The sequence below is a fragment of the Diospyros lotus genome, chromosome 6 (genome assembly GCF_014633365.1).
Source record: "Diospyros lotus cultivar Yz01 chromosome 6, ASM1463336v1, whole genome shotgun sequence".
NCBI classification, from domain to species: Eukaryota; Viridiplantae; Streptophyta; class Magnoliopsida; order Ericales; family Ebenaceae; genus Diospyros; species Diospyros lotus.
The window spans coordinates 18613902-18758080 of record NC_068343.1 but is presented as its reverse complement, the minus strand read 5'-3'; the positions used below and the strand labels follow the sequence as shown (position 1 = coordinate 18758080).

Here is a 144179-nt window from a genome sequence, read left to right as displayed (position 1 = left end):
CTGTGTAGACTGTTTCTTGAAAGCTTCATTTTGTTTCCATTTCTACATCTAATGGTCCCAAACATCATCTAACACAAATGTCGGTTTTCCATTAATATACCACTTACGAATATTGTTAATGTATCACTTAACTATTTTTTGTGCCTACTCTTTCCTCACCAATGCATCAATCGTAAGATCTCATTGAAAAGTTTCCTATAAGGAAAAATAAGATTAAATAGCTGAAATATTTCTACATTGATAATTAATAAAAAAATATATTATTAATTTGAATTTAATATCACAAATTCATCCTAGTACAAGCCCTCATCTCCGAAGGGACTTCTTTCCAAATGTGGGCCTCCTTACGAAGATGTTTCTTAAAGATCGTCAATATAATATGGGAGATGTTAACTTTACGACAAAAAATGCTTTTGTATGCAAATAATAATAATTAGTATAAAAAATAATATATGTCATAATGTAAAAAAAAATAGAGATGATGTAAAAAAAAAAATAGAGAAAACAAAGTTACCGATCGTTATCTAGCTCTATAACATGCTGTGATTCGGACTTAAAAGGACCGACAACCGAGTGGGATGATGAAACCCATCAATACAAAGACAAGTCTGACATTTATTTTCTCTGCAACAAAATCTCTATGAGTCTCATTGAAATGGATCCATGCGGGGGAATCCGACAAATGACGCATGACGCCATCTTCGACCGCATGATCCGCGTGCCACCTCATTTCTGTCACTATTGAATTAGATGCATACAATCTTAGAAAGCCAATGAGTCAAAGGAAAGTAGTGCATCTTCTTACGAGGAACATAAGTTTTTTGTCATTTGCTAGTGTCGGCTTGATCAACTTGCTTGTACCATTTTTCATGACAAAACATACAGACTGTTAAATCGCTGTCATCACCCCACAAAATCATACAGTTGTTTCTACAACAATCAATTTTCTCAACGGGAAGGCCCAAGCCTTGTACCAGCTTCTTAGTACTATAAAAATTATTAATCACCGTATTAGGTTAAGGAAGAATCTCCTTAAGTAATTCATAGAGTTGAACAAATCCCCTCGCAGACAGATGGTGCTCCGACTTAAAATTAAGTAATCTAGTAACAAGCGACAACTACGTATGCTTTCAACAACTAGGATATAACTCATGTTTCGCAACACTTAGCATGTCGTAGAATGCTTGAACTTCCAGATTCAGAGGTTCCTCATCCATATTTGGATTGAAATCGGTCCCGACAATATCCAATACCATAATCTCATATGCTTTGTTTGTCTCTGCTTCAAGCGTCAGCATTGAGTACGATATATTAGCCGAATTGATCGTAGCTTTCGATTCCCCATGAAGTGTCCACTTGTAATACCCCGGAACGAAACCTTTGGTGAGCAAGTGACTTGTCACGGTTTCCTGGTCACAAAAAGCCATGTTCTTACACTTTCATTGATTATAGGGACATTTAATCTTATTTCCGTCCATCCACTCTCATTGACTTTTAGCAAAGTTAACAAACTCCTCAACACCCTTGATAAATTCCATAGAAACATAACCATTCTCTTTACGCCTAATATACATCCACTAGCGATCTGGTCTCATTTTTTTCTGTGGTAATTAAATAAAAAAATTTACTTAATTATAGTTACAATAATTTTTTGTTTTGAGTTTTTTTAATCTTCTTCCACTGAACCACTTTTTATAGCTCATCCTTAAAATTTGAAGGCTATGATCTATCCCATCCAGAAATGAGTCGTGATATGACAATTAGCAGATGTATTTACTTACGGTATGAAATTTCGGCAGCATCTCAGCGCAGTTCTCTAGATGCACGGTAAGGATTATGTGCTGATTCATATGAGTCACACTCAATTTGAGTCAATCGCATGAATCAGAACATATTCTCATATACAACCAGAGAACAACGTGAGATGCTACCGAATTTTCGTGCCATACATGAGTAAATTAATACATATCTACCAATCACATAACATGATATCAAATTTTCAGACTGTCCAATTGGACAATTCAGTGACCTTCTCGCTTCATCGAGGAAGTCACCGAATAAGAATCTAAGACTAACTTCCAGCAAATCTAACTAAATTACTGGGAAATATTTAATTAATTATATTTTTTATTTAATATAATTTTTGAAAAAAATCTAGCAAAGTCTCCCTCTAATCAGACTATACCCCCTGTAAGAAAAAAAAAAAATATATAGCACAAAAGTATAGCACTTCAATATATGCAACATCATCAATTTTCAACATATCAAATACCTCATAAAATCACAACAAAATTCATCTCAAATATCTCAACAAGTCATTATATTATAATTTTAACAAACAAAAAGTGACATTTTTATTGATATTATAACAAAAAAACATCCACCAAACGCCCTCCAAATTGTTAACTGTTATATACACTCAACCCCATCAAACGCCCTCCAAATTGTTCCCATGGGACCATTAACATCAAAGCATCAACAGGCATTCATACAAGGACAATGAATCTTGGGCCAAATAGGGGATGAAATCCCCAATGAGCCCTTGCCTTTTCACATTCGGCCCAAGATGTTTTGGTCTAATTTAGAGCAAACATGTCAACTTATTTTTCAGTAAATAAAATCAAGGAATATTTTCTTTTAATGCAAAATGTCAAACCATCCTAAATATAAGCCATTCTAAATCTACTCCGTCTAAACATATACATCATTTAAAATATGAACTATAAACCACCAATCAAAAAAAAAAAAAAAAAACAAAGTTTAGTTTCGTCTGACATAAAATCATTTGTGGTAAAATGAAAATTTCATTACTAGGCAAAAATAAACATCATTTATCATTACTTTCTTTGTATCTTCAATCGTGCTTGAAATAAAAGTACAACATAATAATTACAAGTAATAATATAATAACATAACAAAGACATGAAAGTTGAACAAAATATCAATAAATAAAACAAAACACGAGCATATCCTAAAATATGCTAATACTTATGTTTGACAGCCCCACTCATTACTTGTTACTGAAGCTAATGCAACAATGCGATTCATGGATGTCAAATAAATTAAACAATATGAATGACTTACCAAGTATATCTAGGGTCCAAAGTCTCAGTCAATTTCAAGAATCAAGTCTCCGTTGCAATACCATATCATCAGCAGAATAATAATCCACAATTAGACGATAAATGTATGATGGATTATGCCCACCTCTATAAAGTAAAGAAACCGTCAGCAAAAATTTCCAGCAAAGCATTGCATAAGCAGTTAAAAGTGAATATAAAATAAAAAGGGTGAGGCATCAGCAAATATAAGGGTTCATATACTAGCTCTCCAGTTCTGTGGGATTGAACAAAGCTACAAAGTTTGAAAAGCTACTTCAAACCTAACATAATAAAAGTGGAAACAGTTGTGTGGAGTTAAAGGTCCACCAAACATAGCTTTTTAAATAAATTCATGTGTTTTCTGCTTTTTTTCATGTACCTACAAAACATGGATTTATGACAATAGCGTAGCAAGATTCCACAAATTAAAATGAATATAATGGGTAAAATTTTTAAAATTTTACCAGTCCATTTGGTTACAGTTTCAAAAATTGTTTCTAGTTCTGAAACCAGATTAATTCTGAAGAATGTATTCAGTAAATTAGTTTGAGATAAACTGCTTTCTGAAATTGCCAAAAAACACTTTAATTTCACCAAGTATCAAAGTTTTGCTTTCATTGGTTCCAAAAGTAGTTTCTCATACAAGAACGAAAATTATATAAAAAAGATGGTGTTTCCAAGGTTTTCGTCGTTTTGGACTTGGAAACGAGAAAAACAAATAAATTAGAACACAAAAGCTGTAAGCAAGTAGGTGCTATGAATCGAAGTCCTAGGAAATGATAATAAAATGGTGAACTTACGTGTCTGTAATAATAAACGAACAAACTTTAGGGAATTGAGGCGTTGAGGCGGCGACCAGTTGGTGTGATTTGGAGGCAGACAACACAGCGGCAACGACTGGGGCAGAGCTAATGTAGGCCGAGTGAAGGTCTTGGCCCTTATTGGGCTTTGGTCTGCCATTAATTTTGGACTACACTTTGGCCCATAATAAATTTGAAAAGTGAAAATCCTCACTTAATCCCTCTCTTGCTCAAGCCCTTGCTGCCCACCTCCCCTGCCTCTCTCGCTCTTGCTCTTTCATGGCTCGCTCTTACTTGTTGTCTTTCTTGACTATCTCGCTCCGTTGCTTGTTGGCGTTGTCGCCTCGACCTCAGCCTCGCCTTTGCCGGCTCGCCCCTCCAGCCCTCTGTCGTTTGCTAGTCAATCACTGTCTCTCTGGCTCTCTCTTGCTCTATCACTCGCCTCGCCTAAACCACTGCTTCACGCAATCAATGAGCAGTAGTGACGCTCTTACTAGAAAATTTTCCTGGGTTCGTCCCTAGGCAACGAGGAGGGTGGTGGATGGAGGTGACATTGGCGTTGAGGAAGCGTCGACATTCAAGCGACAGAATTAATAGGCTAGAGAAGGCAAGGAGTTACAGTGAGAGGGGGAAGATAGGGCAATAGGTGATTTAGGGAAGACAGAAAGATGAGAGAGATTTAGGGATTTGAGAACTTGGGGGGAATTTGGGATTAGGGGGAAGGGGGAATTTGGCCAAGGAAAGAGGTGGGGAGATTTCAGCCTCTTTAATTCAGTTTTTTTAATATTTAATAATTAAATTAAAAATAATATAATTTATAAAAATAATATTAATAATTAATTAATTAATAAAAACAATATAATTTAAGATTATGATAGCTGATAAAATAATTTAAATTATGAAAATTATTAAATAATTTAAATAATAATTTTTAGTAACCATCTAGAATGTGATAATAAAATAATTTAAATTATTGCATTTCAAATTAATATTTATTTAAAAATATAATTATATTATAAATCAAATAATTATAATAAATTAGTTTGATATATTGGATTATTTATTATTAGTTTGTTACCTCAAATAATTAATTTTTTTTATAAATAAGAATTACATTAAATGAAGACAATAAAACATTTACAGATTACCAGGGTAGATCTCGAGTCTCACAAAAAAATAATGAGACAAAACTTGTTAATAACGAAAGTAAAACTAAATACTGGAAAGAAAATAAATTTTTAAAATTGGCGATATACGATTGTCATGTAAAGAGGTCAAGCGATGATCAACAAAATAATGAAGAGCCCGAAGCATGAAGACGAACATTGAGAGAGTTTAGAAATAGTTTTGATAATACTTCCATAAAATATAATGAGACATTTCGTGAATTTATTTTAAAAATAATTTCTTTCTAATAAAAATTACATGTTCGGGTTAAGTTTTAAGAATACAATCCCTTGATATTGTTTTATTTTTTGTGATTTATAAAATTTAAAATAATAAAAACTTTAACAATATTATGATTTTTAAATTTTTTATTTATTTTTCAAATGTAGTATTTGTTTAAATTTTGTACGCATTTAATAAATATTACCAATAGTTAATTATTATATAATTAATTTATTTCTTATTTTTTATTTTATGCACATAAAATATATTAATTGATATATTTAGAATTTAAATTAGTATATTTATTTTATATATTTATAAAAAAAATTTTAAATATTTATAAATTAACATTTTCAATTCATCTTAACTTAATATATTTATTTAAATTAAAAAAATTTAAATTTTATAAATTAATTTTTTTATTTTCATCTCATGTATAAATGTATATTTAATTTTTTAAAATACATTTATATATTTAATTTTTTATAAAATTTAAATATTCATCTCAATTTTAAATGTTTATAAATTAATTAACTAAAAATTCAAAAAAATTAAATTAGAAATTCAAATTAGCGATGGACTTCTGTTCGTCACTAAAATAAATTAAAAATATTTTTATAATGATTGAAATATATTTATAAAAATAAAAAAATGAAAAAAAAAATAAAATTAGCAACAAATTGAATATTCCGTTGCTAAATCAACGACGGATTCTCCAAATCTATTACTAAAATTATTTTTTTATTTTTTTGTTATTTAAACAAATATTAAAATAATTTTTTATTTCTAACTTTAGCGACCAAAATAATAATCCGGATAGGTGTTTCCATCGCTAACTTTTAAAAATAAAAAAAATTAAATTAAATTTTTATTTAGTGATAGAAGGAAAATTTTTTCCTGTTGCTAAAATTAGAGACGGAAAATTCATTCCGTCACTAGATAAAAATTTAATTTAATTTTTTTATTATTAAAAGTTAGCGACAAAAAAACTTGCCCATCTCTAATTTTAGTGATGGATTATTATTTCGGTCACTAAAACTTTAAAAACTTTTTTATTGTTAATTTTTTTTATTACGTTAGTGACGGAATATTGTTCCATCGCTAATCCGTTACTAATTTTACGAAATTCTTTTTCATAATCTATCACGATTTCATCGCTATTCCGTCGCAAAATAGCGAAAGAAATTTTCGTCACTAAATTTTGAATTTCTTGTAGTGTTTGGAAGTTTTTAATGAGATAATTGTTGTATAAAATAGTTATTCGAGGGCAAGTGTTATAAATTATTAATTATTGTTGATTGACTATTGTACCTCTGCAATCCTAATTTCTCTTTATAAATATAGGGATTTGATTCTTAATAGAATACAATTTTTTTGAGTTAATATTATATTGATCTTTTCTCTATGATTTTTCTCTCTCTCTTTCTCTGTATTGATCTCACTGTTGACTTGTTGGAGTTGATTTCACTTTAATCTAGCTATGATTATATTCAATCATTTTTTTAATCTATTTTACAACGTTTAGATAAATATGTTTTACATTGTCATTTATATAGTTATATATTTAGTTTGAAAAAACTAATAACCTATCAAAACTTAATAAAAAGATTAAAATAAACATGATACTAAATAATATAAATAAAATTCATAAAAATACTAATTTTATAAGGAGATGGGTTGGAGGCAGTGATGCTGCGATGGAAGTTAGAGGTGACGAATGAGGAGATAAAGGCAATGACGATAGTGATGGGCTGGAGGCAACAATGCACCGATGGAAACTGGAGGCAGCGATGGAGGTGAGAAAGGAAGAGAAGGAGGCAACAATGATGACGATAGGCTAAAAGTGGTGATGCCACGATGGAAGTGGGAGGCGATGATAGAGGCGAAGAATGAGGAGATGGAGGCAATGGCAATGGCAATGGCGATAGGGTTGGAGGCGGCCACTGAGATGGAGGAAATGGAGACGGCGATGAGAAAGAGATGTGAGGGAGGCAACAATGGAGGCGAGGGAGGTTGTAATGTTTAAGGGCAAAGAGAGTTGGAAATATTAGAGTTCTTAAGGGAAAAATTATAAAAAACTTGGTCAACTTTATAAGTTGATAACAACGTTTTGAGAAAAGATGGGGGGAGCTGTTATCCCAGTCTTTTGCCTTACTTATGCAAACACTCAACCCTTAAGAATAATAGGAAACTCTCCACATACGAAAGATAAAATTAAATATGAAAACAACAGAGAATAAATGAACATGCACACACACAAAAAGACACAGAATTTATCCTACTTCAGTTCCCTTGAAAGAAAACTTATATTCAGACTGCCTTAGGCTTTTTCTCCAATATCTTGAATCACAAAAACGATTACATGCACTGTAGAATACTCTCTCATAGCATTATTCCCAGGCAATATAGAGTTAAACCCAATATTACAAAGTACTCACCATTTTTTTTTCTCACACAACACATACTCACACACAAGATAGAATGAGAACAAAATGAATAGAAGAGACCTCATGACCCCCTATTTATAGAACATAAAAGGGCGGACCAAACAAAACATAACCGACCGACCTTGGCAGTTACAACTAACCAACTAACAGAAATACTAACTAATGAAATACTGAATACATCCCTAACATAAATGCCCTTCTGAGACTCTCTAGCTAATCTAATATGAATGATTTAAAAAATTCTCCACCTATTTGAGTTAGATTAGGCTTCCTCAGGACTGCTACCTACACCCTCCCATACTACCATGCTACTCCTTTTAATCACCATCTGGAATAACATGCAGTATCTTCATGCAACGCCTTAGCTTCGTGATAGGTACAACTTTAGTAAACATGTTAGCCGCATTCTCTTCACTTGAAACTTTAGTTAGAAATACATCTTGTTTTTCAATTATTTCTCTAGTAAAGTAGTGCCTAACATTTATATGCTTAGTCTTTTCATGATGTGCCTGATTTTTAGACAAATAAATGGCACTTTGACTATCACACATCAAAGTTTCCTTGACATCTATCCCTAGGAGCTCACTAATTAGACCCTTAAGCCACATAGCTTCCTTAATATACAACTGTGGATTCAGCTCTGGTGGTAGATAATGCCACCACATGTTGGAGACTAGACTTCCAACTAACTGTAGAGTGCCACAACATAAACACATACCCTGATGTGGATCTCCTCTTATCTAAATCAACAACATAATCTGCATTCGAGAATCTTAAGATACTAGCTTGATCTCTTATATTAGCTCCACCATAAGACAAGACATTCTTAGATGATCCCTTTAGGTCATCTCCAATCCATCTCCTTGTCTCACTTCCTATTATATTATAAACAAATCATTCTCTATTTTTAACTTGCCTCAAAAAGTGTGCATGCTCCAATCCACACTCCCTATTTTCCTCTCTATTTCACTTCCTATTTCATTTATTTATTTTAATAAACTTCAATTCTATTTATTTTACTTTATTTATATTTTTTATACATACACAAAATCAATAATCAAATACACAAATTAATAACCAAATACACAAAATAATTAGATACACACATAAACAAAATTAATAATTAAATATACAAAATAATCAAATATATATACATACACAAAATCAATAATTAAATACACAAATCAATAACTAAATACACAAAAAATTCCCCAAAAAATTCCTGAAGAAGACGCTTGTTCTGCTCGGTCTTCCTCGATCTGCTTTACCCTCACCATCGCCTTTGCTCGTCGTCGGCCATCTTCTCCTTGTTCTGAATCTACGAGTGAGCTGTTGGTTGGGGAGTAGCATTGCGGTGAATTTGGATAGCAATATTTGGCTTTCTATCTTTGTGTATCAATTTGAAGCTCCACAAAAATTTGGAAAGTGACAAGACAAGTAGAGAGCAGCGTTGGAGTAGAAATTATGGGGATTGCTTTCCAAATTTTAGCTTAGCAAGCATTTTGTCTTTGCATTGGAGATGGCCTTAGATATCTAAATACCCACTTTACTGCATTCCAGTGAGAATTTCTCGGATTTGCCATAAACCGACTTACTACACTCATTACATGAGCTAAGTTGGGTCGAGTGCATACCATACTATACATTAAACTTCCTATAGCACTCGAGAATGAAATATTTTCCATTTCTTTCCTACTTTCCTCATCCTTTGGGGATTGGTCCGAGGACAACTTAAAGTCAGAGGCTAATGGCACATTCACAACCTTTGCATTGGCCATTCCAAACCCAGATAACAACATTGCTAGATAGTATTTTTGAGATAGAAAAATTCTCCTTTGCTGTTTGTCTCTAGAGATTTCTATCCCTAGAATTTTCTTTGCTTCACCTTGTTCCTTCATCTCAAATTCAAATTTAAGTCTTAGCTTTAATAGTTGGATCTCTTGATTGGATTGACTTGCTATGAGCATGTCATCCACATAGAGAAGAAAAATATATAGATATGCTAGGTGAGATGTGTTTAAAGTAAACACATTAATCATAGGAACTTCTAAGATATCTTTGTTTTAACATAATAGTATCAAATTTTCTATACCATTGTCTTGGAGACTGCTTAAGCCGATAAAGAGATTTCTTAAGCAGACACACATTCTTTACCTCTCCTTTAGACTTAAAGCCTTTAGGTTGATGCATTAAAATTTTCTCATCTAAGTCTCCATGAAGGAAAGCTATTGTTACATCATTTTGCTCAAATTTTAGGTTTAAATGAGCAGTGATGGCTAACATCACTCTTATTGAGGTATGTCTCACAACAGGTGAGAAAACTTCATTGAAATTTATTCATGGTACTTGGGTAAAACCCTTTGCAACCAACCTAGCCTTATACCTAGATTTAGGGTTATTTCCGACACCCTCCTTGATTTTATACAGCCTACTATACGCTGTCCTTTAGGCTTATTAACTAGATTCCAAGTCTGGTTCTTCCTAAGGGATTTTATTTCTGACTTCATGGCTTCTATCCACTTTTCAAAGTCTCTTGAGGCTATTGTCTCTTCATAGGTGAGAGGTTCATCTCCTACATTTTCTGATGCACTCATAAGGGCATATGCTACTAAATCTGAGTAGCCAAATTGTTGGGGAGGCCTTCGGGTCCTAGGCTGCTTATCCCTTGCTACAGTATATCTAAAAGGGTCTAGCTGGTCCCCTAGGCTAGAGTTTGCATCATTTCCTCCTTCAGTTTCCTCATATTGAGTTGAGTCTTGGTCCTAATCTTCTTCTTGGGCTTATTTATTTAGGTCCAGATCGTTTCCAAATGTTTCTCGGGTATTATAAGCCTCGATTCTAGAAATTTCCACACCTATGGTCTCTACCTTTTCCTTTAAATCATGCTGTTTATTTCTTAATTTCATGGTACTTTTATCAAATGTCACATCTCTTGTGACTATTGTTCTAGGCTCTTCAAGTTCAAGGTTCCACAACTTATAGCCTTTTACACCAGTGGGATATCCAATGAATAGGAATTTCTTACCTCTAGGTTCAAGCTTACCTTGCTTCACATGAGTATAGGTTAAGCACCCATACACTCTAAGGTGATTTAAACTTGGTTTATAACTTGTCCACCTTTCATAGGGGGTTTTAAAGTCAATGGCTGCTGATGGAGACCTATTTATCACATGAGCAACTGTTGAGACTGCCTCTCCCCAAAAGGATTTTTGTAAAATTGCATGGAAAAGCATGTACCTAACCCTTTCTAATAGGATACTATTCATTCTTTCGACTGACACATTTTGTTTAGGGTTTTCTGGGGCAGTCAAGTGTCTTATAATCCCATTATCTTTACACATTTGGTCGAACTCCCTATTACAAAATTTGAGCCCATTATCAGTTCTTATTGCCTTAGTAGATCTGTTCTTTTAGTTTTCTACCATTATTTTTCATGTCCTAAAAGCTTCAAAGGTATTATCCTTAGATTTTAAGACATATACCCATAGCATTCTAGAGAAATTATCAATAATTGACAGGAAATATCGAGAGCCTCCATAGGTTAGGCTTTGAGCTGGCCCCCACAAATTTGAGTGAATATAGTCTAGGGTTGATTTGGATGAGTGTATAGCTATTTTATTAAACTTTATTTTGGCAGTTTTTCCATAAATGATTCACACTTACTTAATTCAGTGACTTGTCCATGATCCAAAATTCCTTATTTGTCAAGTTCTTTGAGCCTTTGCTTACTTATGTGTGATATTCTTAAATGCCATAACCTTGCTTGATTTTGGATGTTGCTGCTTACTACTGCAACTTCACCACTTAAGGTAATTGCTTGCAGAAGGTATATACCATTATACAGCACTGCCTTCATGCACACTAATGATTTTTTTGATATTTTCAAAACTCCACCCTCACCCTTAAATTTTAGGCTATTCCTATCCAACTCACCAAGAGAAATCAATTTTTTCTTGAGTTCTGGAACATACCTTACTACAATGAGGGTTCTATATGATCCATCATGCATTTTTAATCTTACATCACCCATTCCTAGGACCTTACACTCATGGTCATTGCCTAGCAAGACCTTTCCCCTGTTTATTTCTTGATAATTTTGCAGCCAATGCTTCTTAGGGGTCATATGGAATGAGCAGCCAGAATCCATGACCCATTTATTACTATTTGCTCTTTCAGAAACTATTAATGCATCAACACTTTCATACCCTAGTTCACACACATTCACACCCTTTTCTAAACTCTCCTTATCGGATATCTCTCTTTTTCTTAGGGCAATGTCATTTAATGTGTTCTTCTTCATGGCAATAGTAACATCGTATGGGATTCTTTCATGTCCTAGACTTTGACCTTGATTTTTCTCTACTTCTAAGGTCCTTCTCATGCTTTTAGACCTTATTGATAGGACATCTCCAGGGGTGGATTTTCCATTTAGTTTAAACCTCAATTCTTTTGAGTTAAGGGCACTTATTACGTCATATAAGGACAACTTATCCCTGTCATGTTTTAGTATGTCTACAAAAGTCTCATATAACCTAGGTAATGAGTGAAGTAGAACTAGGGCCTTATCCTCATCATCGTATTTTACATCTATATTCTCAAGATCTAAGCAAAGTTTGTTAAATTCATCTATATGATCTTGAAATTTTTTATGATCATGCATTTTAAATGTAAAGAACTTGGCTTTAAGGTAGAGACTAGACAGGGTCTTCTTTAGGTATAAACTTTTTAGTTTCTTTCAAATTTCTTCTGTCATTTTCATCTTGGATACTTCTCGGAGAACTTTGTCACCAAGACTCAATATTAGAGTATTGAAGGCCTTCTTGGTGATCTCCTGCTTTTGTTCTGACATAAGGGCCTTTGACATCTCCTTTTCCTTTTTCAACTTCTCCTCAAGACCAAGATTGCCGAGGAGGGCTTTTATTTTAATCTTCTAGATGGCAAAATCATTGTTCCCGTCAAACTTTTCTACATTATACCTTAATGAAGTTGACACCATTTGTTTCTACTAGAATTTGTCTCATTCCCTTGAGTTTCTTGAGTTCTTGATCGGTAGAGACCCCTTGGCTCAGATATCAGATTGTTATCCCAATCTTCCGTCTCACTTATTCAAACACTCAACTATCAAGAATAATAGGAAACTCTTCACACGCGAAAGATAAAAAACACTACCTTAGGTATCTTCTCCACTATCTTGAATCACAAGAACAATTGCACTATAGAACACTTTCTCACAGCCCTATTCCCAGGCAATATAGAGTTAAACCCAAGATTACAAAGCACTCACCAGCTTTTCTCTCACACAACACATACTCGCACACAAGATAGAATGAAAATAGAATGAATAGAAGAGACTTCATAACCCTCTATTTATAAAACATAAGGGGTGGACCAAACAAGACATAATCGGCTGACCTTGGCCGTTACAACAAGCCAACTAACATAAATACTAACTAATGAAATATCGAATACATCCCTGACATAAATGCCCTCCCTGAGACTCTCTAGCTAATCTAATACGAATGATTTAACAAGAGTTTTTCTAAAATGCTGCTAAAATGACATTTAAGCTCAGTAGCGTTTAATTTTTTTAATTTTTAATAAATGTGTAACTAAATAAGTTATACAACATTTAACCTTTGCTGATAGTTTATAAGTAGTCAAATTGCTTAGCCAAACACCATCTAAATATGGCTGCTTGTGAATCAATTCATTGTAAAATTTCTTTATTCTTTGTGTTTTTTCAATAATAATAATCACTATGATATGTTATACAAAACAGTATCGAAATGCTTGTTTGACTAGCTTAAATAATGAAATTATCTTTACAAAAAAATACCAACACAATTCCTATCACACCAATATTATTAAATTTGATGAAAATAAGTTTGAAAACTTGTGGTTTAATGTGAGTTTTTTTATAAGTAAATCTGTACATGATAAGTTTATCAAAATGAGATTAAATTACCTTATGGGAGGGGTAAAATAATTTTAGCCCATGTTAATAGAATAATTTATTTTTTTCTCGATAGGTGATGGGATAAAATCGTCCCAACCTTAAATAAATAGTAAATGAACCCAAATGTATCTTAAACCTAGATTTGGGTTTGAGATGAATAACGAATCCAATTTGGGTTTGAAGACGAGGGAAAGAGAGAAAAAGAACGATATATATATATATATATATATATAGAGAGAGAGAGAGAGAGAGAGAGTGTTTTGCTGTGAATCCAAATCTAGGTTCATTATTTGGGTTTGCAATAATCTAGATGACCTACAATAAACCTAGATTTGGGTTCATGGTAATGAATGCCAAGTGTCTTTAGATTCATCGATGAAAGAGAGAGAGAGAGAGAGATGGGTGTCGGGTACCTTTACATTGTTGTTGTCATGTCACCGCGGAGATTATCATCAACATTGTGAAGTCCTTCTCCCTTTCTCTTTTTTATTGTTGTTGGAAAGCCCATTTTACAAATCTTTTGTCTAAGGGTTTATGATCATTTGATTTCTAGAGAGAGAGAGAAAAATTAGGACAAAGAGAAAGTGATAGAAAGACATTTGCATTGGAGAAAAGTTGGTGTCGCCTTGAATTGATGCAATCACCGAAAAAGACGGACTACCACCACTATTGACAGACAGAGAGAGATAAGAGTGTGTGTGTGTGTGTTTAAGAGGTGAGGGAAAGACAAAAAATGAGAAAAGAGAACAAAGTTTTTAAATATAAAAGTATTTTGATAATTTTATAATATTTAATTAGGATTAACTAATAATAATGAGAAATTACAACATAATATTAAAACTCATCGTTACTTGATTTTCTCAAATGATAAGAATACTATTTTATAATTGTTCTAATCTTCAAAAGTATCGCATGTAATTTTCTCAAAAAAAAAAAAGTACTAACTGTATTTTTATTAGGGCTTGTTTGATATCACACATTTTTCATAGAAAATGTCTAATCATGTGTAATTATTACACATATTTTCTATGAAAACAATCAAACACTCTTAATTTTTCTATGAAAAAGTTGTGTATGGTACAAACATTTAAAGTTTCTTTCCATAGAATTCATTTTTTAAGTAGGTGGGGTGATTTTTATTTTTTAGGCAATGTAAATAATTATTTAAAGTTTCTTTCCATATAAATAATTATTTTTGATTTTTGAGAGGAAATGTAAATGGAAAATAAATATGAGGGATTTTTATAAAATTCTGAAAAAATTCCAGAAGGATAAGGAATTTATTTTATTAGTTTTGGTGATTTTTATTGAAGTATATTCTAACGAAATCAATGAGAAATAAATTTTCTCAAGGAAAAGTAATTATGAAAATTTGAAAAAATAGGAGAAAAATCTGAAAAATTTCCAGAAAATTCCATAGGCTTATAAATATTGTTTTATGAATTTTTGTGGAGAAAAATTTAGAAAAAATGCTTGAAGAGGTATTTACTTGAAATTATCGAGAGAAAAATAGGAAGAAATTAGAGAAAAATAATGAGAAAATTGGAAAAATAGATATTAATTTCCCTTCGAATGTATATGATGTCTAGGGTATCGTTGAGGCTCGAATTTGAACTATAGAGCGCCTGGCACGAGAATCGAGGTCGATCGGGCATGTATTTCTAGGAATCTTGAATTTAGCCCAAGGTGAGTGGTTCTACCCGAAAAGACTTATAGTAACATGTGAATGGTTTACTTTGAGTGTTCATCCCTATGACTTGATTTATTGTGATGGTCTGTCCAAATGATTATTTACACATACATTGAATTTCGTACGATTGCATACATCGAACTGTTGATTTTAAGTTATGCATGTTATGATTGTTTGACATTGGCATGTTGTGTTGTCCATGTGGGACGTGGGTTGTTAACCTGTGACGTAGGTCTTGAGTGTCAGCACTCGGAATGCGTGCCAAGGGTTATTGCTATGTGACCCACTTGGGACGGGGCTGAGACGGACTTCACCCTACGGTACTCAAGTTGCGGGGCTGCGAGTGGACACCACCCCAGTTGTTGGCTCAAGTGGCGGGGTTGAGAGTGGACACCACCCCAGGTTCCTTTGAGCAATATCATTAAGGCCGATGTGTCGTGGATTTCGGGGATAATGCTGATGTGACACTCTTGGGGCTAGGATTACGTTGGGTTTTGGAATGCTTTTGAGTAGGAGCGTAAAGCCTGACAATGACAATGGGGTGATTTCTGGGTTCATATGTCGAGGTTGTCCCTCTTAAGTAGGATTGGTTTGTCAATGAGTCGGTGTGGTCGTGCCGTTTTTAGAGAGATTGCATTTTCCCCGGTTAGGGCTAAGTGCTATGTGGGATTCTCTTAGGCTGGGGCGTGTCGGGATTTATCGGTTTTATATATGATTTTGCATATCTGCATGAAAATGTTTTTGAACTCTCACTTAGATGATTCAGTATCTAATTTGGACTATGTCCCTGGAATATTCAAACGTTCCAGGTGAAAGCAGTGGCGCCAAGGGAAAGAATGTCATTGAGATGTAGCTGTTATGTTTAGTTTTCGTAGGTTTTGTCTATGATTATGATGTTCAGAGATGATGTAATATTTTGATATTTTCATGTGAAACATCGATTTGGTTATTGTAAAAGGAATTATCAGTTATATATATCATTGAGTTTCGATTTTGCTTCCGCTGATGTGATTGATAATACCTGTCTTAGTCTATTAAATTTTGATATACTGAGAATGTATGATCGGGATTGTCAGGAAATGACTATGATGAGGGTATGTATGTCGAGAGGCTTATGTTGTATGATATTAAAAAAAAAAAAAAAAAATTTCTGAAATCTGTAATGCACGTTCTGGAGAAACGGGCCGTTACAACATGAACATCTTCCACAAGAGCAGTTTGGCCTATAATTGCTAAGTTCTTCCCATATGGTCTTAAGTTTTGTGAAATAAGCACTAATAGACAACTGGTCTTGTGTCAGATTCATCAAATCTCTCCTAAGTTGAAATATCCGAGGGCCATTAGACTGTTGATATATTTCCTTAAGATCATTCCAAATATTATAGGCAGATTCAGAAAATATCACGCTTGCAGATATTTCTTTAGAAACAGAATTTAAAATTCAGGAAATCACAATATTGTTGTTTCTGATCCAGGAATTGAAAAGAGAATCATCACCTGGTGGCTGAGAAATCAAGCCATTAACACGACCTAATTTATTCTTTACTAAGAGAGCAATAAGCATAGTATAGCTCCACGATGCATAGTTGTCTCCAATCAATGGTTGAGATACCAACAACAATTCAAGATTATCAAAATGATGTAGGAAATAAGGACTACTTGAGGCATTATCAACAGTAGAGGTGCTCATTGACGGAGAAGAAATTTTTGAAAATGAAGTCGCCATAGAACAAATATGAGCGATCGATCAAATTTCAAAAGAAATGAAGACAATAATAAAATAAGATCATAAGGTTCGCGATCTAAAAAAAATTGAATAAAAAGGAAGACGATAATACCGACTTGTAGAACTCCGAACAATGGAGAATCACAATGACACCGGGAAAAACAACACACAACATTGATCAAAGAGGAAAGGAAGCGTACCTAAAACTCATGGTGTTGGAGATCGATCAAGAATGGGAATCGACAAAGACAAAGTCTATGGTTTTGATAAAAAGCTCTAATACCATAGCAGAGAGGAATACGAAAAATAGAAGGCCTCACCAACCGCTTTATTCGTGGAGATCTTGGCCTTAAATATAACCTAAAACTAATACACAAATTATAAAAATATCCTTTACAACAACATTACAGAAATGCCTTTCTATAAAAACAAAAAATATGACAATACCAATGTGTAAACAAAATACAATACAAAACAGAATATAACAAAGTTACAACTCTATTAATATGAATATATCCATGTCTCAAACTATATATTTTTACTTGTGCTGCTGGTAAAAATTGGAGAGATCAACGACCAAATCCTTGACGACACACATGTGGGGCAAAGGGGTGATCATCGTAGGCCTCGAAGTGTCGGCATCTATGGGCTTCAGACACGCCACCGAGTTGGTCCCATCGATGTTCATCGCACACGACCCGCATATCCCTTCCCGGCAAGACCTCCGGTAGCTCAGGCTGGAGTCCACCTCCGATTTGATGTTCTGCAGGGCGTACAGCACCGTGGGGCCGCAGGTCGACAGGTCCACAAAGTAGGATTGCAGGTAGGGCTTCTGGTTGGGGTCGTCGAGGCTCCACCAGTAGATCTTGAACTCCTTCTTCAGGGCTTTAACTCTGCCTTTGATGCTGTCCTGTTGCTCCATCTTCATCTCTGCGTGCTCCTGCGCCTCCGGGTGCCCTCTCAGGGCCGGAAAGTCCTGGTTCTTTGGGTCGGCTTTGGCGAGGAGATTGGACACCTTCTAATAGCCATTTCCGATCAACTTCTTGAACATCTTGATTTCTATCTGGAAATCGTGTCCCTCCGGCATCTTCACCTCTTCACTTGTATAAACAGGGTTTTGCATGGTTTTTGAGACACCTGTACTGCTTGAGTGATACGTGGAGGATGGAGCGTTGGCATTTGGCAGAAGCAAGTTCATGGCTCAGCAAGCGGGCTTCCTTCCACGAGAATATCCGAAGAAAAAGCTAAATGGGCTGAATTACGGTCCATTCTTAAATGCCTGGGCCCAACTTGGTCAGGATTGGTACATTCGACTACTTTCACTTCCGGATCCAACCTTGTTTGGCCCAATAATTTTCCATTCTTCTACTCATTTTCCTTCTGTATATTCAATTAATTTAAGCTACAGTCCAATTAGGAGTGGTCGTCACTCGCCAGTCTGATTCATTTGGGGTTTAGGTAAATTCAGACTCATGCCAAATGTGATCAGATTTACAGTCTTGGACCTTGAACCTAACTTAACTCCTTCCCATTAAATTCAAGTTGGGTCTTGGTTTCAAATTTTTTAAAAATTAAGATAAATTCCATTCAACACCTTTGAGGCTTGATAGAAAAATGGCAACATGCCTCATATTTGAAAAATGACGATGATCTTTCTTGATTTTACAATTTGAGTTACACTTTCATTCCATCATTGTTATAATTGGTCATATGACAAAAATACATTCACATCTTCTCTTGCCCTTCTTTTATCGTCCACCTTTATTTATTAAATTGGCTAGAATCTAACAATTTATTAATTTTTCTCTCGGTGAAGTTAAACCATTATTGAATTGAAGAGAGAGAAAGAGATAGATAGTCAAATTCTAATTAGTTCGCTGGGGAGAAGAGAGGGAGAGGAATAAAAAATTTGAGGATGCCTTCATCATATTAAAATCTTTAAGAGTAACGAAAAAGGAAAAAATATATCTAGAGTAGTGAAGTCATGAGATATGTATATTTTTTTGGTAATATGTAAGGATGTTGAATGTAATTTATTTTAAAACATTATATCAAAATTTTATACTTCAAAAATCTGTAGGCCCTGAAAAGATTTATAAAACTTGTTAGATAAGGTAACCCCAAAAAAGAAAATGCACAGGCAAACAAACAGACTAAATCATGATAATTTGGAATAAAGTTCAGTAGTTGAAGGAGCCCCCCCTGAGACCAATGGCAGAAGGTGCTTATGCAATTTTATCGAAACAGCAGCGGTCAGTGATGGTTGGTTGGGAAAAGTCGGTCAAACTGACAAACCAATAGGGGTGCGTGCGTATGCGTGAGGCTCAAGCTCAATGGACAGTCTCAAGCTTTGCCACGGCATGATGCCTTGGATCCATGATCAACGCCACCACTAGTCCAACCCCACGACCAAGCCCCAAGCGCCAAGCCCCAAGTCAAGGTAGCTAATTAACTAGAAGTTAAACTTGGCTGTGTGTGTGTGTGTGTGTTACTACGTGCATCAGCTGGTCCAATTGTTGACTGCCTCCCCCAAACAACACGCTTTTACAAGTCTTAAGTATGGGGGTCTATTATCACATCCTCACTTTATTTCCACACGCACACACATGCATATTAGCCGACAGATATCTTGTGAATATTGTGTAGAAATATCAAGGCCATATAATACTTTCCTTCGATTTTGTTTTTATTTTGTCTGTTTTTCATTCTTTTCCAAATTGACAACAATATATAATACGCTATCAGCAAGATGTTACATAGATATAGGGATACTTTAAACATTAGGCCATTTTATTATTTTTCAAGCTCTTTTGAGTTTGGCTGGTTACAACGCTGAACATTAGTTTTTCAAATTACAGACTTAAAAAACAATTGTGTCAATTGTTTAACATACATAAAAGCAATATAAATTCAGGTCAATCAACAAATAAAGCGCATAAATGTACCAAAGTTTTTATCAATACGATGGAGGGGCTACTTCTAGACCTGGAACTCTTGGTCTATAACTAGGACTTGGACACCTAGCCACATTAATGCCCATGGTGAGCCATAGTTGATGAGATATATACTATTCAAATATGCATATAATATATATATATATGTTGATTTATTTGGTTAATTAATTAAAAGCAAAACATTGGTGGTTTATATTTGGTGGGTACATGCGTGATAGAGACTTCATTGTTTAAGAGGGAAGAAAGAATCAAAACGAAGAGCTGTTACCCTAGGGTTGGTTTTAGACTAGTCTAGGTTTAGTGCATCAACATCATGTACTATCTTGCCCACATATATAAATATAAATGTATATATATTAATTAAGATTTGATCATATGTTTAATTTGTTGTTTCTTTAAATTAAATTTATTGATATTGTGGTTCAGACTTCAGAGAAATGATGGCCATGAATGAGTGATGCAGAAAGGAGACGAAGAGATCATGAGAAGATATTGTTTGACTTTTCTTTATTGTGTATATATGTAGAGAGAGATACTCTCTCTATATATATGTATATGAGTAAAAAAATAGTAAATTATTCTTAAACTTCTAAAGATGGCGGAGGGATGGAGAATGAGTATGCCTGCAAGTGTCTGATGACAGGATCGTATGGTAAGTTTGACCATATGTACAAAGGCTAAATCTGTGCAGGTGTCGGTTCAAATCCAAGCAAGTGTTTGGAAGGAGAGAAAATTCTAGTTTGAGTTAGCTTTTTGACGAAAAGCTAGCGGTAGAGGTGGCGAAATGGCAGCAAAGCAAAGTGATTATGGTTGGAAGACGGAACCATTCGGGATTGGAAGTTTGTGGGTTGTCTTAATCCCAATAATAAATATTAATGGATCAGTTGGGCAAACTGAAAATGACTTGTCTTCTATACGGAAACACTTTGATATTTCATCCTCCAACACATGCTTCCAGGTCTTGTGCAAAGCATATTTATGGCTCTCTCTCTCTCTCTCTCTCTCTCTCTTAATAGTCTCTGCTAGTATAATTATGAAAAATTGTTTAAGAGATTAAATAGATATTCTGGTATGTTTTAATGATCATGTCATTAGTTATTTTTTTTTAAGTTAAGAAAATATTTTTGTCAAGAACATCTCGGATTCACGAAATTGAATGATCATGATATCTCGAAATTATCAACACCTCAATTTATCACTAGTCTGACACCCAATAACAGGAAAAAAAGAAGAAAAAAGATCAAACCACCACCCTTTGACTGATTCATTGTTAAGACTGATAAAGGTTGTGTTTCATTTTTGTTTATTCATGATTTTCCAATTTGTAAACCCAGAACCTGTTGACGTACCCTGTATAAATGACCTAAATTAAATGATTAAAATGTGATTTTTTATTGGGAAAAATTCCCATTTAAGTCAAAAGGATGAATTAAATTGAAAATATAGGGGCTAAGTGGTGTCTAATCACTTACCTAAGTGACGTAAAACTTTGAAAAAAATACAAAAAATTAATTGGTGTTAGGTGAGCCCTGATTAGAAGAAAATTTAACTCGATTTATCACGGAATTGAACTGTATTTGCCCTTTAGCAAAATGCTCTCACCAATCAACTTATACCGATGCCTTAAACAGCCAAAATACATGACACAACAAACAAAAAGGCCAGAATTATACTATCAATCATGCAGCTTAATTAATATATATATATTTATATATATATGCGCCTAGTGATAAGGTTTGTAGTTTGGTTAATTAGTTGGGGTTTAATTTCAGCTTAGCGATAAGCTTTATTTGCTTTTTGGCTATAACATGTCATGCAATATACGCATCTCCATTGATGCAATGTATTCAGCATACACTTGGAATTTTGATTGCAAAATTGAAAACTATTATATATGCCCTACCAATTGAATTATTCGTGCAGGTATTTTATGCTTTTGCTTTTCGTGTTAATTGCTCATTGTTAAACTAAATATAGTGGGGAGGGAATATGCAGGTAGAGAAGCAACTAAAAAAGTCGGTAATTAAAGAACAAAGACGATGCAAAACGGAGAAAATAATATTCCTTGCTAGAAGTGGTTTCACAAATTAATATATGTATTTATATATATATATATATATATTGTACAACTGAGCATATATGCCCTTTAGTGTTCATCATTTTCATAAAAATACTTGAAAAATGCTTTCCAATGTTAGAAATACTAAAAACTAATTCCAAATCATAAGGCCTTACAACTGTAAGAACCTCAGTGTATGGCTTGCATGGTGTCGGGTAGGGATGAAATTTTTTTCTGCTTTCAAGCCATTACGTTAGTAATGTTTTAAATTAATCATATATTGTTATATATGTTAGTGATACAAGTAAATTTATAAATATATTTAACAAAATTATATTAACATTTATAAGTTTAATCTTATTAGAAATATAGAACAAAATGTGATTAATATCAATTATGATAATAAGGACTGTGACACCTTAGAAACAAAAAATACTTTCTCCATGTAAGGCACCACTTTTGTAGCCCCTAGTCCCTTGTCTTTTATCGAGTACTACTAGCTAAAGTAGTTGGGAACATGTTTCCATTTTTTTTTTTAAGTTAAACAAAAGGAAATAGGAAAATTGTAACGATCATATTTGAACTTTGATGTAATTGCAAGAATAACTCTTCATGTTTTCAAAGAACAATAACTCTCCATATTGTCAAAAAAAAAAAAAAAAAAGGATGAAATGACCATTTCACTTTTAATTTTCTCCTTTTTCCTCCTTTTATCTCCCCTCTATCCTTTAATTTTAGAAAAATTAAAAAAAAAATCAATGGTCACTGGTGACCCTAGGGTTATTTGAAGAGAAAGAGAGAGAATAGATGTTCTCGTTGCTATAACTGTTATGAATAGGTGTAGTTATCGTCGTTGCCACAACCATGAGATCACAAGAGAAACAAAAGAGAAAGAAAAATATAAAAAAACGAAAGATAAAATAGTTCAATAAGACACATGTTATACTTTAGGCATCCAACAGCAAGATCAACACAAGCTTCATACAATCCAAGAAACAAAATATAGAAAAAAACAAAAGCATACACGCACAAGAGACACGAGATTTATGTGTTCAGATTCAAAGGAATCTTACATTACGACGGAAGTTCTTCCCCTAGTCAATTAATTCAAAAATGAATCAAAGAACTCACAAAAGTATACAAGAAGAGTGAAGAAGTCAACATTTTTGATTACTTTATTGTAAGAAGAGTGTGATTTTGAAGATTTGGACTTAAAAAAAACTTAATACTCTTTGACAAAGGTTTTTCAAGATTCAAGGAGATATTTTTCAATGAGAATCTTGTATGGCTTATTAAAATCTTAGAATAACAATCGCGATTCTAATCCATGAGAATTTTAATTTGAAAAGCGTAAGCATATGCCACTCTTTCATTTTCAAATTCCAAGCCAATTTAGTTTTGCATAATCAAAATTACTTTGAAACATAACAACAATCTACCCCTTTTTTATGATGACAAAACGTCCCAAAAAATATTCCCCCTTAATAATAGATTTACCTTTTGAAAAATTTGACATTAGAAGACATCAACATTTGAAATATACTTCAACTCTCCCCCTTTTTATCATAATTAAAAAGATTAAATTTGCAACAATAGAATGTAAGAACTCCCCCTTAATCCATGAGTAAGTAGTACTTACAAATGTAGCAGTTGTAGATAACTTCTTAACCAAAGAGCTGTAAGAGCTTGAGGTAATATAAACTCAAGGCATTTAATTTAATATTGATAATAAACTCAAGGCAAGAGAAAAATAGATCAACAAGGTCATATCTCATTGACATAAATTCATTATGACATTTAATACATAAGATGACCATTTCCAAAAGTTAGCAATACATCATCAAAATGAAAAACTCAACACAAGAAAAATACAAATGTGAACAACATTGATGAGAAAATCAAAGAAAAATCTAAGGATCTCAAGGAGGCAAGGATGGATTTGATGAAGGTAAACGGGCAAGAATGGAATAAACCAAATGGATGAGTTGAGCAAGCTGTTACGAGGTATTCTCTTGATGAGTGAGGATCAAGTCATGCTTGGAGCAAAGGTCATTGATCTCACTCTTAAATTCCACCATCCCATGGAGAAGAACTTGAATATCACTATCTGAATGCTCCATGTCTTCTCTAGGAAATAAGGATGAAGTGCAAATATCAGGCTGAGATGGAGGCTGCTCATCATCATGGGCTCCCTCAACTAGGCTTCTTACCCAAACACCATCTTTATTTTCTTTGAAACCCATTCTCATAGCTGTGGCTGCATTGAGGTACTGAACAGGGTTAATGTATGCTTTCCTGACACTCCCCAAATTACCTACTGTTCTGTCCAAGATAGAACTCACTGCCATACCATATGGTAATGATCTAGATTTGCCACTAAAGGCCCTAATCATTTGGTTAACTATAAGTATGCACAAATTAGGTCTCCTCTTGGAAATTATACATTGCATTAACCATAAATCCTCATTGGTTATCTAAGCATAATTTCCACTCCTAGGCACAAATACTCGAGTACAAATGATGTGAAGTAGCTAGTTGTGTAATGACATCCTGGTGGTATTAGAAACGAACTTAATGATAGTGTTATCCTCAAAATACTAGTCAAGACGTAGCTACAAAATTACAACTCCATAGGGCATAATCTTCTCCCCCTTTAGGTATATTAAAGGTATTACGAATCAAATTCATAATAACTTCAAATGAAATGATCCCTAGGTTTGTCCTAAACCTTTTGTCCAATCTTTGGCCATTAAATAAATTGCTCCCATTTGAGTAAAACATTTCAACTAAATCAACAAGGATATCTCTATGAATGGACATAAAATCCCACCATCCAAATTCTTTGGAAGTATTTAGGTAGGGAAATTTGATGGACTCTAAAAATTGAATATATAAATATCGACCAAGAAGTACATCACATGAGTAAAATCCATGTTCGAACATCTCCTTTTGGCATGGATTTGAGAATAACTGAATGATGGGTTGAGACGAAGGTGGTTGGTCCTTGCCATGGTCGAAATATGAAGATGAACAGTTGAAAGATGAAAATGTTATTTTGCTCTTGGTTTTGGTTTTGATGATGAAAAACATTATTTTTATATCTATGCCCTAAATCAATTTATAAAATGATTTTGATTTCAAATGAAAATCAATTCCAACATTTCATTCTCAAAATATCTTGATGGAGATCGGAAAAACAAAGTGTTATGATTCAAAAGATTCTCCTAAATGTTATTCAAAATCGTTTCTAAAGTGTCAAAGAAAATGGGGCAAAATTCTTTAAAAAGCAAAGGATAAGCTGTCAACTAGTTCTAAGGAACTGTCGACTTCTTTGGTCCTTGTTGTTGACCAGCTTTTATAGCTTGTCGATCGATTAATTTTTGGCTCTCGGCCGTGAGCGGTCAACAACCACTGCATACAAATCGATCGACCATTTTTTAGCATGTCGACCGTTTTTGCTCCTAATGTTGACTGATTTTCAAATTTATGAATTAACCTGTCAACCGATTCTATGAATCTGTTGACTATTTTTCTCACAGACTTCTCCAATGGCTAGTTCTAAAAGATCATTAATTGCTCCCAACGGCCAAATTTTTGGAAGCACTAGTCAAGCACTATAAATAGAGGGTTGGTAGATCATTTAACGCTCTTAGAGAATTTATTTCATGTAATCAAGTGTTTAAATCTTTCAAGTGCTTAATTGTTCTATTTATTTTTCTCTAAAACACTTTGTATTCAATTTGTATCATTTGATTTTAAGCCTTGTTTTTGATTTTTGAGAGATCTTGTAACTGAGAAGATTTATCTCTCAGATTCTCTTTTATTGTAAAAATTCTTGTATTTACCTAGCAAGATTACTAGAGAACCTACTTTGATAATAGGAGGTTGTATTTCCTAGTCTTGGGGATTAGAAGGCCTATTTGTGATCAAGTAGGAGGATTTAGTGGATGTTTTAAAATCCTTAGCTAGAAGCTAAGAGAGTGGATTAGGCTAGGTTTAGCCGAACCACTATAAATTGCTTAAATTTTTAAAACAACCAATTCACCGCCCTTGGGTTGTGATGCCATTGCTAGTCAATTCTATTAGAAAAATTCCAAAAGAGAGAGGTTGGATGAATCAATCGGTTGAGTGTGTACAAAGCTTCAAGAATTTCCTTGAGTCGATTGGAATTGATTGAAAAACAAGCAAGAGATCGACTTGGGTGAACGAAGAAGTTCGGTCAATCTATGAGGGTAGGCGAGAATGAGGGATTAGGGTTTGAGAGAATGAAATGGGGGCCGAATTGGTTGGTAATGTTGACTTTTATAACCCTAGATTTGATAAAAATGATCGACAATTTTAATAAAAAAGTTGACTTTTTAATTAAACGGTCTACAGTCTCATGAAAATGATTGACAGTTTCATGTTGTTCTTATTGCTTTCAACATATGTGAAAAAGAACCGACTACTAAATAAAAACGTTTAATAGTTTCTCTATGTCTTTTTGAAAAATATGAAAACATACTTCACAAAAAGGATAATTTCAATTTAATTCATATAAATACACATCAAACACATTACAATAATCAAAGTTTCACTCATCCAACATGTGTAACCTTAAGAAGCAATCATTCCCAATTCGCTCATAAGAAATTCAAATTTGTTTTTATCTAACAATTTTGTGAAAATATCAACTATTTGATGATTAATGTTTATGAATTCAAGCTTGATGTCCCCTTTTTGGACATGATCTCTAATAAAATGGTGCTTTACCTCAATATGTTTTGTTCTTGCATGGAATACATGATTTTTTGTTAAAGTTATTGCACTTGTATTGTCACATTTGATTGGAATATTGATAAGTTTTATGCCAAGATCTTTCAATTGATGTTTCATCCAAAGAATTTGAGCACAACAGCTTTCAACTGCTACATATTTAGCTTTAGTAGAAGAAAGTGCAATAGTGTTTTGTTTCCTACTTTACCAAGATGTTAAAGAGTGACTTAAAAATTGACATGATCCACTTGTGCTCTTCTTGTCAATCTTGCATCCATCATAGTTGGCATTGGTGTAAGCTATTAAATCAAACTTATTTGACTTAGGATAAAATAATTTAATATTAGACGATCCTTTTAAGTATCTAAAAATCCTTTTTACGACCTTTAAGTGAGACTCTTTAAGATTGCATTGAAATCTAACACACAAACAAACACTAAACATAATGTTCGGCCTACTTGTGGTCAAATAAAGCAAGGATCTAATCATAATTCTATATAATTTTATGTCAATTGACTTACTTACTTAATCCTTATCTAGGTATGATGAGCTACTCATGGAGTAGCAATAGGCTTGCTATCATGCATATTAAATCTTTTAATAAGGTCCTTAATATATTTTCGTTGAGATTTAAAAATGCCCTCACTCTTTTGTCTAATTTGTAAATTAAGAAAATACTTCAATTCTCCTATTATACTCATCTCAAATTCCCCTTGCATTAATTTTAAATTCATCACAAGCACATTAAATAAATAGATTATGTCATATAAATAGATCATGTCATATAAATAGATTTGAACTAATAAGATATCCTTGTCATGTGTTTTAATAAAAAGGTTTGTATCTATATTTCCTCTTTTAAAGTCTTTGTCTAATAGGAATTTCCTAAGGCTTTTGTTGGTTTTGTGTTTCCTAATGAGGCCCAAGGCTGTGACGATTTTTCGAGTGGGTTTTATCTTCATAGGCTTCGGCCCGGGATTGAAGAACCCAAGTCCGTCACCATTTTTAGGCAGCCCATTTTAGAAGTCGGGCCACAAGCCCTATTCCCATTTTAGAGGAGAAATGGGCCTTAGCCCATTTGCTCAAGTGGGAGGGAAGCCTACTGTTCTGAGCCCAAAAGCCCAAGCCCTAAGCCCACATATAAAAGGCCCGTGTGCAGCCCATTTCCTTGGTGTTTCTCTCTCTCTATCTCGGCCGAACCCTAGCTCTTCTCTCTCTCTCTCTCTCTCTCTCTCGTATCTCCTTGCTTGGCCGATTGCTTCCTTCGTGGTTTCCTTTTGCGGCTGATCTTTGATGGCTCTATTTCCATGTCGGTTTGATGCTCCTTTCCATGTTGAGAGATAACATCTGTCCTTGTTGATCTTGGCCGATTTGTTGGTGTCGCATGCCCTATTTAGGGGGTTTCGATCATCCATTCTCTGAAAGCAGTTTCTCTTTGCTTTGTGCTTTCTACCTTCTGTCTTTGTGACCGATCTACCTTCTGTGGCAACCTACTATGTGTGGCTTTGATTGATTCGGTGAGAGAGGGCTTCATTTGTGTTTGGCCGAGAGGTGTTGGGGCTTTCTGGGTTTTCGGTTTGAGGGCTTTGTTGTGGCTTGTGGTTCCTATTCGTTGGGGTTACCAAAGTGGTGAACGGACTCACAGATCTGAGCCTTGAATCGATCTTATATAGGGAGTTTTTACTTCATGTTCATCTTTTTGTTGCTATTATCGATACTCTGTGTATTGTTCTTTACATTCGATTAAATCTGGTTCGATGTTATTGCACTAACCCTATTGTTTTGTAGAGATTTTCTACAACAGCTTTCATAACAAGCACTAGGGGCTTGTTTCAAATCATATAATTAAGGCCTTGGTAAGTTTTAAAACATGATTTTCATGACAGGGATTTTAAAAACCAGGAGGTTGTTCCACATAAACTTCCTTATTTATATATCCATTTAGGAAAGCACTTTTTACATCCATTTAGAAAAGTTTAAAATTCTTATGACATGCGAATGCTAATAACATCCTAATTGCTTCTAATTTGGCTACGGGGGCATAAGTTCCATCATAATCCATTCATTCTTCTTGACTATATTCTTGAACTACTAATCTTGCTTTGTTTCTAATCATAACTCCACCTTCATCCATTTTGTTTCTAAATACCCACTTCGGTCCTATTGTTGGATGATTTTTAGGTTTTGGAACTAATTGTCATACTTCATTTCTTTCAAATTGATTTAGCTCCTCTTGCATGACAATGATTCAATTTTCATCTTCTAAAGCTTCCTTTATGTTTTTAGGTTCAATTTGGGATAAGAAAGTGGTGAACCTACACTCATTTCTAATGGAAGACCCAGTTCTTATGTCTTTAGATGGATTTCCAATAATCTCATTATTTTCAACATATCTTCTTTCTCTAGGTTTTTATTCTAGTTCCAAATTTTCTCCAAAAGAATTTTCACTAATGGATGATTCTTCCTTGTTTTCCAAAGATAATTTTTCAAAATTTTGATTCAAATCATCATTTGCTTCTTCACAAGACTTTGGTGGATAAATAATTTGAATCATCAACCACTACATGGATTGATTCTTTTATGTTGAGAAATTTGATGTTTTGATTTAATGAAAAAATTAGTAAATTTGGTTCAAGGATGATGACTAAAACAATTATCAATGATATGAAATTTTTTTGACTAAGTCAAGTTTTCAAATCGAGTAAATCTTTCAAATCAAGTCAAGGTTTGATCCTTGTTAATCGAATAATAAGCTTTTAATAATTGAGTATTTCATCAATCAGAAAAGGCTTAAGTAGATTTTCCAACCTTTTGTTAATCGAGTGAAAAGATTGTGTAATAGAGTAAGGTTATGATATTTCTAAAGATAATCGATTAGAAAAGTAGGATTAATCTAGTAAAGATGAAGTACACTCGACTAAATAAATCTTTGTATTCGAGTATATAATGCAACTCTTTGTCATGTTAAAAATAATCAAGTAATAGAATTTGTAATTAAGTAATGTCTAATTTATACTCGAGTAAATTGTTTCTATAATAGAGTATATTTTCTTGAAAATTCTATCAAATTCTGGAATGTTTTTGTAATTGAGTGAAGGTCACTTTGTACTCGAGTAGATTCTTTTTGTAATAGAGTAAACATAGGTTGAAAGTATGTTAGGTCTCTAGATCTTAAGTTTAATCGAGTAAGAAACTTTGTATACGAGTAAGGATCTTTTTGTAATTGAGTAAATAGTTCTGTGTAATCGAGTATATAAAGATTTTTCTGTGACTTTAATATAATTGAGTAAAAGTATCTTTGTACTCAAGTAAGTAACAAAAGTAATCGATTACAAAACCTATATAGTTGAGTAAAGATAGAACTTATTTGAGTAGGCCCTAGTTTTTACTTGAGCAACATGTGAACTTAGAGACAAAAAGTGTCAGTTATGACATAAAATCAACATTCCAATTGTTAAGGACAGGTCAACAACTGCATTCAATATCAGAAGAGTATAAATAGGAGTTGAAACCTGATGAAAAAGGTTACAGAACAATCAACTGAGCTCAAATCTCCTACTCTCAAGAATTCTCAAGCTTTCACGTCCATTCTACTTGAGCCATTAAAAGAGAGTGTGACTAAATTCATCATTTTTCTTTATCTCTCTATATTGTCAAGAGAAGTCTTTGATTATTTGTAATACCTTTATCTTATCTCAAAAAATCTCTTTCACATTTCATTGTGAAATCTATAAAGGTTAAGCCTTATCCTAGTAAAAGGCATTGGTTATGGTTGAACCAAGTTAAAAGACATTGCGTAAAGATTAGTAGCTGAGCCTGCTTAAAAGCTACCTAAGTAAAACTAGTTTGTCAAAATTCTTGGTGAGGAACCAAAGTAGTGGACTAGGCTTAAAGCTGAACCACTCTATATTGTGTGTGCTGCACTTTTCAATTCCTTTTGATTTAAGTTCTTATCTTTTTTAAAGGGTGAAAAAGTTTAATTCACCCCCTCTTAAGCTAACATACTCTACATTCTACTATCAATGTTCTTTTGTTAAATACCCTATAAGCCTAACTTTGAGAGAATATCCTAGAAAAATGCCTTCAACACTTTTTACATCAAACTTCCCTAAGACATCTTTTCCATTATTTAGAATGAAACATTTGCTCCCAAATATATGAAAATAAGAAATATTTGGCCTTTTTCCTTTAAAAAGTTCATAGGGGTTTTTCTTTAAGATAGGTCTTATGGAAAATTTATTCAAAATATAGCAAGAAGTGTTTACAGTCTCGGCCTAAAAATATTTAGGTAGGTTTTGTCTATAAACATAGTTCTAGCCATTTCTTACAATGACCTATTTTTTTTCTTTTAACAACCCCATTTTGTTGAGGTGTTCTAGCACAAGAAAAATTGTGTTCAAAACCATTTTCATCACAATTGTTTTTGAAATTTTCATTTTCAAATTCTGCCCCATGATCACTTCTAATTTTCGAAATAACAAAACTTTTTTCATTTTGAATTCTTTTGCAAAATTTTTCAAATGTTTTGAAGGTTTCATTTTTAAAAGCAAGGTGTAATACTTGAGAATTTCTAAAGGACTCAATGGCAATTTATCTTAGAGCAAAAATGAAATTTATAGATAAATTGGGGTTATAGAGTAATTGTTTACCGTTGTGAATGACCAAATCGACCATAGGGAGTGCCCTGGAGCCGAGATGTCTATGGAAAATGATATAGTATTAATGAGCATTTCAAGGCAAGATTTATGGCATCGAAAGAAATCAAATCAAAGACAGTTTTCGGTACATCTATGATTTGGGTTGAAAAACAAAATTATTGTAAGAGACTTCTGAGAAGTCAATGGAATCCCGATGAGGTTCATATTTTGCACGAGGAATAACCCTTAAGTGGTTTCAAGAGGAAGCAAAAGGGTTTACGATCAAAATGTACATTCGGGCTTAAGTGCATTTTTTTTAATTTTGCCCGAGGGAGGTTAAAAAGACACTATTCCCTAAATTTCGGGGATGAAATGAAAGGTTTAGAGCTTGTGGGTTGTAATGGCACTATTGGGAAGCTCAGGGGTTTTAAGAAAATGACCAAAGTGCAAAATGGAAAGAGGTTAGGGTTAAAGTGCAATTTTGCAAAATCTTGCAAAGAGAAATTTACCATGGCTGACCAACTACCTTCCTGGCCACTGACCGCCACTTTCAGCCACGAGGTCTCGAGGAAAGTGGTCGGGGATGCTCTTGGGTAGGGCCTAGGCCAATATTGGCCATGAAGATGGCCGATTTTTCGTGATTTCTGACTGTTTCTTGGCTAGAATTTTGGTGCATTGAATCCGTGTTTTATGGTTGAATGATGATGTTTTTGGGATGATCTGGGCAGGTAGAAGCCTTAGAGACTTCATGTTGGATAGTCATGAGCGTTGCAAGGCTTGGGGATGCCTATAAATAAAGGGTTTAAGAGATGGCCGAAATGTGTGGAAAAAATTAATCTCTCAAAGTCAAGAGTTTGAGGGAAAATTGAGGGAAGTGAATAAGTGGATTTTGTTCCCCATGTTCAAAGGATCATTTCTGGAAAGTTTGAGTGATTTTAGTTAAGGTTTGAGGGTACTTCGAAGCTTTGTCAGAATCCATGTTGAACCAATTGAAAAATGGCTCCGAACGAGGTGTTTGAAGCTATAATCCTGTAGAGGATGAAAAGATGAAGACGTAGGTTCAAACAGGAGGCGAAATGGAGCTCGGACGAAGGAGAAAAAGCTAAAAAACCAGAGTTGGTTCATGGTCGCCCGTGGTTGCCTGAGGAAGAAGATTGGCTTGTGCAATGCATGCGCCAGCCGACCCTGCATGGTGAGGCACGTGGCAGAGGAAGGAAATGGCGCGTGCGGGCCTTGAAAAATATAAAAAAAATAGAAAAATAAAATAAGTAGGTTTATGCAAAAAGAATTGGTGTTTACCTTTTAGGTTTCTTGGATTTCATGTAAACCAGCCTCGATATACGTGCAGTCAAAGCATCGGGGTAAGTTCTGGATTTTTCTTTTAAAATTCTTAGAATATTATGAATTGTTGTGAAAAATATTTGAGAAAATAGTTAAGGAAGTATTTATTTGGAATATTAGAGAGGACAATGGGAGAAAAATAAAGGAAAATATGAACAAATTGAGGTATTGATGTATTCCTTGTATAAACATGATTTATAGGATCATTGTGGCTCGAGATTAAGTGATTTCTAAGTTTGGCATGAAAATCGAGGTTGGGCACAAAAATCGAGGTAATGCACATTTTTCGAGGTGTTATGAACTTTGTGTAACAAGTGAGTTGTTTTTCCCAAAAGCTTATATTTGTTATGTTTTGCCCTTGTTGAGCATGATAGTCATGAAAGTGGCTAAGTTATATGTATTATAAGTTTATTTTGTCATATTTGTTCATATACCATTGCATGAAAAGTCGTGATTTTCATATGGCACGATATTATTGGCATATTGATACTTGTGCATGGGATTGGGATGTCGCCCTAATAGTGTAGCCGTAATCCCCCAAGGGTAATGATGGAACAACGTTTGGGAGTATCCCGGAAGTAGGTTGGGATTACTACCGAGGGTTCCGTATTAGGCAAGAAGGCCAGGGAAGTTACATTAGAGCATATGTTTGTTCATGTATTTGCATCATACATTCATGTATCTGTCTTTAAACCCTCACTAGAAGATTCATCTTCTAATTGGGTTATGTCCTTAGAACATTCAAATGTTCCAGATAGGACTTGCAGCTTAGGCATGAAAGTGATTAAGATGTGACGACACGTGGTGACGTGTCCAATGGATTTAATATGTGGTTCTAGTATTTTGGTTCATCATGAAGAGATTGATATGTATTTAATCTTATGCTCTTTTGAGGATTAGTTTAGTAATCTCAAAGTATGTTATGTATTCCGAATGGCGATTTGAGAAATCGATCATGTAATATTATTTTAATGTTAGGTGAGGTATCTTTTGATTATTTGAGGTACTTAGTTGTTACCTTTTGATGATGAATCTCCATGTATTTAGTTTTGAAAATATACTATGGTACGAATTCTTATATTATGATTAAAGTGAATTTGATTATGTATCATATCAGGTTTTGATTATTACTTCCGCATTTGTAATGATATGTTGGGGGTTTCTCTTTGAAATCTGATACTTGAGGTTTAAGAAATGTATTTTTAGAAAGAGAATGTGTAATTATATGTTAAGCCCCAGCATAGTGATTCGCCGTTGAAGAGGCAGGGTGTTACACAAGGAATATAACCCAAAAGAATCTAGTGTAATCATCCACAATTACAAATACATATTGTTTTCCTCCAGACTTTGAGTTCTCATAGGACCAAAAAGTTCTAGATGAAGCAAGGCTAGAGGTCAAGAAGTTGAAACTTCATTTTTAAGCTTGAATGATTCACTAATTTTCTTTTCTTTCATACATGCATCACAAATATGATATCTTGCATATTTTAGCTTTGACAATCCTTTAACAAGATCATTTTTGGATAGTTTAGCAAGTATGCTCATGCTAGTATGTTCTAACCTATTATGCCATAACCAAGAGTTTTGAGAAATTGAAACAACTAAACAACTTTCTATATGAGATGATGAAATGTCTAAGTACATTATATAAACATTCCCTATTCTATTTCCTATGAATCTTGATTCATTTGATTTTAAGCATGCAACTTCACAAGAATTTGAAACAAAAGATACTTTATGTGAGGGTCCACTCTCAAAAATCCTGCTAGCATAGGAGTTTTGGGAGGAAGCCCCGCAAAGTGGATACAAAAACAATCCAAATTTAAACATTCCCAAACTTACTTGTTTAATCAACAGAAGCTAAACCAACCCAATTACATCATCTTTTATACATGTGCTTGGGCTATATAATTTTAATGAAAAATAAGACTTTGTACTCATGCCCTCAAAACAACCCCCATAGATCTTTTTGGTTGGGATATTTCTGTACACATCTACACTCAAAAGACTTAAGCTTCGCTTGATTCGGCCCCTTTCTTGGCCTTACCTTTATCTGAAATGATGAAAAGAAAACATGGGTGAGCCACAAGGCTCAGCAAATATATATAATAAAGCAATTGAATAGCATTATAAATCGAAGGCATGAACAATAGATGTTAAGGTAAAGTATAATTTCCCACACAAAAATTATATAAGCCATTATCATGCTCTACCACAATATATATATATATATATATCAATGCGTTATCATACTATACCATCACTTTGTGAACCATTGTTCACCTATGCTCTAGTTTTACCCCAGACGAGCATTATGAGCCTATGCTGCCATGATCAGGAAAATGCCTACCGAGCTTGTTTTTGGATATCCTTTTCCCCACACGGCATAGTCTTAGTGCAAAATAATAGGTGCTCTAATTTTCGTATATATATATATCATGCACATGCCTTCAATCATAGCATATATAAATTGAGCATGTTCACATATTAATCATCCATTAACATGTTTGTGGCTATTGATCTCATCATGCACAACATAGCCTTCCACATCTGTATTAATCAACCTTAATATAGTAATCAATACATACACACGAGGACACATAGTAGGTTTCTCACTCTTCATGAGCGACAATCAAGGTTATACTTTGTGGAGGAGCTTTTTGGAAGCTAACATGATGGTCTGAGGGTGGTTTGCAAGTATTAAAAGAAGAATTGGGTGACCACAGGGCCAAATCGATTGACAAATTGAAGGTATTTGTCGACCACCAGAAGCTAGTGCTCTCAATCTATTGATAGCCTCGCCCCTAACTATCGACCAACAGAGACCTTTCCTCTCAAACGGTCTACAGATTGGGCGTGGTCAGTCGATAGCCGGAACGCCACTCACCTAATCATCCCCCAACTTCACCAATCGGTCGACATGGATAAAGAAATGGTCGACTGATAGCAACAAAAATTATACGCTAGAAACAAAAATACATACAAGAGACACCAAATTCTTGCACACAACTTAACTTTAACAATAAGCTTGTCATTTCTTAGAAAAGATGGAGTGAACCAAAATTCCATTTGGAACTTTAAAGCGATTTTGTTAGAATTCAAGAAAAACTACACGAGTTACAAGCAATTGGGTTGAAACCCTTTTTACCAAAGAGATAGGGGTTTCCAGAATCCAAAATAGGAAAATGGATAATCCAAAGATACCAAACCGAAGAGAAAAATCAAGATTTACCCCCGAAGGGAGAAGAAAAGAAGACAACTTACTTAAGAAGCAAAAAGGAAAGGAACTTGCACTTAAAGAAAGAAACAGAAGATAATTTGCCTTTAAGAACTTTTTGATGGATGAATCGAAAAAAGAAGAAAGCCACGAACTACGTCACTGAAATAGGAACACGATGTAATACTCGAGAAATTATTAAGGGTATAAATGGTATTTGATGAATGGTATAACTAGAATTATCAAAAGAATGAGGCTTTAGGGTACACTATCGCAGTCTTAAGCGACTGAATCAATCAGAGGGAGTACCTCGGACCCTAGATAGCCAAGGAAAATTGTATAGTATCGACAAGTGATCCGAATTATGATTTTTAGTGATGAAAGAAGTGAGATCGGGAACAATTTTTGGTACAGCTAAAATGCAGCTGCAAATTAGGCTTAGAAATCGAATTGATATAAGAGACCTCCGGGAAGTCAACAGAAGCCTGAGGGGGCTCCAGTTTTTCGTAGGGAATAACCCTTCAGTGGTTTCGAGATGAAACAATAGCCCGATGAGGACTTTGGGGCAAAATCGTCATTATTGAGTAACTTTAAAGGTATTAATTTTGTGTTTTCGATATTATAATAAAAATTAATTTATGATTTAAGGATGAAATTGCAATTAGAGATTTACTCAAGTGAAATTAAGATGGAAACTTGAGTGTTAATGTGTAATTTGTTTGTATTAATAGAGTAATATATAGTTATATATATATATAGATACACACGCATGTGCTGTTTTCTGTGAAGGTGACGAGAAGCTTCATGGCCAATTTGCTTAGAGTGGTGGCCAAGTTTTGCTGGAAGAGTGGTGGCCAAGCTTGCTAAAGTCGGTGGGTTTGCTATAAATAGGTGAGGAGGTTGAAGGGAAAATAAAAAAAAGGAAGAAGCGAGTTGGCCGAGAGTTTTCAGCGAGAGAGAGTGTGGCTGAGAGTTGCAGGGGCATGGCTGAGAGCTTGGGGAATCAAGAGGGAGTGTTGAAGAGTCATGTAGGTGATCGGAGGAAGCTGTAAGGATGATCGGAAGCGGCCGAAACAGGCTGCAATAGCAAGCGACAGCCATGGCCGCGAGCTGTTGCGGCTGGACAGTAAGCAGCGAGCTGGTTGGGGCGGCCAGCAGCGGCTATGGCAACGACCCAGCAGGGCGGCGGCGGTCCGGTGGCATTGCGAAGGCCAACGGAGGGCCGGGGAAAGGCCGGTGGAAGGCCAAGCGGCGGCAGCCGCATGGCCGTGAGCGTTGGTTCAGGGCGCTGGAGAAACAGTTCTGAGGATTAATTTGAGGCTATGGGAGCATGCCAAAGCCAGAAAATTACTCAGACGCGTATTTTAAGGCTTAGCATGCATTACGAGGCAAAAATTGACTTTTCACATAAGGTGAGTGGTTTGATTCTAGCTTTACCTTGTCTTGGAAGTGTTTTTTTTTAAGTGCTTGTGGTGGGTTCTAGTGAGCGGTTATACCCTCCTGGACTTAGATTGTTTACACGGCTTTACTTATGATCATCGTGTCAACATTTGTTACATTGTATTAACTGATTTACTTTAAAATGTTGGTGCATGGCGTGTGAATTTTCATATCATTTGGGGTCGAATTTCATGTCATCGTTGGGTCCGTATGGGGCGGGATGGGGGCTACTTGAGATTGGGACAATGTTAATCCAGGTGAACGGGTGTCACACTAGGGCACCTGAGGGAATAATGTTAAACCAGGTGAACGGGTGTCACGACGGTGCACTCGAGGGATTAACGTTAAACCAGGTGAACGTGTGTCACAGTGGGGCATTCGAGGGATTAAGTATATCAGGGAGATATCTCGAGTTAGACGTGTCTTGCATGTTGTCGTTTAGTATGCCATGTTCGTGTGTCTTTCATGCATTGTATATCTATTTCATGTCGTCACTTAGATGTTTTGTCATCTAACCTGGGTTATGCCCCTGGAACGTTCAATGTTTCAGTCAGGGATTGCTGCGAGGGCAAGAATACGGCTGGTTGAAGGTCAACGGTGCTTAGATTGATAGTCGATGTAAACTTTGGAGTTTTAGTATGTATTTCAGCTTGTGTATGAACAGTTGTACGATAACGTTGTTATCATTTGGTCATTTGTATTACACATTTTGTTATGGAAATACTATGTAAGAACCTCGGTGTTTGATGTTAATGTATCCGTTGCGTTATGATATGACTCGTTTAGTTGTTAAGTTAAACGGGCAAGACTGGGGCTTTCGGGATCTTGTGTGTGCATGTGAAGGTTGCTCATGAAGCACCGCGCGCGATGATGTTAAATAAAAAAAAAAAGATTCTCGAAAATACTCTTATAGTGACACGCCCGACGAGGCGGGGTGTTACACACGACCTGCCGAGACAGTAACTTAAACCTCTATTTGAAACTCCAAATCAGGAAGAAGATAAAAAAAGAGAACGAGAAGATAAGATGAGAGCTGGAAGAAGAAGAGAAAGAGGAAATAAGATGGCTTGAACGCTAAGTCCTACTACCCTCCCTTTTAAATCTTTTCCCTCCCCCCATTTTACCCTCATACATTTATATAAATACCCACACACACATAGCCAGCAACCACTTAAAATTAAACCCCCAATTAATTTTGACTTTTCTCACTTAACTAATTGAATTTTCCTTACTCGACTCTTTTGACTTTTCAACCCTTAGATAATTTTTTCTTTAACAATTCATTACACGACAATTGACTTTTTACTCATTTCCTTTTTCATTAACTTTTCAACATCCACATATATTCTTTTTTCTTTGCCATTTTCTACACACATAAACTTCACTTAAGTTTTGACTTATGCCAAAATATAACACACATAAAAATATTGGCAAAATAACCTAAGCCTACTAACGGGTCATTACATTTTATGGCCTTTATCACATAATTGACTTATACTAATCAAATTATGTTTTAGGCCTTCTACCAAGAACATATTTTCTAAAATGAGATTAAGGGAAGAAATTGCACCTATACCAATGATCTTACCCTTAGTAATATAATCGATTACTCTTACAATAAAAAATAAAATTAACATAGTAAGCCTAAACAGACATTTCATGATTCGTCAAGATTGCCATCATTGGTAATCAGATCATCATCCATTTATTTTTTTTTTTCCAATGACACAATTTTAGCATTGTTAGGAAAAAACAAGTCTAGCTCTTGTGCTTGAAATGACTCATTCTAATAGAATGTCTCTATAACATCTTCTCCCATGTTATATAAGTCTCTTAGCTTTAAATGTACCACACCACTTCAATCCTTTTCAACTTCATCTTGAACATGGTGCACTTGTTGAGCTTGTGAAACCATAACATTAGGTTCATCATCTTCACATTCAACAATATGTATCAACCGAGAAGAATTCATTGATTTAAATTGCAAAGCATAATTTCTCATCCCTCTATCAGTAGTGGTATTAGCTTATTTACACTTGAAAAGAGTAACTATGAACCAAACATAATAGTTCAACTCAATTATATCTACCAATTTTCCATAATAATTAAGATCTCCACTAACTCGGTCGTGGTCACTGATTTTTTAATAGATTCTCATTCCAACTATAAAAAAAATAACAATGTGTTGATTTTTTAAGTCTTGTTCTCCATCCATATAGTTCTACATTTGTATTCGTTGACATTATATGCACTAAACCTTCTAGCGAATTAAAGTGGACCTTGTGTAAGAAACATAACATCATCTAAATGGATTCATTTTCATCATTCATAATCTATCATGATGTAGAAGGATACCGATTAGGATAAATTAACAAAGTTTAAATAATTAGATAAATAAACATATTAACAACAAACTCACATGCCTGGAAACCAATCCACAAATTCTCGACAAACCATTCTTTTAATCTCTATAAATGATCGTGTTTTGTTCCTAAGCCTTTCCTTTGTTAGCTCCCTAAATTCTCTAGATGAATTGAATAAATTACCACCACATGCAAAGAAAATATTTTTTTAATAAAAAATTATAGTTTACTTATTTACTTACTCGACAATCCAGTTAACTATTTTCAAGTTCATCAACATATATCTATGTGCTTGTAGTTTCTCAATATTAATAAGCTTGAAAAAAGAAAGAATTCAAATTGGTTTTCCAATTTGAAGACAAATAGTGGACACTTGCAAAGATTCAATATTGTTAACTTCATCATCAACAAAACTTAATATTACTCCCTTCAATTATCTTGAACATGTAAAGATTGAATTAGGGTAGAAAATAGAACACAAATGAAGAGAAGGAAATGCTTTGAATAACCTCTCAATCGAAGAAGAAAAATCAATACATGAAAGGTAAGGCTAAGCTGATTATATACTCGGCAAAGGCCTAAGTTACTGACACAACAGAATGTGCCAACTTAAGTGCAAGTTCAAGACTAATTGCTACAATATACAATAACATATAAACTCATAATTAAATAAAATAAATACCAAAACAAATTACGTAATATTTTCTTTCACATTCCCCCTCAGTTGAGACTCCATTCTGACCAGCTATTTTCTTGTAAAACCTTGTGAAGCTGAGGCTGCTTGAATCGGTGATTCTTTTAAACTGATTTTGTCGCACAAGTCCTGAAACCTACTTCTTGGCAAACTCTTAGTGAAGATATCAGCTAATTGATGTAAAGTAGGCACATGCCGAATTTCAACCTCACCATTTTAAACATTTTCATGCACAAAGTGGACATCAATCTCAATATGTTTAGTACGAGAATGAAAAACAGGATTTTTAGCAATACTTTTTGCAGCCATATTATCAGTCCATACTATTGGTTTTGAACTACACTTATAACCCAGCTCTAAAAACAGAGATTGCAACCATAATATTTTAGTCACCCCTTGTGCAACAGCTCTATATTTAGCCTCTCCAACTGACTTGGTAACAACTGATTGCTTTCTTGAACTCCAAACTATCAAATTGTACCCAAGAAATACACAAACACCATTAGTAGATCTCCAACTCACCTTACATCCGGCATAATCCACACTAGTGTAGATAATTAGTGGTAAATCAAGTGGTGTTGGTGAGAAATAGAGGCTTAGACCAAGTGCGTCCTTTAGATATCTAAGCAACTGCTTACAAGCTGTCTAATGTTGCTGTTTCGGAGAGGATAAAAAATGACTAAGCTTATTAACAACAAAAGAAATATATGGTCTAGTGTAGGTCAAGTATTGTAAGGAGACAGTGATTATCTGGTATAGAGATGGATTTTTTAAAGAATCACCCTCATTTGTTAGTGACACAACAAAAATCATAGGAGTATCACATGATTTACAGTCTTGCATATCAGCTTTCTTTAAAATATTCAAAGCATATTTAGACCGTGTAAGATAAATTCCATTTTGATTTTGATGAGCTTTAAAACCTAGGAAATCATGAACCGATCCTAGAGTTTTTAGAGAAAAGTTTGTGTCTAAATCATGAATAAAATCTCCAAGAGCTGTCAAATTAGAACCAGTGATCAATATATCATCAACATACACCAGCGCAAACAAAACAAACTGAGAAGTTCTTTTGACAAACAGTAAGGCATCAGATACAGCCCTTACAAATCCCCATGACTGCAAAGCCACTCTCAATTTAGTATACCATGCTCTAGATGCCTATTTAAGGCCATAGAGAGATTTTTTGAGCTTACAAACATGAGAGGGAAACTGAGCATTAGTAAACCTTAAGATTGGGACATGTAAACATCCTTAGTCAAATCTCCATTTAAAAATGCGTTATTAATGTCTATTTGCTATATGTCCTAGCCAAATGTAACAGCTAAGGTAAATAAAACGCGAATAGTGGGAGCCTTAACAACCAACTGAAAGTTTCAGCATAATCAACTCTGAGAAATTTAGGAAAATAGGATATTGATATCCTTGAATAAATATGGGTATGTTAAGGATTCGAATTGAGTACGTTAGAAGCCTGACACGAGAATCAAGATGATATGAGATATGTTTGAGGTAAGTGGTTCAACCCAAATCCCAGTTTCATGCAAATGTTTTGTTATCATGTTGTCATGTCTTGGTATGTTATGCATCACGTAGAGTGTATTTACATTTTCTGATGATGAAATGTAATACCCCAAGAGCCTAGAGAAGGGTAGTATATATCGAGGATAAGTAAGGAAGAAAACAACACCAGTTGGATACCTTTTGGGCTAAATGTAGGCAAATAACTCCCGGGTTAAGCGTGCATGAGCTAGGAAAGCTCAAGGATGGGTGACCCCCTGGGAAGTTCTCATAGGCCCATCAGGGTAAGTTGTTCCGAACCTTCTTATTTCTCGATGTGGGATGTTACAAGTGGTATCAAAGCCGATCCTTGGTGAAGGTGGTTTGATGAGGGCGGGGAGTGGCGCTGGGGCTCGAGGGCCTGTACAAGGAACAACTTCTAGTAGACTTCTAGGATGACAACCTCCAAAGGGGAGAAGATCTGAGACCAGTTGTAAGGTCGCATGATGAGGATAAGTAAGGAAGGAAGATAGAGAAAGATAGTATATATCGAGGATAAGTAAGGAAGGAAACAACACCAGTTGGATACCTTGTGAGCTGAATGTAGGCAAAGAACTCCCGAGTTAAGCGTGCTTGAGATGGGGAAGCTCAAGGATGGGCGACCCCTGGGAAGGTCGCATTGGCCCATCAGGGTAAGTTGTTCCGATCTTTCCTATTGCTCGATGCGGAATGTTACATGAAATATGCATACGTGCATGATGAGATTCATGATCATACGTTGCATGGGTTTGGGATTAGGTATTAACATCATTGTTTTGCCAAGGGTGCACCCATACACCTCGATCTGGCAAGGAGACTGTAAAAATGGCAGGCAACAGTTGGGTGTGGTCGACCCAAACATAGAGTAATGATGAATGTGTATTGCTTACATACATGTGCATTAAATGATATACCTTTACTTAGATGATTCAGCATCTAATGTGGGATTTGCCCTTGGAATATTCAAATGTTCTAGATGGAGATTGTAGCAGAAACGAGGATGAAAAAGTCATGTAATGGCACTTAGCAAAGTGCATGATGTAATGAATGTATGTTATTTAGCCTATGAATTTAAGTTCTGCTACTTTGAATTTTGAACGTTTTGAAGAGTGATGATATATAACTTTTTTATTGGTTAATGTTAAAGTTAAGGTTCGATTCTAGCTTCCGCAATTAATGTTTATGATGTTCTCATTCGAGATAAATGAATGAAAATTTTGGGATAGATATGATGAGCGATATGGTTTAGCTGTGGTTTTGAATAGAAAAAAATTATTATCCCAGAATTGTCTTAAGTTATAACACGTTCGAGAAAGTAGGGTGTTACAATTCAACACCTTGCCACATATTTGTTAGTGTTAGTACCCAAATGCTAGATTTAAATGACTTCTAGTGTATGTTGGATTACACGTATGGCGATGTAGGTAAATTTAAAACTTTTTGCACATTAGAGATACGTAGTGGAGTACATAAATACACATACCATACACAGTTTGAGTATTTAAGCAATATGATATTTTATCATATGAAATACAATAAATAACATACCTGTAGACCAATGTTAGGACAGATACAGAAACTGTTTCTGTACTGAGACCAAATCCACCTCAAGTTGTGATGGGTCTAGTTTGTCCACACCTAGCTAGCTACTCGATACCACGTTGTGACCCTCGTCTCATGCTAGCCTGAGGGTTGCAATTCACTGGCACCTGTGCGTCTCACCGGACTCTCCAAAAGTTACTGTGCATGACCTCACGCGTTTGTGTAAGTTAATTAGTAATAGAAGCAGAGAGGAAGTAGAAGCTAAGCCCCCTCCCCCCCCCCCCCCCCCCCCCCCACACCTCATCTTCTCCCGTCTAATTTCCTTTTCCCAAGTACCCTCCACCACCCCTCTAATTTCATGCCATGTGTAATCCACTATTTTTTTCCTATGGCGGTATGGGAATCAACTGGCAACCTTAGGGAGTCGACTACTGCAGCAATTGACTTTCCAAATGGGACATTCAACTTTGCTACTATTTCTAGAAGAAACTACAGCTCGATCCACTAACAATTAGCGAACCAAAACATGGCCCATTAACATTTAATGTTGTCTAAGACACAACAAGTGCATAGTGCTGATACCAGATGATATGCTATATGGTGTGTGACTTTTTAGGTTCATTGTTCGCTAGCAAACAGATAGCACCAAAACCTATTTGGTACTAGTTGAAATACCTTAACCCATCACAAGAATCTCTCCATGTTCCAGTGATGATTTGAAAGACCTTGGGAAGTGCTTAACAGTGGTACAGGACAATATAGAAGGCAATAAGCCTATTATAATTGATAATTATCGTGTACTATAATCCTTCCGTCACTTAATATCCCGACTGAGTGAGTCATGAAATGATAAACTCACAAAATCAGTAACTATGTGTTAGATCTTATCAACGGGACTAGATGACACTTCAAGAAACACTTCTTGATTAATCATACTATCTTGGCCAAGGACTTTCCTATCACACTAACAGTAGACCACATAGGACGTTCACCTCATCAAAATGAAGAGGGTGATAGATCCTATCCCTAAACACCAATCTCCATGTAAAGCACATAGATGAATGTCCCCACCTAGCAATTGGATGGTTCAGTGCATTAGGAAATCCTGCACACTAATACATAAGACAACCATGTTAATTCAAGTCTAAGAACCAATACAGAATCGCAACTAGATGACATGATCATTATCCACAATGCCATGTGATCATTCATCAGTGTCATATTCTGTACGTTGTTCTCCAACCACCAACCATAAGTTTACTAGAGACAACCCCATGTCATATGGTATGTGACTCACCACCCCTTAACTATTAGTATCTCATAATAATCAAGGTAGTAAACATCGTGCCAGTTCATAATCAACTAATCAGAGTCCACATCCAATTAATCTAAGGAACATGAATATTTAAGAAATCCTGTTACTAGAGAATCTCGTTACATATTCTTAACACCTTAAGAATAAGACTATCAAATAAAAGATCCAGAGACTCATTCATATAAGAAACTGGAAAGTTTAATGAATGATGATCAATTTGCCTTTTATTAATTAATATACAAAGATACATCACATGTATTTATTACATATGCTAGATGTCATCTAAATCTAGCATTAGGGCACATCACTAACAATATATGCAATTAGGACTAATGATGTAAATGTTACAAATTATTAAAATGGTCATATCTTTATTCATACCTCTTCAACTGTATGTGAATGTGTGGAACCCCTACTCGGATACCCCAGCTAAGCTAAAGAACCAGAGCAAGAGCCCCAGAAAGGGTAATGAAATAGAAAAGTAACCACCCCAGCCTGCCATGTATGCTCAACTAAGATCACCTGAACTCATATAAAAGAAACGGGCAACGAAAGCATAACTCATGGTATATATATGTACATGTACAAAACAATGCCAAGGACTCAAAAGATAAACAACATGGCACGACAACTCAGGACACTAATCAAAACAAGATCCGGTAAGTCTGCCTTTTACACCAACTATCAGAATAGCTCAAGAACCGCTACACTCACCCCACACTTAGCTTTGCCCTTACCTAGAATGAAGAGAAACAACAGTGAGTCACAAGACTCAACAAACATTTAAGAAAGGAAATGCTAACTAGAGTATGGAAGCTAAAGAGTAACCCACACCCCACGTGAAACAACCATACATAGCATGTCCATGAATCACATGGCAGATACATGACAGATATAGAGAAATGCCGCATAATAAAATATGCACATATTGATGCTTGGGGCTCACACAAGACACAACAACACCCAAGTCCCTGTCATAAACCTATCATTGCCCTGAAAGGCAACATGTGCAACTCCCTAAGCTAAAGCTCTCTCAAGCTAGCGCAATCAAAACCCGAAGCGGCATGCTACTTGCATCCATAAACCAAAACCATGCAGTGGTATAATGAGCATAAAAATGATACATATCCCCCATAAAACCATGCATCAAGCCCTGCTTGCCCATATAGGAAGTCACACTCAATGCAGTGCTCGTGTCCAGCTAACCTAGGTATTAAAACAACCTAGTATGCCCGTGGTCAAGCACACAAGTCACATGAATTCCCCCAAATCCATAATCCCCAAGCCCCTACATGCATTTGAAATGACAAAGTACCGCATCCTAATAAAATCAACCCACACAACAACCTAGCTTTATTCTGATAGCAAAACAGAAGGGGAACTGAATGCTTCAAAGCTCACAAGAAGAGATCCACCAACTGAGCAAGGGTCTAACCAAGACAACGGGAATAAGCCGAACATAGAAGTAACATAATCTCCTACAAGTTGAACATTGGTTGCTATGGAAGTAGAATGGGTAAAAGCTTGCCTAAAAGGAAGAGAAAACCAATCCCCAAAAGCTTGGCCGAACCCTCCTCCTCCTCCTCCTTCTTCTTCTTCCCTGCTCTCGGCCTTCTTCTTCTTCCCTGCTCTAGGTCGAACACTCTAGAATTATATCCCCTTCTCTCAACAACCACTCGTTTTATATAGCAAGAGGCAGGGGAAAATGGGTTTAGACACGTGGCAAGATTGGATAAAGGGCCTCCACCACCGACCGAAGGTCGGTTTGGATGAGGAAATGGCCTGGGAAGTCGTTTACAGAGAAGCTCATCCAGATATAATAGGTGATATCCGAATATGGGAGGGCATATCCAGATGCCAAAGCCACATATCCAAATACTAAAGAAGACATATTCGAATTCCTAGCCCCCTATCCGAATACAAAAGACAATAATTGTAACGCCCAAGATTTTTAAACTGAAATGTAATGTAATACTTGGGATTTTTAGCTTCTAATACTTGAGAAAATATGTCATTTCAAGGGATTATAGAAGCCTTGAGACAAAGGTTCAGTTTTTAAGCCAGTGGCAAAATCGTAAATATTGAGGTTTGGGTAAAAGTGTAATTTACCTAAAAATCAGGGGTATTAGCATAATTAGTCCTTTCTTCGGGGACTAAAATGCAATTAAAAATTGGCCTAGGGACTAAGTTGGAAAGGGTTTAAGTGCAATTACCTAAAAAGTTTGGGCTAAAGTGTAATTCTTGAAACCTTTTTACTAAGGGCATTTGGGAGATTCAAAAAAAACCTCATAAATGATTTTAGAGATAAGGATGAAGCCTCATGATGACATTAGAACTAAGATGAAGGCTCGTGATGACTTTAGAGATAAGATAAAGGTTCATGATGACTTTAGAGATAAAGATTAAGCCTCATGATGACTTTAAGGATAAGATAAGATTTGATTTGGATAAGATTTGATAAGATCTTATTTGGATAAGATTTGATTCAGATAAGAATGATTGCAAAAAATCTAAGAAGATTTGGAATGATTAGAGAACATCTTAGAAGATTTGGAATGATTAGAGAATATTTTAGAAGATTTGAAATGATTGGAATATCTTGAAAGATTTAGAAAAGATTTGAAATGATTGTGACTTACTTGGTGGCCAAGTTTCCAAGCCTATAAATAGGGCTCATGGCCAAGGGTTTCCTCATTCTAAGTTGGGATAAATTCGTGCTAAACGAGAGTGCTTCGAGCTTTTTGTAAAGGTGAAGCCTTCAGCATTCAAATCTCATCAAACCAAGTTAAGGTAAGTACATTATGAACTATTTATGATGTTTAAGCATGACTATGAACTATGTTATGTGGTCCCTCATGTTATGTTATGTTCACGCAAGTTTCGGGATCGGAGCTCGGTAGCGCTACGCACGAGGGTTCTTACCCCTGCAAGTTGGTGGAACCTCTCGTGTCTCCATATGATATGTTATGTTATGTCATGACTTGTTTAAATACATATGATGGATCTCTTGTACTTACTGAGATTTGCATAATCTCACCCCTTATGTTTCCCCCCCCCCCCAGGTGAGCATGAATGAGGAGATCGGGACATGGACGTGGAGCGTGGTGGTTTGTTTAAAAAGGATTTTCAAGAATTTAAGTTTAGTTTCCTTTTGAAAATAATGTTTTTTAGGGTTGAACTCTGATCTTTTCCTATATGTATGCCATAAAGCATGTTTTGGAATTTTATTTGATTTAAAGGAAGTATGATTTTGGTTTTAAGCTCCGGATATTTTTATATGAATATTTTTATCATTAAGCATGTAAGTAAGTTACGGGTGTCACAATAATACAATGGGTATCCAAATACCATGGCTTCCTATCCAAATATGAGACCCAAGAATCCATAGGGTTATCCAAATACCATGCATTGTATTCGGATACCATGCCATTTCCAAGGGGATATCCGAATAGCCCTATAGGTATTCGGATTCCTCACCAAAACTCTAACATATCCAAATATATCAAGCCCTATTCGAATACCAAGGCTAAAGCAAGCTCACTGATTCGAATATCTCATGCTTCCATTCAAATACCAAAGCCCAAAACCAAGCATGCACACGGATACCATCCTCTAGCCCTTAAATCCAAAACACTAACACCCACACCCATATGCTCATGCAAATGATTACCATAACCTGCTAATTAAATCCCGACCTCAACAACGAGTCATTACAAAATGAGTCCCTAGATCTCTTGATAAAGATCTTATTCTTAAGTTGTTAAAAATATTTGACAAAGATCTTTAGTTTAGAATTTCTTAAGGGAATTCTTGGTCCTTAGATTTCTTAGAAGAGGAATACGATTAATCAATTATGGATTAGCACATGGACTACTACCTTTGATTAGTATGAGATGTTAATGATAAAGGATGGTGAGTCGCATACCATAGTGCATGAGATGTAAATAGTAGACATGTGGGTAGGGGTGTTGGTTGAATATCTATCGAATGTGATGCAAGTAAAAATCACATGGCTAAGAGAATTAATGATTTTGAAAGAATACCTAAGAGGGGGTGAATTGGGTGTATTGAATATTTTTGTAATACTAAAAGTATTATGCATCAAAGTAGATTTGTAATAGTACTTTAATAACATAAAAAGGTTGCAACAAAAATATATAAATTTATGCATTAAATTTTTTTTCATAAAGATTGATCCAAACATATTTTAGACATAGAACATATATGTATAGATGAGAGGCATCATTTGGAGATAAGAATAAAAAAACTATTATGATGGCAGCAAAAACATTCTACTTTCACATCTAAATTTTAATCTTCAAATCTGATGGAAAACATATGCATTTGAGAAGTATGCATGAAAGCAGTGATGTTTAAAATCTTTTATGCTTGTAATGAAAACTGGAAGTGCTATGCTTGAAACCAATGAGCTGAATTCAAATGAGAAAACATTGTATGGCAGATAAAAAACAATACCATAAAAAAAAAAAAAGAAGCAAACCACAAGAATACAACATTTTTGAGTGGTTTAGCCAACAAGTCTAGTCCACTACCTTAGCTCTTCACAAAAGATTTTGAAAATATCCACTAAGGGATTTTAGCTTTTGCAAATCATTAATAAGCCAAATTTATAGAAAATATATTTTTCAAAAACTATTTTCTCAATAATTCAAAATACAAATTTCTCAACAGTCTCGCCCTTTTGTATTTATGTGCCTATTCGATGATGGTAAAATAGTTTAGGCTAAGGAGTTTTAATGAAAACACATAGGGAGACATTTTACGAAAAATGAGGAAACTCAGGAAACTCCCCCTAAAACATTGATTTATAAGGAAGCTCCCTCTGAAACAAATCTTCCCTTGTTCTCCTCCTTTTTGTCAGAAATCAAAAAATGACTCTCAAGGGATTAAAAAGTAATAGAACTTCCACTGACTTAGTGGACAATGTGCATGTAAAGATTAAGCAATATAGAACTCATAGAGATAATTCACATAGAATATATAGCACATAAAGAGAATTCACAAGGAGCATTCACATGGAATATGCATTTAACCATAAGGAGAATTCACAAAATATATATTTGTATAGAATTTAGCGAAACTATGCATAAAAAGGTAATAGACCATAACATCAAGGAGTTTTGTGTCTAATTAAATTTTCACTATACAAAATATTTAATTGATCCATGAAAGATTATCCAAGAGGGGGGTGAATTAGATGTTTTGGATCTTTTTAATTTACAAAGAGTGGAAATATCTTTAGAAAAATTATGATGCTGTAAATTTATTTGATAAAAACACTTTTCATAAACTACAAACAAGTGCAGCAGCAGATAAATTAGATAAGAATACTTAATCAGCACACGTGATTTCTCATAGAAGATAAATTAAGAAAATACTTTTGACTTCGATTTATATATTAAGATACTGTTATGAGGATGTATGCATATTAGAAAGATGTTTAGGAAACATATTTGTATGTAGTAACACTAATGTTTGAAAAGCCTTTTATGTAACTAATGAAGATTGGAACAATAGAGAATGCTGATGGAAATTTCATGAAAGAGCATAGAAGAGATTGAAAGAGATGTTTTATGAAAACTGTGAAGTAGATTTTATACATATAATTTTTATGTAAAGATAAAGAATTTTTTTTAAAATGAGAAGATTTTCAGAACAATATTGAAAATGTAAAAAAGTATGATATTTAAAATAATTTGGACCATAAAAATGTGATATGCTGAATTTATGTATGGAAGATATGTGCAAAACAGATAAAGAAAATTGCTACTAGAAAGAATATAAAAAACAATCACCATGGACGCAACAATTTTTGAGTGGTTCAACCAATTAGCTTAGTCCACTACCTTAACTCCTTACTAAGGATTTTGAAAGCATCCACTAAGAATAGTAGTTTTTACAAGTTCAACTATAATCTCCACTTTTAAGGGCTAAGTAGGAACCCCCGCTTTTACAGGAGCAACAATAACCTCCACTTTTAATAGGCTAAGTAGGAACCTCCACTTTTAATGGGTTAAGTAAGAACTCTTACATGAGGCTTTCTCTTTCTAGGCTAAGCCACAACCACTATCTTTAAAGGATAAGGCTTTACCTATAACATGAGGTTTTTTCATTCTAGGCTAAGCCACAATCACTACCTTTTAAAGGATAACGCATAACCTTTACAAGTTCACAAAATTGTGAAAGGATATCTCAAGACAAAAATATAAGATGTACAAAGATACCACTTTTCTCTTGGACAAAAGAAAGTTTGAAAGAATAAATGAATAAGCACTCAACTCTATTATACAATATGCTTTAGAAAGATAAACAATTAATCTCACTAGGTAGTTGCTTTGAAGTGAAGAAGAACAAATATTAAAAATGCTCACTTCAAGTGTTTGCTATTAGCCTGAAAAGATAGAGCTAGTTGAGTTTTGCACAACATCAATAGCTTCCATTAATCTCTGAGTGGTAGCTTCATCTTTTGCTACTCTTAGCCTTTTATAAAAGCTTGAGATTTTGAGAAGAAGGGGATGGAAACCTGCACACACTCACAGCTTCTTTGATTTGACCACTAATGATCAAATTCATTAGAATCATATGCATAATATACATGGGAAGTATTAAGCATTTTTGCATAAATATATTCTAACATTCTTTTATAAGTGAACTCAGTTAGATGCATTGGAATTACTAAATAAAGCTCTAACGGTCAAAACGGATCCCTTTTTGCTTTTTGAGTAACAACTATAAAATTTGAAATCAGCTGCTAGTTACTCAACTAAGTTATAAACTTACTCGACTACTGAAACACACACTCAATTGGACAATTCAAGTAATCAATTATATAGAAGCCTTGCAAGGACTTACTCGAGTATGACAAAGTCATTACTCGACTGACCCAAAAGATACAAAGGCTTGGCATTAGGCACTCGACTACTTGGCTAAGCTTACTCGACTAACAAAATAATAAACTTGAGTATAGATAATTGATACTTGAATAAAAATAAGCTCAAAGACTTAGCCATATTTCATCCAATCTTTACTTGATTAACATATATAAATAATTGATTGTAAAAATACATTAGTTGATCGAAAAATATCCCTTACTCGATTGTTTTAATTTGAAAAATAGAGAGCTTGTTAAAAATACTTGAGAAAGAATTCTCAATGGTCAATTAAAAGAAGATTTGGCAAGGCATATAATTGATTGATTTGAAACACACTAGAGCATTTACTCGACTAAACACATGCTCACATTTTAGTTTCTATAAAGATTTTTGATTGAATACATGAATATATTGAAAAATATACTGAGCAATATTTGTTTAAAAACTTATTTTTAGATTGAAGACAAGTAAAGAAGATTTGAGAGAATGTTTAAATATTTTGCCTTCACAAGCTTAAAAAATCTATACTAAGTGTAACAAAGGGGCTTTTATGCTTAGCCAAGTTTTTAAAATATTTTCTCAAACATTTAACATCACCCTTAATCATTACAAAACTAGATTTTTTTATTTTGAAGAATATAAGATTAATATATGAGCCTGAAGTTCTCTAATTTAAAGAAAAATATATTCATAAGTTTCATACTCCTTTATCAATTGAAACTAATACTCAGCTATTTTGAAAGACACATATAAATATATTAGTATGAGGTTTTTCAATATATAAAATGTTTTGGAAATCATCAATAAACTAAATTTACCAAAAATATATTTTTCAAGATTGTTTTTTCTATAAATCAAAATACAAATTTCTTAACAATCCTAATCTATTATAGTTTGGTTTTTAGTCTTTTTGCCCTATTTTTGTTTATGCTTCCCTTCTATCCTCTCCTTGTTCTTATTCTACTCTTTCTCCTTGTCTTCTTGGTTCTTTTTCTTCTCTTTCAGTTCCTTATTCTTCTTTTGTTCTTTCTTCTCATCTTCTTGTCTTCCTCTTATTTTTCTTCTGCTCTTTCTCTTTGTTCTTCTTCTACTCTTTCTCCTTGGCTTCTGTCCTCTTCTCTTCATTCCTCTATTGCCCTGTCATTTTCTTCTTCTACAACTATTATGATAGATATTCTGGAGGTTGTCTTGAATCTCCCCATGTAACGACTTGAATTTGGTGATGTAATGTTTTATTATGTCTTGAGGTGGTATGGGATAGCCTAGATGTGCAGCATATCATTTTTGGGTGATTATTTTCTAAGTATTTGAGAGTCAAGGTGAGGTGTATATATATATTGCCCAAAAAAATACCCAAGAGGGGGGTGAATTGGGTTTTTAAAAAACTTGATAATTTTTAACTCTTTTAAAAACTCTTAAATTTGTAATTTTAATATGTAGTGATTGCAATAGGATTAATAACAATAAAATCACACAACCACAAATAACAAGAGAAATTTATAGAGGTTCGGATCTAAAGAGTCCTTTCTCTCAAGACTTAGCTTGAGGCTCCACTAGGGAGAATCAACACTAGCTTTTAATTGGAGCTAGAACTAATATATAATCTCTTGCCCAAGCAAGAACCACTAGCATACACTAGTAAATATAATCCCCTCACACAACAAGTAAGTAAAAATAACAAACTTACAACCAGAGACAATTACAAACAAGTCACCAACGGTTGAGAATTCCACCAGCTAGCACACTTCCAACACTTTGAACATTCTCACTCTTGTTTGAATGCTCTATCAAGTTTGTTCTCAACCTTGATACATCTTCCAAACACACTACCCATTAAAGAAAAGCTTAATATGAAGTTTGAAATTTAAAAAATGTTTAGATTTTCTTAAACAATAAGAAAACACGTCTCATATTTAATTCAAAATAAATTTACTTTTTGCATGAGAGATTTGAAAATTCAAATATAAGCTTTTGAGATATAAATGATTAAAACAAGAAAATATGTCTAAAAATAATTCTCTTTTAATTCAAAATAAATTTACTTTTTGTATGAGTAAGAGAAAACATGTCTAAAAACAATTCTCCTTTAATTCAAGATTTAAAAATTCAAATATAAGCTTTTGAGATATAAATGATTAAAACAATAAAACATGTCTAAAAATAATTCTCCTTTAAATCAAAATAAATTTACTTTTTGCATGAGTAAAAGAAAACATATCTCAAAACAATTCTCCTTTAATTCAAAATAAATTTACTTTATACATGAGTAAGAAATGTATTTATCAAGATATGAAAATTTAAACATAAACTTTTGAAACATAAATGATCAAAACAAGGAAACATGTCTAAATACAATCCACTTTTAATTCAAAATAAATTTACTCTTTGTACCCACTTTTAATTCAAAATAAATTTACATTTTGCATGAATAAAAAATACATTTATTCATAACAATATTTTTATTATCATCAAAATCATATTTACTTACCCTTGAGCTTAACAATATATATATTGAAAGATCCGAATAAGGCATAAGGATATTCAGATAGGCAAAGATGCATCCAGATGAAGGTTGAGGCATCCAGATGTGGCATGGAAGCATGCAGATTTAAGGTGGAGGCATCCGAATGGCATATGAGTTATCGGGATGAGCCTTTGGCTTTGTGTCTAACAATTCGAATGGCATGAGTGCATTCAAATGTAGTGTTAGTGAGGCTGATTTGGATTCTATAGTGAGCAATCCAGATTGGATGTGAGCAATTCGGATTGCCTATTTCCCCGTGTGCAGTTTTCACTATGAAACCCGATTTCGACCATGTTGTAGTCCGAATCTCTCAAAACTCAAAACTTGAAAGTTTTTGATCTTTCTCTTTTCATTCTATATCATCTTGAATCACCCCAATCGAAGCTCGTATGGGAGAGTTATGCCCAAAATTTAAAGAGGTGTTGAAGCTGCCACCTTCCATTTGAATGAGCCCGGAGTAAAATTAAGTGAGCCATTCAAATGGCTCACTGTATCATTCGAATGACCCTCACAATGCTTGGGCCTCTCATCTCTATATTTGAATGGTTCTCACATTCTTTAAATCTTACATTCGAATATCTCTCGCACACTACGAATACATATATATATATTATCCAAACCGCCATTGACTCGGGAAACACATAGAAAATTCTAGATTTGAGAAAGTGAATGAATGGATAAACATAACTTATGAGGAAAATATAAAAGAGAGAATTTGTGGGAAAATATCACAAAAATAGAGGAGATAAACTCGAGCTCTCTCTCTCTCTCTCTCTCTCTCTCTCTCTCTCTCTCTCTCTCGTAAGTTTCTCTATATCTTCTCAAACCGTCTTCCTTTTCTTCAGCAACAAGTTAAACCCTACTGTCCAAGGAGTTTCTAGCCATTGTTAGGTGATATAGAACGCATAAAAGGCAATTTTCCTCTCATTTCTTCCTTTCCCTTGGACTTTATCTTGTGGTTGAGTTTGGATACGGGTCTTGAGAGCGTGATTGAGGCCTTGTTACTTAAACTTGGGGATGTTTTTAATAGCCATGTGGGGTTTGTTTTTCCCCACTATTCCTAAGGAATGGGGTATTGATTGTAATTTTTCATGGGAGGCTTGTCTCTTCTCCATGCCCTATTACCGTTCCGTATTCCCTAAAATACCTCATCGCAGTCTTGGGGCTTAAGTAGGAAATCCATGTTTCAATGCTACCAGTTAGCTATGTGGATCATGTTCATAAACTCAAAATAACTTTAAATTGCATGACTTACTCACTGCCATGGCATGTCTTGGATGTATAGTAACTGTGCATCATGAACACGTCTTGGTTTGGTTTCTATCATCATATTTCATGGGTGAGCATAGGCATAGACTAGTATTTCTGTCACACACTCAAATTGTATGTGACCACTCTATGTGTTGCATGTGTATTGAAAAGACATGGATAGAGATGAAACGCATTGCGGTTATGTACCGCTGGGATATATCCTCAAAAACCAGTAGGCACTAGCCTGATTGGGGTTACACGCCTACGGTGACAACTGAGGGGCGCGCCTAGTGGTGACGACCATGGGTGAGATTATATATATATATGTATGGCTATAGCCGAGTATATGAGATAGGACCTATAGTCCACATGTTATTACAGCTTCTTTGGTTACAGGTATCAACTACAGGCCGGTATGTGTTATGATGTATTTTATATTGTTATGTGAGGCCACTAGCCAGTTATGTGCTTACCGACTTTGATGTGTGTTATGCATGACATTATCATTACGGGTGGGTGTGTGGTTCCAGAGTTATAATCTATCATCCACATCTATATGCTTATTGGATACTGCCCACCATACCTATATCAGATTTTTATCTGCCATATTTTTCCTTCATGTTTCTTATACTTGATGAGCTTTGTAGCTCACATTGTACTCTCCTCTTTTTCAGGTAAAGATAAGGGTATAGTTGGCGATGAGTCAAGCAAGAGGGATGGGTAGTAGTATGCGCGCGCGGGTCTACTCCCTCTTTAAAGGTCTTGGGAGATCCTGTTGTGATTGTATAGAACCTATTTCATTTTATATAACCTAAAAAGAATTGTGCTTGTAATCCTTGAGGTCTGTTAAATTAATGTGGGTTTGGTGGTGGTTGGTTATTGATCCTTTCATAATCCGTAGCACTCTCTCTTCTAGGTTGCCCTAGGAATAGGATAGCTTGGGGAAGAAGGTGTATGTATGTATGTATGCTTGGACAGAAGAGTTATGCCCAAATTACCAAATGACATCGAAACTACCTAGAATAGCCTAATCCGAATATCCCAGCCTCTTATCTGAATATATTACAATTATAGAAACTTCAAGGCCCATTTTAACCTTGGTTCATCCCGAATCTCTTAAAACTCAAAACATGAAAGTTGTAGATATTTTTCTTTTAGTTTTACAGCATCTTGAATCACCTAAATTGGAGCTTGGATGAGAGAGTTATGCCCAGATTACCAAATGCTATTGAAATTGCCCCAGAATAGCCTAATTCAAATATCCCAACCATCTATCTGGATAGATACACCCATATTCAGATACCTCCACCTCCTATCCGAATAAAAGACACAAGGATTCCAACACATCTGAATGCCAAGCCTTATATTCAAATATCTCAACCAAAGCAAGCCTATTCATCCGAATACAAACTACACTTAGTTAATAACCTCTAAAAGCAACATACTACACCTTAAGACCAACCAACTCAACCTCAAGGTATGATAAAACACTGAAAAGAGAGACTAAATCTGGGTCACTACAGATCCTTTATGATCAAATCAATACAATTCTATAAATGGGGTAACACGAGTAATATGGGCATTAAAGTAAATGGAGACTCAATTATAAAGATTGTGCTTGCAATGAATGGTTTGTTATCAATATGTGAGTTCAAATCTTGTGGATATATATATGGGCAGTGTGTGCATGGTATTAGTTTTGGGAATCCTATATTTTGTACATAAGTCATATGATTGTGTTTTGATGCATCATATTATTATAATCTAGAGCACCAACTATTTTGCGCAAGGAGAAAGGGTACCCTAGGAGTGCCTGGCACGGGTCGAGATGACCATAGCTCGGCAGGTAGTGCTCACTATTATATGTGTTGAATTGTTGACATGATACATTTTTGCATACCTTGCATGGTGGTTTACGAGCCTATGGGATTGGTGAGATCTTCACTTACGATGTATGCACATGAGATGGATATGCACACTTGCATAATTATACACGATGACATGAATGACAATCTTGACCGATAAATTCACGACATCTATATTAATATTTAACTTCTTGTCACTCCATTTCATTGTCACCATGATTTCGCAATTATGTAAATTGTTCATTGTACTTGAACTTGCTGAGCTTTGTGGCTCACTTGATCTTCTTATGTCATTCCGAGTAAGGGAAAAACAATTATTGGGGGCGAGTCCAGTGGGACTACGACCCAAGGATAGTGGTGTACAGAGGCTCCCTTGACTTGAAGATCCTAGATAGTGATTTGGTGAGGCTGGATTCGACAAGATTTTATTTTGTTCATTTACATTAGAGCCTCATAATTATTTTTTATGGCCATAGAGCCAAGATTTGTCAAACCTTATTTTGTAAAAAAAGGTTATAGAAATTCCACTACGAGAAATTAAATCAGAATATGAGTATTTTGTGTGATGTCTTATTTTATATATATCATCCTTGTGACGACCTTCTTTCGAATGTCCTATGCTAGCGGGCACATTCAAGAACGAGCCATTACACATATATTTACTTAATTATCCAAATACATTAGTCAATTGAAAGTAATCTTTACTCGATTAAATATGCTCTTATTTAAGAGCTATTGAAATACTCAATTATTCAAAAAACTTACTCGAGTGATGATAGATCCTTAGACGATTTCAAAAGCACCATACTCGATTAAAATTTAAGAAAATAGAGCTTTTGCATAACATACTCGAATAGGAACTTATGATAGTCAATTGAATCAATTCAAATAATCAATTGTTTTGGAAAGATATTGAGCAATACTCGATTGATTAAAACAAAAGTTTTTTCATACTTAGCCGATTTTCAAAGAGATTTTATCACAAGCTTTATATCATACTCAACTAATACAAAATCATGCTCGATTATTTTGAAAAATATGTATATGAGTATGAAGTTCTCCAATTTAAGAAAATTATAAAATATTTTGAAAATCATCAATAAACCAAATTTACTGAAAATATATTTTTCAAAAACTATTTTCTCAATAAATCAAAATACAATTTTTTCAACAGATTTGTTATTGGCTTCGATTTTGTAACTAGTCCTTGAACCAGATGCGACATAGTTGTCTTATATTGTAGTGTCGAAGATTTGTTGTTGAGCAAAATCACCTAATTAAGAGGTAGGAATGTTCTCTGTGTGGTCTCTATTAGTAGTTATGGAGGTAGCTGATTCTTGATGGGATACATTGATCTTTGGAGTGAGGTGAGCATTCTATGCGATCATAGTTGATTTGTGATTGGTAAATCCCCTTTCTAGGGTATGCACAATTGGAAATGAGTTTCTGATGGTGGAAGGAGTTCTGACGTGTCATCTTGATCACACCATACTAGATCTTAGGCATAATTATCGAGTCCTATGAATTTGATCAGTCCATAGTTCTTACTTGATTGGGATGTCATTCAATGGAAGGATTAAAGTACACGGTAATCGAATGCCCGAATAGGCTCACTCAAAGTAATGACTTCATTGCTGATAGGATTGTCCTGACATAATGCTAGCTATCACTCAAGACCTTTCAAATGCTTTGAGGAGATGGGGAGATCCTCATTATGGATCAAATTGTTTGATCAACATCAAAGTGGTTAGCATGTCTCAATTGTTACTCAGTCGTGAACCTAGAAAGTAACACACAAACTGAGCATAGCATTGGATTAGTGATGCATAGCCGTAATGAGTGCTTAATAATCATTAAGGGTTAATAATGATGGATGTGTTAAGAGTTAACAAAAGGGATCAAATGAGAATCATTAAGAGTTAATGAGCATATTGTTTCCTTATTCTCTTTGATCCCATGAAAGAGTGACTACTAGTTCCATTTGTTAAGGACCATATCACAACTTTGTTTCACCTTTGTTGAAGCTTATCTAGCACATAAGTTTCACGAAGGCTTCCATTAGCTGTTTAGGCATGGACTGACTCGGTCCATTGAATTAATGAGGGTGGATTGGTCATTGAAGAAGTAAGAACATGAGCACCTAGAGGTTGTTCATGACTGCTCATGATAGGTGGCTTGTGGAATCTCAATTAGGAGGTTGAAGGGTCCAGGACAAGTGGAACAACAAAAGCAAAATCAAAACCAGCTTTATCTTCATCCACTGAGGTATACCATTCTTACCTTCTATGGATGGATTTGTTATAATATGTACGTGGTTGCTATCACTGAGTCTTACAAGGTGTTTTTGTTCCATTTCCTCTGCATATCTTGTGTTTTGAAAAAGTTTTGAAAATTGTCTAAACCCTTGCATGATCCACAAGTGTTGGCATTTCCTTTCAGTGGTATCAAATCCTTGACTCATTGATTTCAATATATGCATGCGTGTGTAATGCTTTGTATGTTTTGGGCGTGGATATTACTTATTGTTTTGTAGGTTTTGCAAAAACTATCAATCGGGTTGTCTAGGCGGTTGAGTGTTTTTGGCTTTTGCCTTGAAAATAGTTGATCGACCCTAGAAATTGTCTACCATTTCAACAAATCAATTAACTTGTTTCAAAAACTATTGATTGGTTAAAAGCAAACCAAGAAAAATAGTCGACATGCTTCAAAAACTGTCGACTCGTTTGGTTTAGTAAGAGAATAGTCAACCCATTTATGTGAACGGTCAATCGTTTCTATAACATTGATAAAACAATCGATCGTTATGAAGCATTGTCAACTTTCCAGTTGTGTTCTGTCGATGGACGCCAAAATTCAATGAGATTGCATTAGATAGCAAAACTGAAAGAACTTTGACATGAGATGTCAAAGGTCTAGAAAGTGACATGCATTACATAGACACTATTTATTTTAAAATGCACCTTTTTTATTAAATCAAATGGATGATCATAGACTAGATTCAATGTGATTGAAAGGATGAATGAATGAATGTTATAGGTATTTGATATGATTAAATTGTAATTATTCTTTCATTTAGTATGTAAGAGAGACATAAGTCTCCTTTTATTTTTCATTTTAGATTCAAAATTATATTGTACAATAGTCAATGTAAAATGAGCAAGAAGGCTGAGAAGCTTAGCTTTAATTAATTAGCAAGAGTCCATGATCATCCTATTTATTTATACGCATTAGTTTTGATATATGTGATGCATGTTGAAAAACATAATGCATGTGCAAAGTGAGACCTTCAAATAAAGACAAAAATCTTCCCTTATTGTGCAAAATTAATATTATATTAAAAATGATAAATGTGATTTATCATGGTCTTCCATCGTCATAAGGAATCATCACTCAAATGGGTGCACTTTGGCTAGGAAAACCTAGGAGGGCGCATTTCATGAGATTTGATCGATGTATCTATCTAAAGAAATTGATGTTATCGATGTACCCATATGGATATGGCCAAGAAACTAAAAATGTGAGGTCATAAATGTTAAAATGGATCATTGGCTAAGGTGATGGGTTAAATGTAACTGTGTTATTGGTCCAAGAAAATACAAATGTGAGGGCTTGGTGGCATAAGTGCCGAAGATCGAACCCCACATGAGATGTGGAAGGCAAGAGTTACCTACTCAAATATATGGTATCCTAAGAAACTACAAATGTGAGGGGTATTCATGTAAGAGAGAATTCGATCACCCACTATGAGTCCTAGTAGATTCATGTTTTCCACTTGGGAAGTGTGGAACTTGAAAAATTTAGTGGAAGGTACCATTTGGTTTGAGATCGAAACTAAATGGCTATACAAGATAAAATCAACTAATAGTCCTTTTGTTTATTTTTTGTAGCTTTTAAAAATGACAAACACCTCAAACCATTTCTCACATTTTAGATAAAAATGTTTTAAGTGGACCAAATTTCAAAGACTGGCTAAGAAATCTTAAAATCGTTTTAAGTATGGAAAAGATCAATTATGTTTTGGATAAGAGTCCTTCTTCCTCTTTGCCTGAGAATTCAAGTGAGGAAGAGCATGCAACATGGAAGCAAATGAAAGAACATGATTTCAGGGTTGAAAATTACATACTCGCCCCTATGACTAACGAATTATAGCATCAGGATGAGCATATGATTGATGCCTCGAGCATGATTTTGAATCTTCGAGAATTGTATGGAGAACATAGTCGAACAACTAGATATCAGATATCAACGAAGTTGTTGATGGAAAGGTTTGATGTTGGGCACTAGTGTTAAAAATGATCAATCTGATTAGTCAATTGGATATTTTGTGTAATACCCAGTATTTAATATTAAGAGAATTTTTGAAAATTACGAGGTTAAAAATGAAATTCATAATAGTTTCGGGCCTAACTGCAATACTCCAAACATAAACAGAAGGTGAGGGACTATATCAAGTAAGCCAATAAAGGTCAAATTTCCCAAATAAACAATATTCGACAAGATCAAGGGATTTTCGAAGGTTTGAAGTCAAAAACATGCAAATAAGGGCATTCGGGCAAAAGTGTAGATTTTGTAAAGTATCTGAGGGAGATCGAAATGACGAATTTTTCAGAAATTTCTTGAGGAAATGAAAAATATGGAACTTATGGGCAGTAGTAAAAGTGTTAGATAGTCTAGGGGTATCCAAAAATGGGAGAAAATGTAATTGAAAGTTGGCTAGGGGCTAAAATGCAATTTTAAAAAATTGCATGGTGTGAAACCGACCGGCCGCCGGCGGCCGCCTCTGAGGCACCGGGCAGGTCGCCCGGAGGCTCTAGGGTAGCCTCCAGGCGATGATGAGGCCGTTAGGAGCTTTCATTGGTCGAAAAATATCCTTGATGTGATCGAAAATAATGAAGAAAGATTTCTGATTTGGCTAAATTTTTTCAGGGTTCTAGCTCTCGATTTGGTGCTTCTCGATTGGTTAGGAGGCTAGATCTAAGGTTAAGGGGATAAGACCAACCGATTTGGGGTGGAAAATCGGGTCGAGATGGGGTATAAATAAACGCCCGAGGCTGAGGGTTTTTTTTAAAAATCAAGTGAAATTAAGGGCATTTTGGCTTGAATCGAGGCTCAGGGATAAGGGGTTTTTGTTCTACGAGTTGTGAGGGTAATTTCTGGAGAATTTTGAGTGTTTTCGAGTAGGTTTGATGGGTTTTTTGTGAGTTGGCCGGAAAAGCGATCGCTGCCGGATCGAGACCTGCAACTGCCTTTTAAGGCATTTTTCGGTGACTTTTTCGGCTGTGCAAGGGTGCCATTGAGGTTGCCTCTCCAAGATCTTCAAGGCCCTACAATTAGATTGAGTATCGAAGGTGGTTGCAGATCGTCGGAGTCGGAGAAGAAGGCCGGAGAAGACAACATGCGTGGCTGCACACGCGGACCCCAGCCGCACCCACGCGCCAGCGCGTGAGGGCGCGTGAAGCCCAAGTTTTTCTTGATTTTAATTTTATAATTTTTATAAAATTATTTTAGGATGGTTTATGTAAAAATATTTGAGAAAACTAGGCGTTTGGTATTTATTATGATTTTTCGAAAGAGAAAAATGTTTGATAAATAGGAGAAAATAGGAAAAATTAAGGAAAAATAGAAATATTGATTTCTAAGGTCCTAATGGTGAATAGGAGACTATTGATGCGTTGAAAAGAAGGATTGCACGTTTTTCGAGGCGTGGCACATTTTTTGAGACGAAAACCGGACTTTTCCAAATTGAGGTGATTGGTTTGATTCTAGCTTTACCTGGTCTTAAACGTGTTTTGGAGTGTGTGTAGTGAGTTCTATGAGCTCTTATACCTTCCGGAGTTTGGATGGTTTACAGAGACATTTCACTTATGTATTTTGTGGCATCATTTGCATACTAAACCTCTGATATGTTGCATTAACTGTTTTCATTTTTAAAACGAGTCGGTGCATGGCATGTATTTTCATAACATCGGGGTGTTGATTTTCGTGTCGTTGTTGGGTCCACATGGGACAGGATGGGGTCTTCTTGAGAATGGGACAAGGTTGATCTTGATAAATGAGTGACACGGTAGGGCACTCGAGGGATTAAGTATGTCGCGGCAAGGTCAACCCCAACGGTGTGTGGAATGGTTTTTCCACGGGAGGTTGAGTATGTCAGGGAGATTTCTCAAGTTAGACATGTTGTATGTTGTCATTTTCAGTATATGCCGTGCTCATATGTTGTTTATGCGTTGTATAAACTGTTTCATGCCATCACTTAGATGTTTTATCATCTAACCTGGGTTATGCCCCTGAAACATTCAACGTTCCAGCAAGGGATTGCAGCAAGGTCGAGGAGATGGCCAGCGGGGCCAATAGTGTTTAAGTCGATAGTCGTTGTTACCATTTTGAAGAAGTCATAAGTTATTTTGATATATGTACGAACGGTCATATGATACTATTGATATCATTTTGTAATATTGCAACTTGTATTTCGAAGTTGGTTTGACTAGTATTAAAATCGTGGTAGGCCACGACATTTTGTTGTATTTGTTCCGCTGTATTGTTTTTATATCTCGTTTAGTTTAAGTCATTTGATCTTGTTAGATAAACGAGTAAAACTGGAATTCTCGGGGTTTTCATCTGTTTGTGAAGATTGTTCTTGGAATCACCGCGGGCGTCGGCCATTGTATGCGATGAATGTTTCATCTACATGTGAAGATTGTATCCATGGCGTTGCGTGTGACAGACCTTCTTTTAAAAAAAAAAAAGATTCTCGGGAATTTCCTTATAGTGACGCGCCTGTGTAAGGCGGGGTGTTACAATTGGTATCAGAGCCCTAGGTTAAAACCTTAGGATGAATAGGCTAGGTTATTGAACTTAGCATGGTTAGGATTGTTAACTTAGGATAAGGTTATGAATTCTAAAGAGACATACAGAAATTTTAGGAAACACATGTTTGAGGTTTCTGAGAAAACATTTGTGTATTATTAGCAAGCCATGGTAGATCAAGTGCTACTGTCACACTAGGCAAATAGGATTGAAGCTCGTGGACACCCGCAAGAGGAAGGTATGAATGAGTTTCTGAATGCGATGCAGGAAATTCTTGACGATGTACCTCCAAGTTACCGACAGTTGATAGATCTGGCAGAGTATCAGATCGGTTATCTTATTGACCAGATGGAAGGAGAGTGGAAGAATTTCTCTTAGTGGTTATGGGAGGTCTGGGATTATGACTCCTTACATGAATTTTGCACGAGGATGAGGAACGAGCATGAGGACCTACACGGGGAGGTTATGGATGAGGAAAATCAAGAAGAGGGTGTTGCAAATCTCGAAGTTGAGGTCATCAACATCAGTTTTGATGAGGAATCTCAGGAGGCTCAGGATGATGACGAAGGACCCCCAGTGGCATCTGACAGTGATGGAGACCACAAGGAAACTTGGATCTGGAGGCCAAAGGACTACTGATCAAGGCTGAAGAGATAACTGAAGGAAGAAGGAATATATAAAAATATAATAGGATGTTATGTTTATTTCCTTTTCGGTTGTACTAAGCTGTTATGTTTTGTGGGATACTGTTAATAAATAAAACTGTCCCTCTTGTACAGAAATACTCTTGTATTGTGCATAATTTGTTTCCGTGATTCACTTCAGATGGTGAATACACGAAGACTCCGAGATGCAACCCACGACGGAAATGGGAGAAGGGAGGAAAGTAATCCCGGTGACCAGGGTGATCGCAGGAATCACTCAGGAGGAAATAGAAGATATGTCGGAGAATCGAGTTCTAGTGAGGATCGATTTGAGAGAATGGAGCAATTTTTAGAGAACATGCTGACATACGTGAGTCGAGAGGAGCCTACTCAGCACACGACCATGGCGTTGGAGCGATACCGACACTTGAGACCCCCTGTGTTCAAAGGAAGGATTGGTGATGATCCTAGCTCAGCCGAGTATTAGCTTGAGTAGACAGAGAAACTACTTCAACACCTACAGTGCAGTGAAGAGGAGAAAGTAAGGTGCGCAACCTATATGTTGGAAGAAGAAGCAGGTCGATGGTGGCAGTCTACCGAGCGTTCGATGATAAGATCTCAACAAGAACACGAGGAAGAAGATGAAGATGCGCCAGTGTATACTTGGGCAGGATTCAAGGAAGAGTTTAACGCCAAGTATTTTCTCAAGAGCTAGAAGGAAGAAAGAATCTGGGAGTTTATGAGACTCAAGCAGACTGACGAGATGTCTGTGAATCAATACGACAACCGATTCACTCAGCTGATTAAGTACATGCCTATGTACGAAACCGACGAAAGTCAGAAGGCACAGAAGTTTGTTTTAGGATTGCAAGTAAGTCTTCAGCAAGTGTTAAACGGATGGGACATTGACACTTACAAGGAAGCATTACATCGAGCTCTGACTATTGAAAGAAACTTGATTAGGGTGAAAATAATCAAGACTGAAGAAGGGAGCAAGGGCAGCAAGCCGGGAAATGTAATAACTCAATCTAAGGATGATGGGAAGTGCCCTCGGTGTAAGAAGAAGCACTTTGGAAAAAAATGCATCGTGAAATGCTATGCCTACGGCGAGGAAGGCCACATTGGAAGAAACTGCCCAAAGATCAAAGGAACGCCACAAGTTGGGTACCAGGGAAAAGTGGTGTGCTATAATTGCGGACAACCAGGGCATATCTCGTGAGAGTGCCCAAAGAGACAAAAGATGGAGCCGTTAAGTGGAGGAGCACAGAATGTTTGTCTTGGTCGGGTGTACAATCTGACTTGTGAGGATGCTGAGGCCGATCCTACAGTAATCGAAGGTACCTTGCTCTTTTCAAACATTCCAGTTCATGCTTTAATAGACCCGAGTGCTACGCATTCGTTTGTTTCGCATGCATCAGTAGAAAGTCTAAAGCTAGAACCTAGGAAGTTAGGTTATCAAATGTTAATAGCTACACCTATGGGTTCAACCCTAGAGACAGTAGTGGGATGTCAGGGTTGCAATCTGGATATGGGAGGGGAAAGTTTCAAGATAAACTTAGCCGTGTTAGATATTTAAGATTTCGATGTAATCATAGGAATGGATTTCCTATCGACACATGAAGCTAAAGTGGATTGCAAGAATAAGACAGTGAGCTTACGTAAACCTAGTGGAGAATGGATTTCGTTCCAAGGCCAGAATAGTAAAAGTAAAAGAAAGCATGGTATGATTTTGCAAGCAATGCAATCAGCCAAACCAGAGTCAAGCAAGAAGAATCTCGAATTGGAGTCGGTGAGGGTCGTGAATGAGTACCCTGAGGTCTTTCCTGAAGATTTACCAGGATTACCACCCCCTAAAGAGATCGAATTTTCAATAGATCTTGTACCAGGTACGCAACCTATATCCATACCTCCGTATAAGATGGCCCCAGCTGAAATGAGGGAATTAAAGGAGCAATTGCAGGACTTGGTCGACAAAGGATTTATCAGACCTAGTGTGTCACCTTGGGGAGCTTCGATTCTGTTCGTAAAGAAGAAAGATGGTACTTTGCGGATGTGTACCGATTATCAGTAGTTGAATAAGGTAACTATAAGAACAAGTATCTATTGCCTAGGACTGAAGAATTGTTTGATCAACTTCAAGGAGCTAGGGTATTTTCTAAGATAGACCTTCGGTCAGAATACTATCACATGAAGATCAAACCAGAAGATGTACCCAAGACTGCTTTCAGATCGTGGTATGGTCACTACGAGTATTTAGTGATGCCGTTTGGATTAACTAATGCACCTGCTGCATTTATGGACTTGATGAACCGAAATTTTAGACACTTCTTAGACAAGTTCGTAATAGTGTTCATAGATGACATTTTGATATACTCTGCTACTGAAAGAGAACACGAGGATCATTTGAGGATAGTTATGCAGACCTTAAAGCACCACCAGTTGTACGCCAAATTTTCAAAATGTGAATTTTGGCTTACTCAGGTAGCTTTCCTTGGACACATAATTTCTGCAGAGGGAATAGCCGTTGATCCAGCAAAAATAGAAGCAATTCAAATATGGCAAGCACCTACGAACGTCGGGGAAATTCAAAGTTTTCTTGGATTAGCTGGATACTACAGGAGGTTTGTAGAAGGATTCTTGAAGATATCCGCTCCACTTACCCGATTGATACAAAAGGAAGTCAAGTTCGAATGGGACAAAAAGTGTGAGCAAAGCTTTCAAGAACTTAAGGCACGACTAACCACGGCACCGATTTTGGCAATGCCAACAGAATCAGGAAAATATGTGGTGTATAGCGATGCTTCGGGAATAGGTTTGGGATGTGTTCTAATGTAAGATGAGAAAGTGATCGCTTACGGATCTCGATAAGTGAAGAGGCATGAACAGAATTATCCAACTCACGATTTGGAGTTAGCAGCCATAATTTATGCTTTGAAGTTGTGGAGACATTATCTTTACGGAGCGCAGTTTGAAATTTTTACGAACCACAAGAGTTTAAAGTACATTTTTTCTCAGAATGAGCTCAATATGAGACAACGAAGATGGATGGAATACTTGAAAGATTATGATTGTACCATCTCTTATCATCCAGGGAAGGCAAACGTAGTTGCAGATGCTCTTAGCAGAAGAAGCTCTAAAATAGTGGCTAGCATGATGGTTAAGGAATGGGAAATGATTGAGGATTTCAGCCACCTGACAGTAAGTGTTAAACCTAAGCCAATCAAGGGATATTTGGAAAATCTGACAATCCAACCTGACGTGGTGAATCAAATCAGGTCAGCTCTTCAGATTGACACAAGAAGAAGTCAATGGATAGACAAGAATAATCAAGTTAAAGTACCTAAATTCAGTTATCATGATGGTATACTTTGATTTCAAGGAAGAACTTACGTGCCAAAAGATCAAGAGTTAAGGCAAAATATCTTAAGGGAAGCTCATCGAGCTAAGTACACTATACATCCAGGATCCACAAAGATGTACAAGGACGTTAGAGAAATTTATTGGTGGCCCGGAATGAAAAAAGATGTGGCACGGTACGTGGCACAATACGATACCTGTCAACATATAAAAATTGAGCATCAGCGTCCGGGAGAAATGATGCAACCACTGGATATTCCCGAGTGGAAGTGGGATCACGTCACTATGGACTTTGTGACTAGTCTGCTTCGAAGTCCCAAAGGAAACGACGCTATTTGGGTAATAGTGGATCGACTGACCAAGTCGGCACATTTCTTGCCTATCAAGATAGGGCAACTGACTCATGCTTTAGCTCAGCTATATATTGAGGAAATTATACGATTACACGGAATCCCGGCAAGCATAGTGTCAGATCGAGACCCACGATTTACGTCAAGATTTTGGAAAAGTTTCGACAAATGTATGGGAACACAGTTAAAGCTCAGCACAGCTTATCACTCTCAAACTGATGGACAATCCGAGCGAACAATTCAGACGCTCGAAGACATGTTGAGGGCATGCATCTTGGATTTCTCAGGAAGCTGGGAGAAACATCTACCTCTAGTAGAATTCGCCTACAACAATGGTCACCACAATAGCATTGGAATGGCCCCTTACGAAGCATTGTATGGGCGAAAATGCAGAACACCACTCTGTTGGGTAGAGACTAGAGAAATAGGATTAATTGGACCCAAGATTGTTCAAACAACTACTGAGAAGATGAAGAAAATTCAGGAGAAAATGAGGGCAAGTCAAAGTCGTCAAAAATAATACGCTGACTAACGAAGGCGAAATTTGGAATTTTTGATCGGTGATAAGGTGTATTTAAGGGTCTCTCCATTCAAATCAGTGATTCAAGGAAAAAAGAAAGGGAAATTAAGCCCAAGATATATAGGACCCTATGAAATTTTGGAGAAAATTAGGTTAGTGGCCTACAGAATAGCATTACCTGTGGCATTATCAAATATCCATAACCTATTTCACGTGTCTCAACTACAGAAACATGAGCCGGATCCTACTCAAGTACTTCGAAATGAGACTGTTGAGATACGAAATGATCTAATGTACCCAGAAGAGCCAGTCCAAATCTTAGATCAAAGAGACCAAGTCTTAAGAAATAAGGTTATCCCACTAGTAAAGGTATTGTGGAGCAATCATGACGAGGAAGAAGCTACGTGGGAACGCGAAGAAGAAATGAAAATTTCTTATCTGCATTTATTTAATGTTGTAAGTTAGTAATTTCAAGGACGAAATTTCCTTTTAGAGGGGGAGGATGTAATACCCAGAATTTAATATTAAGAGAATTTTTGAAAATTACGAGGGCAAAAATGAAATTCACAATAGTTTCGGCCCTAAATGCAATACTCCAAACATAAATAGAAGCTGAGGGACTATATCAAGCAAGCCAATAAAGGTCAAATTTCCCAAATAAACAATATTCGACAAGATCAAGGGATTTTCGAAGGTTTGAAGTAAAAAACATGCAAATAAGGGCATTCGGGCAAAAGTGCAGATTTTGCAAAGTATTCGAGGGAGGTCGAAACGATGAATTTTTCAGAACTTTCTTGAGGAAATGAAAAATATGGAACTTATGGGCGGTAGTGAAAGTGTTAGATAGTCTAGGGGTATCCAAAAATGGGAGAAAATGTAATTGAAAGTTGGCTGGGGGCTAAAATGCAATTTTCAAAAATTGCATGGTGTGAAACCGATCGGCCGCCGGCGGTTGCCTCTGAGGCATCGGGCAGGTCACCCGGAGGCTCTAGGGTAGCCTCCAAGCGATGATGAGGCCGTTAGGAGCTTCCATTGGCCGAAAAATGGCCTTGATGTGATCGGAAATAATGAAGAAAGATTTCTGATTTGGCTGAATTTTTTGAGGTTTCTAGCTCTCGATTTGGTGCTTCTCGATTGGTTAGGAGGCTAGATCTAGGGTTAAGGGGATAAGACCAACCGATTTGCGGTAGAAAATCGGGTCAATAGGGGGTATAAATAGACGCTTGAGGCCGAGGTTTTTTTTTTAAAATCGAGTGAAATTAAGGGCATTTTGGCTTGAATCGAGGCTCAGGGATAAGGGGTTTTTGTTCTACGAGTTGTGAGGGTAATTTTTGGAGAATTTGGAGTGTTTTCGAGTACGTTTGATGGGTTTTTTGTGAGTTGGCCGAAAAAGCGATCGCCGCCGGACCGAGACTTGCAACTGCCTTTTAAGGCGTTTTCCGAGGACTTTTTCGGCCGTGCAAGGGTGCCATTGAGGTCGCCTCTCCAAGATCTTCAAGGCCCTACAATTAGATTTAGCATCAGAGGTGGTTGTAGATCGCCGGAGCCGGAGAAGAAGGCCGGAGAAGACAACGCGCTTGGCTGCACGAGCGGACCCCAGCCGCACCCACGCGCCAGCGCGCGAAGCCCAGGTTTTTCTTGATTTTAATTTTATAATTTTTATAAAATTATTTTAGGATGGTTTATGTAAAAATATTTGAGAAAACTAGGCGTTTGGTATTTATTATGATTTTTCGAAAGAGAAAAATGTTTGATAAATAGGAGAAAATAGGAAAAATTAAGGAAAAATAGAAATATTGATTTCTAAGGTCCTAATGGTGAATAGGAGACGACTGGTGCATTGAAAAGAAGGATTGCATGTTTTTCGAGACGCAGCACGTTTTTCGAGATGAAAACTGGACTTTTCCAAATTGAGGTGATTGGTTTGATTCTAGCTTTACCTGGTCTTGAACGTGTTTTAGAGTGTATGTAGTGAGTTCTATGAGCTCTTTTACCTTCCGGAGTTTGGATGGTTTACAAAGACATTTCACTTATGTATTTTGTGGCATCATTTGCATACTAAACCTCTGATATGTTACATTAACTGTTTTCATTTTTAAAACGAGTCGGTGCATGGCATGTATTTTCATAACATCGGGGTGTTGATTTTCGTGTTGTTGTTGGGTCCACATGGGACGAGATGGGGTCTTCTTGAGAATGGGACAAGGTTAATCTTGATAAACGAGTGACACGGTAGGACACTTGAGGGATTAAGTATGTCGCGGCAAGATCAACCCCAACGGTGTGTGGAATGGTTTTTCCACGGGAGGTTGAGTATGTCAGGGAGATTTCTCAAGTTAGACATGTTGCATGTTATCATTTTCAGTATATGTCGTGCTCATATGTTGTTTATGTGTTGTATAAACTGTTTCATGCCATCACTTAGATGTTTTATCATCTAACTTGGGTTATGCCCCTGAAACATTCAACGTTCCAGCAAGGGATTGCAGCAAGGTCGAGGAAATGGCCGACGGGGCCAACGGTGTTTAAGTCGATAGTCGTTGTTACCATTTTGAAGAAGTCAAAAGTTATTTTGATATATGTACGAACGATCATATGATACTGCTGATATCATTTTGTAATATTGCAACTTGTATTTCGAAGTTGGTTTGACTAATATGAAAATCATGGTAGGCCACGACATTTTGTTGTATTTGTTTCGCTGTATTATTTTTATATCTCGTTTAGTTTAAGTCCTTTGATCTTGTTAGATAAACGAGTAAGATTGGAATTCTCGGGGTTTTCATCTGCCTGTGAAGATTGTTCTTGGAATCATCGCGGGTGTCGCCTATTGTATGCGACGAATGTTTCATCTGCATGTGAAGATTGTATCCATGGCGCTGCGTGTGACAGACCTTCTTTTAAAAAAAAAAAAAGATTCTCAGGAATTTCCTTATAGTGATGCGCCCGTGTAAGGCGAGGTGTTACATTTTTGAATTCCATATGCACGTGAACCTTCAAACTGATCTCATCTTGTAGTCACTTCTAGATTCATTTTCCCATTTCATCATGAATTATAATATGAATAAAATTTCATGCACACTTCCATAGTTGTTAAACATGTTGACAACTACTTAGGCCCAAATAAAGGACAAAAGCAAGAAGGGTGTCCTTGCTATTGCCTCTTCATCAAAAACTTCTAAACAGAAAAGTTCTATTAAGAAAAAGAAGTTGGGCTCAAAGAGAGACCTTTCCAAGACAAAGCTAAAGTAGAAAGAAGCAAAGGGGATGTGTTTCCACTATAAAAAAGATGGCCATTAGAAGAGAAATTACCCCGAGTACCTACACAGCTTGAAGGTTAAGCGTACTAGTACATCTTCCTTATTTGTTATTGAAATGATCAATGCAATTAGTCATTCTCTTATTTCATGGATTCTTGATTTTAGTGTAACATCTCATATATGTGTTGGCATCTAGGATCTTGAGACGAGTAGGTCACTTCAGAGTCATTAGTTATAGGGACATCTTCAACACTTTTGTCTATTGGGCATGTATTAGAAGTTAAAGACTTCTTCTTTATACCTAATACCATTCGAAATGTAGTGTCAATTCTGAGACTTGTTAAGGATTATTATGAATTTTCTTTTGCAAACAATATGTGTAATATTCATTATTGTAATGACATTGTTGGCATGGGCATTCTTGTGAATGGTTTTTATATTTTGAAACTGCATGAATCTAGGTGTGACAAGAATGTAAATGTTACAACCACTGTCAGCGAGAAGCGTTCTTGAGATGAAGGTGTTGATTTGAAACATTTGTGGCGCTTAAGGATAGGTCACATTAACAAAAGAAGGATTAGCGAGTTAGCCAAATGTGCATTCATTAATCTTGTGGGTTTTGAACTTTAACCAACTTGTGAATCCTGTCTTCTTGGTAAAATGACCAAGTTGCCCTTTATGGGACAAAGTATGAGAGCCATAGAACTATTAGGGTTAATCCACACAGATGTATGTGGACCCTTCAATGTGATAGCTCTAGGTGGTTATAGCTACTTTATAACCTTTATTGATGATTTCTCTAGGTATGGTTATGTGTGCTTAATGAAGTACAAATTTGAAGCTTTTGAAAAGTTCAAAGAGTTTAAGGTTGAAGTGGAAAATCAAATAGGAAAAAGTATTAAGATCCTTCGATTAGATCGAGGTGCTAAATACTTGAGTACTGAATTTAATGACTATCTCAGGACTTGTGGCATTATATCACAACTTACACCTCCTAACACACCACATTTAAATGGAGTTTTTGTGCGAAGAAAACGTACCTTGTTGGATATGGTACATTCAATGATTGGTTATACCAATTTTCCCATATCATTGTGGGGTTATGCTATTTCAATAGCTATGTATCTTCTTAATAAGGCATTGACAAAATCTATTAAGACAACACCACAAAATCTATTAAGACAACACCATATGAGATATGGGTTGGGAGATGACCAAGTCTTAAGCAAGTTAAGATTTGGGGTTTTCCTACTTTTGTCAAAAAGCTAAAGGTAGATAAGTTGGAGTCCAAGACTAATAAAGATAGATTTGTGGGGTATCTTAAAAATTATTTATGATATCATTCCTACTTTCTCAATAATCAAAGAGTGTTGATTAGTAGCGTTGCTTAGAAAAATACCCAAGAGGGGGGTGAATTGGGTTTTTCAAAAAATATTAATTTTAGCTCTTATTGAAAACCCTTGAATTTGTGATCTTAACACGAAGTGATTGTAATATAGATGAGCATAATAAAATCAAACAACCACAGAGAACAAGAAAATATTTATAGAGGTTTAGCATTAATGAGCTTAATCTTCTCTCTCAAGACTTAGCTCGAGGTTCTACTATGTAAAATCAACACTAACTTTTAATTGGAGTTAGAACTAGCACACAATCCCTTGTCTAAGCAAGAACCACTAGTACACTGCTAGCAAATAAAACCCCTCACACAACAAGTGAGTAAAAACAACAAATTTACAACTAGAGACAATTACAAATAAGTCACCAACAGTTAAGAGTTCCACTAGCCAACTCGTTTTCAGCACTTTGAGTCTTCTCACTCTTGTTTAAATGCTCTATCAAGTTTGTTCTTGCTGATCCTTCATACATACCCTATATATTTGTATTTCTACCAAAAACTAGCTGTTATAGAAATGAACAATATGAAGTTTGAAATTCAAATAAAATCTTTATGATGTCTTACAAAAACAAGGAGTTAAACAAGGAGACATGTAAACCAACAACCCATGAGTAAAATATGTTTATCAAGAGATGACAAATCAAACATAATCACCTTGAGACAAAGGGATTAAAACAAAGAGACATGTCTAAAGACAATCTACCTTTAATTCAAACAAACTTTTTGCATGATGAAACAAGCCAAAAGATGAAAAAAAAGGTGATAGCATATATAAGAAACAACTATCCATGGGCGAGAAACAAAAAGAGATATAAAAAAAATAATACAAAACAAAATCGATTGTTGAACTTCAATCGACCGAACTCATCTAGCAACCTTAATCAGAACTTTGGTTGAAGGATCGATCAACTTAAGACAGAGGCCAAACATTTTGGCTAACTTAGGTCGACCAAAGATAAACTTCAACTAAGACACAAGCCAAACATTCTAATCAACTTCGATCGATTGAAGTTAAACTTCAGTCGACTTAAGAGGCATAAGATAAGATACAACAATTCTACCTCACTTCAATCGACTTAAGATATATAGACAAGAGAAACAAGACTATTATATCACAAATGACTAATAAAAAGTATTTATTTGATAAAACTATTTTTGTTATCATCAAAATCTTATTTATTATCCCTTGAACTTAACAATCTCCCCCTTCTTGATGATAACAAAAAGATATCATGTTTTTCTTTATGATGGATCATTTAACCATAGCTCCCCTTAAGGGTATGCTCCCCTTGAAATTGTGTATAAGAGAAAATTGACAAAATTTTTGTGACATGATATGAATAGAGATAATGCATTTCATAAAAGAGATTTCAATTAGCATTCATAAGACAAATATGGGAGTACAAAATATTAAACCATATGTAAGATAAAACATGATGTCTCCTTTCTCCCCTTATTTGTCATTATCAACCTAAGACCTACTCTTGAGATAGTGAAGGGGGAGGGAAATGACTCTCGAGTCTGGTGAGACGTTCTTTAACTCGGGTAACCCAAGTGCCCACGTCGAGGATGGCATCAAGAACATCTTGCAAAGAGGGATCGGGGTGAGAAGAAGACAAAGCACCAGCAACAAGATCACGAACTAGAGTGGGTGGCATCTTAGTGGCCATATTACATTTTGCCTCTTCATCAGTGTCGATTGGGATTTTTCTTCCATATGCCTTGGATCTTCATGCAGTGCATGCAATGGAGGGTTTCAGTGTAGAATAGGTCGATGGGCTTGATAAAAATTGAATACTCATTTTCAAGCGGAATATGGAAATGTTTAAAGATACAAGTGAGAAACATGTCGTATGGAAGAGGTGTAACGATTGAAAATTTTCTAACCAAATAAATTCTTTTATTCCTACACAATAAACTGGTACCGATCTCTATTTATAATAGCAGAAGCACAAATAACCATTAATACACACCTTAAGGATCTTTTTGATCAAGAGAGCCCTGTACACATAGCTACCGACAAGGATTTGACACCATTGAACTCATCCTCGAACTTCTCTTTCCTTAACCTAAAATGATGTTAAAGCAAGGTGAGCCACAAGACCTAGCATGTATATTTGAAATAAATGGGTACCATAGGAAATTGAAACAATAAGGAATCACCCACGACTAGCCACAATAAGGCTTCCAACATACATTCCCACGTCCTGTTCCAAATTATTGCATATATTCATTATGCTTTACGTTATATGCCCATGTCAGGTTCCAGGAGTGTATGACACATACTCATAATTATGCAAATGGCCATTTGGGCTTAGTTCATATAGTACGACGTCTACTGCTACACATGTTTGATAGAATTGAGCTGATGTGATATCCACCAAGAGGGGGGTGAATTGGTAAGTAAAAAAAAAATTCTTTTGGAAAGTGAAAGTATTTATATTTTTTTTTTTTAAAAGAGGAATAATGATGTGGTCTTATTGAAGATTACACAAAGTCAAAAGTGCAACGATGCAAGCTTAAAGGAGAAAGTATGAAGAGCAGTGAAGACACAGATTTATAGTGGTTCAGCCTTTCAAACTTAATCCACTACCTTAGTTATCCACTAAGGATTTTAAAACCAATATCACTATCAACCCCCTACTCAATATGAGTAGGTCCTCTAGTCCTTAACTAGGCAATGTACAACCTCCCAATTTAATGGGCCCTCTAGCTACTGCTAGGAAGAAAATACAAACAATGAATTAGAGAGGCTAAGAGTACAACTCTTAGTTACAGATTTCTCTCTTTAAATAAACAAACGAGGCTTAAAAGAAATAGAACAGTATATATCAAAGCCTCTTAAATGAGAGTACAGAGAGAAAAGAAGTAAAAATCGATGTAACAGTGAAGGCACGATCGTTCAAGATATTCAATAGTTTCTCAACAGCCTTTAATGCATCTTCAACCACCTATTTATAGTTGATGGTGGGTATGTTTGAAATTTGGACCGTTGTGGGTGGTTGGCGAGCATTTAATGCACCAAAAACTAGCCGTTGTAAAATCTGTGAAACAAAATAGTCGACAGAAAAAAAGATTAGTCAACTATTTTTACAAGTAAAACTAAGAATAGTCGACAGACATATACTGATAGTCGACTATTTTTAATACAAAAATCCAATAGTCGACAGACATACTTGAATAGTCGACAGTTGCTGAAATGTGAAGAAATTTTTGAATTTCATGAACAAAAATAGTCGACAGATCAAAAGGCATAGTCGACTATTTTTACTCAATAGTCGACAGATGCTAAAATAGTCGACAGATGCTTAAATAGTCGACAGAACATTAAAAACAGTCGACTATTTTGAAACATAGTCAACAGAATAAACCTGATAGTCGACTATTCTTTAGAAAAACTTGAATTTTCAAAACAACCTTATTCGATTCTTTAAAAACTCATTTTGATTATCTTTAAAACAAGTTGAGATTATCAAAAGTATATATATGAAACAAATCACACTTAACCTTACTCAAAATTTCTTCTATAGGTTTTCATACCTTGCTTTAAAACTCATATATTAAAGATTCATTTTCTCATTCACAAAATCCATATAGATTGATTTTCATATATTGATTTTCATATAGACATTCATCAAAATCATTTCATTACTCAAGAGTAAAATATCAATCTCCCCCTTTTTGATGATGACAAAACAAATATGAAAATCAAATCATTCAATTTATCTCCCCCTTTTTGTCAAAATCAAATAATAAGAATACTCCCCCTTTTTGAAACACACTAAGGCTCCCCCTTAGACCAAGGGCACATAAATAATTCAACCAGATCATTCAGCCCTATTTAAACATACATTAGCAAGAGTGAAATGTCAATACTAAAACATTCATTCATAGAGTAATAGTTGAGTTCAACAAAACATATAACAGAAGCTACTGGTAAATTTGCCAAAACAAGCATACATAAGGTAAAAACAAAGTGAAATGTATGATGAGGGCATCATCTAAACATCTGGAGAGATGGATGAAGGAGAAGACTGAGCGGATGAAGGAGAGTCAACTGGTGGAATGGATGGAGATGCAGCAGGAGGAGGAAACTGAGAAGAGAACAACTGAATAAGGTACCCCATCTGAGAAGATAGATCTTCTTGCTGCTGATGAAGACCCTGTAGATCTAGCCTGACTTCTTCTCGAAATTCTTGTAGACTGGCTTCAACTCTTGATATATCTAATTTAAGATCTGCCATTCCTTGAACCACTAAGTCTTCATGAGATGATGATGGTCCTTCTGATCTTCTTTTCTTGCTAGGCCTTTCAAGTTGGTCTGCTTTAACCCATTCCCCATCCCTGTGTGCATAGCCAGTTCTAATAGGTGTCTTGTCATTAATGTGTTGAGATTGGCTTAGATATACTTTTCTAGCACTGTCCATGTCTCCAACCAAACGATCCAGTAAAAGACTGACTGCCATACCATAAGGAAGGGACCTAGTTTTGGTGGAAAGAGCACCTACCATCAAGTTAATCATCAGATGACACAGATTTGGCCTTCTCCTGGCCTTAATACATTGGAGTAACCACAAGTCAAGTCTTGTAACAAGAGAGAAACTTCCATTTCTAGGGTGAATCATTTGACAACAAATCAGATGAAGAATCCTAGTGTTCAAGTCCATTTTGGATGTGTCAGAAATCTTAGATGTAAGTGAGTCATCTCCTATGACTTCTTTACTGGCTTGAAGAAAATCCTGAGTCCAGGAAGCATAGTCCTCTCCATCCAAAGGGATTTTAAACTGTTCGTGGATTAGCATCATAGTGATTTCCATATGAACATCCCCAATATTAGTCTTGAACTTTTTATCCGATTTTCTCTTATGAAAGATATTGTTGGCATTGGAATAAAAAGCCCTAACCACATCTTCATATATACATCGATGAATTGTTAAGAAATCCCACCAACCGAAATCTTTAAATGTCTGAATGTAGGGAAAACCAATGGATTCTAGAAATGATAAGTCCAAATAACGACCTTCAAGGACTTCACGAGACTCAAAGTACATGGAATACCTTTCTTGTTGTTCTTCAGAAATGAAGAGTTGGAGTTGAGGTCTCGGATGGGATGGAGGATGGCTTGAAGAACCCGATTCTTTTTCTTTCCCTTTTCCTTTGCCTTTGCCCTTGTCTGTGTTCTTAGTCCTTGCCATATGAGGTGATTGAAACGCGAAGCAGAGCAAGAGGGATGGACAGAGCAAGAGTAATCGTGCGAAATGGCCGAGAGATCGAGCGACAGATAGAGCCGAGGGATAGCGGATGAAATGAAATGCTTTGGCACTTTGATGGAGCACGAGAAACCGAAATAACCGAATGCACTAGGTTAAGGAAAAATCGATACTTCGAGAGGAGGGAAATGACAATACGGACGGTTAGGGTTTTTAAAAATAAAAGGGGGCCGATAGTCGCCTGGTCTTTAAATAGGCGCGATGGGATAGTCGACAGATGCAATATAGCTGTCGACTAATTTGGCTTACACTATGCGAATAGTCGACTAGGTTGAAACTGCTGTCGACTAATTTGGCTAACATAAGGCGAATAGTCGACTAAGCTGAAACTGCTGTCGACTATTTTTGGCTAACACAAGACGAATAGTCGACTAGGCTGGAACTGCTGTCGACTATATTTGAGAAAAATATTGATAAGCTTGCAGAGATGCCCCATCACAAATGAATTTTGGCTTGATAACATTCTGTCAATTTTATAAATTGATTTGACAGAATTGAATCTTTGCCTTCTCAATAATATATATATGTATTAAAACAAACATTAGAAAGGAGCACAACACACTTACTCATGCTATGATTAATCCTAGTTCACTTCTAAAATATTCAAACTTTTCTCTATCAAGAGGTTTTGTAAAGATATCTGCTACTTGATGATTTGTATCTATGAATTCAAGACTTATGTCTCCTTTTTGAACACGGTCTCTAATAAAATGATGTTTTACTTCTATATGTTTAGTTCTTGCATGAAACACTGGATTTTTTGTTAAAGCTATAGCACTAGTATTGTCACATTTTATTGGGATGTTTTGAAGCCTTATGCCATAGTCCTCTACTTGGTATTTCATCCATAATATTTGAGCACAACAATTTCCAGCTGCTACATACTCAGCCTCAGTAGATGATAGAGCCACTGTATTTTGTTTTCTACTTGACCATGATACCAAACAATTTCCTAAGAAATGACATGAACCACTTGTACTTTTTCTATCTATTTTACATCCATCATAATCTGCATCAGTGTATGCTACTAGTTTAAAGATATTTGATTTTGCATAAAATAGTTCTAGATTTGTAGATCCTTTTAGGTATCTCAAAATTCTTTTAACTGCTTTCAAGTGAGATTCTTTGGGATTAGATTGGAACCTAGCACATAAGCACACACTAAACATAATATCAGGTCTACTAGCTGTTAAATAAAGCAGAGAGCCAATCATACTTCTATACAGCTTGTTATCTACAGCTTTCCCTAATTCATCTTTATCTAGGCTTTGAGAACTACTCATAGGTGTAGCCATAGGTTTACAATCTTGAACATCAAACCTTTTGAGAAGATCTCTTATGTATTTTTGTTGAGAAATATATATACCTTCTTCTTGTTTTATTTGCAATCCTAGAAAGTACTTAAGTTCTCCCATCATACTCATCTCAAATTCTCCTTGCATAAGAATTGCAAATTGATCACAAAGAGATTTATTTGTAGATCCAAAAATGATGTCATCCACATATATTTGAACTAATAATATGTCCTTATCATGACTTTTTATAAATAATGTTGTATCTATTTGGCCTCTTTTAAATCCTTTTTCTAAGAGAAACTTACTGAGTCTCTCATACCAAGCTCTAGGGGCTTGTTTTAGACCATATAAAGCTTTAGATAATTTGAACACATGGTCTTCATATTTGTGATTTTCAAATCCCGGGGGTTGTTCTACATAAACTTCTTCATTAATATACCCATTTAAGAAAGCACTCTTAACATCCATTTGATATAATTTGAAGTTTTTGAAACAAGCAAATGCTAACAACATTCTTATGGCTTCCAACCTAGCAACAGGGGCATAAGTTTCATCATAATCTATACCTTCTTCTTGACTATAACCTTGAGCCACTAACCTTGCTTTGTTTCTAGTTACAACTCCATTTTCATCCATCTTATTTCTAAATACCCATTTTGTGCCTATAATAGGATAATCCTTTGGTCTTGGCACTAGTTTCCAAACTTCACTTCTTTCAAATTGATTTAATTCTTCTTGCATGGCAATAATCCAATTTTCATCTTCTAAAGCTTCTTTGATATTTTTGGGTTCAACTTGAGATAGGAAGGCAGCACATTGGCATTCATTCCTAATGGAAGATCTAGTTCTAATGCCTTTGGATGGATCTCCTAAGATTTCATTCATTTTGACATATTTCCTTTCTCTTGGAAATGTTGGTTCTTTTTCAAATTGATATTCTTGATCTTCTTCAAATGAAACGTTTTCTTGAGCATTAGACTCACTTTGTCTTATAGAAAGTTTTTCAAAATTTTGAGTTACATTATTTTCACCATCTTCTCTAGGTTTTGGAACCTCAAGGCTAATATCATCAACTATAACTTGGATTGTTTCCTCTACCACTAGGGTTCTTTTGTTGAATACCCTATAACCTTTACTTTGAGATGAATAACCTAAGAATATACCTTCATCACTTTTAGCATCAAATTTACCTAGAGATTCTTTTCCATTGTTGAGAATATAGCAAGTACTACCAAACACATGAAAATGACTTATGTTGGGTTTTCTTCCTTTAAATAATTCATATGGAGTCTTTTTCAATAAAGGCCTCATTGAAACTCTATTTAAAATATGGCAGGCAGTATGCACAGCTTCTGCCCAAAAGTACTTAGGAAGGTTTTTATCACAAAGCATTGTTCTAGCCATTTCTTGTAAAGATCTATTCTTTCTTTCTACTACACCATTTTGTTGAGGAGTCCTAGCACAAGAAAAGTTATGATCTATTCCATTTTCTTCACAAAACAGTTTGAATGATTCATTTTCAAATTCTCCTCCATGATCACTTCTAATTTTTGAAATACAAAAGCCTTTTTCTCTTTGAATTCTTTTACTGAATATTTCAAATGACTTAAATGTTTCATTTTTAGATGCAAGAAAAATTACCCATGTGAATCTAGAATAATCATCTACTATAACTAAAACATATTGTTTACCTCCTAAGCTTAGAGTCCTCATTGGACCAAATAGGTCTAAGTGAAGTAGTGTTAGAGGTCTAGATGTTGATACTTCATTTATTGGTTTGAATGATATACTGATTTGTTTGCCTTTCATGCAAGTGCCACAAATGTGATCTCTTTCAAATTTAAGCTTAGGCAAACCAATAACAAGATCATGTTTTACTAACTTGTTTATTAGGTTCATACTAGCATGCTCTAACCTATTATGCCACAGCCAAGAATATTGAGATGACTTTGTAACTAAACAGTTTTCCATTTTGGGAGATTCTAGGAATGTGAGATAGATGTTCCCTAATCTATTTCCTTTTAATTTTATTTCTTTTGACTTAGAGCACACAACTTTACAAGAGTTAGCATCAAAACAAACTTCATAGCTTAAATCACACAGTTGACTAATGCTAATCAAATTATGTTTAAGACCATCAACAAGAAACACATTCTCTAAAGAAATATTTTCAAAAGAAATAGAACCCATACCTATAATCTTACCTTGAGAATTGTCACCATAGAAAACCTTACCTCCTTCCTTGAGAACAATATTGCTGAGAAGATCTTGATCTCCTGTCATGTGCCTTGAGCAGCCACTATCAAGGAACCACTTGCTCCTTGGATCATTTGAAACCAATGCAGCCTACACAAGAAATCATTCACGTTGTTCCCTTTGGTACCCACATCTTCTTGGGTCCATTCTTGTTAGAAGATACTACATCTTTAGGAACCCAAACTTGTTTGAATTTTTGAGGAAAATTTCGTATGAAACATTTGTTAATTGAGTGACCATCTTTTCCACAGTAATGACAGGTAATACCTCTTTTTGAAAACTTTGGTTTGAAAAATGGTTTTCTTTGAATAAATTTTTGGTTTACTGCTTTAACAAACACTGTTTTACTAGAGCTTGCTTGGAATGGATCAAATCCAATTCCTTGTTTATTTCCAAAATTTCTTTGAGCTCCAAGTATCATTTCTAGTTTATTTTTACCTTCAACCAACTTTTCTAACGATTCCTTCATGTCTTTGTTTTCTTTCAAAAGATTTTCCTTTTCAGCACTTAAACTGTTTCTTTCATTTTCTAACAGTTCTATTTTAACATTCAGATTTTTTACCTCATTTTCTAAGGAATTTAATTCTCTTCTTAAATCAATATTTTTCTCATTCATATGCTCACATTCACATAGCAAGTCATTAAATGCATCATGAAGTTCTTCAAAAGTAAAGTCAGAGGATAGATTAGGATGCTGAGAGTTTACCTCATCCTCAATATTGGCCATAAAGCAAATGTTGGCAACTTCATCACCTTGAGACTCATCACTTGATGAGAGATCTTCTTCACCCCATGCAGCTAGAGCCTTTTTTTTCATTTTCCTTTCCTTGCGATCCATCTTTTTCAGTTGGGGGCAGTCACTTCTAATGTGACCTAGCTTCTTACATTCAAAACATCGAAGCTCATTAGATGGATTAGACTCTTTTTGATCTTTTTCTTTCCGAAATGTCTTCCTTTGATTAAACCTACCTTTCTTCATAAATTTCTTAAATTTTCTAGCTAACAGAGCAAAATCATCATCTTCACCGTCCTGAGAGTCTTTTTCTTCCTTTTCAACTTTAAAGGCTACATTCTTATCTTTCTTTGGTTCAGCATTATCACTTCGTTTCATCATGATTTCATGAGTCATTAGTGATCCTAGTAGATTATCAAATTCAAGTTTGTCTAAATCTTTTGCCTCAGTAATAGCAGTGACTTTAGGATCCCATGATCTAGGTAAGCTTCTTAGAATCTTCCTAACTTTTTCACCATTTGTAAAAGTTTTTCCTAGAGACTCTAAAGTTGAAACAATATCATTAAATCTGGTGTACATGTCTTTAATGGATTCATCTTCTTTCATAGTAAATAATTCATAGTCATGAACCAGAATATTTATTTTTGTTTCTTTTACCTGGTTTGTACCCTCATGAGTTACCTCTAGTTTATCCCAAATTTCCTTTGCTGTTTTGCATGTTGATATTCGGTTGAATTCCTCTGGGCATAGTGCACAAATCAATGTGTTCATTGCTTTTGCATTTGTCTCCATGTTCATTCTTTCTTCAGCTGTCCATTTGTCCATCTTTTCCATGTCAGCCAAGGTGACTCCTTTCTTAATAGCTTGCATAAGACTTGAGTCCTGCATAAGATAGATATTCATTCTAGCTTTCCAGTAATTGTAGTTAGTACCATCAAAATAAGGTGGACGAGAAGTACTCTATCCTTCATGATGAGAGGAGCTAGGAAAGTATGCCATTATGTGGATCTTGACCCTAGGTTGTTAGACCTAATTGAAAACAATGGGAACCACGCTCTGATACCAATTGATAGAATTGAGCTGATGTGATATCCACCAAGAGGGGAGTGAATTGGTAAGTAAAAAAAAAATTCTTTTGGAAAGTGAAAGTATTTATATTTTTTTTTTTTAAAAGAGGAATAATGATGTGGTCTTATTGAAGATTACACAAAGTCAAAAGTGCAACGATGCAAGCTTAAAGGAGAAAGTATGAAGAGCAGTGAAGACACAGATTTATAGTGGTTCAGCCTTTCAAGCTTAATCCACTACCTTAGTTATCCACTAAGGATTTTAAAACCAATATCACTATCAACCCCCTACTCAATATGAGTAGGTCCTCTAGTCCTTAACTAGGCAATGTACAACCTCCCAATTTAATGGGCCCTCTAGCTACTGCTAGGAAGAAAATACAAACAATGAATTAGAGAGGCTAAGAGTACAACTCTTAGTTACAGATTTCTCTCTTTAAATAAACAAACGAGGCTTAAAAGAAATAGAACAGTATATATCAAAGCCTCTTAAATGAGAGTACAAAGAGAAAAGAAGTAAAAATCGATGTAACAGTGAAGGCACGATCGTTCAAGATATTCAATAGTTTCTCAACAGCCTTTAATGCATCTTCAACCACCTATTTATAGTTGATGGTGGGTATGTTTGAAATTTGGACCGTTGTGGGTGGTTGGCGAGCATTTAATGCACCAAAAACTAGCCGTTGTAAAATCTGTGAAACAAAATAGTCGACAGAAAAAAAGATTAGTCAACTATTTTTACAAGTAAAACTAAGAATAGTCGACAGACATATACTGATAGTCGACTATTTTTAATACAAAAATCCAATAGTCGACAGACATACTTGAATAGTCGACAGTTGCTGAAATGTGAAGAAATTTTTGAATTTCATGAACAAAAATAGTCGACAGATCAAAAGGCATAGTCGACTATTTTTACTCAATAGTCGACAGATGCTAAAATAGTCGACAGATGCTTAAATAGTCGACAGAACATTAAAAACAGTCGACTATTTTGAAACATAGTCAACAGAATAAACCTGATAGTCGACTATTCTTTAGAAAAACTTGAATTTTCAAAACAACCTTATTCGATTCTTTAAAAACTCATTTTGATTATCTTTAAAACAAGTTGAGATTATCAAAAGTATATATATGAAACAAATCACACTTAACCTTACTCAAAATTTCTTCTATAGGTTTTCATACCTTGCTTTAAAACTCATATATTAAAGATTCATTTTCTCATTCACAAAATCCATATAGATTGATTTTCATATATTGATTTTCATATAGACATTCATCAAAACCATTTCATTACTCAAGAGTAAAATATCAATGTTCACATTTATATTGCTTTTCATGCTGTATACCCCATGTTATGGTTTATTTCATATATAACACACACTTATGCTCATGGAATACATATGACCCTTAAGCTCACACATGTTAATATGTTCAACAATATTTATATTATATGTATGCAACATCAAGGCCCACAATATTCATTAACCATATATCGCCCTCTTTGGCATGACAACACACGCCTACCCTGCTCAGACGTCACCGACACAGCAATAGTAGTGCCCTTGCTCAAAAGTTGAGGGGACAAATACCATTGTGTAGAAACAAACTCACTTGACACACATACATATAATATCATGCATGAACACATGATTTCGCATATTTTTCGCAACTGCCCATATATTCTTTTATGGGTGGCTAGTAGTACCAGCTTCCCTAGATTGTTTACAGTTTATCATAATAGCTGATAGCTGACGCTTATACATCCAGCCATTGACTACCACGACTCAATGGACGACAACCAATAGCTTTATACCCCACACCCTTAGACACACATAGTTAATGCTATACATCATTATACTCATATTGGTATGTTCTTAACACACTTATGGCATTAAGCTTCAGCCTAATATTCACAGGTCAATGTTTCATATGATTCTGGGGTTAAGTTATGAACCCCTATATGGCGTAAGTATTTATACCACTTCACTTTCAAGATTAAGGATAATGCCCGTCGTTACTCACATTATTGACTGGTCAAGAATATTTGATAATATTGAAGATTAGATGGAGACTGGTTAGTCAGCTGCCACTACCTAATAAGACAATCATGCGGACACACCGGTAGCACCACAACCACACCAAGCCTTCCCAACTCTCTAAGAACCTAGTTCCACATTGGTTTGGCATCATTCCCAAAGAAATAGGGCGATACAAAGCCTCGTGACAGTTAGAAATAAATATCGCAAGGAGTCTTCTATTTAACTTAAAACCACTGCCACCAAAATCACTAACAACTCACGAGTTATAAAATAGGTACCACACGTACCCACAAATTTAATACTTGGAAGCAAATCAAGGTAAGAAAGGGAATAAAATACACAAAACAACGGGGACTTACATAAGGATTAAAAAGTATGCAAAGAGGGTTTAGAACTTACTTTTAGGAAATAGATTCCAATCTTTCCAGCTCAATTTATAAGGCAAATGGGAGCAAAATGAACAGTTAGGGAGAGGTCACATGGAGGGCGTTGGAGCAACCGCTAGAAGAAGCCACCACCTCACTAAAACAACATCGTTTCAATTGTTCCTTCGCTGGAAAAATAAGCATTTTTCATTCCCTCATGCACAACTACTTCGCCTCGAACCCACGACCGCCAACAGCCCCTTGTGCATGCATGCCACCTGATCTGCATGCTTTTTCACCGTATATATGCCCACCATTAAATTTAAAGAGACTCCACAACCATTTTTGAAAATTGCACTTAAGCCCCAAAAATTTCAAAAACTATTTCTCATGCCCTACTTCAATAATATCAGTTACATACCATAATTTTCCATAATCTATCAATTACACCCCTACTCCGAAAATATATGAAATACACTTTGTCAAATAAAATTCCTTAAAACCATAAATCCTCAATAAATTATTTCCAATACTCATAATTACATATTATTATTTTTTCTAAAATACTGGGATGTTACAAGAGGAGTAGGTCTCTTAGGGTCGTAAATATCCATGTGATGGACAATAATGTAACCCAAATCAATTGGGAGCTTGTTGACAAGACACCACAAAATTTCAAATTTAAAAAATGAAATGTGATCGAAGGTACTCGAGTAAAAAGTGTGCTGAAGTTTTAAAAGAAAAAAAAAAAAAAACTAGCCATTGTAAATGTATTTAATGTATAGTTTTGACTGTTAAGGCTTCAAAATTGCTCTAAATTTTCCCTCATTCTTTTATCTTGATTTTTGAATATTCTAATGATTATTTTGAGGAGAGATAAAGCTATTTCTTGCAGATATCACTCTCTTGACAATAAGTATAAAATGAGAAGATGATGAAAAAACATGTGTTGTTCGAATTCTTTCTACTACTGTCTTGAGCCAAAAAGGTACCTCAAATTTTCATCTTCAATAAAAAAAGAAAAAGAAAAGAGAAAGAGTGCTTATCTTCTTAATCCTTCTAATCTTTTTTTACTTTGTGAGAAGCTATCTTCTTTGAGTAATACATTGTTAAAGTTATCTTCTCTAAGCTTTATTCTATACTTTCTTCTATCTTATTTAAAGCTTAAAGGGTTTGTGCTTAAGCCCATAAAAAGGATTTGTAAAAAACATTAAGCTAATCCTTACAAAACCTATGTATTCGGTTACAGCTGACTCATCAAAAAGATGAGGTTATAACTAATCCTGCCAAAAGCTATAGTGGATTGTTGAAATCCTTGATGAGAAGTCAAGGGAGTGGAGTAGGCTGGTTGAGCTAAACTACTATAAAATTCTTTGTGTATTGCATTGTTCATTCCTTTTTACATTTCAGTTAATCAAGTTTTTATTTCCAGCTTTTATAATTTGCAATATTTTCTTTAAAATTGATTGTGGAAATTCCATTTTCACACAAACATTCTCACATCATTGTTTCCTTTATTATCTAAAGTTAAATCTTTTTGTTAAGCTCAAGGGTAAGTAAATAAGATTTTAATAATAATAAAAATATTTTTATAATATAAATATATTTCATTAGTCTCTTGTGATGTAAAATATATGTTTTTCTTATCTATGTATCTTAAGTCGATTGATGTTTTGTCTTAAGTGTACTGAAGTGAGGCAGAATGTTTAAATCTCGTCATATACCATTTAGGTCAATTTAAGTTATTCTTCGGTTAACCGAAGTTGGCCAGAATGTTTGGCCTCATGTCTTAGGTTGACCTAGCCTTCGACCGAAGTTGTGCCTTAAGTCCACTAAAGTTTAACGATCGTTTCTAATTGTCTTGATTTCTGCATCTCTTTTTGTTGCACGCCAAGGGTATTTTTTTTAAATGTGTTTTTATCTTGTACCTCAAAGTCATGGTCTGATTTCCTTATGATAAAATGTAAAAATCTTTCTTTAGAAACTGTTGTCCCCTAAATTTAATTTATTAACTTTTCTATGCAAAAATTTTCAAAGATGTGTTTGAATTAATTTTATAATCCAACAGATGCTAGTTGGAGATGTTGAAAATACTTAAAGAAATTTTGAATTTCAAATTTGCTTCTTACCTCTCTTTGTAACATCTAGTTCTCTAAAGATGTGTATAAATGCAAGGTGAGTATGAAGGCTAATGCAATATAATGCAGAACAAACAATTGACAGAACATTCAAACAAGAGTGAGAAGGTTCAATGTACTAGCTAGTGGAATTCTCAATTGTTAGTGACTTGTTTGAGATTGTCTCTGGTTGTAAATTTTTTATTTTTACTTACTTGTTGTGTGAAGGGATTGTATTTACTATCTATGTGTTAATGGTTCTTGTTTAGGGAAGGGATTGTTTGTTGGTTCTAGCTCCAATTAAAAGATAATGTTTATTCTCCTTAGCAGAACCTCAAACTAAGTCTTGAGAGAGAGGAGTAAGCTCTTGAGAGCCCAACCTCTAAAACTTCTCTTGTTCATTGTAGTTGTTTGATTTTATTGTTCTTATTCTTACTGTAATAACCACATATTAAGATCACAAATTTAAGAGTTTTTAAAAAAAATAAAAATTATTAATTTTTGAAAAACCCAATTCACTCATCTTCTTGGGTATTTTCCTGGGCAACACTTTCAATAGAGACTTTTATCACTATTTTCCAAAAGGTTTAAAAATGGTCAAATAGTTTTCTTTGCATAAAGAAGTTTTAAATCTAAAAAGGTTTTGGAAACCCAATTCACCCCGATTTTGGGTGTTTATTATTTCTTATAGATCTTTATCTTCAAAGAAAGCATCTTGCCTCATTTAGATGTTGGCATGGGTCCAAAACTCTCCCCCTAACACTTTTTGCATCTTCTCTGGACCATATCCCTAGACACATGCAAATCAAGATTCATATAAATTCGCAACTTGGGTAAAAATACCACAAATTTGTCTTGCATCATCTTGCCCAAACATACAAGATGCATTCAAGATATCCTTCATAAGTCCTCTAGGCCTCTAACTTTATTTCTTACATAGATGATTTGTTCCCCTGTACCTTTAGTGTTTTCTCAATCTTTATTTTGCAACCACTTAACAAGAAGAACTAAAAATTAAAATATTTAACTGAAAATTTAATGTCATAAGTTTATTTTGTAAAAGTAGTCATCAACGATTATCAATGCAAAATATAATTTATAAAGAATAAAGTCAATTCAATATGTTGTTTTTTTTTATATAAGCCATTTTCACCTTAGGCTTTACCTAATTCATCTTCATCTTCCCTTCAATGTCGAACTACCTTTATAGGTTGGACTTCTAACCTTACTAGCATTATCATCACTCTTCTCCTCTTTAACCATCACTCCTTTTTCTTTTCTAATGAGTATTCTCCTTTATAACCCGTTCCCCAAAATCCTACTCTTTTTTTCTTGTCCTTTGATCAGGTCATTTTACCTTAAAACCCTACTAGCATTATCATCACTCTTCTCCTCTTTAACCATCACCCCTTTTTCTTTTCTAATGAGTATTCTCCTTTATAACCCTTTCCCCAAAATCCTACTCTTTTTTCTTGTCCTTTGATTGGGTCATTTTACCTTAAAACCTTACTAGCATTATCATTACTCTTCTCCTCTTTAACCATCACCCATTTTTCTTTTCTAATGAGTATTCTCCTTTATAACCCTTTCCCCAAAATCCTACTCTTTTTTCTTGTCCTTTGATTGGTTCCTTTTACCTCAAAACCCTATTTCATACTTTATCATGTCCTTTCTTATTCTCAAAACTATCCCTAACCCATTCTACCACAAACCTGATGCCTTAGAGGTGGTACGTAATTGAAATAGAGCTTGCAAGTAGTGTCCTTCCCATGTTTGTTTTTGTTTTTGTGGGCCTTAGTTAGTTTTGGTCTTTATTGGTTTATTTATGTCCCTTGTATTTGTTATTCTATTCCTTTTGATTGCTTTAGTTGGGTAGATGTTTTGACCATAGCATAGTGGTTGGTGGTTTTGAATGTGTTTATTATTGCCGCCTTCACTTACGAATTGAAGTTGTTGCTTAGGTTTTTCCTAGTGCATACCTTGTGTTGGGAAACTTTTCTATTTCTAGCAAACAACTATTCTCCTTCTTTATCGGTCGACAACCCCTTTTCTTCATCTTCTTCTTCTTCTATCTCTTTCTCACTAGAATATAACTCACTCTAGTAGGTTCAATTAGGGTGAACAAACCTAGATAAGTTAGAACTTTGAACCCTTTGGAATGAATAGAGGAAGAGAGATGATTCCGTACAATTAATATTACCTTGAAGACGATTTAACACAATAGGGTTTTGATAAAATGGGTTTTTTCTTCTTTAATCTAGGGTTCTTTGATAGGTTCAATCAAATTAGAGATAGGTTATTCTTCTTCTTTTTCTTTGATTTGGATCATAGATTCAAAGGGCAGATATATGATGGGTGTCAAATCCAACAAATAATAAACTCTTACTCTTAAGAATGTGAATTGTGATAGTGATGAGCAAGTTCGTATCCACAAGGATCGGTTAGATCTATTCCTTTGAAAACTTAAAATAAATAGAAGAAATAATTTGGGGGTTTTGAATTTTGAAATTTAAGCAATTAAAAATAGAATATTATTTTAAATTAATAAGGCAAATCAGAATGTAAAAAGATTAAAATAACCAATAGAAACGCTTCTGGTAGAAAGGATTTATCCATCAATGATTATGACATTGATTATTGATGCCAAAGTCACTAATTTTTCTTGAACACTTGGCCTTAGAAAAAACAATGACACTGATCATTGATGCTAAAGTCACTAATTTTTCTTGAACACTTGGCCTTAGAAAAAATAATAAGCTCTGTTCATTCAATGTTTCCCTTACTTATTGGTTAATTAAAACAAGCTCTTCAATTAACCCTTACCTTCAAATAACTCTAGAACAAGCTCTCTAGAATTTAATTCAAATGCAGCATTAAACTTTATGGAAACAATACCAAATTTGAACAATAAACACACAAGTTCAATTTATTTAATTCAGCACATATATTCCCTAGGAATTGAAGGAAAACTTGTTCATAATTATCAACCCTAGTTGCTACTTATGCAAGAAAGACCAAACAATTATGGATTTGATATTCAAGTTAGCAATTGATCATGCATCAAGAATTGAATAGCAGTCGTCTACACAATCAAAACACACAATCATAAACATTAAAATCAAAAGATACATGAATATTCAAGTCAGATTGCAAATAAACTCAAAAAGATCTCACAATGTTCTTCACCATGGCTTCAAAATATCATTTTATCGAAAAATCAAAGTTTAGCCACACATAATGAGAGAAAGAACACAAAAAAAAAAGAAGAGAAAATATGAAAATAATGATTCTTCCTCCTCTTGGATATGCTTCTTTGTCTCTTTTTCTTCCTGGACATTCTCCTTTCTCAAGCTTTGATCAAGACTTTAAATAGACCCCAACAAAGAATCCAAATCAACCAAAGAATTAGGGCTTCCTAGACTCTCATAAATTATGAGCCTATTTTGGGTTAGATAAAAAGATTTTTGGGCTTCGGCCCCTTCTTAATAATTGTATTTCAAAATGTTTAGATGAATTTAGACTTTTGAATCACTCGATTTGGACATCATAAGCTCAAGTTATGTCCTTTTAAATATTCATTGTTCGTGTAGAATTCTAATCAGATTAGGATTTGGCCCAGTTTTTCAGCCCTAATGTTGAAGCAATGTTTGAAGGACCAAACGAACTCTGATTTGGACAAATAATATCATTCTGGAAAGCCCAAGAAGTCTTTTACAAAAGCTCTGAAGACCTCATTCATGTTCTTGAACTTTAATATGGTCAAAAATTTGCAAGAATTCTAGAATGTCAAAATATTAAAAAGTCGAAATTTTCTAAGTAAAAGCCCAATTTATTCTAACCTATCCAAAATTTCCTTAACCATAAAAATAAACATAAATCATCACAATAAGGCATAAATCTCACCCAAAAGACTATATGTAAGAGAAATAAATATATAAAATTATGCACTCATCAATGTAAATCTAGGCTTATTCTAAATAGGTTTATCTTTGATGAATGAACTTCGGAGCATCTTTGTATTTTTGTGTTTATTCCAATTCATATTTGTCTCTTTTTTGTTCCCTTGATATAGGTTCAAAAATTCAAGAACCCAACTAGGTTTGTTTCAAATGAGTTCTATCTAGATTTGAAGATTGATCTGATGGGTTCAATTGATTGAATTATAAATGGGTTTTCCTTCTTTTTCTTCTTCTTCTGTTTGTGTTCAAAGATCAAATTTGATTACTTTATTCAGGACATGGGCTCAATCAAACCATAGAAAGATTTTTTTTTTCTTTTTTCGTTTTCTTCTTTTTCCTGTTTGTTTGTTTGTGTGTGCCCTTGTGTATTGGTTTTTTAGAACCCTCACTGGTGGTCATCCTTTGGTGACAAGTTTGTTGCCTATTGGAATAGTTCCAGTCAACACTTTATTTATTTATTATTTATTTTTATTTTATTTAAATTTAATTTTCATGTAAATAATTTAATTAATATTATATAGTGTAAAATTACGTCATCTTGGACTTATAATATGTGGTGTTAGCCCTTAAAATTGACAAAGGGGTGTTTTTACAAAGAATTAAAGGCACATGGGCTTCTAGGGTTAATTTTGAAGTACAAGAGGTGTTACTAAAATGTGTCAAACTATAAGGGCTATATATGCAATTTACCATAAGAGCATGGTTAAAATGATTTGGAATACCTGTATAAAAGGGAAGATTCCACTCCTATCTCACACGGGATATAGTTGCCTGTCAAGGTAAAATTGGAACTAAAAAAAGGAGATTCAATGTTAATAGTTGGTGTAATATAGAATTTCACAACTAATAGTCATGTATGCATATTACATAACTGTACAATATTTATACTTAAAATGGTGTAATAAAGTCCCAAATATCTTATTTTTTTGAAACAAAGCTCTAAGAATAGCCTTTGAGGGAGTCTGTCTCGAAATTAAGATCTAGGCTTGTACAAGTACGTATAGAACTGAAGCCTTTCAATCTTATATGGATTATAAACTCTATTTACTTGGGGAGAAAAATGAGGATCATCATCATATGAGGAATAAAAAATAAATAAATAAAGCATGAACATGCATAACCAACCAATCATCATGATTTGATGGTAATTAACTTCGTTAAAATAAAAGACAACTACTTTGGAGTTACTGGTTCCAAAGTTTTAATCATGTGGAGCTAGATTGCCACTAAATCATGGCCCTTCAAGTGCTAGATTGCAAGAACTCTGTTAAAGTTTCATAATAATAAGAATGGTTAATTACATACCAACAATTTAATGGAGATATTGTATGGATTGATTAAGCATGCAGGGACAAAGAGCAAGAATCAGCACAATCCTTTGATTGTATAAAGCTGCCACAACGACCTTTTTCTTTCTCGATCCTATGATTTCCCTTCGTGTGAAAAGGAAAACAAGAACATGAAGGTAAACAAAAATATGAACTTATCCTTATAATAATTTTGTTTCTTAAATACTAATTAATTACATGCTTGATAAACATTATTGAAATTGGAAGCAAACCAACCAAACATTGGACTGGATCTTCTCTTTCGTATTCTACATGCCAAGAACCCAGTTTTAAGCCAAGTGTAGAAGTCTATTCTATTCTACGCCCAAGTTGGCACGAGGAAAGCATCATTAAATATGCCATTAAAAGTATTTAAAGCCGGAAAATTAAAAAGAGTTCACTTTTCTGGTTCCGATTGTTGCAGCGAACTCGGGGTGTTGTTGAACTGACCTATCCATCCTAACCCTAGAATATATATGGATGGTTTTCTTTCCTTTTTCTTTTTGTGTTTTCTTTTTATTTTCCTTTCTTCCAAACACATCAAAAGCGTTGGTAGATCCATAAATGTAAAAGATAAAAAAAAAAAAAATACATCATATATAGCAGCGTGAAAGTTGAAAAGAAAGAGGTGCGGGGCAAGTAGAAAATAACAGGATGGAGATGAGATGTAGGCTGGGGCTCATGACTTTCTCTTTCTCTCGATCCCTACAATTCAGTGGAAGGATACTGTTTAAGATTCCGCTCAAACCCAGCTCTGAGGATGGAGATTTTCTTCTCTGCAGGTCTCATCAAGCTTGTGATGAATTAGTCAAAAGCTGTGCCACAAATTTGAATTTCATTTCATCATCATGGTTCATCAAATAATTTATTTATATAAATATATATATATATATACGCATCTCATGTGCATGGTTGGTTGCTGTTTTGAATTAATTTATGTTATTTTTGTGATTAAAATTATACCCAAAAAAAGAAAATTCTCGTTTCTCCTATATGATAAGGATGTTTTGGGATTCAGAAAATTTATTAATATTTTAAGATTAACTCAGTGAGAACCTCTTGGATCATCCCCGTCTTATAAGTTTATTTTGTTTGGAAAATCATAGCCTAATTTTTTGAACCATCCATTGTCAAAAGTGGCATTTAAATAGTACTCTTAAAGTTGAACTTTGCCAATTTAAAGGAATTTTTTTAATTTTAAAATCAAAATCCATTCTAGATGGGTCGTCAAACATGCCCTGAGAACGCTTCAAAGTTAACTTCGGGATTAAAAAAAAAAGAAAAAAAAAAAAGAATGAGGTTTGTTTTACTATAAACTTGAACCTTCTAAATATTTGAGTCATTTAAAACCTTTTAAAAATTAATGAATTTGTGGATGGATCCAATGAAAAGACAAATTTAATTCCCTCAAAGTAACACATGCAGTTAAATCCGTCATTTTGTTGGGTTGATCCATAAAATTCTACTTGTTTGTATCACTATTTTTATTAATTAATTATTTTTCCTTTTTATAATTAATCAATGTTCTTTTATTAGTGTATTTATTATTTCAGCAATGTACAAACATTAGATCTTTCTAAAATCCTTTTCATACTGTAAATCTAAACCACAAGTCTCTCCATCTCTCTCTCTCTCTCTCTCTCTCTTTCTCTCTCAAACACAGTTTGACCGGTTGCCAATCACAGCAGCTCTATTTGTCTCTCTCTTTTCTCTCTCTCTCAGACCCCACTCCGATCTTTTGAGTGGAAATGTGAGCTGAAGCCGCCTCTCTTTTAGAGATGAATGGTTAAAAAAGAGAACATCTTCTCTCTCTGTTCTCTCTTCCCGGCTCTCAAATTTCCTGATGAAACCCTAATTCCAGCCCAACTCACAAGAAGCCATCGCAGATCTCTCCATCAATTTCATGATCCGTGGGTCATTTATTCCCTTCTTTACGCATACCCTTTTGCCCCAACACCAAGGCAGCCCAGAAAAGAATGGAAAGGACTGTTCTCTTTGCAGATCAGAGCTTTAAAGACGACGACGACGACATGGCTAGTACTTTCTGATCAATTCTCTTCCAGAAGCCCTCTCTCTCTCTCTCTCTCCCTCCCCCTTTAATGAGTTTGTAAGTAACCAAATCTCTCTCCCAGTTGTGCAAATCTCTCTCCATATCTCTGTCTATGCCATTATACGTTATTCCTTTTTTGTTCTTTCTCTCTCTGCAATTCTCTCTCTCCCTCTCTTTAACAGGGACATGGATTCGGGTAACAGTGGGAGCATTCAGTCCTCCAGTGGTGGCGATGAAGAGTACGACTCACGCGCCGAATCATTCTCCGCCTTCTTGAACCCCACGGCCGCCCATATTGCCCCCATGACCAACCCCCCGCCGCCGCCGTCTCACCACCACCCCAACTCCTCCATCTTTGACCCGTTATCCAACTTGTTCGACCCCTTATCTCGAACCTCTCCACCACCGCCGCTGAATCTCGACGCTGTTTGGTGCAAGAACCTGAGATCTGCACCGAATTGCACCGAGATGAACCCCATGTTGGTCCAGCCCTTCTTCGGCTCTCAAGCCCAGCCTCGCGGCTGCCCTCCGCCGAACGTTCCGTTCTCTCCGGCGGCAGAGAATACAACCCCTCGAGCTTCACAGGCGGCGACGACCGGTGATCAGGCCCATGCGGTGCGGAACCCGAAGAAAAGATCGAGAGCTTCTCGGCGTGCACCAACCACTGTTCTGACCACAGACACCACAAATTTCCGGGCCATGGTTCAGGAGTTCACTGGCATCCCGGCGCCACCATTCACATCCTCACCGTTCCCTAGGAGCAGATTTGATCTCTTCGGTGCACCCTCCAGCATGAGATCTGGCCCCTTGGATGCTGCTGCTTCACAACCACCCTATCTTCTTAGGCCTTTTGCTCAAAAGTTCCAACCACCACCACCGCCATTTGTTTCCTCTTCCTCTCCTAATTCAACTACCTCTTTATCCTCTTCATTCTTGAGTTCTTCCCTGGTTGATGGTATTAATATTAATCCTTCTTCTACGACTACCACTAACAATATTCTCTCTTCTGGTACTTCGACCACTAGTGCTGTTTCTCATTCGACTTCCCTTAACTACCAACTTCTGCCTTCTGATTTAGGCATTTTGAAGCAGACTCAAGGCTTACTGATGAATATGCAGCAAAGCCCAATTCTGGCATTCCAGCCTTTTCTCCAATCAGCCCCAAAATACCCACTTTCCAGTCCCAATATTCTCGGCTCAAAAACTCCGGCCGACAACGTTCAGTCATCAAATGATTCACACCTCAAAATGGGCGGCTTGGGTGAATTTAATCCGACCCAGATCGCCGGCCTCCCAAATCTGGTCTCTTCCGAGGGAGCCACGGCGAGGAACGACAGCAATCCGGAGAGCTGGGCCGACGGAGCTGGCTCCGACGCAAGCCATTTGAGATCGGTCAACGGGAATTACGATTACTTGCAGCAGGGTGTTAACAATGGCAAATTAAACAATAACTACTCGGTTTCTTCGTCCAATTTTCACGCAGACAAGGGGTCCCAAAATGTTCCTGCCAGAGGTGAAGGTATGATGGAATCATGGATATGTTCTTCAGATTAGTAAATCTTCAATCAGACAAAGCAAAATGAGAACAATCATGTTGGTTATGATAATATATATATATATATATGAAAGAGGTTAGCTAGATTCTCAATCTTAACCATGACTTTCACCAACGTATCTAAATTATTGTAAATCATAATCCTTACCTTTTTTCCTTGCTTTCCTTTTCTCTTTCATGGGGCTCTGCTATATATAGTATATATAAATACCTCTGATTATATACATATATATATATATATACACACATGCACATACGAATGATCGAATTTGGCCATGGACTGTTTGTTTTTGTTTGTTTATGGGTCGTGGGTTTCTTTCGAATAGTGAAATATTGTTAAATTGTTTGTTTGCATGTATGAAGCTGGCATTTTTTCCATCCATATCCATGGGTTCACATGCGTTTGACCAGAATGGTGCATCTCAAAGGGAAACCGAATTTCATCAAACTCTGCGTCTGTGCTTATTTTTCTACGTGTCTATGTTCTTCCTCGTACCTTCTGTTCTATTATATACACCCAAGAAGAAAATTCAACTGTTTGGTGCAAATCCAACACAAAGGCCCCGACTTTTGTCTGGTTTCTTCTATGCTTCTCTTTCTTCTTTTCCAATTTCGACTCAAAAACTTTTCTCTGATTTAATTATTTCCATTTTTTCTTTTCTTTTTTCCTTTTTGCCACGCGAAGTATATTTAGGAGCGATCGGCGGCGAGATTTAGGGGATGGTTCGGCGCCGCAATCTCTCGCTAGAATTCACTACTTTGTCACTAATTCATTTATTTATTTATTTTGTGATTCGGTGTTTAATTTATATTTAAGGCGTACCACCACCACAACACAACGGTTGAAGAAATTGTTTCACGGTATGGATCAGTAACTACGTATAGCATAGAGATGCCACATAAATTTAACTAATAATAATAAATAAAAAAGTACGTTAATTATGAGACCTTAGCCAAATCGATACGCAAGTATCTTCTTAGTTGTACTTAGGACAAAACCGTCACTTCAAGTTGGTCCCATGGTACAACCGGGAAAAATAGGAGCAGTTGCTTTATTCTCTGTAGCTGGCTAGCTGCTGTAACACCCTCATCTTCGTTTCTTCTTTTAACATAATATATTTAAAATAATAATTCTCTGTTGGAAAATTGGGGGTTAACTAGAGTCCGAATGGGATGAAATATTGATTTCATCTCTACCTGTTTCGCAAGTGTATTTACCCTATTCTGGCTCTACTAATTAATGGGGAGAGAAAATCACTATCCTAATATTACATCTCTTTTCACATCATCCTCTTATTACTATTAATTATTTTATTATAATTTGGCAATAATATTCGAATATTTATAATTTCCTTCGATGTATATTCATTATTGTCATTTTATACAATTAAGGGTTGGCTTTGGGGTCTTCCCACGGTAAATAAGATAACGTTATATATATATATGTATGTATATATATTGATGAAAATGTTGGGCATGAGAGGGTTGACTAATTAGAGACAGAAGGGTTTGCGGTGCTTTCTTGGCCTGGCTTTGGATTTTGAAGCGACTATCAAATCAACTGTTGGTTCGCTTTTAATTTGCCATGAACGAAGCAAGCAGTGGGCGTTCACATAAAGAGAGGAGGAGCCGAAAGTTGTTAACAATCCTAGTTAATGCCAGCTCCATCTTCATCCTCATGCATGCATCTTTTAACCTCGCTTTATGAAAAGGAAATAGCTAGCTAGCTGGTGGTATACTAGGCGCATGGTCTTGATATCAAACAAGGAAATGTATATGCCCGCCACTTCTTCATCTTAATTCTTGCCCGCCTGCAACTTTCTGGCCGAAATGGTGGGTAAGTGGCCAAAATATTCATTAATTCGATCTGTTCTTGCTGCTGAAATAAGGCAATTTGACCCAACAAAGACCGTTGAGTGTTTAGCCCACTCGATCCATTAAATTCAAGTCAAATTAATACCATTATTTCGTTAAAGAATTCACACTACAGTTTTAAGTTAAATTCGTATCATCAATGACAGTTGTCTTGTTGATTGCATAAAGGAGGTGACATATTTAAAATTATTGTTCACGCAGACAAAAATATACAAATATCTTTAAGAAAAAAGTGTTGATGGCTTCAAATTTCATCACCGATAAAATGTATTATTTGGACACCAACTAGACGGTGTTCCTTATAGTTTGGGGCTTTGGAATTACCAGGCCATTCATTCTTTAGCCAAGTGGCTAGTGGCATGGGAATCTCATCTCATTAATTATATTGTAGATAATTTTTTAAATATCCTTACAGATATTTGTGTGTGTTTTTTTTTCTTATTATTTGGTGTGTAAATAGTAATTTTAGAACAAGTATAAATGAAAGGCATGTGAAAGAAAACGAGAGAGAGAGAGAGAGGGGGGGGGGGGGGGGGGGAGACAAAAGGAGGAGGCAATCTTTAGAGGAATAATGGGGATCCATCCATTTGCATGGTAAAGGTGGGGGTTGCAATTAGTAAGAAAGTGGGAAATCTTTACATGGCGGTGATCCATCGCCTTAAAGTTGCGGTTCTTTTGCACCTCCGCCCGGCGCTAGCTAAGCTACCATACCAGCTGATTCCATTCTGATTGATAGATCATCAACATTCTTCTCCAATTATACGCACCATCCAATCCAATCCAAAGCCTCCCCATCTTTTGTTGGGTTTCTATTCAATGTATCCATAGAGAAAGAAAGAAAGAGCATTCAGAATGCGCGTGTCGGAATCATTAGGATTGTGTGTGTGGTGGTGGTGGTGGGGGGGAGTCTTGCAGAAATATGGCTCTCTCTCTCTCTCTCTCTCTCTCTCTCTCTCTCTCTCTCTCTCTCTCTCTATTTGCTTCTTGCTGCATAGCAAGCATTTTGCCCCCCAAACCAACCAATCCTAACCAAATGAAATTCAAATCATGCGTGCTGCAAAAGGAGTGATGATTGGCCATGGGATTTTGGGAGATTTTACATATTAGCCAGGGCAGAGCAGGGCTTCTCCTGTGCCTTGTGCCCCCCTGGCCCCATTCCACTCATCTCACCCCCATCATCATCCCCCCCACATGCTGCCCCTATTTTTCCATCTAAATATTATATGTTATATTAATTTTTTTTTTCAATCCTCCGTTTCTATATATTTTGATAATTTGAGAGCTGTAATTTTCCTTTTTGTATCTTTTTCTTATTTTGTAACGGCTATCAAATAAGTAGAGATAAAATAAAAATTTCACCCACTTATATAAAAATCACTATTCATCTTATAATAAAAATAAATATTTCTTTTGATGGGTTATTTGGGAGGGTGATGGAGCTAGCACAGCACAGGCCCCCCCACCCCCTCACCTCTCTCTTTTCTCCTTTTGAGGCTGAAGTAGCAACAAAAGTGAAAGAGCTTTTGGAATTCCCATCAAAAGATTGACATCCAATTCCAACACCCACCCCCCTCCTTGTGCTTCATAAAAGCTACAGCTACCTTATGCGCCTCAATGCAGGAAGCCCCATTCATTGGACATCCAGACAAAACTTTCTCACATATTATAAACTGCAGCTTTTTTGTTACTCCCAATTTTGCTTAGGATTTATGTCCCACAACTAAAACAAATCATTCTAATAGTAAATCACCCCTTCAAGTAAGTTACATTTATATTTTCAAAACTCTCATCATTCCTTCATTCTTACTACAGTTCTGATAGCTAGCAATCTCTTTTCGTTTTTTCTCCTTTTTTTAATTTTGTTCATGCTTTTGTTGCTTGTTTGTTTGATACAAGCTATGATATGTTTATGAAGCTTCTAGGAATGATAAACGTGTCATATTGGGGTTAATTCATTTGTTGGCCTGACCACGTATATATTTAAATATATATATATATATATATCATAGCCCTCCCTCCACTCAAGACGACACGATACAGTACTCCAGTCCCTGTCGCAAATTTCTTTACCCTTTCTTTTGTTTTTTTGTGATAGTGTCCGTCTTTGATTAGGATCTAAGCAACATTTCAACTTTAACACAGCATCTACCACTAAATTACAAAAAGAAGTTTTCTATTAATAATACACGCACACAGTCTTAAATGATGCACAGAATTGATTAATGATCTTATATTACTGAAGAAATTGAATATTTACCAAAATAATAGATAATTATTGTAAGAATATTAGTATCATGTTTCTTTGGTTATATCTTTATACAAAATGATTGATAATTATAATTCGAATTATAAAACTTTTTCCCTCTGGGGAGGGGTGTTGAATTTACGCCAATTTCTTGGGTGCCAAAGTGGTTCAGGAATGATTTTCATGAACCCCACCGCCATTATTAACTAGGCGAGTACAGTGATCCACTGGGTCTCAACCATCATTAACCCATCAAATATTCAGATTACAAACAACACTACCATTTGTAGCTTAATTACAAACAAACAATTCAAATGATTTAAGCAACTGCCTCGGGATTTTCATTTCTTGCATAAATGCCTCATTACACTTGCTAATTAATTAGTACTCCGAGGTTAATAAATACACTTCTTCTTTCACCACTTACATGTTAGTTTGTTTGCTTAACTGTGTTGTCTGACTTGACAACTGTTACTGTCAGCCCACCCATGAAAAGAACCTTATAATTAGCTGTTACTGTTACCATATAATATCCGCTCTTCCAGAAGGAACTTAATTTAACTAATTTTTTAAATATAGTAAGTGTGATATATTTCTTGTCTGCACTTACCAGGCTCAAAGCCTCAAACCCTATTCAAATCTGCTTCACTGCAGCATTAGTACGTAAGGAAGGAAGGAAGGATGGATGGATGGATGGATGTCCATTTATTTAAATCTCAATATATATTGGAAACTGATATGTTGCTTAGCCGTTTAATTATCATACTTTTAATAACACTATTATAAATTTATATTAATAAGACATCAAATATAACACATTAATATATCAATATTATACTACTAATTAATATCACATAAAATATTAAAATTCCCGTATTTAAAAACCATTCTGGAAATAAAAGGTAAAAAATATAGGAATAGAGGGAGGGAGGGATAGGGTCAAGCCCTGTCGCGTCTCTCATCATGGCGGGTTTGCTGCAGCTCCGCTCCCCTCCCCTCGCCTCCCCTCCCGTGCTCTGTCTGTGCCATCTACCTACATACAATGTATATATCTATATATTTAGATGTGCTCAATATATTTGCTAAATTATTGCAACCCAGTCATCAATTGAGCCACTTAACCTTATGGGCCCCCACCTCATCAATTGCCTTCTCCCAGACCTTTTTATATATCTTAATTTTCAGATTTTCTTTATTAATTTCCATATATTGTCACACTTATTGATGTAAAATTGTTTTTTTTTTCCAATTAATACAAGCCCTTTAGTTTTTCACACATGATGCAGTAAAATATTTGGTTGTGTCCTTGTTAGCTAGTCTTGGCCTTGCATAATTTTGTCACCAAAAGTATCTTTTAAGGTGCATGAGAAATAACTCATTACCTATAAATTACAATACTTTTTTAATTTATATTAAAAGACAACTATTCTCCCCTAACAAAAATGACTATAACCTCGAATTCACAAGACCATATATAATTTCAATCTACACCGATGATACAAAAATGAACTCGCAATGATTTTTTTGTAGCTTTATTAGTCATGCATAATCATGCATAGGTTTTTTTTTTGTTTTTTGTTTTTTATGACCCAAGTTTTTGATTTTCGCCTGACTAATCCTAGTAAAGAGCGACTTTTCCTCTTGATTCTTCATTCAAGTAAATTCAAATGCGATCACAATTTATACCCATTTAAAATAAATTTCAGGAAGTGGTTGCCCTCCCCGTGGACCCCCTTTACGTCATGTAGACGAAACCCCAAGAAAGATGACTGGACGCATCAAGACCCTACCTTCATAAAGATTCGAACCTTCGATGTTCTTGTTAATCTTCTAGTGCTTTACCATTGCGTCATGCCCGTAAAGGCCATACACAAAGGGTTATCTTCATCTAATTAAGCTAAGTGTGTCATAGGTTTAATTGAAATAAGCTTGCATAGAGTTATACAATGTGTGATAACCTTACAAAACATTATCGTGAATGTATCACCATCAAAGTTGAATAATTCTATGTTTAAATAACAAAATCACGAATTATAAATGAAGTATCATCCTAGACATGTTATTGTCATGTAATATCCTCAAAAAGAAACCAATACAAGGAAGTAAGATGTCACCACCATGATGGAGCATCTGCCATGTGATTATAACCAGAGGTTGAAAGCGTACAAAAGTTGCCGCGGTGTGAGTATGGTTTTAGGTCAGATGTGACTTTCACGCAAATGCCCTACTCAAGGATGGCAACCATTTCTTTCAACTAATTAATTATATGATTTCAACTAATTCAATGATTTATAACATTCTTGGAAATTATTTTTTTTTGTGAAAACCTAGAAGAGTAGTGTTGTCCCACACTGTAGCTTCCACGAATAATGTGCCCATTGTCTTTAGTCAATAAAAAGAATAAGTGATGATCAATTTTTAAATTTGTTTATAGACGTTATAAAACAAGCATATATAGCATGATGAAGAAGAAAGGGTAATGGCGTGTAAAATAAAAAAATTTAGAATGTTTTTCAAAGAATAATAATAGAAATGGCCAACAGAGAAGCCAAATCAATTGGCCAAGGGTGCAAAATTTCTTGACCGTCCATGCATGAAAATCCAAGTCATGAGATAATTCAAGATTTCATGTTTGAAAAAAAAAAAAAAAGTAATTTTACACACTCAACCAATTGATCATCTTCTTCGGTTGTGGGGGTGCTCTAGGAAAATCAAGAGCAAAAATTCAAAAATCATAGAAGTATCCCAAAGAAAGATGAAGACCTAGATAGCCCCGAAAGAGTCTTCTAGGTAAGAGTCTTTCGGGGACTCCGAAAAGTCTCTGGACCAGTCCAACCTTAAGCTCATACAAGCCCAAGACTTATCCGAAGAATCTTTTGAGCACAAGTCAGCTGATGACTCCGAGGAGTCTTTAAGGAAACCCATCCGAAGGATACTCTTCAAGACATTCTATCCTCGAAGGTACCTTTAAGCCTTCTGGCCTCATCCAAAATATTTTCACATTAGCATGCCACATGTCACGTGGCCCCCACCACCAATGCTTATAAATACCCCTTGCTACACGACAAAAGAGAGGGAGAGGACCCAGATCTAAGACCCGAAGACTGGCCCAAATCATACCTTGAACCTATTGGAAGACTCATATTCGAAAACACCCATCCAGAACATCAAGACATGCATGCATATATAATTCTCCTATTCCATGGCATCATCTAACTTAGGCATCAGAGGGCTCCCATGAGGGAGTTCCTCACATGCCTTCTTATTGTTCTTGTGTTCCAGACCCATCCGACGCCTACTCATCTGAAAACCCTCCAGACCCATAGAAAGACTAGCTAGCCGAAGACTAGAACTATCAAGGAGCAAGGCTCCCGAAGACTCCCAGAAGCCATCCAAAGACTCGAGGAATTCTTTTTGCTCTTGGTAACCCCCTTTGACATTGCAGACCTTACTCTCTTTTCAGGACTTTACGAAGTTGTTTCTTAAGATATAAATTTAATTATTGTATTTAAGCAACAAAAAATTGGTATTGTCAATGGGAAACGAGCTAAAAGTTATCCTCCATGGCATGAATCATAAGGTCCACTTACACAGAGGTGCCATCGCAGCCTAGGAGCCCTTCGCAACACTCCTGCATAAGATTACAGTGCCTCCTTATGAACCACAGGACAAATCCTCCTAGGAGGCACCAAAGACCTTTCACAGGGCTTTTCTCCTACTATTATGAGCCTTCCAAGACTTTTCTCCTACTATTACACCATCCCCCTCAGAAATACAACCGACCCTTAGAAGGAGGGCATACCATCCCATCACATCCCGTTAGCGTTTTTTGAGTTGGTCATCCAAGGACAAGATACAGGATGAGACAAAGAAAGCTGGGGAAGTAGGAGGATGTGCCTCACATTATGTTCTAGAGATCCAAGTCCAGGCAATAAATAATTATCGAATTTGAAATTTGAAGAAGCTCGTTCTCCCAAGCAATGTGAGCTGCCAAGGAAGACAATCACCCCAATGTCATCCTAGTTAAGTTCTTGCTTTTCCAGCCATCTCAGGGAGCAACCATCCTAAGAGAGGCAACATCTTACTTGGATCAAATGCGCTTGCAGATGTGTCTACAAGAACATTTTATGAACTAAGGGGCACCTAGTTGTTCGTTAGGAGTTAATAAGAAATCAAGGAGTGGAAAAACTAATGGAGCTATTTGAAGGATTGATAAGAAGAGCCTGTTATCACTTGTGACAGCTCATACCAGACGAGAGCTGAAGGGAATCACTAGTACAATGGTACAAGCGAAATTTTTTTTTTTACTGTGTATCAGATACACGCAGCGGAATATAATATACACGTCATACATAATTGGGGTATTTAAGCAACATGTATATTCAACAATTGAATACATAAATAAATACATACCTGTTATCCGATGAATGGATGAAATACAGAACCGATTTTTGTATTGAGACAAAGTCCACCTCAAAATATGATGGTCCTAATTGGTCCACACCTAGTATGTAGTAAGGTATCATTATGGTCACTTCTTCCTCTACTATACACAGATTATCTGCGTATCATCGGTGCCCATGTCTCAAAATTATATACGTAACAATTACATGTATAATTTCTATAATTTTTCAAAGGAAGCAGAAAGAATAAGATGAAAAAGAAAGCAGCGTGTGAGAGGGAGAGAGAAGCTGGAGGGGTAGAGGGCTCTGCCCCTTTTTTTAAAATAATTTCCCCCTCCTCTTTTCTTCTTCTCTCTATTCCATTCTTTCTCATGTCCGTCGCCCTTGTTTACTATGCAATCAATAATTAATTTCACTATGCATTGTGCACTATTTGTAATCCATCGCCTCTTATTGTGCAATCAATAATTGATTTCCCATTATGTACTATACACTATTACTATGCACTATGCATTATTGGCAAAGGGGCCAAGGGTCAACTCTTGACTAACCATTTTTAGAGACATATTGGGTACATAATGTCGATACCAAAAGAAACACTATATGGTGTGTAACTTTTTAGATTCACTACTTGCTAACAATCAGATAACACCAAAACCCTTTTCGGTATCGATCAATCCCTTAACCCATCACTAGAACTTCTTCAAATCCCGACAACGTTCCAATAGTTCTTAAATAGTGCCTAACAGTGGTTCATGACAGTATAACTGGCTGTGAAATCTCATTTCAAGTGAACCTATTACAGTTGACGATCATTGTATATTATAATTCTTCCATCACCTAACGTCCCGACTGAGCAAAAGACATAGAGTGACAAACTCACAAACTCAATAACTATGTGTCAGACCTCATTAATGTAACTAGATAACATTTTAGGAAACACTTTTCCTAACTTTCAATATGCATTGGTCAAGGATTGTCCCGTCACATCAATAGTAGATTACATAGGATGTTTACCCCATCAAATACTAACAAGGGTGACAGAACATATTCCTAACATTTGTTTTCATATACCATCAATACGGAACCACATAGATGAACGTTCTCACCTCCCAATTTGATGGTTCGACTCATTAGCAAATCCCGCACACCAATACACAAAACAACCATATCGATTTAAGTCTAAGGATCAACACACCATCGCAACCTGATGATACGACCATTATCTAGCATGCCATGTGGTCAGTCATTGGCATCACATTCGATTGATTATTCCTAACGACCACCCACAGGTTTACTAGCGACATCTCATGTCATATGGCACTAACACACCATTCTCTTATGGGTAACCCCATACCAAATGAGGTAGTAACCCCCGTGCTAGTCCATACTCGATTAATCAAAGTTCTCATCCAAAGAATCTAAGGACTAGTAATAGTTTAAGAAGTTCTATAATCAGATAATCCTATCACACAGTCTCAATACCTTGAGAATAGATTCTCACACAAAAGATCTAGAGACTCATTCATATAATTAATTGGAGAAAATATGAATGAAGAAAACCTTGTCTTTTATATATTTATATAAAAATACAATTAATGCATTAAAACAAGCTCACTAGATATCATCCATATCTAGCATAAGGGCACACAACATTAACAACCTCTCACTTACACTAATACTAATTTACGTCACATGTACATCGAGTGCTATACCATTGGCAGGAATCAAATACCCATCTTCTCTAGATGTCAATCCAACTGTGATTGTGTCATAACTTTGGTGAGTGGGTTAGCTATATTATCTGTTGAATCTATTATCTGCAACTACACATCCCCAAGTGCTATAATCTCTTGAATCAAATGATCTCTTGAATCAAATGAAATTGATGTGCATTGTGTTTGGACTTCTTATGAGACGAGGGCTCCTTCACTTGCGTGATAACTCCATTGTTGTCACAATACAAAGGTACTGGTGACATAATGGTCGGAACCACATCAACCTCCGAAAGAAACTTTTGGATCCAAACAGCTTCCTTAGAAGCATCACATGTCGCAACATACTCGACTTCAGTGGTTGAATCCATTGTGATTGCCTTCTTGGAACTTTCTAGTTCACAGCACCACCATTCAAGAGATATACGAAACTAGACATAGATTTGCGATCATTAATATCTGATTGAAAATCCGAATCAGTGAATCCATCCACATGGAAATCACCCCCTCCATAAATTAGTAGCATATTTTTAGTTATTCGCAAGTACTTCAGAATATGTTTCACTGCGATCCAATGACTATCATCGGGATCGGACTGATATCGGCTTACAACACTCACAATAAATGCAATATCCGGCCTCGTACATATCATTGCATACATAAGGCTCCCAACTGCCAAAGCTTAAGGTAGCTTACTCTTACAATCCCTCTCTTTAAGAGTATTAGTGGACATCTCATTAGAGAGATGAACTCCAACTTGGACAAGCAACTGTCCCCTTTTGGAATTCAACATGCTAAACCTCTTTAGCATATTCTTTATGTATAAGCTCTAGGAGAGATCTATTAATTTCTTGACTCTATCTCTATAAAGTTTAATCCCCAAAATATAGGTAGCATCTCCCAGATCTTTCATGGAGAATACTCTAGACAACCTACCTGTCGTAGACATCATCATATCCACATTGTTACCCATAATTAAAATATCATCCACATACAAAACTAAAAACACAATATTACTCACACTAGCCTTCTTATATACACATGGTTCATCCGAATTTCTCAAGAAATCAAACCCTTTGATCTCATGATCAAAACGAATGTTCCAACTCCTTGATACTTGTTTCAGACCATATATTGATCTTTTCAGCAAACACACGTGACATGGATCGGCGAACTCAAATCCACTCAGTTGTTTCATATCGATCTTTGCTTCAAGAAATCTATTCAGAAAAGTCATCTTGACTTCCATCTGCCATATCTCATAGTCATAGTAAGTAGCGATAGCTAATATCATTCTAATGGACTTCAAATCGCGATAGGTGAGAAAGTGTAGTCATAGTCAATACCCTGACACTAACGATAACCCTTTGCCACTAACCGAGTTTTATAGGTAGAAACTTATCCATCTGAACTAATCTTTCTCTTGAAAATCCATTTGCACCCGACAGGAACAATTCCCTCAGGTGGATTTACCAGGACCCAGACCTAGTTGGAGTACATAAACTCCATCTCAAATTCCATAGCTATTAGCCACTTCGAGACATCGATATCAGATATCTCCTCCTCATAGGTGGTAGGGTCAACTAACTTGTCACTATCCCTATACAAGAACAATTCATGTATCTCCTCCACCGATAAACTATATCATTGATCCGGAGGATGGGGCACTCTACCAAATCTACGAGGAACCTGTGGATGATCTCCCTAACTTGCTTTGCCATGCTTAATAATCCAATCAGGTATTTGGGAAGCAAAAGACCCCTCTTCTGTCAGATCTATTTTTTTCCCATGCCACTTTTCTAAATAAACTCTTATTCCAAGAAGATAACATGCTTGAAAACCACAACTCTTGGGTCAGTTGAAAAATAGATATAATACCCTAAACTATCTTTAGGATATCCCAGAAAATGACCATTCTCAAATCTAAAATCCAACTTCTTTATTCTCAACCTTTTCACAAAAATCAGGTAACCCCAAATTCTAACATACTTAAGACTCTACAGTTTCCCAATCCATATCTCATATGGTGTGGTTGAAATAGATTTAGTTAGTACTCGATTTATCAAATAAATCATGGTAAGAATAGCATAACCTCATAGTGAAATAAGCAAATCCATGTAGCTTAGCATAAAACGAACCATGTCTAACAGAGTCTGATTCTTACATTCAGCCACACTATTCAACTGTGGTGTGTAAGGAAGAGTCAACTATGAAATTATACCACAAACATTAAGATAATCAATAAACTCAATACTCAAGTATTCATCTCCTCAATCTGATCGAAGAATCTTAATACTCTTTCATGTTTGGTTTTCTATTTCAGTCTTGAACTCTTTGAACTTTTCAAAAACTTCAGACTTTTACTTCATTAAGTACACGTAACCATACTGTGACAAATCATCAGTAAAAGTTACAAAGTATATATAACCAACCCGTGCCATAATATTTATGGGCCCACATACATCTGAATGTATCAATCCTAACAATTCAATAGCCATTTCCCCTTGTCCAACAAAATGAGACTTAGTCATTTTTCCAAGAATATATGACTCACAAGTTGGCCTGGGTTTAGCACACAAATCACATATAAGACCTTGATAATCCAACTCTATAAGCCTACTCTTACTGATATGACCCAACCTAAGGTGCCACAACTGTTTGGGATTAATTTGATTACCCTAAGAATACTTCTCTTTTAATGTGTTATTAGGTCTAGCAACTATTTACTAACTATATTCGCATCCATGTGTTTTCAAGAAATATAGATCGTTTATCATCATAGCTTTCCCACACACTGTTATCAAACATAATCAAACATTCATTACATGTAAAAGAAAATGTATAACCGTGACTTACAAGCTGTGGAATTGAAACAACATTTCGAATCACATTCAATATATGTAAACAGTCATATAAAACCAATACATACCCAAAAGGTAAAGATACAAAAGTAGTCCTTATGGCTAAAACAACTTCGTGCTTCTCAAGTGCCTTACTTTGACTAAGATCCTACGCAAACAAACAAATATGAGAAGTAGTGCCAGAATCCATAATCCAAGAAATAGGGTATCGACCAATCAAAAGATCAATCTCAATAACACACATAGAAGGAAAAATACCTTGAACTTCTAGGCATTTTCCCTTAAAGCTCCATAGATAGTCTGAGCAGTTCTTCTTCCAATGTCCCTTCTGTCCTCAAAAGTAACAATTACCCTTGCCTTGAACCTCCTGATCCTTTGTCTCTGTCGGACCACCACCGTTGTTAGCTCGGAGAACATTTCTCTTCCTCTTCCTAGATTTAGGTTTCTTTTGGGAAGAAGACGAGGCAACAATAAGAACTCATTCTCTACCTTTTCCTTTCATTTGTGACTAGGAAGTTATTAACATATTTAATAACTCAAGAAGAGAATATTCAATCTTATTCATATAGAAATAAGTAATAAAAGAGGAGAAAGAATCCAGTACCAATTGCAGGACAAGATTAGTCCGAAGTTGAGTGTTCATTGGGAATTCCAATGCATCCAGTTGACCAATCATATTGATCATGCTGATGACATGGTCTCCAACATCTGAACCCTCAAGCATCTAGGCTTGAAATAACTTCTTCGATATCTCATATTGAGATGTCCGATTATGCTCATCAAAAAGGTCCTTAAGATGATGTATCATGCTCGAAGCACTCATGAAGTGCTTAAGCTGACGCTGCAAATCGTTGGACATCGATGCAAAAGTATAGTTACGAGCTCTCATGTCATGTTCTTTCAAAATCTCCCAAGTGATAATCTCATCTTCAGTCGCAATTAGAGGAAATTCAATAGGTTGTATATAGGATAAAGTGTCATCTATCATTTCTATATTGAGCACTATTTTAAGACTTTGAAATCAATCAAAAAAATTAAGGCCAGTGAGCCTATTGGTTTCTAGAATACAAGTTAACGAATTTAAACCTACCATTTTTATCTACAGAAAATAAATAGATATATTAGCTTGTATCTTTGTAAAACTCCATTTAATTAAGGAATTTTTATTAAATGGGTACTCCCACTAATTTTTCAAATCCTATACTTCCAGGCAGAAAACATGATCCTTATACAAAATCCAATAGTAGGTGGTCGAATTCTCTTTCATAAGAATACCCCTTACATTTATAGTTTTTTGGAATACTCTCATAATTGCGTATGCAACACTTGCCACCACATCATATGTGGAGTTCGACCTTTGGCTTCTAATCCATCATAAACCTCACATTTATAGTTTTTTTGCCTAATGGACTAGTTAAATCCCACCCACTGTATGGCAAAGTGCAATGAGTTAAACATCACCTTCCCTCACATTTTAGTTACTTGGTTAGGTGAGACCCATTGAACACCGCACCATCTCATGGTTAAATAGGAGAAATCAAACAATCTTTCATGAAATGCACCCTCATATTTACAACTTTTTGGATACACCCAATCAGACTGATGAACCCCTATGACAATAGAAAGCCACGATAAATTAGATTTACCATTTAGATCTAATATTAATTTTATAGGAAGATTTTTGGGCTTTTTTTTTAAAGTCTCATCAGATTCCATTATTCACTCCATCACACAACCATTGCATAATAAAATAAATAATAAATAATAAATTAAACCAGGATGACCATGGGCTTGCACACAGAATAAACCCGAGCCTCCTGGGTTTAAACTATGCTTCGCATAAACTCCTTGATGAATTGCTACTTTATCGCTTCTGCTGTGATCAACTCCTTGGCGTTGTCTTTATTTACAACTTTTGTAAAATAAAGACTAAAAGAAGCTACTAGAAGCTTAAGCCTCAGTACATTCCCAAATGAATTAATTATTATAAATTTGAATTAAATCAAATGAAGCCCTGTAACATTCATTCATTCATTCATTCATACCAAGCCCATGCTCATCCTGAACATATATCCGCTTCCACTGTTTCAAAATAATTTTGAAAATATTTATCCTGAATATGTCAAATAATACAACCTGACATCCAAATAAGCATATCTAAATCCCCGTATTAATGTCCAATGCGAATTACCGCACAACCACAAAAACGAAGCAATTAGAAAATGTTGTCTGGCCACCAAAATTGGTGCGCCAATTAAATGCAATATTTAACACATACATATGCACATATGTATTAAATACCAAGTTGAGGCTATGATACCATTGAAAGGAATCACTAGTATGGCAATACAAGCAAAAATAAATTTCTTACTATGTATCAAATACATGCAGTGGAATATAATATACACGCCATACATAGCTTGGGTATTTAAATAACACGTATATTCAACAATTGAATACATAAATAAATGCATATCTGTTGTCTGATGAAGGGATGAAATACAAAAGTGGTTTCTATATTGGGATAGAATCCACCTTAAGATGTTGTAGTCCTAGTAAGTTCACACCTAATATGCAGCAAGGTACCATTCTGGTCACATCTTCCTATGTTAGACACAAAAGATCTGCATATCACAGGTGCCAGTGTCTCAAAATTATATGCATAACAATTACACATATAATTTCTATGATTTTTCAAAGGAAGCAGAAAGAAGAAGAAGAAGAAGAAGAGAGCAGCGTGTAAGGGGGAGAGCAAGAGAGAAGCCAGAGGGGCAGAGGGCATGCCCCTTTTATTAAAATAATTTCCCCCTTCCCTTTTCTTCTTCTCCCAATTCCATTCTTTTTCACGTCCGCTACCCCTAGTTACAGTGCAATCAATAATTGATTTTACTATGCACTGTGCACTATTTACAATTTGTTGCTTCTTACTGTGCAATCAATAATTGATTTCGCACTATGCACTATTGGTAAGGTGGTTAAGGGTCAACTTTTGACCAACCATTTCCAAAGACATATTGGCAACACAATGTTGATACTAAACACAACACTATATGGCGTGTGACTTTCTAGGTTCACTAGCAAATAGCAATCAGATAACTCTGAAACCTTTTTCTATATCGGTCAACCCCTTAACCCATCACCAGAACTTCTCTGAATCCCAATGACATTTCAAGAGTTCTTGAATAGCACCTAACAATGGTTCAGGATAGTATAAGTGGTAGTGAAATCTCACTTCAAGTGAAACCTATTATAGTTGAGGACTACAGTGTGCTATAATCCTTCCATCACCTAACATCCCGACTGAGCGCGGGCCATGGAGTGACAAACTCAATACTCATGGGTCAAACCTCATTAATGTGACTGGATGACATCTCAGGAAACACTTTTCCTGACTTTCAATCTATCTTGGGCAAGAACTGTCCCGTCACATCAATAGTAGATCACATAGGACGCTCACCCTATCAAATACTGACAAGGGCGATGGATCATATTCCCAACACCTGTCTCCATATACTTGTAATACAGAACCACATAAATGAATGTTCCCACCTTCCAATTGGATGGTTCAACTCATTAGCAAATCCCGCACCTGCACACTAATACATAAAACAACTATGTTGGTTCAAGTCTAAGGGTCAATACACCATTGCAACCTCATGACACGACCATTATCCACCAGGCCATTTGGTCAGTCATCAGCGTCACATTCGGTTGATCGTTCCCTAACGACCACCCACAGGTTTACTAGTGACATTTTATGTCATATGGCATGTGACACACCATTCTCCCATTAGTATCCCCATACAGAATGAGACAGTAACCCTGTGTTAGTCCATACTTGATGAATCGGAGTCCCCATCCAAAGAATATAAGGACTATGAATAGTTTAAGAAGTTTTATTACTAGAGAATCTTGCCACACAATCTCAATACCATGAGAATAAGATCCTCACATAAAAGATTTAGGGACTCATTCATATAATTTATTGGAGAAAATATGAATGAAGAAAACCTTGTCTTTTATAGATTTATACAAAGATACAATTAATGCATTACAACAACCCCATTAGATGTCATCCAAATCTAGTATAAGGGCACACAACACTAAGAGGAATGCCTTCTATAGCCAATATATTGAAGCGACCACTCCCTCAACTCTTGCAATTGTCCATGTACTATAAGTTGTTTAGGAAGTACTATAGTTTGAGTCCCCTTTAGCCCTACATGGATGAGATGACATGACTTGTCACACGCTACTGAAGGCATGGGATCCCATCATTCCTTCTATGACTCATTAAAGGATGGATAAACCAGTAAAGCGCCATGAAGATCTATGACGCTCAACCAACTTGGAATTCTATGCCACAAGCAAAAGTGCTCAAACAATAGAAGCACTAACCAAATCTAACCCATTGTAAATTGCTAATGTAGATGCATGTATCGAACCACGCAAACAAAACACATTTGTACAAAGAAAGAAAGTGATAGTGGGGTGTGTGTGTGATACATATTTTTCATATATATATATATATATATACACGCCTTGTTTGTTTTGCAATAACTCAGTACTATAGCAAAAGTCTGACTTAGCTCACACTCGGGAGCCAGAGGCACAATACCCCTATGCTCGACCTAACTCCAATATTTGAGGCTAAGACTTGGTTGAGGACTTGATTATGAACTTTCAACTCTATCTTAGTAATCTCTGCAAACTAGTCAGAACATCATTACTCTTCAAATTAATAAATTGGACTCAAGATAAGGACATTCAAGTGGGACTATTAGGATAAGACATTAAGGATCACACTACATGACATCCACAAAACCCCCATTCTATCGAGGATTATCAGTCATAACATTGGAGGTTTATCTCCTAATAAATTCCTCTGCGCTCGTACACCTTTTACTGGACTCCTTATATGCATCGAAAAGCTGGCTGCTATATTGAGACAACATGACACCCTTAATGAAACTTTTATTTCTTACGTTGTAGCATTTGTGTCCCTCTAGAATGCAGGAAAAAGGCAAGAACACATCCCTTAAAGAAACCATGTCGAGCACTAGACTGGCTTTTAGCCTCGACACATCTTCTAGTTGCTGACGTAGGCATTACACAGAATCGCCAAAATAAAATATGAATATTCTCTCTAATTACGGACGTAGACATTACGCTGAACTATAGAAAAAAATATGGATATTCTCTTTAATTGCAGAAGTAGGCATTACATTGAATTGTGGAAACAAAATATGGATATTCTTTCTAATTATGAACGTAGGCGTTACGTCGAATCGTGGAAACAAAATATGGTTATTCTTTCGGTATTCTTTTCTCATGGACGTAGGCCCTATGTCGAACTGCGAAACCAAAATAAACTCAAATCGTAAGCACTAGGCTAAACCGTGAAACCAAAATAGTTTGCTCAAATTCGCACCCCGTGCCGGTAGGTAGGGCCCTCATCCATTCGCTCGGATACATCTCTCTCTCATATGAGCAGTTAACAAAAACCTACAAGACAGTTCAATTTATCTTTGGACATAAAGACGAGGGTGGCAACCCCTCCAAATTACTGATCTCTTATCCCACATATACATATCGGTAGAAGAAGCGGGGTTTAAGAAACATTTCTTTCATGCAAGTTCACCGGTACTTATCCCCTTCACTACATTAGGGTGCCCAATAATGTATTTTTGCTTCCTATCAAGCAAACCTTTCTCAAGGAGTCTAGGGGTTTTAGCATCCTTCCTCCCAATTCTGCCAAGGCATGTGCTGGACAAAAAATTCCCAGGCTCTTGAAGCTTAGATAATAGACTGGGGAATAACAATGATGACTATAAAACTACTGATGGGATCTGGCATGTTCATCACCCCTAGTTGTAAGCAGCGGCAATGGTACCCATGCTGGCTTTGCACTCTGGATGCTCGATAAAGCTCTATATTTTATTCATATCATGGATGCTTAATGGAACCCTATATCTTATATGCATTCTGAATACTTATTGGGACTATATACCTCACAACGCCTTAGCAAGTATCTTGTGACTCCTGAAATCATTTCATACTTTCATAATTTTACATATGCAACTACTTTACCCCCCACAAGTTGGGGTAAACTAGCATCCCTAAGAAAGTTACATTGGGGAGCCTAGTTTTCTTTATGTACATATGTGTGTGTAGGTACACAAGTATTCGCAAAACACACAACTCTTGCTTGAGGCCATCAAACTTCACACATGGTTATTGGTAAGCCACCACCGCCTTTTAGTATTCTATTACTTTACATTTTTATTTTACTTTTATGAATACATACATGTCTAAAATGCATACATGTGCACCAAACCCATGCACTTAGTAGTCCAAACACCTATCTTCCCCCAAGAAATAATACTCATTTCATTAATGCATGTAAGCTCTAGAACAAAATAGTTGAAATGAGTCTAAAAATAAACACTAAAAAAGCAAAGTAAACCTACCCTAAGACTGCACTTGAAAGAGTCAACCTTCGGAAGGGGTAGTAAATGCCCCCACCTGCACTTCCTCCATGTTATCTAGGCCCGTTAAATATTGCTTCTAGTGCATCTCCCATGGTAGAGCCTAGGAGCACTTAATGTCCCAAAGCCGACTCGGGCATGCACGAGCTTCCATGGAATAGTAAGGTTAAAAAGATCATCTTCCTCACCAGCTTTTAGATAATCCTCTATTGCAATCGGATCCAAGTCACCATACTCTCACCAATCAAGAATGTGGCAATTCAACACACTAGTCATATAGATCAAGTCCGAAAAACTCTCCTCAGGACATATCTTCTCTAAATAACCCTGAGCCAAATAAAAGTTATATTTTACGAAGCCCGTGGCATATTCTACTTTCTTTACAAAGCATGCCTGAGAGAGCATGTACTCTTTCACTATTGCCACGCAGATGGCATTGACATCCACCTCCTCTAATTGGTGAGTAGCCTCCATAGCTTTCCCCTATGCTTCTTAGAGTTGTGCCTATAGGTCGTCTCTCCCCTCCATCACGCACTAGCTCTCCTCTATTAGCACAACATTAGCTGCTCAAAGGGCTTTGGAAATCTTTCATTACTCCTCCAACTCACGCTTTATTTGTTTGACTTCATTTTTGAATCAGTTTCTCTCCCTCCTTATTTTATCAACATCTCTCTCAAGGTCCCAGGTTTGGTCCTAGTAACCCTCAAGGTCCCTAATGCGATGCTCGGGCCTTTCTACGTAAGGCGTATGCCCTCATCTACCCACTCTTTCATGTAGGCCTCGGCCTTGGCTAGATCGGCCCGCGCACTCGTAGTAGCCATCACCTATTGTTGTATGCCCTGCCAGCAAAATCAAAGTCAGATCCCAACTACTATACTCGACCAAGGAATAAATATGAAGAAGCTCTAAAATATTCATACCTCGACCAGGTATTGTTCTGCAAAATCCAAAGCCTCTAACGTACGCTATGTGAACTCTCATTTGTCACAAGGCAACACTGTGGCATATGTCAACCTTAACCCCACACTGGGCTCTTTCACTGAATATGTATCTAGGAGCTCCAATCACACTCAAAATTCGTGCCCTTTTAGTCTCTGGTGTGGGAGATGGATCTCCCTCTCATGAATTAGCCCCAGGGAAAGGAACAAGGGTGGATATACCGTAAACTCTTTCTCTAGCTCCCTGTGGGGTGGTCGCTCCATTCATTAGGGGAGTGGAAGTTGACACATAGCCTGGTGCTAGCTACGGTACCTCTCTAACCAAGCTTGTTCCTATTATGCCTTAGCCTCTGCCTCTATTGCCACCCTAATCTTAGCAGCCTCTAAGGTAGCCTACATCTTTGGGATCAAGGAGAAGGTGGCTCTGACAGTTCTCCCTCCTCAAAGTATCACTAAAAGTTTACGGAGATGATAGCACTGGCAGAAGATTGACAGGGGGCAGATCAAAGAAAACATCAGGTAACGGCTCTATAGCCATCCCCATAACGCTCGTACCCTTTCCCTCTACCATGGACCTCTTACTCCTCCACACCAAGGAAATCTCTTATTCCTCAATTCCCTTGAAATCAAAGGCATGAACCATATGTGGTTGATACTCTTGTTCCTAGGTTTCTTACACCAGCTTCACTAACTTGGCCGTTCTTGCCAACACCAGCCACTAAAATTACTCCATTTTGCAAAATAAGAAAGAAGCAAACCGTCAATACGTCTTAAAAGAAAAAGACCAAAAGCGAAAGAAAAGGGGTAGGGTGAGCACCCTCAATGTACGTCTCCCCTTTGCACACTTCTTCTTCCTCCTCATCTCCTGTCTCATCCTCGTCCCCTACAACATCTACTTCCTAATCGTCCCCCTCTTCCTCATCCTACGACAAAGAGAATGAAGAGGAAATAACCTCTCTGGGCTAGACTAGCTTCAAAGGGTCAACACCCTCTTCCTTCTTGACTACCATCCACCCCACCTCCATCAGGCGCTCATCAAAAATTAAGTAAGACAAGGCCACTAGGCCCCCTTGGGCCATTTTATTAATCTCTTCCTGGTGCTCATGCACCATTGATCTCACGTCCAACCACTTGCACACCTCCCTCTTTATTCCTTTCATACACCAAAATCATGATGACTTCCAACTCAAGGGCAGCCAAACAAAAAGCTACCTAGTCTCAAAACCATCTATCTTTTATGGCGTGCCCCTAAACAGCTTAACCTTATTAACCATAGTTTGGAGGGCCACGAATTCCTTCTTCCCTCTCATGAATCGAACATGATACAAGCAGCTAAATAGAGCAGTTGTAGACTCTACCCCCACACTCCTTGCACAGGACCAAAAATCCAGCCAACATAGCCCAGACATTCAGGTGTAGCTGAGATCGATATCAGTATCTCCTCCGCCAAAAATTGCATCCCAAAAGGGTACAATGGAAGCCTAAGTCCAACTCTCAGACTTTCCACGTGAATCACTATGGAACCCCCCCTCCCCCAAATCATGGTTGTATACTCCCCATTATGAGGCTTCCTTGGTAGCCATGATCATGGAATGTTGAATGCCCATGCAATGCCCCTTACACGCTCACTCCTTAGCACCGAGTGTTATAGTCTAGGCAAGATAACAACCTCTATGGGGCCCGACATGCCTGTTTGTGGCCTAGAGACCGATCTAGAATAAGCCATGAGGCTTACCTCAGAAAGTGATAGATTTTTTTGAAGGCTTGAAAGTATTCGAAAGGATTGAAAGACTCTTCAGGTGCTCTGGATGACTAAAATTCTTTAGAAAAAAATCAAGTGAAAGTATGGCTTGCATGACCACTGCCTATTTATAGTTAAGTCTTCAGAACCTAAACAGTCACCAAGTCATCTGGAGACTTTCCCTCCAATGACTCAGTATATCTAGCATTAATCTAAGTCATCCAACATCCCATTCCTTAGGGCATCGAGAACCCAGATACATTTTACTCTTCCCTTTGCCTTGCAGCTAAAGGCAAGAATGGGGAGCCATTGTTGTGCGATTCCTTAGGAAAATCAAGGCCAAAAATCCAAAGATCATAGAAGTATCCCAAAGAAGGCCAAAGACCCGGATGACCCCAAAGAGTCTTCCAGCCAAGAGTTCCAGACTAATCCAACCTTAAGCTCATACAAGCCCAGGACTCATTCAAAGAGTCTAAGTCTTCAAGGAAACCCATTTGGAGGACACTCTTCGAGCCATTCCATCCTTGAATGTACCTCTAGGCCCTCCAACATCACTGAAGCATTTTCCCCAAAATAGTTGGGACACACATCAACATGACACGTGTCACATGGCCCCCACCACCAATGCCTATAAATACCCCCCGTTTCACTACAAGAGAGGGAGAAGACCCAAATCTAGGACCCAAAGACTCTAATTTAAATCAAACCCTGAACCCATCGAGAGACTACCCATCGGAAGACTCCCATCCGAAGACACCCATTCAAAACATCACAGCATACATACATACATTCTTCTGTTCCATGACATCATCTGAATTAGGCATCAGAGTGCCCGTCTGGGGGAGTTCCCCACGTGCCTTCTGATTGTTCTTGTGTTGTAGACCCATCTAGCGCCTACTCATCTAGAGACCCTCCAGACCCATCGAAAGACTAGCTAGCCAAAGACTAGACCCATCAAAGAGCAAGGCTCCCAAAGACTCCCAAAAGCCATCCAAAGAGTCGAGGCATTCACTTCGCTCTCCTGGACAACGAATCGAGCTAGGCACCTATTAGCTCCCCTTGAAGTTATGGACCTTACTCTCTCGCCAAGACTCTATCAAGCTATTTCCTAAGACATAAATTTAATTGTTGTATTCAAGCAACAACATCTCCCATTATCATTCCATCTTCAAATTAAAGATTATTCTCAATCTAACATTTTTTTCAAAGAATTTATTGTTGCCCAAAAAGATAATTTAGAGTTTTAATATATTTCAATATCATCAAAACTATTTGATTGTATGCCTAAGGTTAACTATCTCTCCCTTTTTGATAAACACAAAAACATCATGAATAGTTATTTATCTCCTTAAGAAAAACCCAAAAGTCTATGAGAAAGAATTATCATATCATTAAGTAAAACAAATATCCACTCAGAGGAAACGTTAATCTATCCAAGATATGATGTTATGAATATATTCAAATAGATCAACATTTAAGATAACCCATCCAAAGGATAACATAATCTCATTCAAATAGACAAAACAAGATTATTGTCATTCATCCTAAGCTGAAAATAAGGTGTTGCCACTAAGCTAAAAAACATCAAAATGAGATATCATATCCTGCCACTAAAACTTTATCAATCCAAAGTTGAAAATATTCATCTTTTCTCCCCTTATCAAGAATCGATAAGAGGAAACCTTTCTTCAAATTTAGAGATCTGATCACCTAATTTCTAAACTTCAGAGGAGAAGTTAAGGATGGAAAGAGAAAATCTTTCTTCAAGTTTGGAGATTCGATCACCTAATTTCTAAACTTCAGAGGAGAAGTTGTGGATGGCTTTTAAAATTTCCCATAAAGTGGGATCCTCCTAATTAGTTGTCAAAAGAGCTAGTGGAAAGGATGAATGTGGGGGTTGGACTGAGTTGGATCCATTTTGAGGATAGCCATTAGGATGGTGTTCATCCTATTGAGGGGCATCTTAACAATCGATGACGCCACTACACATCCACATAGAAACAATCAATACGGGAGAGGATTACCTTGCAATTTTAATCCATAGATTTCAATTTGATAAGGGGTTCTTGGTGAATATTTCCAAGGTAGAAAGAGATGATGTGGGAGACAATCATGCCATAGACCAAGTGAGTGGGATGAGTGGGCATCATACAAGGCCATATGATTTGTGATGAGATAGGAGGTGTTGATTAGGAATATGAGTCCGTATGAACCACAAGATTCCAAAATCAAGGTATGACACAAGGTTAAATAACCCACTTTTGCATACAATATAGTCAGTAATGATTAAATGAATTGGGCGTGTGACGACCCGGTAATGGGTCTAATTTATATTATTGATTTTTGTGTGTTATACTTTGGCATTGTTGGAACAAATTAATGTTTTGTGAAAAGCCCAAAATGAATGAAATTTGTATGAATATGAAGAGTCAAAAGAGTGAGTATGGAAAATTCATAAGAGATTATTGTGGAAAAGTCAAATAAGTGAGGTTGTGGTGTAATGAATAATCAAAGCAAGGTTTATGCAAGAGAGTGGAAAGTCAAATGGAATGTTGGTAGAAAAGTCAAAATTAAATAGGAAAATGGGGAGAAGTGGTTGTCGGTTGTGTATGTGTGTGTGTATATACTTTTTTTATTGATTAAATGAATGGAAAAGGGGGATTAATGGATATATATGTGGGTTTAAATAAAAGAAAATGGAAAATATAAAAGGAAGGGGGGACTTGACGTGCAAGCCATTCTCTTCCTCTCTTTACTCTATCTTCTTCCTCCTTCTCTTGTCTCCTTTTCTTCTTCTTCCATTTTCTTGTCTTCTCTTTGAGTTGGAGCTTTAAAAGAGGATTTAAGTTGCTGTTATGTTGGTTTGTATCCTGATTCCAGCTATTTAATTCGTGGTTTCCTTATTCTTCAATTAAGCCATCTAAATTCATTCTAAAGCAAGTTCTCTTCCTCTTCTCCATTTTTAAATGCAAGTTCTAACTCCTCTCTTAATTTTAAAGTCTTGAATCATGGGATCTTGGTGATTTATCGAAGAAAAGCTTTCTATCTCAGAAGAGAGTTCTCGAAAATGATGTGTATGTAGAAAACTTTGTAAATCTTCCTTGATTCTGGATGATTCTTGTTAAAGCCTTTTGGAACTTCAAATAGGGTTTGTGCCACCCAATAATTTCTAAGGAATGGTGTTTTTATTGGTTAGGATCAATAGCAAAGCAAGATTTAGTGATCTTGGTTGTTTGGTTTAGATTTTGTTTTTGATTTTGGCAGTTCTATCTTTGAAGAGTCGACTTCTATTGTTTAGGAGTTGACTTCCATTGTTCAGAGAGTCAACTTTTAAGGCCAGAAGTCAACTGTCCAAAAGTCAACTCTTGGCCAAGTCGATTCTGCATATCCAGCTCTCGATCGGGTCGGCTAAAGCTTTGGAAAAGTTAACTTTTCATAGCCAGAAGTCGACTTCCTATAGCAAGAAGTTAACTTTCCACAATCAAGTTGCTTCTTGAATGGTTCTCTCTTGGTTTCACTTCTTCAATAATTGTATTTTGGGGTTAAATGTGCATGTATAGGCATGATAAAGAGCTATTGTTGAGCAATGTGGAAGCTTATGGTTGGAAAGCATTTCATATGCATGTTTTCATATATTATGTTGAGTATGTTATTTTTGTATCAAGGCTTTGGGTTGAGCTAATGGGCTTCAATAGGCGTATGCAATATGAAGACATAGACATTGAGTTGAGCTAATAGGCCCCAATGGGCGTATGCGATATGAAGGCATAGACATTGGGTTGAGCTAAAGAGCCCCAAAAATCGCTTGATATGTATATATGTGTGAGTTTATGTGGTTTCAAATAATTGTAAATCTCATCCGTTGAGCATATGGGGATGATGCATGACATGGGTGCATGTGAAGATGTTCATGGTGTTGTGTTGCATTGCTCCTCGTTGATGAGTCTATCTAGTAAAGACTCGAGCTATAGTGTCTCCATTCATTGTTAACTCATGCCATCGTGTGCTACATCTGTTGTGGACTCATGTTATTGTGTGTATTTCTATCTTTTGATGGTTCATGTTACTCCATGTTATTGATGGGTGGGTATTTCATGAGTCTACCTAATGCTGAAACCTATATTCAAATGTACTTTCATTTAATATTATACTTGCTGGAACTTATGGCTCATTCTTGTTTTACACCATTTCAGGTAAGGCAAGGCTAAAGTAGAGGGTGATCCTAGTAGGGCATAATTCCATTTTGGGTTAGATGTGTACAGAGCTTACTAAACTAAAAAGTTTTGGGGATGGTTCAAGTGCAAAGCAAAGTTGTTTATGCTGTTGTAATTCTGTTGAGAAATTTGGGCGGTTGAACCCTCATGTATGTGTTATATGAATGATGTTATAAGTAAAGGCTTATGGCTTCCATTGTCATATGAGAAAGCCTAATGAGTTGTAAAGCTTGATGTTTATCTTATCTGAATAGAAAAATGGTTGTAATCCTCATTATTTTGTGTAATGGAGTGAGTGTTCTTAATTGAATTTTATTTTGTACCCATTCTTTCTAACGCTCCTTCTCGATTTCCTTGGTTGTGGGGACTCCGGGAGCTAATATCAAAGTTATTAGCCATAAGAAGCCAATTTGGAAAATATTGATCGTGTGTTAAGACTTTGATTGCTTCTTCAGGATTGAAGTTGAGAAAGCAATTTGACCAACAATGGTATTTATTTGTGATAGTTCATTATTATCAACAATTAGAAGTTATCCTGAAAATGGTATTGGGATCATACAGGGAAAATTCAAAATTGGTATCATTCACTCATCTAAGAACAATGAATGGATTGTGTGTGATAGATAAATTTGCAAAAAAATAAAATGTTTTGACCATTCTAGATAGATAGGTTTATCTAAAGAAATGATGGGTCCGCACTTACTAAGATAGTCAAGAAAAGGGAAGTGTTGTTCTTGTAGCTTGGTGAAGATGACTTAGCGGCCTTTGATGATTTTTTGACTAATCAATGCTTTGAACTTTTCCTTGGGTTTGGAAAATAAGAAATTTACAAAATTGTATTCCTATCACATCTTTGTTCATTGTTCTTGTGAGTCAAAGAGTTCTAGGGATGACTCATAAGGTATCTAACTCAAAGTTCATTATAATAAGGTATGATTCAATCATGTTTGAGGCTTAGGTGAATCTAAGATTTTAAGAGGAATGGTGCCTTGTGGTCGACCAATTTGAGACCAACAACCTAAGTTTTGACTATTGCAATAAGGAGGAGTTACGCTCAAAGATGAGCTTTTGTCACAAATCTTTGGTGGCATGGCTTAGAGTGATGGTTTGTGATGAAGAGAAGGGTGGATGATAAGGAAGATGAGGTTTGTGATGGGGTTTTTGCAATTAGTCGACTAGGGTTAAGAAAAAGAAGACTCGTGGACTCTTGACATTCTTGAGATAGAATTGTTTCGAGTGAACTAGTGTTGTGAAGAGACTAATGAAATTCATTAATTTTTTCACTGGTCAGAGACTCAATTGAGGGGGATTGCTGTGATGACTCTGTGGGACTAGAATTTTGGGAAAAACTTAGTGGAGAACAAATGTCAATTGGCAGCAAGGGACTTTCACATGGGAGTGAGGGAGAGTCCAAAGTTGTACCTGCAGAAGAAGAAATGTTACTATATGGTAACCAAGAATCAAAAATACTAATTACTTATGGTTGATTTGCTGTCATGCAGGATTTTTTGATAGGCTTATATGGAAAAAATAACTCATTAAAGACAACATGACGAGAGATAAAAACTTTTTACTTGATGGATGATAACACTTATAAGCCTTATGCTTTTCACTGTAGCCAACAAAAATGCATGGAAGTGTTTTTGGATCAAATTTATGTTTTCATATATCCCAAGTGTAGGGAAAACACCTAGACCCAAATGCTCAAAGTGAGGAATAATCTGGATGTGTCCCATGAAGTGAAAATATGGTGTTTCAAAGTTGATAACAGATGAAGGTAGGTGATTCATAAGATACAAAGCTGTGGTGAAGGCTTATATCCATAAGAATAAGGGTGCACCACAGTGAAATAACATAGTCATTCCTAATTCTCTTATAGTCATATAACGCCTTTCAACTGTACCAGTTTGCTCAGGGGTATATGGGGATGATACCCGATGAACAATGACTATAGAAAGAAAATGAGTCAACAGTTTTGAATTAATGAACTCACCACCTCCGTTTGAATGAAAAATTTTAATTTGCTTGTTAAATTGTCTTTTAACATATTCCTCAAAAGCTAAGTATGCATTAAAAAAAATTATATTTTTTGCGCAAGGGAATAATCCACGTATACTTAGAAAAATCATCAACTAAACAAGCATAATATTTAAATTTTGCAATTGATAAAACGGGTGCAGGTCCCCACAAATCACAATGAATTTTTTCAAACACACTAGTACTTGAATGTTCCGAACAAGAAAAAGGTAAATGACTAAGTTTTCCTAGTTGACAACTATCACAAAGATGTTGAAATTTTGTTGTCCCTAAGACATTAATAAGACCTTTATTTTTTAGCATTTGTAAAGCTGAAGATTGTGGGTGGCCTAGGCGTTGATGCCAAACTTCTACAGTGCCAGATTTGAACTGATGGGAGAAATACAACTCTGGTGAAGTGGATAAGACATAGAGATCACACTTGCTCTTCCATATTATCACTGCCTAGCTTGTTTCCCATTCCTTAACACAAAAATCAACATTAGAAAATTCACAATTAACAGGAAATTGTTTAGTTAACTGGCTCATTGAAAGTAAACTTTTTTGAAAAGTTAGGAACCAATAGAACATCATTGAGAGGTAAGGTAGACACCTTTTGTTTTATATAAGAATCACCAATTGCAATAATTGGCATGGAAGACCCATCTCTAATTAGCATAGAGTCAACACCAGAGTATTTACGAAGGTTAGTTAGCATACCTAGCTTACCTGTTATATGGTTAGAAGCCCCAGTGTTCGTTGTCCATTTGGTGTCGACAATGGTGGTGTCCAAAGTGAGTGCTGCAAGTGCTTATGGAATCTCATCTTTTTAAGCGAGTTTCTTTGTCACCCACAAGCATATCTTAGCAACATGGCCCAATATCCCACAATATTGGCATTGTTGGTCACAGTACTTGTCCCTCTCTACAGGTGTCATGCGACGCTCACCAAGTCGTGGAGGTCGATGTTGTGAGTTTGCTGAAGAATAGTCCTTTTGCTATTGAGCCCGGAATCTATGACCATTGGTGGTGAATTTTTGTGAAGGTGCATGATAACCTGAAGAGTTTGGCTATGGGCGTCGCTGCTATTGTCCATAAAAAGCCATTTGATGAGTGAGGGAAGAAGTTGGGATGTTTATGTGGTTAGAGAACCAGTTACGCCTTTGATCAAAGTTTTGGAGTTAAGAGACCAACTCAGAGTATGATGGCCTGGGGGGGCTTCAACATGGTTGTTGTGAATGTTTCATAATGAGGACCAAGGCTAGTAAGAAGACAGAAGACTTTTTCTTGGTCTGGTAGGGGCTTTCCAATGGCTGATAAATTGTCACAGAGACCTTTGAAGGTGTGAATATGTTCTATGATTGTTGTGTTGTCTTCCTTTCGAAGATAGGTCACTTGTTGTCAAAGTGTGAACTCACGTTCTTGTGAGTTTTGTGCATATGCATTTTTGAGAGCCTCCCAAATAGTATGAGTTGTGTCGAGACTAACAACGAGTCCCAGAGTTTCCTCAGAGAGTGTTCCAATGATCCACCCCCGAAAGAGATGATCTGACTTTCGCCATACTATAAAAGCATCTGTTAATTGTGGTGGTGAGGTTTTTACATTTGTGTATTTGGTTGGAGCAGGATCTTCATTTGTGAGATGCCCGACCATTTCTTAACTCTCGAAAAGAGCCAATGCTTGCTCACGCCATAAGGGGTAATTGTTTGGGGTGAGTTGGAGGGTGATAAAGTTGCCAACATTAAGTGACAAGGTAGTCATGGTGAAAGAAATGAGCGAAAGATAAGATGAAAGTTGAAGAGAAAAAAAAAAATGCAAGATCTGTGATAGGTTGTGCCTAGTGTTTGCAATGGCTTTGATACCATAAAGAAGAAACTAAACCAATTGAGTATTTGTTTTGAAAGAAAAAAAATGAAACTCAAAGTTCATTCGATAGCAACATAAACACATAGCCAATACGAGTGCAATATTTAAATAAAATTACAATGATTCAATTGTAAATCAAATAAAAGAGAAATCCCATGAAATATGGTTCTAGATTGAGTTGTTTGATAATCTATTGTGCACTCCATTTGTTATAATGACAACTTCATAACAGGGGAATTTGATAACAGAGAATCACTCTTTATTCAGAATTTGTTGAACTACCTTGTAGATGCAAATTTGAACTTTCCGAATTTATCTCGATTGGATTGTCATCTTGATTTGAACATGTTTCCATTAGAGCTCCAAGATCACTCAACTTCTCTCCACTAATTAAGGCTAGATTGTGAGAGTCTTCACCATTTTTTCTCCAAGAATCTCGAGTACCCTTATTTCTCCATTGACTCTCACAATTGTTGGTAGTGTCGAGCTGTAATAGGTTGCTAATATACTCAAGTGATATAATGATACTTAACTTCTAGAAAATCACTCAATTTAACTATTTGATGTTTAGAAGGAAAAATGTCAAGTACTTAAGATTCTCAAGTGTTTTAATAATTTGATACAAATATCTTGAAATTGAATGATATTGAAAACAGAAAAAAAAAAAAAAACACTTAAAAGGACTTAAAGGTTAAATCCTTGTTGTTTGATAAGCAAGTCATTAATTGTTTAAAGAATTTAGAACTATTTAATCGAGTATTGAGTGACTAATACTTGAGTATTTAAAATCAAGTCTTAAAACCAATAATCAAGCTATTAAGATTACAAAATATCAAGGTGTTAATCAAGTAACAATAATCCTTAGTCAATTAACATGCTTTTTATTCAAGTAAAGCTCAATGTTAATCGAGTAACTATGTTTGGGAAATTAAGTTGTAACTGACTCTCAGACATTACTCGAGTATTGAATATGTGTAGTCGAGTAAGAAATGTTAGGGTTTCAAGGATTAATCAACTAATATTTGAGCTTAATAAAGCAATAATCTTTTAATCAAGTAAGGAATTAATTTAGTTGAGTAACAATTGTTATACTCAGCTAATTCTTTTTTTATCAAGTAAGAGCAGTAGACTTGATTGATCAATTGATTACTCATCTGTATTACTCGAATAAGTGTTGGAATAGCATTAATTGAGTAACCAAAAAAGTTAATTGACTAACAGACATTTTAGTTGAGTAACTATATTTCTTAATTGAGTAATAAATTGAGATCAAAATGACAAGTCTTTGTACTTATATTCTTAATTGACTGAGAAGTTGTTCTAATCCAATAACATATACCTTAGTCAAGTAACCAAGTATTTTAGTCGAGTAATAATTCATGAGCAAAATATTAAGTCTTTGTACTTGAACTTTTAGTCAATTGAGAAGTTAATATTAATTGAGTAACTTCGTACGTACTTAGTCTAGTAACTAAATGTTTTAGTAGAGTAAAAATTATTGAACAGATTATTAGTCTCTGTATTCAAATTATTAACCGACTAAGAAGAAATTTTAATCAAGTAATGTTATACCTTAGTCAAGTATTAAAAGTGCTTAATCAAGTAACATATTTGAATCAACAAGTGGTTGAAAAGTTTGATAGGTTTGAAATCCTATGGCACGCACCTAGGGGGGTGAATCGGGTGATTTAAAAACTTGATAAAACTTGAAAAAAAAATTATACAAATTGAGGTTTTAGTGATTTAAAACATAAGACATATAAAATGACAAATGTAAATCAAGAAAGATAAATATGTGAATCAAGTGAAGAATAAATGAATGCTTGGAAAGATAAAGATCAAGGAACACAAGCACAAGAGAACACAAGGATTTATAGTAGTTCGACTTAACCCAAGCCTAATCCACTACCTTAGCTCCTTACTAAGGATTTTGTAAACAATCCACTAAAACCTCTTACTTAACCAAATAGGCCCTCTAGTCCAAGATTAGGAAATTACAAACCTCTTGCTTATACAAGCAATCCCTCTAACACCTAGCTAGGTATTTCAACCCCTTACTTCAAAGAGCAAGTCCTCTAGCACAACAAACTAGGAAAATAAGAACGATACAAATGAAAAAAGAAAAGCTAAGAGTTAACACTCTTAGTTACAAGTTCTCTCACAATGAAAACAAGACTTAAGAATAAATTTACAATGATAGAACAAAGCCTTGAAGAGAAAAATACAACAATAAAGGCACAAATTCTTGTCAGCTCGAATAAAATGATTTGTAATCTTTAGATCAACTCGTTCCCATCCATTAGCCTTCTCAAGTTCATGCATGACTTGTATTTATAAGCATTCCAAAAGATCAAAGAGCAAACTAGCCGTTTGTGACCGTTGGGATTTGAAAAACTAGCCGCCAAAAGAGTTAGTCGACAGAAGAAAATAGATAGTCAACAGAATCAAGTAACAAAACAAGACATAGTCGACAGATTAATACACTTAATCAACAAAATGAATTTATTAAATCTGTTAGTCGACAAAATGGAAAGCTTAGTTGACAGATTGAGACTAACATAGAAATTTATACAAAATAACTTAATGTTAGTCAACAAAAGCAAAGATTAGTCGATAAAACCTAAGGCTTAGTCGACAGAGCCAATATATCTATTCTGTTAGTCAACAAACTAAAAGAGTTAGTCGACAATTTGAAGGGTTAGTCGACAAATGAAGAGCATTTAGTCGATAGATGAATTTGATACATAAATGTCCACATTACAACATATTTACATTTCTTTAGTTTAAGTAAATGTTCTCATTTTCTTTAATTTATATTTTACCTTCCATTTACTTTAATGCATAAATGTAAATAGGAAAGTACTGTTAGAAACCAACTGACCGTGTAGCTTCGATTCTGCCTTATTTAATCCGATGAGTCGCAAGCGAGAACTCCTCCAAGTCGGTCTACACGATCGACCCTTTCCACGAATGCCTCGAGTAGTGCTAGCAACCCTAGGCGCCTCTTGAGAGAGATCCAAATTTCGTCTTCTTTTTTTTCAGCTTCTTAAGCGGCATATTTATAGAGTTAAAAACCCTAATCGTGCCTTGAAAAACCCCTAAACAATTTAAGCCCGGCCCATAATCACATTGGGCCGAATCTCTCTTTTAAATTATGGAACGGGCTCTACCTAAGTGTGTGACCCCTTAGGTCCACCATTGGGCTAGATGGAGGGCCAATTCCATTGGGCTATATGAAGGCCCAACTTATTAGATTAATTAAACTCTTTAATTAAACTTATGGGCTTCTTAATTAACACATCTCATGGGCTTCTTAATTAAACTCTTTAATTAATAGTTTTAGAATTAATCAAATTAATTCTAAAATCCTACATATCATGGTTAACGTCTAGCAACATGCCATGAATACCTAACCAACGATGAAAAAACACGGACCTTTTCAATTGCAATTACCGTGCAGTAAAATCCTTTCATCAATCTATGTCCCGATTGAATTTAAGGTATAGTTTTATAACGAAACCCTAATCATTCAATAACTATGTATCCATTCTAAATTTATGACTTGATAGGTGTAATCAAAACACCTCTTGATTTTCACCTCACCTTGGCCAAGGATTTCCTCAGTCATGAAATCATTGGAATACATAGGACATCTTCTCATCTTATCGATAAGTGATGAATCCTATTTCGACATTCACAAGCCTTCATATGTGATAAGGTTACGCCCAGTGATAATTTGTTAATGATTCCATTAGAATCCAAAAAAGAACCAAAGCGTAATCAATCAAATATAAGACTACCATGATGTCTCAAGTTTAAGGATCAATCTGCACTATTGCAACACAAGAATTCCAATTCGACATTAAATAATAACCATTAGGAATTCTATAGCGGGTCAGTTCAGTGTACTTATTCTTATAATAAATACCCACATATATGCACTAGTGTCCTCACACCAATGTCCATGAAACGAGACATTCTCCTAATTGAGCATGCATCATATGTGCTAGTCTATCCGAGTTATTAGTGTTCAATCCTAATAACTCTATAACTAGGAACATCTAAGATCAAGGCTTGAAAGGAATATGTTTCATGATTGTCATCTCTATGCACGACCATATTCCATGAGCCTATTTGATCTATGGACTTTGTCAAGTATGGATTACAATAAATAATGATGACAACCATCAATGACAAATAAAAATATAATGCCTTGCTATAACAATTGATTGAAGATAAAGAATCAAAATGTAAAGTATAATCAATTACATGTAAATATATTTGTCTTGTGGGGCATAACTCTAACAAGTACACCCTATTTGCATTCAATAAAAAATATCTAAAAAATCAAAATCCATAACCATAAGAAAATAGAATTTTGGTTTTAGTACAAACTCGAGATTTAGTAAATTTACCACTCTCAAAATACAAACCTTTTATTTATTGAAAAATTCATTAAAAATTGTTTTAACAACAATGAATATTAGCTATCAAAATAATTGGAGATAGTTTTTCAAAATGAAAACATTTTCTAATATGTCTTCTTATAATGTGTTAATCTTTTAGACTTAAAGAAATAACATTTCTTGGTTCATTTTGATACACAAAATACTATAATACTTATTTTTGTTAATCTCCAACTAATATAGAAAATCATAGATCATTTTGTTTTTCATATTCTTGACAAATCATAATCTCCAACAAATCATATTCTTGAAAAATGACTTAGGGAATAAATTGATTTTGTTTTTCATCATCAAACCCAAACACAAGAGTAAAATATCAAAGTTAATCGACTAAGATATGCTTGTAATAGAGTAATATCATTTTTTAGTCATGTAACAAATCTTTTTAATCTACTAATGACTCATGCAACTGATAATCTTAATCGAGTAAGATTATTCAATAGTCGAGTGATGTTCATCTTAATTGAGTAACTATTGATATCACTTGAGTAACGTTGTATCTCACTCAAGTAACAGACTACTTTACTCGAGTAATGCTTTATGAAAATTTAAAATTTATATATGTTATAAACTGCATTAAATACATACAGTTTTTCATTTCAGACAGTCAACTCTTCATTAAATGTTGTCTGAATAATCTTTTGTGAAAGTTAACTATGTTTGAACTTCAAAGACATATTCTAACCTTTGGCATGGTAGAAAATAGAAATATCTTCCAGGTTACAAGTTTCAAAGCTATTATCCTTTGGACAAATCAACAAGTGCATTAAAGAAGTCAAACTATAAATACCCATGGCATGCACGAAGTTGAGGTTAGCAAGTCTAATGGAAAGTTCTCTTAAGGAGACTGAAAAGGAAGAGAAAGAAAAAGAAAAGCTAACCTGATTAAAGAGTTTATCTTTGTGATTTCTTTTATAAACAAGTCTTTATACTCAAGGAGTGGAAAGCTTTTATCAATTTTACCATTCATATTCTCTATATTCTTAAAAGTCCCTCTTGATCTTTCATTCATATTTTTGAGAGTTATTTGCTCTAGGAGCTTCTGCCCATTCATTTGAGAGTTGTTTATCTTGTGAGCTTCTACTCCATAATTTTCTATTTGAATTTCCTGTACAAGTTAGTGCCTTATCCTTGTAAAAGGCATAAAAGGTTATAGTTAAGCCTTGTAAAATCTACTATAAGGTTATAGTTAAGCCTTTAAAAAAGCTACCAAAATAGAGCATAGTCCTCGCCTATCTAAACAGGCACTTCATAGTGGATTCTCTAAACTCCTTGGTGAGGAACCAAAGTAATGGAGTAGGTCATGTTGAACCAAACCACCATAAATATTATGTGTTGTCTATTTTATTTCTCTTACATTTAATTTTCACATCTCAAACATTTTCAATCTACATTCATAGCATTGTTTTCAAAACTATAAAAGGACTCAAAAACAATTGTATATAGAATTTATTTTAAATTGAAAAAGTTTTGAAACATCCAATTCACCACCCCCCCCCCCTTCCTCTTAGGTGTACACTCCTATATTACTCTTTCAGATTCTTTGTTAGCTGAATACCACTTATATTATCACACCTAATGCAAATATGATCATACATCATGTCATAATCCTTCATTTGTTGTTTGATCCACATTACTTGGGCACAATAGCTCGTGGCTACTATATATTCAATTTCACCTCTTGAGAGTGTCACTGAGTTTTATTTTGTATTAAACTAAGAAACGAGTGATTATCTTAAGAAATAACCTGTGTCGCTTGTACTTTTTCTATATGTTCTACTTCAAGCAACATTAGCATTAATGTATCCAATTATCGCAAAAGATGTACCTTTTCGATACCATAAACCTAAATCTTTAGTCCCTAAAAGATATTTAAATATTCTCTTAAAAGTAGTTAGGTGTGACTCCTTAGTTTTGGATTGAAATCTTGCTCAAGAGCACACACTTAACATTTGTTGTTACCTAACTACAACAATTAAATTTATTTATCATGGGATCAGCCAAACCAGAGTCCTTCACCACGATAGAGGGTCCAAGATGCCATGAGTGAGGCCAAATAAATTTGGAATGGTTCGAGCCTGAAACCCAATGAAGTAGGAACTCGAATGGGTCCTTAAGGGCTTCTGGATGGGTCTTCGAGAGGGTGCGCTACCGGTCTTTCAAGTGAGCTAGGCTCAAAGTTGGCATGCGGTCACAAATAAAGGTCAGAAAGGCAGGTGGTTGATTCCCCCACACAGGCCCTCCAATGCCAAAGTCAAATAATAGTCCAAAGTATGTCCAAAGTTTGATGTATGATGCAAATGTATGTTTATTCTATGTCTCAAATGGATATTGTTAGGTTTGTATAGCAATGGCACTAATACCTAAGAGAGGGGTGAATTGGGTTATTTAAAAATTTGATTGAAGTTTAAATCTTTTTTGGTGAAAAATGAGATTTTAATGCTTGTAAAAGAGTTGCTTGAAGCTATAAGTAAAACAAAAACAAAAAAACAAGAAAGACACAAGCGATGTATAGTGGTTCGACTTAAACCAAACCTAATCCACTACCTTAGCACCTCACTAAGGATTTTCAATCAATTCACTATAATTCTCCTATCTCTTTGGATAGCCCCTCTAGCAATAAGTTAGGAATTTACAACCTTTTACTTAAACAAGAAAGCCCTCTAACAACAAGCTAGGAAATACAACCTCCTACAATCTATGTAGGCCCTCTAGCAATCTTGCTAGGAAAACCAAGAATGATACAAAAGAGATGATCTAAGAGTAGACATTCTTAGTTATAAATGATAATCAAAGCCTTTAGAGAGAAAAATGAAGAACAAAATAAGACAAATGATAATCAAAGCCTTTAGAGAGAAAAATGAAGAACAAATGAAACAATTAAGCTCTTGAAAGAAAAAGCACTTAAAAGTTTGAAATCAATCCCCTTGGTTATCCCGATTCATCCATTTGCTCTCTATTTATAGAGCTGCACGAGCTCTTTCAAGAATATAGCCGTTGGAGAGAAAGAAACAACTTGAAATAGTGGAGAAACTAGCCGTTAAAGGTGTCAGACGAAAGAAGCTATCTACAGATGAAAGGAGTTAGTCAACAAATACAGAAAATTTCAAAGGTTTGTCGACAGTTTAGTGACAATCAGTCGATAGTTTTAGTGAAAAAGCTTCGATCTGTTGACATATGGGAAGCAATCTATCGATAGTTACTATAGCACTGTAGCAAAATACTTTAGCAATCAAAAAACACTATAGTGACCTTGAATTACTATAGCAACCAACAATTACTATAGCAATCATCAAAAAATTAATTTGAAACTTTTTCTCCACTCCAAAATTAAACATAATATTCCAAATGTCATCAAGAAATTTATTACAAGATTTTTGACATTGGAATACATGATGAAATTGATTTTAATTTTAGTGCTTAATAGATCATATAAAAGTAATTTGGAGCACCAAGATAATAACCATTGATAAAATAATTTCATCATCAAATTTTAATTGATTTTTATCATCAAAATTATATGAAAGGCAAAATCATCAATCTATCCAGAACATACATTCTATCAATCGACAAATTCCTAGAGCCGATTGAGAAATGGTCTTTTGCATTTAAAAAACTTTAGCTTCATTTTGACCAATGGTTCAAAACTAATTTTTTAAAATCATTTAAGAGATTCCATCATAATACTTGTTTGTGCAAATTTTCACGTATAAGAATATAGTTTGATTGATCATGATGACAAAGTAGATGAAACTGTTTTCCATCATATGTTAAATTGATTTTTGTTTGACTTAGGATTCAAAACCAATTGTTGGTTTTCATCATCAAAACCAATCACAAGAGTAAAACATCATATATTTGTGTTTTTGAATGGGTTTTAGAGAGAGATTGAGTGTTGGGGCATGGGTATGAAGAGAGTCTAGGGGATTTATGGAGCCAGAAGATCCAAAAGATCCATTTTCCTTCAAAGGGGTGAGTATTTATAGATGAAGTAGTGGGACCCATGGTTGAGCCGAAAAACTCTTTCGGGAAGTGCTTTAGGAAGGCTAGAAGGCCTGGAGAAGTCTTCGGGGGTGGGGCACCCCAATGGCTATCTCCAGGTGGCCCCAAATAGGGCTTTGGGCCACCAGATGGCTTAGGTCTAAGAGACCCCAAAGGGTGTCCTTAGACTTGGGAAAAAAATATGCATGCTAGGCCAATCCCAGGGGGACCCATTGGGGGTCCAAGAGGCTTTTGTCCTAAAGACTATCCAAGGAAGAATGAACTTGGAATTTGCTTTGACATTTAAGAGAACTTTAGGGCACCCCACAACAACATTATATCGGGTTTGATAGTTGTAAGGTATACTAATGACCCAACCATTTCTCTATATTTCTTATGATCTAACTATGTCTTTTAAATTTTTGTTTTTATCTAATTTAGTTGATATACTCATAAGGATTGGCCTTTCTTTGTTTAAATTAGGTTCAAATCTTTTAAAAAGATCTTTAACATATTTTAATTGATTAATAAAAATTTTGTCTTCTAATTATTTTATTTTCAAACCAAGAAAATAATTTAATTCACCCATCAGGCTCATTTCAAATTCTTTTTGCACATTGTTAGCAAATTCCTTAAACATCTTTTCATTTGTAGTCCGAAAATGATGTCATCAACATAAGTTTGAATGATGAGCATTCCTTGATCATCATTTCTAATGAATAAGGTGGTGTCTACCTTTTCTCTTTTATAATTGTTCTCAAGTAGGAATTTGCTAAGTCTTTCATGTCAAGCTCTAGAAGCTTGTTGCATACCATACAAATTTTTGAATAATTTATATACATGATAAGAATGTTTTTCATTTTCAAAACTAGGGGTTTGTTCAACATATACTTCTTCATTTGGATATCCATTTAGGAATGCACTTTTAACATCCATTTGGTATAACTTTAAGTCTTTGTAACTAGCAATGACAAGAAGTATTCTAATGGCTTCTAATCTAGGGGTTTGTTCAAACATATATTTCTCCATTTAGATATCCATTTAGGAAGGCACTTTTAACATCCATTTGGTATAACTTTAAGTCTTTGTAACTAGCAAAGACAAGAAGTATTCTAATGGCTTCTAATCTAGTCACAAGAGCAAATGTTTCATCAAAGTCAATTCCTTCCTTGTTCTTATACCCTTAAGCTAGAAGCTTTGTCTTGTTTCTAGTTAAAACTCCTAGTTCATCCATTTTATTCCTAAAGGCCCATCTGGTTTCAATGATTGAATAATTTTCATGGCTTGGAACTAAACTCCAAACTTCATTTCTTTCAAACTATTTCATTTCTTCTTGCATAGCTAATCATCCAATTTTCATCCTTTTTAGCTTTCTCAAAATTTTTAGGTTCAAGCTATGACACAAAAGCTAAATTTTCACATAAATTCCAAAGGGATGATCTTGTTATAACTCCTTTATTGGGAAGATTTGGTCCTTACGTTTATTTTAAATAAATTTTAATTCTTTAGGTAAATCATTATTAGTTTGAGAAGTAACCATTTCATATTTCTTCTCTCTTTTTCCATTAATTTTGGATTTTGATTTAAATTCATCATCATTAATTATTATTTTAGACATTGAGGGTGTTGAATCATCAAATGCTACATGGATTGATTATTCAACTATTTGAGTTCTTTTATTAAAGCCCTTATAAATTTTGTTTTCTAGAGCATATCTTGAGAAGATAGTTTCATCAAATTTTGCATCAACTTTGTTTAAGAAATCTTTATTGTTATTTAGAACATAATACTTGCACCCAAATGCATGAAAATGACTAAAATTTGATTTCTTATTTCTAAGCAATTCATATGGAGTCTTTTTCAACATTGGAATTACTAAGGCTCAATTTAAAATATAGCAAGTGGTGTTTATAGTCTCTACCTAGGTTTCTTAGACGAAGAGTGTTGGCTAGGTGAAAAAGTATTGTCCTTATGTTTGGGTGTCATTTCAGTGTTATCGGACTTAATTTGAAGAGTACAGAATAAGAGATTTTTCATAACGGAATGCTTTGATTCATATTTGGGTAAAGGAAAATCAAATGATTTCATGCAAGAACAAGTGAAATCGAAAAGAGTGGACACGAACATTACCTAAAAATCATAATGCCAAGAGCTAGGGTTCGAGTGAAAATGTCAAGAGATAGGGTGTAATCGAGTGAGCTTCCATTTATACTAGCATTATAAGTCCATTGAAATTCTTAATAAAGCAAAAATTACTCGACTAATTTTTGTTTATAATAGAGTATGGGTTGAGTTTTTACTCAACTATTTTTCTTGCATACTCGAGTTAGATTTGATATTAGCTTGATACTCGAGTATATAAGCATTGTAATTGATTAAGGCTTTTGATTTAATCGAGTAACCTAGATGTGTTACTTGAGCAAGGCTTGCATCTTCTCTACCTTAAGAAATTACTCGACTATTAACTATTTTTACTCGATTATAGATTTATGATAGTCAATTACAAACTTTTCTTAATCGATTAAAATTATCTCATCAGAAAGATCTCTAACATGCTCAATTAATGACCTACTTTTACTCGATTATAGATTAAATCTACTGATTAGAGAAACAAGATATTCAATTATGAACCAAATTTACTCAACTACTCTAGGCTTTGTATTCAAATATTTTTCATCTCAAATTTCGATAACACCTAATTCAATTCTAATTTTTGTGAACTGATTTTTCTCCAACGGCTTAGGAAAAATATTAGCTAATTTATTCTTAGTGGGCACATATTCTAAGACTATATTCCCCTTTTGCACATGATCTCTAGTGAAATTATGCCTTATTTCAATGTGTTTGGTCCTTGAATGATGAACTAGATTCTTAGACAAATTTATAACACTAGAATTATCACATTTGATAGGTATATGATTGACCTTAATTCCATAATCCTCCAATTGTTGTTTTATTTAGAAAATTTGAGCACAACTACCAACTAATACATATTCAACTTTAGTAGTGGAGGTGGCCACACTATTTTACTTCTTAGATAACCATGAGATGAACATACTACCAAGCAATTGACAAGTGCCACTAGTGCTTTTTCTATCTACTTTACATCCAGCAAAATCAGCATCAACATAGGCATAAGTTCTAAGGGAGAATTTTTAGGATACCATAGACTTAAAGATGGAGATCCCTTAAGATAATTAAATATCCTTTTAACAGTTGCTAAATGGGATTCCTTATGATCACTTTGATATCTAGCACGTAGAGCAAAACTAAATAGAATATCAGGCCTAGAGGCAATGAGATAGAGAAGAGATCCTATCATACCTCTATACTTTTTTTTATCCATAGATTTTTCACCTTCATCCTTATCCATTTTCACAAATGTGCTCATAAGGGTATCCATGGTTTTTACCTCATAGATTGACTTATAAATATACATATTGAATTTCTTTAAGATATCTCAAATATACATAGATTGACTTATAAATATTCCATCCTTTAGCCGCTTGATTTGCAATCCTAAAAAATAGTTTAATTCTCTTATCGTGCTCATCTCAAATTCTGCTTGCATCATAGCGAAAATTCTTGGCACAACCTATCATTGTTTGATCCAAAAATTATGTCATCTACATATATTTGGACTAAAAGAATGTCTTTTTTATCCTGTTTGATATAGAGAGTGGTGTCCATATTTCCTCTCGTAGAATTATTCTTGATGAGGATATTATTTAAAGTTTCATACCATACCCTATGAGCTTGCTTAAGTCCATATAGAGCTTTGGTAAGCTTGAATACATAATCCTCATGAATTGGATCCTCAAAACCTAGGGGCTGCTTAACATATACTTCCTCCTTAATATACCCATTTAGAAATGCACTCTTGACATCCTTTTGCTATAGCTTGAAAGGAAGCGAACTTGCCTATTTGTAGCTAATTCCACCTTTAAATGCTCGCTCTCTGCAAACAATATTTTTGCCACATATAATTAAATCTCGGCCTAAAAATTAATTCCAATCCATAGAAAATTCTTAATAAATATTTTCCCACATACCTGGCTACTTTAAACCTCAGTTATGCAGATTTTTCCCCTACTTTTCTTGATTTTCCTCCCAATTTTCCATTCCCTTCGCAACTTCTGCTCATGCCACTCTTTCTCCCTTAATTCCTCTCACATAATGCATGGTTCCTGCCCAATTTAGGCTTTAAATAGGCAAAAAAAAAAAAGTGGTGGAAGGTTGGTCGCGTGGTAGCCAAACAGTGGCACTGCCTTGCCCAAAATGAGTTAGAAAAATCCAACCAATTTTTCCCCCCAACGCGCGCTCAACTAAGGCTCAAACCTGCCTCCCACGCTTACTGCCCGCACGCCCGTGCCACCTGTGTAAGCTGTTTCCTTCACTTTATATTACCCACTTAATTCCTTTTAAGGAATTTCCTCAACCACTTCCAGCAATTCCGCATTGATACCATAGTTTTGATTATTAACACCTGCACCCTGCCTTACTAATATCACTTATAACACTTTTGCCCAAAAACTCATAAATTAATCAACTTAGTAAATTTTAATTTTTAACCACATAATCCAATATTTTTCTTTTAGCTACTTATCAATTTATGCATGAATGGGTGGTTACAATCCCCCCCCCCCCCCTTAAAGAATTTAGTCCCCCAAATTCATACCTAGTTACTTGAACCAGTAGGGGTATAAACGTTTCGTCTCTTCTTCCCACTCCCATGTTGCCTCTTCTGGCTAGTGATGCTACCATAGCACCTTTACCAATGAAATGGACCGATTTCTCAATACCCTTTCCTTTCATTCTAAGATACACAAAGGCAACTCTTCATATGACGTGTCTTCTCTCACTGCCACAATCTGGTAGTCAATGATATGTTGAGGATCAGGTACATATTTTCTCAACATGGATACATGAAAGACATCATGAACGTCAGCCAACTAAGGAGGTAAGGCTATTCAATATGCCACCAAACCAACTCTTTCCACTACTTCAAACGGTCCAATGTATCAGGGATTAAGCTTTCTCGAAATGCCAAATCGGCGTACACCTTTAACAGGCATTACTCTTAGCAAAATATGATCTCCCACTATGAATTCTAAGTTGTGTCGCCTTCTATCTGCATAACTTTTCTATCTATCTTGGGTCTTTTTCATTTAGGCCCTAACAATTCAAATCTTTTATGTTGTGTACTCTATCATTTTCGGCCCCATTAATGCCTAATCCCTGACTTTTGTCCAACACACCGAGGATCGACATGGTCTACCATATAATGTCTCCTATGGTGGCATTCCAATACTAGAATGGTAGTCACAGCCTCCACCGAAGTCTAGCACGCAAGCCCTCGGCATGTCTTCCAAGGTCCGGATCGTCCTCTCAGTATGCCTATCAATCTACAAATGAAACGCAGTATTGAATTTCAATTTAGTTCCTAGGGCATCTTGCAGATTTTCCCATAAATGTGAAGTAAATCAAGGATCTTGATCCGACACAATACTAGTAGGCACACTGTGCAATCACACAATTTCTTCAAGATACAATTTTGCCAAACGCTTCGAAGGAGTAACCTTTTTATTGGCAAGAAGTGGGTTGATTTTTTGAGTTTGTCCACAACTACCCATACAGAATCATGTCCTCTCGTCGTTATAGGCAAGCTGGTCACAAAATCTATAGAGATTTGGTCCTATTTCCATTCTTCTATTGGTAACAATTGCAACAAAATGGCTGGCATTTGATGTTCTGCCTTTATTTCTTAACATACTAGACATCGGGAAACATATTTTGCTATATCCCTTTTCATACCCTCCCACCAAAACTGATGGCGAAGGTCTTAATACATCTTCGTTGCACCCAGATGAATGGTGTAACGTGCCCAATGAGCTTCCGATAGGATCTCCTGCCTAATTTCTTCATCATCTGGTATACAAATTCTCCCTTGAAATAGCAACAAGCCATCACCCCTCCGACTATAACCCAAGGGAGTAAATTTCTTAATATCTATTAGGATCTAACTCAACTTTACATCATTAGATTCTTGGACTCGGATGTGATCAAGTAATTCGGGCTGCACTTTCATATACGCACAACACACCATTGGTTGTTCATCCAAAGTGGAGATAGACAACTCGCTTAATAGTTCTAATAGTCCCCATTCCCAGACCATCAATGTTGCCATCACTGCTCCTCATTGGATCAATGCATCCGCCACCACATTAGCCTTTCCCAGGTGATAAAGGATCTCACAGTCAAAGTCCTTAAACAACTCTATCCACCAACGTTATCTTAAGTTCATTTCTTTTTAGGAAAGAAGATATTTTAGACTTTTATGGTCTGTGTATATTTCTACCTTTTCACCATACAAATAGTGCCTCCAAATCTTTAAGGCAAAAATGACTGCCACTAATTCCAACTCATGCGTGGGATAGTTCAACTCATGCCTCTTTAATTGTCTAGATGTGTAAGCATTAACACGCCCATCTTACATCATCACGCACCCCAATCCTGCATGCGAAGTGTCACTATAGATGGTAAACTTCTCCTCACTCCTAGGAATAGCCAAAACTAGAGTCGTAGCCAATCTTCCCTTCAACTCCTAAAAACTAGTCTCACATGCTTCATTCCATTCAAATCTTACTCCTTTCCTCGTTAACTTGGTCAAAGGCAAAGAAAGGCGGGCAAACCCTTTAATGAATCTCTTATAATACCCGGCCAAACCTAAGAAACTTCGAATGCCCGTCATTGTTGTAAGTCTCAACCATTCCACAATAGCTTTAATCTTTTTGGGGTCCACTGAGATGCCCTTATCTGAGATTACGTGTCCAAGAAAACCCACTTGTCTTTACCAGAAGTCACATTTACTAAACTTAGCATATAGCTTTTCTTCCCAGAGTTTCTACAAGATTATTCATAGATGGACTTCATATTCCTCAAGACTGGGAGAGTAGATTAGGATATCATCAATAAATACAATAACGAAGCAATCCAAATACTCCCTGAAAACCCAATTCATTAAATCCATGAATACCACTGGGGCATTAGTCAGTCTAAATGGCATTACCACAAACTCGAAATGCTTATACCATGTACGAAAGGTCATCTTCTTAATATCCTCTTCTCTAACTCTCACTTGGTGATAGCTCGATTTCAAATCTATTTTAGAGAAGACTGAATTTCCTCGAAGCTAGTCCAAGAGATCATCCACACATGGAAGGGGATACTTATTCTTGAGAATCACTTGATTAAGCTGTCAGTATTCAATGCACAGTCTCATTGAACCACCCTTTTTCCTTAAGATAATACTGAGGCCTACCAAGGGGAAACACTGGGTCTAATGAAACCTTTTCAACTAACTCTTGAATTTGGACCTTTAGTTCCTTCAACTCATTTGGGGGCATCCTATATGGGGCTTTAGAAATAGGTTGTGCCCTGGCACCAACTCAATTAAAAATTCAACTTCCCGGGGTGGTGGCAACCCTAATAGCTCA

The 144179-nt window shown here is 35.7% G+C and overlaps 1 protein-coding gene and 1 pseudogene across 2 annotated transcripts; one reads left to right on the top strand and one right to left on the bottom strand.

Annotated features, from left to right (window-relative positions):
• Nucleotides 1-17547: 17547 nt before the first annotated feature.
• LOC127803080 (succinate dehydrogenase [ubiquinone] iron-sulfur subunit 3, mitochondrial-like) lies at nucleotides 17548-18160 on the bottom strand (annotated as a pseudogene).
• A 77733-nt stretch (nucleotides 18161-95893) lies between these two features.
• On the top strand, nucleotides 95894-124369 carry LOC127804711 (uncharacterized). Of its 2 annotated transcripts, none has more exons than XM_052341662.1 (3): nucleotides 95894-96377; nucleotides 96503-97839; nucleotides 124335-124369. In XM_052341662.1, exons 1-3 carry the CDS (start codon nucleotides 96370-96372, stop codon nucleotides 124352-124354), a joined length of 1365 nt encoding a protein of 454 aa, XP_052197622.1. In that variant the 5' UTR covers nucleotides 95894-96369; the 3' UTR covers nucleotides 124355-124369. The 2 variants fall into 2 exon arrangements, with proteins under 2 accessions (XP_052197622.1, XP_052197621.1); XM_052341661.1 differs by lacking the exon at nucleotides 124335-124369 and adding an exon at nucleotides 98239-98423.
• The last annotated feature ends 19810 nt before the right edge of the window (nucleotides 124370-144179 follow it).

What these genes read in the sequence shown, in the direction of transcription:
- LOC127804711 (XM_052341661.1), top strand. An exon ending in TGTTCCTGCCAGAGGTGAAG is followed by an intron (nt 97,840 to 98,238) that starts GTATGATGGAAT and finishes GCATGTATGAAG; the next exon opens with CTGGCATTTTTTCCATCCAT.